The 144179-nt window shown below is 38.2% G+C and overlaps 5 protein-coding genes and 1 long non-coding RNA gene across 9 annotated transcripts; 4 read left to right on the forward strand and 2 right to left on the reverse strand.

Annotated features, from left to right (window-relative positions):
• The first annotated feature begins 5800 nt into the window (after positions 1 to 5800).
• On the forward strand, positions 5801 to 98019 carry LOC149670955 (nose resistant to fluoxetine protein 6-like). Its single transcript, XM_089840486.1, has 14 exons — positions 5801 to 5826; positions 5922 to 6190; positions 85724 to 85881; positions 86675 to 86777; positions 86879 to 86966; positions 87492 to 87712; positions 87779 to 87940; positions 88822 to 88915; positions 89061 to 89150; positions 89290 to 89452; positions 89776 to 89855; positions 90168 to 90335; positions 96328 to 97172; positions 97636 to 98019. Exons 1-13 carry the CDS (start codon positions 5801 to 5803, stop codon positions 96479 to 96481), a joined length of 1776 nt encoding a protein of 591 aa, XP_089696612.1. The 3' UTR covers positions 96482 to 97172; positions 97636 to 98019.
• Positions 11316 to 11907, forward strand: LOC149670956 (uncharacterized). The gene is made up of 3 exons (XR_016367190.1): positions 11316 to 11557; positions 11692 to 11769; positions 11860 to 11907. It is a non-coding gene; the product is annotated as an uncharacterized LOC149670956 (long non-coding RNA).
• On the reverse strand, positions 18066 to 21254 carry LOC149670957 (uncharacterized). The gene is made up of 9 exons (XM_089840506.1): positions 21147 to 21254; positions 21035 to 21074; positions 20883 to 20959; positions 19553 to 19625; positions 19328 to 19495; positions 19106 to 19274; positions 18755 to 18972; positions 18367 to 18689; positions 18066 to 18309 (listed from the first exon to the last, which is right to left on the reverse strand). Exons 1-9 carry the CDS (start codon positions 21197 to 21199, stop codon positions 18099 to 18101), a joined length of 1332 nt encoding a protein of 443 aa, XP_089696632.1. The 5' UTR covers positions 21200 to 21254; the 3' UTR covers positions 18066 to 18098.
• On the reverse strand, positions 66204 to 68109 carry LOC149670958 (baculoviral IAP repeat-containing protein 7-B-like). Of its 2 annotated transcripts, none has more exons than XM_089840507.1 (2): positions 67848 to 68109; positions 66204 to 67801 (listed from the first exon to the last, which is right to left on the reverse strand). In XM_089840507.1, the coding sequence occupies exon 2, from the start codon at positions 67041 to 67043 to the stop codon at positions 66609 to 66611; it is 435 nt and encodes a 144-aa protein (XP_089696633.1). In that variant the 5' UTR covers positions 67044 to 67801; positions 67848 to 68109; the 3' UTR covers positions 66204 to 66608. Both variants share the same exon structure in this region, with proteins under 2 accessions (XP_089696633.1, XP_089696634.1).
• A 2193-nt stretch (positions 98020 to 100212) lies between the features above and the next one.
• On the forward strand, positions 100213 to 106278 carry LOC149670959 (uncharacterized). 3 transcript variants are annotated; one of them, XM_089840379.1, is made up of 7 exons: positions 100213 to 100518; positions 101462 to 101622; positions 101809 to 101926; positions 104085 to 104193; positions 104261 to 105346; positions 105420 to 105489; positions 105560 to 106278. In XM_089840379.1, exons 1-5 carry the CDS (start codon positions 100218 to 100220, stop codon positions 104472 to 104474), a joined length of 903 nt encoding a protein of 300 aa, XP_089696505.1. In that variant the 5' UTR covers positions 100213 to 100217; the 3' UTR covers positions 104475 to 105346; positions 105420 to 105489; positions 105560 to 106278. The 3 variants fall into 3 exon arrangements, with proteins under 3 accessions (XP_089696505.1, XP_089696506.1, XP_089696504.1); XM_089840380.1 differs by having other exon boundaries at positions 104261 to 104570; positions 105185 to 105346; positions 105420 to 106278; XM_089840378.1 differs by having other exon boundaries at positions 105420 to 106278.
• A 288-nt stretch (positions 106279 to 106566) lies between these two features.
• Positions 106567 to 109621, forward strand: LOC149670960 (O-acyltransferase like protein-like). Its single transcript, XM_089840377.1, has 7 exons — positions 106567 to 106773; positions 106864 to 106943; positions 107077 to 107274; positions 107377 to 107491; positions 107959 to 108133; positions 108204 to 108346; positions 109259 to 109621. The coding sequence occupies exons 1-7, from the start codon at positions 106624 to 106626 to the stop codon at positions 109457 to 109459; spliced, it is 1062 nt and encodes a 353-aa protein (XP_089696503.1). The 5' UTR covers positions 106567 to 106623; the 3' UTR covers positions 109460 to 109621.
• Positions 109622 to 144179: the final 34558 nt, after the last annotated feature.

Below are 144179 nucleotides of genomic sequence, written 5' to 3' on the forward strand. Positions count from 1 at the left end.
TTGAACTGTATAGATTAACATGTGAACTTTGCCCTAACTAGAACTGTATATAAGGCAACCCGACTATGATTACGGCACTCGGATGAACGCTTTTAACTATGTAATAACGACTCGTAACTTAACGAATAAAGTAACTCTTAAGTCAGAACTAGATTGTGCAGATTAATCTACGAAACACAACATGGTGTCAGAAGTTAAATAGTTATACGGATACTGGTTTGCTGTTCTCTACGCCGAGGCTTAGAACATTTTTGTTGCAATTGGGACGCCATGGCTGCGCCGCACAACTTACCTACGACAACCTCGTTTCAAGTCACTCCGCCGGAGTCTTTTTCATTTGGATGTCCCAACGAATGGCCTTCTTGGAAGAGGCGGTTTGAACGCTTTCGTAAAGCCTCTGGCCTAAGCTCTAAAGATGAAGACGAGCAAGTCAATGCACTTATCTATATTATGGGTGATAAAGCTGATGATATTTTTCATTCCTTTGGACTTTCGGCTGCCGACGAGAAGAACTATGGTACAGTCTTAGCCAAATTCGAGAACCATTTCATCATACGTCGTAACGTAATTTATGAACGAGCCAAGTTTAATACACGTACCCAGAAGGAAGGCGAACAAGCCGATGAATTCATCACTGCAGTATACGCAGCCGCTGAACACTGTCAATACGGCGCTCTCAAGGAGGAACTCATCCGCGACCGCATAGTGGTCGGCATTCGAAACAAGTCTTTATCCGAGCGTCTACAAGACGACGAGAAACTTACACTCGAACAAGCCATTCAGAGAGTACGCAGTGCCGAAGACCGCCAACGGGAGCAAATGGAACTAGGAGACACTGCCCCGCAAACACATCAATTAGACTACGTGGCCAATCAGTCCCGGAAACCAGCCCAGTACCGTAGCCGAGGTCGTCAAAGGAGATCAGACTTCACCAAGCATGGGGTTTTTAGCGCTTTTCATCCCAGTCCGAATAGATGTCATTCTTGTGGTAGTAGACGCCCCCATCAGCGAGAAAAATGCCCGGCCATGAACGCCACATGTTTTAAATGCGAAAAATCAGGACATTTCGCTTCAGTTTGCCGGAGCTCCCCTACTTACCAGGAAGGCGAAATCGAAGCCGGAGATACACTGTTTTTGGGATCTATCACGAGCTCGCTGGCAGATTCAGGACACGATGCTTATCTGAATTCGACCACGTCACACCTAGCACCAACGGTCTCTCCTCGAAAATGGATGCTAGAACTTCGTGTCAACCGGTTACCAGTTGTCTTTAAAATCGACACCGGTGCGGATGTCAGCGCCATTTCCCTGCAATCGTATGAAGCTAACATGACGCACCTACCTCTGCTTCCGTCCGACCGACGTCTCTTCGGCCCAGGAAGAATCCAGTTAAAGGTACCCGGCAGACTGAAGGTCACGCTTGCCTACAAGCACACAAAAGTCGAAACCTATCTGTACGTCATCGAAAATCTACAGACGCCCCTATTGGGTCTAACGGATAGTCAGGCTCTATCCGTGATCAAGGTACTTGAAGCCGTCTCGTCAGAATTACCTACGGATAGCTCACCCGTCAATCCACTTAAAGAATTTCCTGCACTCTTCAATGGTTTGGGTAAAATGAAAACCGAATATACCATCAGCTTGACCCAAGATGCTGTTCCATATGCGTTAACGACCCCACGACGGATTCCAATTCCTCTTATGAGACAAGTAAAGACAGAGTTGGATCACATGATCAAGCGTGGCGTTATATCAAAGGTGGAAGGACCAACAGATTGGTGTGCGCCTATGGTCATTGTAAGGAAAAAGACGCCACCTGGAGCCGATGGATCGAAAGCAACTGCCGACAACGACTCCTCCGTTAAAGAACCCGCTATCCGCATTTGCGTGGACTTCACCAACCTGAATAAATTCATCCGCCGCGAACGTTTTCAACTGCCCGCCGTGGATCACATACTTGGCCAAATCGCAGGTGCTACGGTATTTTCTAAACTGGATGCGAACTGCGGATACTGGCAAGTACCCTTGGATCGCCAATCTGCAATTCTAACGACATTCATCACACCATTCGGGAGATACTACTTTAATCGTCTTCCGTTTGGACTGAGTTCCGCGTCGGAACATTTTCAACGTCAGATCTACGCCATCCTCGAAGGAATACCGGGTACCGTCAACCTGCAGGACGATGTCCTGGCGTTTGGAAAAACCCACGAGGACCACAACCGCTCCTTACGGCAGACGCTGCGCCTTCTACAGGAGGCAGGGGTCACATTGAACATTAACAAATGCGAATTTGCCGTGACACGGGTTAAGTTCGTGGGCCACATGATCGACAAAACTGGTATTAGTCCTGATCCGGATAAAGTCAGGGCCATCACGAATTTCAAACAACCTCAAAACGTACCGGAACTCCGAAGATTCCTTGGAATGACGAACTACCTGGGGAAGTTCATTCCCCGTATGTCAGATGTCATACGCCCATTGAACGCACTGCTGAGTAACAAGAATCAATGGATATGGTCTTCCTCTCATCAGACAGCCTTTTCGGAGATAAAAACCATCCTATCCACGATGCCAATTCTTGCCCCGTACGATCCCATGAAAAAGACCATCTTATCTGCAGATGCCTCATCTTTTGGAATTGGTGCCGTCCTACAACAACAACAGCAGGATGGCAGTCTAAGAGTCGTTGCATATGGATCTAGAACACTAAGCGCTGCAGAACAGAAATACGCCCAGATTGAAAAGGAAGCACTGGCTATGACATGGGCATGTCAACGTTTCGAAGATTACGTAGTAGGGATTAAAATCTCCATCGAGACCGACCATAAACCATTGGTCACGATAATGCAAACCAAACCTCTCGATGAGTTGTCTCCTCGTCTACAGCGCTTTCGCATTCGCCTAATGCGCTACGATTACATTGTTCAGTACGTTCCAGGTAAACAACTCATCGTGGCCGATACACTATCTCGAGGACCTCTACCTGAATTCGACACAAACGAGTTGGAAATGGATGCCGCAGCCCATGTACAGCTGATAACGTCAAACATGCCAATATCCGATATCCGCTTGGCAGAGCTATGGGAGGCTCAAGCAAACGACAACACTTGCCAGCAACTTCGTTCTCTAGTCGAAAAAGGGTGGCCAAAATCGGCGACTAACATGGACCGTGGCCTCCTTAAATACTATCCACATCGCGATGACATCACTAGTCAACATGGCATTCTCATGAAAGGACCGAGAATCATCATCCCAGAAATCCTACGGCCGGACACGTTAGAAAGGATACATCATGGCCATCAAGGGATTGCCAAGTGTAGAGCTCGGGCCCGGTCAGCAGTATGGTGGCCTGGAATATCTAGGGACATCGAGGAAAAACTCCAGAACTGCACTACGTGCATCAAAGAAGCTAGTAACATGCATGAGCCGCTGATTCCATGCGAGTTCCCTGATCGGCCATGGAAAAACCTCGCTTCGGATTTATTTTTCCACCAAGGCAAATGCTATCTCCTCGTGACTGATGCATACTCAAGATTTTTCGAGATACGCGTGCTGAGAGACCTCACGGCCAAAACTACCATTGCCAATATGAAAAATATCTTTGCCACTCATGGGATACTGGAGATAGTCAGAAGCGATAATGGTCCTCAGTTTCGGTCCGAATTCCAGCAGTTTGCCAAGTCCTATGGCTTTAGTCACGTTACGTCAAGTCCCAGATTCGCCCAGAGCAACGGAGGCGCGGAGGCGGCCGTTAAAATTGCAAAGCGACTACTAAAGAAGAACAAAGATCCTGCATTAGCGCTATTGTCCTATCGTTCTACTCCACTGTTAAACGGATATTCGCCCGCAGAACTACTTATGGGACGGAAACTCAGGACCACTGTACTCATTCCAGAAGCCCAATTACGACCGTGCATTCCTCCAAAAGCTTTGGTTAAACAACGCGAAGATCATTATCGACAGAAGCAAAAGGAAAATTACGATCGACGTCATCGCGCCAGAACATTGCCGACATTTCAAGATCGAGACAAGGTCTGGATAACCGACTTGAGAACCGAAGGGGTTATTAAGAGTACGTCAGGGGAACCTAGATCCTACTGGGTCGCTACCCCTTTAGGGGTGGTACGGAGAAATCGCTATCATTTAATTTCGATGCCTTCAAACGCCGATAAAACGTATGCGACTACTGTTCCAGCCGTACCATAACCGCCGACTACTGTTCCAGCCGTACCATCGCCGTCGACTACTGTTCCAGCCATACCATCGCCGCCGACTACTGTTCCAGCCATACCATCGCCGCCGACTACTGTTCCAGCCATACCATCGCCGCCGACCAATGTTCCAGCCATACCATCGCCGCCGACCAATGTTCCAGCCATACCATCGCCGCCGACCAATGTTCCAGCCCTACCTTCGACGCCGATCAATGTTCCAGCCCTACCATCGACGCCGACCACTGTTCCAGTATCAGGCCCATTGTCATCTATTGTTCCGGTATCTATTGCGCTGCCACCCGCCTTCCCTCCAGCTGCAACCAAACACAAAAGCAGTCCAGACAAGCGAAGTAGATTCCAGTCCTCCAATCTCAATCAGGGCCAAGCCGTCAGAACTCGATTTGGACGTCAAGTCAAAACGATTCAGAAACTTAATTTGTGAAACTAGATTCTTGTGTGTATATAAAAAAAAAAAAAAAATGCTGGGAGAAAGATGTTGTATATTCGGAACTGAACTGATTTGAACTGTATAGATTAACATGTGAACTTTGCCCTAACAAGAACTGTATATAAGGCAACCCGACTATGATTACGGCACTCGGATGAACGCTTTTAACTATGTAATAACGACTCGTAACTTAACGAATAAAGTAACTCTTAAGTCAGAACTAGATTGTGCAGATTAATCTACGAAACACAACACTCACGAAGTGACGAAAGCACGAGCTAACGAATATAACGAAAACGAACGTTCCCAACAATAAGCCTCGGCACAATCGGCTGCCGGCGGCGGCCTGCCTCTTCCTCGGAGTCGGAGTCGGAGAGCCAGAGAGCGGCGCGCGCCTGCCTGTCTGCCTGACCGTTTTTTCTCTAAGGCCACAGACCACAGAGTCAAAAAGACTAATAAATTGGCTCTCAACGACTCAGACCTACAGGGTACAGGCTACAAAATTTGTAGTTCAAAATTTCAAAACGCCATTTCCAAAAAGAATTTTTTTAAAAATCCTCGAATTTTTTTAGTGGACCACTGACCCCCCTCCGATTTAGTTTTTAAACTGGTCATTTGCTCTGTGCCTCCGCCTTATTTCCCACGCTGATTACGACGCATCCGTTCTCGGCGAGCCTCACATAATATCAGTATTTACTGCAAAAACTATCTCGAGATAAAGCGTATTGACATTGAGTAAGGCGGTGGTCTGGAATTTGGGATGGACCCGCACTGTCCATCTCTCCAAGTTATGTCCTTGGCCAATATGTGTATAACGTTGAGAGGACCGGAATTAACGGGCGCTCAATATTAAAAAATAAAATCGCAAAATTTTACAATTAATGAAATTTAACATATTGATATACAATTTTCATAACATCTTTCAAATCACTTTGTCAAATTGATTTCAAATTAGTAAAATAATGCAAAAATATTATCTAAATGCAACATTTCTCGTCCTTACGTGTAGAGTCAATAGCAGGAATTCTTGGAAACCCCCTCTTTTCAGATGTCTTACTCCCCCCTCAACTCTTCAAACACACCTTTGTCCGAATTTAGAGACATCATGCTCGAACGGGGGCTTCTTAAGCCCATCATGGCTTGCTATAACGCTGTTTTGTGGTATTGAACAACACTGCTTTCTCTTAGTATGTTGAATTCGGTTGTGAAATTTGCGATTTGGCGCTTTTTTTGTCAGTTGATTTTTGGATTCAAAGCGCGTCGAACGCGAGAGAAGGTCGTGTCATTTCGGATTTTCTGAATTACTTATTATCTAAAAGGTCGACAAGAAAAGCGAAGAATTCTCTTCATTTTCTCGTCAAATGGTTTGATGAAGAAAAATATGATAATTACGAAATTGGAAGAATTGTGGACAAAAAACTTGTAATTGAAATTGCGGCCCAGATTATTAAGTACATAAACACAGTTACCCACATTAAATGGGACAATAACGAAGAGTGTGCTCCTGGAAAATTATTGGCATTTAGTAAGTTATATCTTTTGATAATAAGCACGTAATTAAAACCCTAGCTAGGTTAGAATATCGAATTTCATTTAGTCGAATTGTACGGTGTATATATAGTGTAATAGCGTTGTCATAAAGAAGTGTGGGAAATAGGCTCAAAATTGCTAGAACCGAAATGTGTTGGGGGTCGTTCATAAATTACGTCACGCGTCGAATTGTGACGATTTGGGACTCAGATGAAGGAGTTTTATTCAGAAACGTGACTCAAAAAAGCTAAAAAATCACTTAAATATTTGATCCAAACAAAAGGGAACTGTTTCATTTTATAACCCCTAAAGTGTGAATATCGAGTGCTTGTCCGCTTTGGAAAAATTTCACATTTTCTTATAGTTTTTGGCTAGTTTTATTTGAGGGAAATAAGATTTATGTTACCTTATTATAGGGAGATTGAATAAATTCATGTGATTATGTGTGTCAAAGGGGGAGGGAGGTCAAAAACCCGATTTTTTAGGTGTGAACAGTCCCTTTACAACCAAAGCAATATTCACTCTAAGAAAAAAACGTTCAATGGGTATTCAAATTTGAACGCAATTGTTCATTCTTGAACACCTTGGAAATATTAGGTGTTCAACCGTGAAAGGTGTGCTGGATTATCGAAGATGACATTGAAGGTGTTTAAATCTTGTCAGTTTTCCTAATACGTTGTGAGATTTATTTACGAAACTTTCATTAAAAATCCAATAATACCCGATAATATCACAACAATTTACTGTAGCATGCTCATTTACCCTTAATTAAATACAAATTGCTCTTTACAAAAATCATTTTACAATAATATCAAAGCAAATGACACGGATTATTGCATATTTCACCTTTCCCTTATATTTACATAAAACTTCAAATCGTTTGAAAATTTAATTCTTTGCAACTCCATTACTATCGGATAAACGTGACAATTATCACATTCGTCAAGTGCAGTCCTCGGAGGTTCGATCTAATGGAATCTCCCCATTTTGATCGGAGAAAGGAATCAGCACAAATATCGAAGGCTGGCATTATAAGAGATATAATGGTACACTAAACTAATCAAAACTGCCACCTTGCTACGCTTCTGGTGAAACAATTATAAGTTAGAAATTATTTAACGTGTACATTTTTAGTACCAATTCGATTCTCGAATTAGATTTGTGTTCCAAGCTTAATATTTCTCACACTGAATTTAAGGTACAGACGCCCAGATTGAAAAAAAAGTCCTGAAACTGAAAGAAAAGAACAAACGCCTGAGAGAAGAATTAGATTATCAAATGAAATTGAATGGTGACAGGGCCGTCGAAAGACTTTGCGGGCCCCGGGAATGAATATGAGTCGGGCCCCTAGAAAAATTCATCAACTCATTGGGAGGGAAAATATCTGGGTGCACAGCTGCGGGTCCACCAAATTAGGCACTCTAAACACTCTTTTCTCTTAGCAACTTACACTGTAAAAGTTAACCGTACTGTCTTGTACCTTTAAAGGTATTTTTCGATCCATCCCCAGACGTACCTATAAAGGTACTCTAAAATACCTCTAAAAGAAGGTATTTTTGAGGACTACAAAGTATTTTGTGATACCGTAATGGGTATCATTTAAACCTCAACAAATTTCAGAATAAAACTTTTAAAGGTACTCCTTATTACCGAAAAGGGGACCCTGTTAACACTCAAAAAGGTTCTAAAATATACTTTTAAAGGTATTCTGTGCTACTATGAGTGAATAATATGTTAGCTACCTATAAGTTACTCAGGCTCCATAGGCTTAATGTATCGAGCGATTTCTTCTCATTTCGCCCGCGCGGGAAAAAAATCCGAATGTTGCGCTCTCTTGTCGAAAAAAAAATCCCGCTCGTACGGCTCCTTGACCTCGAGTCGTCGGCTGCTTTTTCACCAAGGGAGTGTTTAGTCGTGAATGTTTATGTTTTAACAATTTAGCATTAAATCATGGCGTTTGTGTCAGTACTGAGACAAAAAAATGCAGGAACTCAATGCAATTTACCGATATTGATCAAGAATACTAAAGATAAGAGTTGTTATTGTGACTTGAAACCAGAAAATTATACAACTGAGCTAAATCCAATCCACTGATCTCTTAACTGTTTTCTTAACCGAGGCTACTGAGCGAAATATTCGGCTGCTTAAATAGCTCCGATATCATTGGCTAGCTTCCACTACACGCGCTTCCGGGGAAAAACCGGAAAGAAGAGTAAATAATATTTTCGTTCACGTGGCGGCCGCAGAGCGCCGCATATAATTGGGAAGCCGGCGGCGCGGGAGAAAACGCTGGAGTATAAAAATGAATTGCCTGAGTAACTTATAGGGAGCTAACATATTATTAACTCATGGTGCTACCGAATTAGGTGTCAAATAAAACCCACAAACTAGCAAGGAAGCTTGAAATTGAAATTTGAATCTAGGGAAGAAAACCAATACCATAAAAAAACTCCTTCTAAAGGGATCTGTTAAGTCCCTTTCTACTTCCAGGGTACGATTCCATGCCACCGGAAGCGCTGAAAATCTAAAAGGTTTCATTATATATCTTATATGGTCATTATTTACCATATATTTCCATAATACCTTTTTCGAAATCATTTAATATCCGCGCTGTGAGACAACTAATAGAATACGTTCATGGGTACTAAAAAGGTCGCGGAGATATTTTGTTGTAGCTTCAAAATACTTTTTTTTAAGAGTGTGGGCACTTTTAAGTCCTGGTATCTTTTTTCTGCTTAAAGGTAAAATTTTGGAATTTCACAGACTAAGAGAACTTATTGGGCCTGCATCTATCGCAAATTACAAGTTTGCACCTAATATTGTTGACGAATTAACTTAAGTCAATTATTCATTGATTCACCTAGAGATGTGAAATTACCGTAATTTTTAAAAACGGTAATTTACCGATAAATTACAGGTAAATTACCGATTGAAGTTTTGGGAAAACAAAAATTACCGTTCAGTCGGTAATTTTTGGTAATTTATATTTTCCTGTGCTTACAATGCATTACTTAAAACAAAGTTTAATTGTGAGCACTATCTGACTCCTTTACACGTATTTGCGGCCTTTGCTACCAAGACGGCAGCCTTGGCCTTTCTAGTCTGATTTCTAATTAAATATTTATTAAAAGACTAATTTCTGGCGCAGCTTTGCAAGTACTGACTAGCGAATAGCGCCTGGTGAGTCATTTTGGAAGTAAACAAAGAAATGATTGATCATTTAAGTGTAAAATGAACATTTAATGCGTACTAAAAATGTTTGGTAATTTACCACGGTAATTTACCGCCGTAATTTACCGGTAAATTACCATTGTAAAATTACGGTAAGATATAAAACGGTAATTTACGCGGTATTTGGTAAATTACCGGTAATTTACCGTCCGTATATTACCGACTCACATGTCTAGATCATTCACCCAAGAGGTAGAAACCTAAAATTTGAGATTTATTTTGTATTTAATATATAAAGTAAGAAAAAATTTAAAAATAGTCATTTTTTCCTTTAATATTTTTCTATTTCTCACTATAAAAACTATACCTATGAAAAGAAGTGAGATCCTAACAAAAACACTAACGTTCGAAAATTTGCAAAGCGTTGCTTTAGAACTGCTACACAAAAGTTCTTGAATCCCATGTATGACCAAGTTTCATATAAATATGTTTGAATTTTATATACATTATATACAAAATATTGTCACTTGGCTATAACACAAAAAATCGGGATAATAATAACAATATTGCCAATATTATAACCAAGTGCATTATATGAAGGAACTGTAGACAATTTTATTTAAACTTGGCCGAATATTATACGTGTAGCTGGTCCAAAGCGATGCTTGTCATATTTTTACAAGTTATATATTTTTTTAATGATAATTAGTTTAGAAGTTCATGTATGAATAGTTACTAATTTTTAATTATTAAATAATGGTCATTGAACATTTAATAAAATTGATAAAACATTAAATTCAGTGATTTTAAATTTATTCGAATGCCAAAGATAATTTTGTATCTGGGCGCTTGACTTATTTGGGATTTGTCATTTCTGTGGGCGCCGCCAGGAGCAGTCGGAGTGGAGCGCCTTGTTCAGTTGGACATTAGTAACAACTTCCTTTCCTATAGGAATAGTTTTAGAATTTCTTTAGGAATAGTTTTAGAATTTCTTTTGGAATAGTTTTAGAATTTCTTTAGGAATAGTTTTAGAATTTCTTTAGGAATAGTTTTAGAATTTCTTTAGGAATAGTTTTAGAATTTCTTTAGGAATAGTTTTAGAATTTATTTAGGAATAGTTTTAGAATTTCTTTAGGAATAGTTTTAGAATTTCTTAAGGAATAGTTTTAGAATTTCTTTAGGAATACTTTTGGAATTTCATAAGGAATACTTATGGAATTTCTTTAGGAATGCTTTTGGAATTTCTTTAGGAATGCTTTTGGAATTTCTTTAGGAATGCTTTTGGAATTTCTTTAGGAATATTTTTGGATTTTCTTTTGGGATATTTTTGGAATTTCTCTAGGAATACTTTTGGAATTTCTTTAGTAATACTTTTGGAATTTCTTTAGTAATACTTTTGGAATTTCTTTAGGAATACTCTTGGAATTTCTTTAGGAATACTCTTGGAATTTCTTTAGGAATACTCTTGGAATTTCTTTAGGAATACTCTTGGAATTTCTTTAGGAATACTCTTGGAATTTCTTTAGGAATACTCTTGGAATTTCTTGGGAATCATAAAAGGAATTTCTATGTATTTCTAATGAAAATGGGGACAATTTTCCGCAATTTTCCTTACGATTTCTTAAGACGTTTCTTAAGGTTTTCCTAAGACATTTTCTTACGGAATTCCATAGAAAACTTTGTAAGGGCATGTCGTTTCGCTAGGCGATCTGCGTATTCAGTTATAAAGGGACTAGGAATTAGATTCCTTAGGTTTTCCAATTCTACAGGGATGGTAGGCCCTTGTAGATATGACTTGACACCCTATTGTAACGTTAAAGCAAAATTCACATGCTTTAACTAAATTTCCTATGGAGATTAACATGGCGTTTTTCGTGATTTACCCCCACCGCGAACAGAAAAACTACAGCGAAGTTACTTTTCGGAATACTGTTGAATTAACAATTCAAGGTGTGCTATCGGCTAGTTTAATTTAAATCAATTAACTCTAAGTATGTTAATTTTAGTTAATTCTGAAAGTACGTCAAAAATTACTTTTGGGTCAGACTATCTAGCAGTAGACGCTGACAAATTACTTTGGTATTTCATCCGAGCTTGAGCACCTTTATATGTATTTTCTAATTAACTGTAGCACCCTTAATAATAAATACGTCGTTATCAGGTCGAATTTTCGTCTAGAAAAGTAATTCAGGTAAATAATTACAGTTAACAGAGGTTTTTATATCATTAAAAGTAAGTTTTTGAACGTTCTTTACGGCCAAGGCTTAAGTTGTATTTTAGTTTGTCTATGTAATATAGTCGTTATAGTGTCTTTCCCCTTTAAAGATAAAAAAGCTCATTTCCAGCTCTGTATTACAAAAATACGCAGTCTGCTTCGTTTTCTGCTACCAACAAATATAGGAGGTATACAGGGTTTCATTATTTGTTAATCTCACTAAAATTCTACTAATTGTGAAGATGTGTGATATATTTCCTTAAACTAGGCCAATGTAGAGGAATTTCCATGTTTACATCAGCACAGATTCTCTCAACGTAATCACGTTGGAAAAGATTCGTTAAAACAATTTTTTTCCTGGTGAAACAGTCCGTATATGATATTACGTTTTATAAATTATTTGTTACCAAGAGTGGATTGTTTAATTTAGAAATATAAGTAACAGTGGTGCTGTTTCAAATATTCAATACTGATTTCTCAACACGTACTCCCTTCAAAATAATTAATTTCATGATAAAATGTTTTCGGAAAATGTAATTGCTCTTGAAAAAGCGGTAGGATTGCACTTTATCTAACTAACTCAACTAACAGCAGTTACTGACTAATTAGACCACAGGGAGTTCGGAAAAAATAGTAAAAAAATTCTAAACCCGCCGCAAGTTGGTCAAAAAATTTTTTGAAAATTTTAAAATTGCATGTACTTACCGCTATAGACTAAACGCATTATGCACTCAATCTTTCATAATATGCCGTATTCATAATATTGCGTAAAGAAAAATTAGAAATGCCAAAACTAAGGAAAAGGATAATATAAGCGAGAAATGGCGAAAATTACATTAGCGATATTTTAGTTTCTAAAAATAGCATTAAACTTTTGGGAAGTATTTAAAAGTTAACTAGGCCTAATCGCAAACAGAAATTTTGGAAAAGGTGGTAAATTAGCTAATAAGTAAGCTAACCTAACCTAACCTTACCTTTAATACCTTTGAATTATATGGTATTCCTTCCCCGCTAAAACGGTCACTGAATCCGCTGGCCGCCCCTTAACGCCTCCCCTCGATTCGCGCCTCTTCCCGCCTCGCGGGTTGCCATGGAAACGAGAACTTACTGAGCAGAGACTCGTTGATTTTCAACGTGATTAGACGGGTTTTTTTGAAGAGGCTTTCTTGAGAGATAATTATTACTGCTGTCAAATTATATTTTCTGGGGGTTTATTAGGTTTAATTTCTAAATGGCTCATGCTAATTTGGAAAACGAGGCGTATGAAAACCCAAATTTTGGGTAATGAGGAACATTTTTTTAAAATGGTTTCCTTGAAGAATTGGGGAGGGTTTTTTCCCGGGATGGATGATGGCCTAAAGGCGCGGTCAGAGAGGGATGCCATTGCCCTAGTACTTTCTTTGGAGCTTGTCCCGCGTCTGGAATCCTTCAATGAAGGAAAGACACCTTGCGGATGTGGGAATAAAAACGATGATGGGGAATTAAATGGATATCTTGTTGGGGTTGGCAATGCCCAAAGCCGATTTGGCTATTCGATAAGATGTTCCGCAGCCCAGTCTCGCGCAAGGCCTTAAAAACATCCAAAAAGAAGGTACCAGAGTATTTGGCGGTCGAGTGCACGAAGGCTTTCGTCCCCTCGAAAAACACCTGGTTTTACAATCAAAACCTGTCGGTTACCGACAATCTCTTCCTCGTGTTCCTGTGGGTTTCCAAAATGAGCGTATCTGACGCTATAATCCACAGTGAATGTGCCAGCCATACCGTCGTGGATTACTTTTCCATGTGTCGCGAGGTGGCTGAGATTGTCATTTCGAACAGGGCCGACAAGGTGCAGATTGGAGGACCAGGATTGTTCGTAGAGGTGGACGAAACATACTTGCACTCTAGAAAGTACCACCGCGGGGCTCAATTGGCCGGAGAGACCATTTGTATCTTTGGTATCTATTGCAGAGATACGAAAGATGGTCTTTTTTGAAGGTCAGGAATAAGTCCAGGGCCGTTTTGTGGACCCAAATGGCGAAATACATAGCTCCGGGGTCAGTGATAGTGTCAGATGGCACCCCGATGTACATGAATTGCACTTTGATGGGATTTCGGGAGCATCTGACTGTTTTGCATAAGTATGGGTTCGTGAATTCGGAAGATTCACGTGCTCATACGAATAACATCGAAAACAGAAACCGACATTTGAAGGCGAGCATTAAGTCCTACAGAACTGACCGGGCGTTGAATAGTTATATGGCCACATATTGGTACAGGTGTCTTTTTTTCAAGGACCAAGATGGCAATTGGCTTCCTCCTGGAACCAACTTCCGTCGGTTCCTGGAAGACGTCAAGGCATGCTATCCTGGTCCAGGGAAAAAAGGCCTTGAACTAATTGAAATTGGCGTGTCGGAGGAAGAGTTGAACGCTCTGAATCCAGAGACACAGCCGGCATTCCTTATTGATGGTCAAACCGAAGAAAACACGGTTGAACTCATCGATGAGTGAGGTCGGTTTTCTTCGTTTAAGGCTGTAGGCAAGGGGATTCAATATCCTGGGGAGTTTTCATTTGGCAGGCCCCCCTACCTATATACTGTCGACCTCAATGTACTGAGGAGTTTTGATTTTTTCAGGGCAATGAGGTCGACATTATATAGGTAGGGGGGCCTGACAAATGAAAACTCCCCAGGATATTGAAGCCGGCAGTCGGCAAGGGGACCTGCCATAAAAAACTCTCCATGAGAAACGAAGTGTGGCCACCTCCAAGTGGTGTTTCTCGGGTAACGTTAAGTGCCACACATTACTGCATAACCATAAATATATTTGGAATTTCTAATTGTATTTAGTTCTTCCCAGGTAATTTGAAACCCTTTCCAAAATATCGCTGTTTGTGTTTAGATATTTCAAAAAGAATAAGACGCCTTTTTCAAAATATTGCTGTAAAATTTGACGCCTTTTCCAAAATATTGCGTTAAAATATGACGCCTTTTTCAAAATATTGCTGTAAAATTTGACACTTTGTCCAAAATATTGCTGTAAAATTTGACGCCTTTTCCAAAATATTGCGGTAAAATTTGACGCCTTTTCCAAAATATTGCCGTAAAATATGACGCCTTTTCCAAAATATTACCGTAAAATATGACGCCTTTTCCAAAATATTGCCGTAAAATATGACGCCTTTTCCAAAATATTGCCGTAAAATATGACGCCTTTTCCAAAATATTGCCGTAAAATATGACGCCTTTTCCAAAATATTGCCGTAAAATATGACGCCTTTTCCAAAATATTGCCGTAAAATATGACGCCTTTTCCAAATATTGCCGTAAAATATAACGCCTTTTCCAAATATTCCCGTAAAATATGACGCCTTTTCCAAAATATTGCCGTAAAATATGACGCCTTTTCCAAAATATTGCTGTAAAACATGACGCCTTTTCCAAAATATTGCTGTAATATATGACGCCTTTTCCAAAATATTGCTGTAAAATATGACGCCTTTTCCAAATATTACCATTAATTTCCAAATAATTCGCGTAATTTTCCATAATTTTGTCTTTACGTTCATTTGCTTCCCAAATTATTTGAAGCCTCTTGCAAAAACTAGATGATTACTTCATTTACAACCCAAATAGAATGCAACCTTTTCTGAAATATTTCTCAACTAAAATCCGCCTTTTCCAAAATTTTGATGCTTACTTCTTTTACAACTCAAATAAAATGAGACCTTTTCCCAATTTTTTTCTCAATTAAAATAATTAAAATCCACCTTTTCAAATATTATTAGCATAAATCTCATAATTTTTGTAGATTTACCTTTTCTTAGTAAGATCTAGAATAAGCTATAACACTATTTTCGTCGCGGGTCCATTTGGCAAGATCGAGCTCGGCTGCAGACGACGGAGTTTGGTTTTTCTGGAATTCTCGGGGCCCGGGGTTATGGTAAATACATGCAATTTTAAAATTTTCAAAAATATTTTTGACCAACTGCGGCGGGTTTAGAATTTTTTTACTATTTTTTTACTATTTTTTCCGAACTCCACGTGGTCTAATTAGTCAGTAACTGCTGTTAGTTGAGTTAGTTAGATAAAGTGCAATCCTACCGAAAAAGCGTAGATATGTAATTTTTTCGATTAATTTAGAGGGACTAGATCGATTAACAGTAAAATCAGTTGATTGAAATAAATATTGATTAAGGATTGAGTGGATAAAAATAACTAGAAAAAAATTTCAATATCTGAAACTTCAGTCAATGGATAAACCTCAAACATATCGTTTGTTTTTTCGGCCTTGGTCCAAACCAAGACGGTTTTTTATAATTCTTCTAAGGTATTACAGTCCTCTGGTCCTCTAGCAACTGTTTTCATATACTCGAGTAAGTCGAGGCAAGCTTGAATAGCATTTAAGTCACCCTGCACTACGAGTTGTGGTAGAGTCTGAGGTCCGTACAACGGATCTATTCGCAGGAAGAAATAAAACTCATACATTAAACGTAACGGCCAGGGTCTATTTATAGTCAGTTCATTCAACGTTCTACGTAGAGTTTCAGGATCCATGTTTATCTCTCGGTGTTTGAAGATCGACTGGGTATTCTGATCCTTTCCTTAGTCGGTTTTATACTAAATTTCTTAATAGACACGCCCACATTCCTAAATCATTTAACAAATTACGTATATTTTTTATATTATTATTTGAAATAGTTGTTTATATATTACTTAAGCTATACAACATATTTATATAAAAGTTGGAAAACTACATGCGGGTAAAACATTAACCTTTTCAATCTAAACACGTTTCAAACCTAAACGTTTTCAATCTAATTGCGTTTGAAACAGAAACGTTTTCAATCTAAACGCGTTTGAAACATAATCGTTTTTAATCTAAACGCGTTTCAAACCTAAATGTTTTCAATCTAAACGCGTTTGAAACATAAACGTTTTCAATCTAAACGCGTTTCAAACCTAAATGTTTTCAATCTAAACGCGTTTGAAACATAAAGGTTTTCAATCTAAACGCGTTTCAAACATAAACGTTTTCAATCTAAACGCGTTTCAAACATAAACGTTTTCAATCTAAACGCGTTTCAAACATAATCGTTTTAAATTTAAACGCGTTTCAAACATAAACGTTTTCAATCTAAACGCGTTTCAAACATAAACGTTTTCAATCTAAACGCGTTTCAAACATAATCGTTTTCAATCTAAACGCGTTTCAAACATAGAAGTTTTCAATCTAAAAGCGTTTCAAACATAAACGTTTTCAATCTAAACGCGTTTCAAACATAAACCTTTTCAATCTAAACGCGTTTCAAACAGATACTTTTTCAATCTATGCGCGTTTGAAAAATAAAAATTTCAGAACTAAATGCGTATAGGCAGGGTTCGTGTTTAAAAAGGCGTTGCATTTTCCCGTTTAGGAAAGCGTTTAGATTCTAAACATCGTTTTTTCTGTGTACGATTGGATTCCACCTCAGATCATCTAACCGATGGACAGGCAAGTACGGAGCTAGGTTTGCTTAGAGCAGCGCCTGACACTAGCGCTGTGGCGGCGGATGTTGGAAGTTTTCCACTAAACCCTAGTAAAATTCGCACCATTTTGTTTTTTAAGGAGTAGAGGTCTCCAGTCACCGATATGGGGAGAAAATCTTACTAAATTATAAAAGTGAGTTAAAGTTCATTATTTATTTATTTTAGCCTCTCTCATTAAAGATTCATAAACGATCTATCAAGTTAGTTTTTGTAAATATCACTCTGATATTGTTTAACATTAAGCTTTGGTTAAAAAATATTCCGAAATATTACAGACCAATTTTTATTTACGGGACATTTGGCGATAAATTGCGGTCGGTAGACGCGTGAGGGCGCGTGCTACGCATTGCCATTTTTTAACGAGGGTTTAACATGGCTTTGCCTGCCCATGGGTTAGGTGGTCTGAGATTCCACTACAAACAGGCTCTCATAGTCTCATTACATACCTTAAAAAAAAAACATAACGTTTGGTCGTTTATATTTACTTTTCGACCCGATTTTTAGATTAATCTTATCATGGAAAATCAAAGTAGCTTCAATAAATTGAGATGGCTTCACGATTTTTGGCGGGATATTTTATTATCGAAGTCAAGTGGTGTGGCACTTTCTCCCAGAAGATTCTTTTAGCCCTTTGTCAATCCTGGCTCCTCGCCAAAGTCCGTCATCCTTTATTCCGGGAATTATTTTCGTTTCATTCTTTCGTAAGAATGAATATTTTGTAAATTGAGAGTTAATTAAACAACAAGCTTTATCGTTGCAACCCTTGTCAGTATTAGGGTTTCCAATCCAGGGGGAAGATAAGAAGTCGTGGATCTTATAAACGCTACAGGGGATTGGAAAGCTGAGTACATTGGCCATACAAAAAGCAAGACACGGAAAAGGGGGAGAATGTGAAGATATAAAGAATGCTAGTAAACTTCACACTCAAGTGCAACTTTTTAATCTCAGTGACAATAGAAGTACAGTACATAATAAATGTCCCCTGCTTTTTGAATTTAAGGAAAATTTTATTAAGCAAAGCGGTTGAAGATAATTTCGGTGATGACGGCTGCTACTGTTCCTGACAACAGCATGTAAAGCAAGAAGAAAGGAACGAAGACACTACTTAGGTCCAAATTAGTTGCGCTTTTCAACGGTCTCTTCCACGTGACTTTTTCAATTAAGTGATGCTTTTGAAATTCGAGATATTTGAAAACTTGCGTTTCGAACAAAGGTTCCAGGCTATAATAAAACAGGCGTGAGGCCCTTGAATCATTCTACGATAAAAATAGTAAGGACCTCAGTTGGAGGTTTTCGTGCACTTGCGGTGAGCTTCTCATCCAGGTGGTGTTGAAAATCAGGTGTAGGTACTCGAAGCCAACGTCTTGCTGCGAAAAGTAAAGACTTCCATTGTCCTCCAAGAGCTCGACTTTGCCCTCGGAATCGGACGTCAACAATTCTGCCATCATCCAAGTCAGATACATGTCTGTTATGATTAAAGCTTTTTCCCCGGATAGAATTGGACGGTATCCGTCAAACGACATATAATCGATAAGACTGGTGAAAATTTTCTCCTGATCTTGCGCTCCTAGCCATTCCTTAACTACCATGTCCTGGGCTGCCTACAAGTACGCAAAAAATGACGTCAGAAGAAGAGAACTTAATTAATACGGTAACGCCTATTTACCAAATATTTCAAATTCTCGAGAGTTCCGGCTTCTTCAATCATTGTTGGTGGAATTCCCGATTTGATCAAGTCCGAGAGGGTGTCAATGCAGTTGTAGCTTTCCGTCGAGAACTCTGTCCGCAAGTAACAACTCAAGAAAAACAGAATGAAAGTCACTCCTATCAGCCATGACGAAGCCAGCAGACGACTAGTAATGTGGGGTAAAATGGAGGGAATCGCTACAAAATATTAATACGTCTTATTAAAGTGCTAGCCGTCCTTCGTTATATGGAAACGCAATCTCTGCTAATGGGATTCCCAATATGAAACTGACGGATAAGTATTTTGTAAGCGAGTGCTTTAATGCCTTACGTTCTGCGCACAAGAGCGACGCGTTGTTCCAGAGATTTTCCAGTGTTTCCTTGGTCATTTTCTTGGCAACTTTCTTGTTGGACACCGACTTGTACTTGTTGGTTACGATGGAGTGAACGACAAGCAAAAGTGACAGAAGCACCAAGGTTAATCCCGTCAAAATAACCACCTACTTGAAACAAGAATATAATACAATGTATTGGGCAGTTAAGCAAAGTTTACTTGAGTTTCCATATTTAAGAAGGACAAGGAAGTTGACGTGACTTTCTTCGGGGCGGTAGACACGATTATAGTCTTGGTCATGCGGAAAACCGGAGATGGAGTGAAATGCTCCTGTCGGCCATGGTCGAAAAATGAGCGTGGCATGGGTATCATGATAATATTTCCTTTCTAAAACCATAGTTATGATAAATTTGTACTTAATCCATACATCTCTCTTTCACCTACGTTGAAAACATCCGGTGCTGTTAACAGTTTATCAGCATCAAAAAAGCTAATTTTATGCCCTTCGTAATATACTCTACAAGAAAAGTCCAGAAAATTCAATTTTAGCTCAGACCACCTAACCCATAGGGAGCTTACATATGCTTAGAGCAAAGAGGATACAAAGAGGCGGAGTAGAAGGCTTGGCTGGAGTTTTCTCGCTTTGAAAGTTTACCTCGAAGATTCCGGTGTGCGCGCGTATCTTTCTCTGCCCTCTTATTGATTGAAATACGGTTAACCGGATATTTGAAGGGAAATATAACAAATAAATAAAAAAGAAAAGCGAGAACACCCAAAATGCCTTTCCAAAGCCGCTAGCTTCAACTCCCCCTCTTTCTACCATCTTTGGTGGCGGCAAATGTTGGAAGCTTTTCTCCAAACCCTAGTAAAATTCGCGCCTTTTAAGTTTTCGTGTTTTAAGGAGTAGAGGTCTCCAGTCACCGATATGGGGTGAAAATCTGACTAAATTTTAAAAGTGAGTTGAATTTTATTATTTATTTATTTTAGCCTCTCTCTCATTAAAGATTCATAAACGATCTATCAAGTTAGTCTTTTGTAAACGTCACTCTGGTATTGTTCAGAAATTCTTTTTAACCAGGGATAGATTTTGTTTTAGAAGTAGGAATTGAGAACGGTTAGTATTTGCTTCAGTCCGTCTCATAGCCTAGTATAGAGCCCCTTTCTCCAACACGCAACGAAAGTTTTCTGATAGGCTCAGTTAAACTACATTTTGATGACGTTACTGACGAGACGGCGAAAAATGACGTAATTCACGCTAGCGTAACTACGTAATTTTAGGGACAGAATTAAAGGTCACGTGAATGGGTGGCTTTCTATGGCGGCATACGCGAAATAGAGAAGCGGTTTATGTAATTACCGATTATCAGTTTATTTATTTATTTATTGAAATGAATAATAGCCCACGGTATGGAAACACATGGTGCTTATTCTTAACAATTTTACCCAAATAACGACCAAATTCCAATAATTTCAAGAAGAATAAACCGGTGATAACGGGTTTTACTCCATTAGACTTCAAACGTTCAAATATTATGCTTTATTTACTCATCCACAGATGGCGTTAGCAAAACCGGAAATAACTACTTAAATTTTCCCCCCAATTTTTTTTTTCTCTCAAAATTTTATCCCCTCCGTCTAACTTTCCATCCCCTTGTTGTTACAACTTGTGAATGTACGGCTGTTAAGTCCTGGATTGTTCACTATTTCGTTCATGATTTACGTTAGCGCAATTCTTTCTCGTTTCTAGCGATTGCTCGAATTGAATTCTTATTACTTTATGTTGAGGGATCGCCTTAAATAATCGCCAATAATTTTGTAACATGGCACGGTGTTCTCCATCTCCCACGTTTCCTGACAAAAAAGCTAAAAGTTTATTTGCAATCTAGGAAAATAATTCTGTCTGAAACCCAATGTTGATAAACTCACCTCGAGTGTCGTTACGTTTATTGGGGTCTCTTGTGCGTATCTAAAATTTAAAAAAAAATCATTTTGAAATCGAAATTTTCGTTTGAGATATGAAAATTCTAATTCTAGATACTTGTATTTAAAATATCGATCATTTCCCATAAATTCAAATTCTGTCGGCGACATTTCGTCCTTTCACGTAAATTCTAGCATGTATCAAAGCTTCAGAAGAGAAAAGTAACAAGTGCCGTCTGTAAGCGATTAAAATTTAATAGAATTATATGACAAGTTGGGATACCAAAATAAACCTCTCCGAGTCGAGACGCAATTAAGAGGTTTTCTTTAAATAATTAAATAAATATATATAATTAATAATTATTTTAATCATCATTAATTTACCTTAATTCTGGTTAAATAGTTTTAAGAAACTTTATTCCTAAAATCATTTTAAACATAGCAAATGTTGACCTTTGAACTCAAGCGTATGCCTCTTTAACAATTATTGGAGATTTGGGGTATATGAAGCGATTGATTCACCATCAATGAAAAGAAAACTCGCAATTGCGTGAACCATTGGTTAAAGCCCTGCATTGGGAGGCTAGACGTTTCTCGTAACCGTAGCCGATCACCACGAAAGTCTTAACCTTAAAGATGATGATGGAGATAGAAGCCAGAATGTATAGACTGGTGTGGGATGGACGAAAGACCAGATGATGGTGGTGTTTAGAAACACCACCATCATCCTCCTTTCCCAACCCTGTTAGAAGTCTCGAGCTCCTCTCTTGGAAGTCTTTCTTCACGTGAGCGGGGTGTGACTTCTTCTCATGAACGCTGGATCTCTAAAGGGACCGGGAACGGTTTTGGTTTATAACAAGATGGCCCCGGCCAGATTCGGGAAGCCCTCACAGGAGCAGTTCCCGTATGAACGGATTTCATAATAGCGGTAATCATAAAAGCAGTTCCCGAAATGGCAGTTTACCCGTCATAGCAATTACTGATACAGCGGTTCTCTAAAGAGCGGAAAAACAGATTTGCGAAAAACGATAGTTGTTTATTATGGTGTAAGCTAGCCCAGCTGGGTTATATGAACTCAAAAAGAACTAGGTCAGATATGGATAATTTGGTTAGGTTAAAGTTGATTATTTCATCTAAATAGTATTAGGTCAGGTCAGGTTAGGTTTTGTTTCGTGTGGTTAGACTTAGGTTAGTAATATTTTTGAAATAGTGTAACAATGTTACGCATTTCTTAAATTTTGTTGCTTATCTTCATTGACTTCCCAAATAATAATATTGTTTTTACAAAAAAATTACTGTTTATAATTATCTACTTCCGAAATAAAATAACCCTTCTCGAATTATAATATACCTTTTCCAAAAAGTTACTGTTCACAATTATCTACTTCCGAAATGAAATAACCTTTCTCGAAATATAATATCCCTTTTCCAAAAAATTACTGTTTACAATTATCTACTTCCGAAATAAAATAACCTTTCTCGAATTATAATATGCCTTTTCCAAAAAATTACTGTTTAGAATTGTGTACTTCCGAAATAAAATAACCTTTCTCGAATTATAATATACATTTTCCAAAAAGTTACTGTTTACAATTATCTACTTCTGACATAAAATAACCTTTCTCGAATTATTTTTCTATCTTGGTATGAGAATTGTAAACTGATACAGCCTGAAGAATAGTACAAATAGAACCTACAGAAATAGGTAGTTTTTGAAACCAATGAACACAACTGTATTGTTAAGAAATGCGCAAAATTCAATACAAAAACCTTGCTATTTCCCAAAATAGAAGCAGCTATTTCTAAAACAGCAGTTTTGAAAAACACCGCTGTTTTTCTGGAATCGCGGTTGCTAATTCGAGAACTTCTCATACGAGGTACACCCGCCAGATTCGAGCCCCATCGTTTGTAAGGCTCCATCTATCGAGAACAATCTATCTTTGGAATAGGTATTAGTTAACCTTAATAACCATCCATTTTCAATCACCAATAAATCCCTATCACTTTTAAAATGCATCAATAAAAGTCCCGAATGAAATAAAAATCGATTAGAGAATAGCCCCTCGACTCGCTGCTTTTAACAGTGCTAAAATGATTACCCTGAACCACTAAATAACACTTTTTCCCAATCCCTTTAAAATCGGCAATGACTTTGTAGTGAGTTGGATCATCTGAATGAGCCTTAAGTATACCTTAATTCCAATTCCGATTAACATCTACGAGTTTCTAGTGAGTAGCTCCTCGATAATTAACTGTAATCCAGACATAACCTAGAATCCTCGTCCAATTTACATCACAAATGAATCCCTATCCCTTTCAAAGCATCGATTAAAACCACCAATAAATCCCTAACCCCTTTAAAATATCAATGGAAATCACCAATGAACGAAAATTTTAATTAGTCCATAGCCCCTCGACTCCTATAACAGTGTTTAAATTATTACCCGTAACATCTAAGTGAACCTTAATAGAAAAACAAAGTTTTACTGATTATCCTCTCGATGAGTTACCTTCAACAGTTTAAAATTATTACACACGTAACGCTAAATTAATACACACATAGGAAGTTTCATGCTTACTTAATTTTTTAGCATTGGCTTATGTCTAGGAGCCTTTGAAAGAGAAAGAATTCGGTAAAACACCGAACTTGAGTTCTTTCTTTATGTAAATTCAGAAGTTTTTATTTTATAGAAAGTTGTTCGGGTTCTTAGAATATTTATGGCTTGAAAGGTAGGACTGTTCACGAGCCGAGCTGAGCGAGCTTTTTAAAAGCTCGGCTCGGCTCGAGTCAAAAAACGGCGGCTCGGCACGACTCGAGCCGAGCTGGGTCTTGGCTCGGCTCTAGCTCGGCTCGGCTCGAAAATGATCGAGCCCAGCCGAGCTGGCTCGATTAACATATACATGTTTAAAAAAAAACTGCTACTACCAACGTCAAACTTGAGAATGACTATAAATGCCATCCCATGTTTAGGAATGTAGTGGTTCAGTAAAACCCGCTCTTTAAAATGTGCTCAAGGTTAGAGACGAGAGATTTTTCCCACGCTTTATTTCATGTAAAAATACAACGAAACGCTATTGGTGGAGAGAATAAAGACTAAAAGGAAAGCACTATATCGCGAGTCGGCTCGGCTCGATGCCTATCGGCTCGGCTCGACCATAAAAAAGCTCGCTCGTTAATTAACCGAGCTGCAAAAGCGGCGGCTCGGCTCGGCTCGCTCGTCATGAGCCCGAGCTGGCTCGAGCTCGTGAACAGTCCTATTGAAAGGTGAGAAATTTTAGAGGGAGTATGAAATTTTCCAGTTTATATTACAAATTTGTGTGTTCACAAAAGACAAACAGATACTAGTGTTTGTTCATTAATATACTCATAGAACATCCGCATTGTACTGTGATAGATGAATCAGAATCTTTTCTCTTTTAAAGTCACTAATGAATGAAAAATATCACCTTAAAACAATTTATCCCCTTTTCACTCTAAGTGTGTTAATTTATATGTGGAGAGTACATTCCCAATGCATTGTTATAGACAAATCATAATCCTCTCCCTTTTAAAATGACCTATCCCTCTTTTCTTTCTCCCTTTAAAATGACGAACGATACTTCTTCTTCTTCTTCTCCTTCTACATCTACATCTTTAGAACAAGTCAAACTAATACCCCCATCGTTAGATGTACATCAAACGATGTGACTAAAAAATTAAAAAAAGGAACGGTCACGGTCGTTAAATTGTTTTTTTTCCCACTAGGTTTATGAAGAATCATAAAAGACCGAATGGCCTTGACTGTTCCCAAATTCACATTCCCCATCCCTTACCCTGATATTGTACTAGAGAGGGCTCGGTTTTACAGTGGAAAGGGGCGTTTTCTGGTCCCTTTAGATATCCAGCGTTCATTTTCAACCAATAGCTGTTTCTCTCCCAATAGGACATTTTTGGGGTACGAGTCGCACCTAAACCGGAGATCTGAAAAAGTTATAGCGAGGTGGCGAATGTGTCGCCCTTCTTCAGTATTGCTAGACAAGAGAGGGGAGTCCCAAACCCCGTTTTATATATATATATATAATCTGATATATATAGTGCCAATTTTAGGAAAATATACAGACCTTGGAGTAGAATCATACATCGGAGTTCTGATGTTAACGCCGTGCACTTTATCTGCTGTTGTTGACCACTTGCCGCCGCTTATGAAACTGTTGCTAGGGCCGAACTTCAAATACTTAAGGAGTTCAGTTCCTTAGCTGCATTTATTTGGCTTTGTTTATTTTACTGTTTTATGGAAAATAAGAATAGCTACACGAGAAAAAACTTAACATGAAGTAACTAACCACACAAAGTGAAAACAAGATGGGCTAGCCCATAATATAGCCACATCGTTGACAACGTGAATCACGCGTTGCCAACGCCCTACTTATTTCGCTTACTGTCTACTTGTTTTTGTTAGTACTTACTACTGTTACTATTTAAAATCCATTCAATGTAACAAAAATGATGCCATTAGACTTATGGACATAATCTTCAATGCACGCATTTGTTGATTCGTGGTAGAACTAGAGATTAGAAGGCCGAATGCATATCGGAATAGCTATGAGAAATGTAGCAGGGTCACGTGGGAATACTCTGAGTGAAAAGCCGGACGCAAATTTGGCCTGCGCACTAATACCGCGCAACAAGCTTATTTTAAAAGGGTACTAATTGTTACTCAGTACAACTACTGAAACCTGAGATACCTTCAAAAACGCTTTAACTATAATTAAGCTAAATTAGAGACGATTAAATTATATCAATTGTATTTATTTAATTATTTAAGAAAAACTTCTTAATTGCGTTACGACTCGGAGAGGTTTATTTTGGCTTCGCAACGTGTTTTACATCAAAAAGGTCTATCGTTTCTGTATGTCGCACGCACCTACCTGGGACTAAACGTCACGTGATCCGTTATAAAGTAAATACGCAAGGGTAAATTAAAAATGACGCTTAGAGTTGTACTATTTAAAAATAAGGAACGAAAACATTCATCATCTTCAACACACTAGGCCAAACTAATAACCCGTCGTTAACGATGCGGCTAAAAACCAGATTTATTCAGTTATATAAAGAAAACGACATTAAGGTTGGTATGTTTTCCAACAATATTTGCTTAAGCCACTATTTACGACAAGTGCTTCGTGGCAGATAATATATGTCAGGCTTTATTCTTTGGCAGTGTTCTTACGTTCTTAAAAGAAGGGGGATTTCAGGGATTTCAATCTGTAAGTCTAATATGATCTGCTTTTTAAGCCTTTGATACAATTATATCCTAAAACTTTGAGAAGAAAATTCAATGTCAGACACAAAAGCGGGTTATTAGATTGGTTCGTCATTTTCAAGACGACCGCCGATTGGGGAAAATTGATCTTAGTGATTAACTACCATTTAAAAGTCACATCGCTGCAGTGTAGGTGTAGTGCTTTGCGCTGACGTTGGCGAATCAGTCAATTCGAAATTTTACATATGTGCAGGGAAATATTTCCATAGGTTTTCCCTGGTTAAGATAAAGACTGTGGTGTTCCTAACCTAATTCCGAGGGGTCAACTTCCAGCAATAATTGTTTTATTTAATGCGTTTTAGCATTTGGTACAGTTTTAATACATATTTGTACTTAAATCAATTAATTAAATAACTGAAAACTTCACTCGAATATATTTGCCAGTTTTTACCTCTCCGAGTGACGTAAGTCACGGAGAGGTTCTGTAACGATCGTGTGTGTCCGTCTGTGTGTTTGTGTGTGTGTCTGTTGTTACACCCACGTGACCGCGTTCGCAGTTTCCAAATCGGAGCAAACGTGTTCGCCATTTCCGAACTGCTTTCACAGTCACGGAAATGACTCCTCTACTTGAGTTCTCACACCACCATCTTCTGGTCTTTGTCCATCCCACACGGACACCAGTCTGTACATACTGGCTTCTAATCACCACCATCTTCTGGTCTTTGTCCATTCCACTAGGACACCAGTCTGTACATTCTGGCTTCTAACCCCACCATCTACTGGTCTTCCGTCTATTCCACATAGACACCAATCTGCCTCATTGGCTTCTACTCCATTATCATCGTTTGGTTTTAGGATATACGCGGCGATCAGCTAGGGTTACGAGAAACGTCTAGCCTCCCTAAGGTGGGATCGCCACCAAAGGTTTTCGCAATTGCGCTTTTTCCTTACTATTATAATGGAAACGAATCGTATATATACCCCAAAATTTGACGAAAGCGGGCAAGAGGGGTAACCTTCACTTTAAACGTCAATATTAGCAAAGTTTGAGATGATAATAGGTATAACTTTATTTTAAACGATTTAACTATTATTAATGTTAATTATTGAAGATTAAAATAATTAAAACTAATTATATTTATTTAAATATTAAAGATAATCTTGTTTCTCAACTCAAAATTAATACGGAAAGAGTTAAAAAGCAGTCTATGTTTTTGTCTGTGTGTGTCCGTCCATTGTTACACTAGTGCGTCGCGTTAGCAGTTAGCCTTGTGTTGATGTGTTAAGAAATCATACAGAACCTTAATATTCCCTTTTTCCATAATATAAAGTGAATATGTGGAAGTATTTTTCGTAATTATGATGCATTTAGTACTTTTGTAGCTTTAAAGCTCTGTTTCATTTTAATATTCCAAAGATTTTTTTTAATATTGTTATTTGAAATGGCTGTTTATATATTACTTAAGCTATACTACATCTGTATATAGAATAATCCTTGGTTTAGTGATTTCATGAAGAAAACTAAGACGTAGACTCCGGCGGGTATATGAAGTATCATCCGCAATAGGCTTAGTGAAACAAAGAGTAAATAATTGAGGCCTGAGGTGAAGTAAACTATGGGCTTTGATTTTCGTGTCTGAAATGAAGAGACATCAACGGTTCAGAGTGAGCCGAAAGTTAAATATACTATTAAATAATCAGGTTAAGATTTTATAATAGAAGAAAAGATCATGGTGGCAATTAGATTAGTAAAAGGGCCAATGGTAAACGGGTAATAGTTACAGACTTATTATTCTCTTTATGGTGCGCATTGACTATTAGTGCGTCTAGCTACAATCTAGCTCTGGTGTTATTTAACGTTAACATTCATGTTGGCAAACTAAGAATATTGTTGAGGTGAGACGAGACGATAGTGTTTACACTGCAAACCAGTTGTGAATGTAGCTATCAGAATTTTGGGTAAACAGCTGAAACGTAGACTTCATTTCCTGTTTTTTTTCCCCATTGACTGATTTCCATGTGTCCAAGATTTATCCTTATTGGATGTAAAATGTCGTCTGCTTTACTGTACATTCGCTATGCTTGGAATACTGCTTCAATATTTCGTAAATTTTTACTTCAAAAAGTGAAATAATTCCATATCTAGGTAAATAAGTTTGTAGTAGTAGACCTCTTGACTCGGAGAGGTAATATTTTGGTTTTCCCAACTTGTAATTAATGCGAGACTGAATTCTTTTGTTAATTTAGTTCATAATTGGGTGCGAGTTGGCTTTTATCTTGGGTGTACCTCGTATGAGCAGTTCACGGTAGAGCAGTTCTCGAAATAGCAACCGCGATTCCAAAAAACAGCGGTGTTTTTCTAAACTGCTGTTTTAGAAATAGCGGCTGCTATTTTGGGGAATAGCGGTGTTTGCGTTAAAATTTGCGCATTTCTTGAAAATACAGTTGTATTCGTTGGTTTAAAAACTCCCCTTTTCTGTGATCATTTAAACAGTAATGTGACCTACTAACGGATCGTGTTTATGAATATTTATTAAAGTACACTTAAATATTGTACTATTCTTCAGGCTGTATCTGTTTACAATTCTCATACCAAGATAGAAAATAATTCTAGAAAGGTTATTTTATTTCGGAAGTAGATTATTGTAAACAGAATTTTTTTGGAAAAGGCATATTATAATTCGAGAAAGGCTATTTTATTTCGGAAGTAGATAATTGTAAACAGTAATTTTTTGGAAAAGGCATATTATAATTCGAGAAAGGTTATTTTATTTCGGAAGTAGATAATTGTAAACAGTAATTTTTGGAAAAGGCATATTATAATTCGAGAAAGGTTATTTTATTTCGGAAGGCGAGAATTGTAAACAGTATTTTTTTGGAAAAGGCGTAAGATTGTAACACTTTTTCCAAAATATTACCATAATGAGATTATCTCCTTATGATATTACTAACATAAGTCTAACAAAGCGAAACAAAACCTAACCTGACCTATTACTATTTAGTTGAAAGAATCAACTTTCTTTTTGAGTTCACATAACCCAGCTGGGCCAGCTTACACCATATTAAACAACTATCGTTTTTCGCATATGTTTTTCCTCTCTTTAGAGAACTGCTGTAACGGTACGCCGTGTTTACGAGAACCGCTGTATCGGTAATTGATGTAACGGGTAAACTGCCATTTCGGGAACCGCTATTTAGGGAACTGCTGTTATTAGGACCGCTATTATAAAATTCGCTCATACGGGAACTGCTCATGTGAAGGCTTACCTTTATCTTATTGATAGCTTAACTACATTTTTACCACTTACAAGTTATAGTGAATTTTTAATCGCGTAAGGGATGACGTTTCAAAGCGGAGAAACCTTTAGATTTTTTGAGTGATTCGATTAAGCAAAGAGGTTGAAGATGATTTCGGTGATGACGGCGGCCACTGTTACTGACAAGTCCATGAAATTCGTACTGTAGAGGTCAAAAATACGTTACTAATACTTTACAGCAATTGAGTATGTTGGCAGTGGAGAGTGGACCCAACTAATTATCAATGGGAAGATAGTATCAGTTTCATTTTGTTCATGTCAAACGCGCTCGCCAAGCCCATTAACGAAGCTCTGACTGACATTAATAGGGTCTTATACATGATAGTATAGACGAATTCGGAAATAGGAACAATAAAGAGGAAATTACAGGGGCAGTGGCCATTCGCGTTCAGCTCAGTCACGTGTTCCGTTGTTAAGAGAAGGCGCTCTCGTAGCCCAAATTCTGATTGGCTAACATTTCCCGCTGGGTGAAAAAAACATGGCTCCGTCCACCGAGAGTTTTTGCGCGCAACTTTGTCAAGCGATTAGCGTTTTTAGTCATTATTAGAAAGAAAATCGGGTTATATCATTAAGTTATTGTTCCAGAAGTGTGGATTCAGCAAAGTCGGGTGTGTGATATATTTTAATTATATAAATATTATGGAAATAGATGAAAATTGTTTGATTTCTAATGTAGAATTACTAAGCCTTGGTCAAACATGGGCCCTTCAAGAAAGATATGTAGTGTTTGGATTGTAAGCAGAGAGGATCCTCGAAAAATGTAATTGAGTTTAAAAGCAACTTTAATATTCCGAACCTAATTAATTATACTGGTTGTTCAGGTTTCATATCATCACTGCTTCGGTTGTCAGTAGGCGCAATCCTAGGTCTCTATGTGAGGTAGGTTTTTGGGTACTGCCAACAGAAGAAAGCAATACTGATATTTAGGATTTTAAAACGCGATATTCTGTATAGATAGTTTTCACACATGGAGGATTCATACCATTTACACAAGGAAGACGGACTATCTGGAGGACAAAAGCAGACAGGGTTTTTTCCGCCAGATAGCCCGGTCTCCTGGTGTAAATGGTATGAATTCTCCATGTGTAAAAACTATCTATACTGAAAAAAATACTTGTTCGTCGTTACATAGAGACCTAGTTTGGCTTGTGCTGATAACCAATGCTGGAACAGAGTATATATCGAATAATCATAATAAGTTGCTTTCGAACGGTTTAAAAATTTATTTACTAGCCTCCTTCCTCGCCATTCAAATCAATAAAACCACAAGAAAAAAATGAATCTAATCTATCAAACAACAAAATAAATCCTCCTCTCGCAACGACTAAATAACTCATACTCTTACACAGAAAACTTCTTCTGTTATCAACAAATGTTTAGCCATTAAAACCAAAAAATAAAAATATTAAGAATGGTGAAAATGGAGCTTAAAGTGAATGTTAGGCATTGACTTAAGGCGAACCTCAACTTAAACTCCATAAATTAAAATTTAAAAATTATATACAACCCAAGGTTTACTCGTTCAGCACACGCAAAGTGAATTCGTTTACATTAGGGTTCGGTGCTAATAAGTCGTGGGAATCTCAGAGCAGGATTCTACCTATGTCAATATCAGGTTAATGTCAATATACATTATGCATGACGTCACTAGTGACGACTTCTACACCTGCCCCCATTAATTGACGCAGAAAGACCCAGAACACGGCTGTTAAAGATTCCAAGCAGATGAAATCTATGAATTCCTCCCCATATATTTGAGGAGAATTCTTAACAAACACTTAGATTTTGAATTTGTGTCAAACCCTATACGATTGTTTTAGGTATTTCAACAGACAAGTGGGGTCTATTAAACACACTTTTTCTAATTTCATGGATATTATAATTTCATAATTAAAATATTGATTATTGTAATGAAATTTTGGTATTAGCCTATTTCTAGCTAATACCAAAAATAGGTTTTGAGCTAATTTCAGGTTTACAAGTGGGGACCTATACCGTCTTCCTACCTTATATCTAGGGACATTTGTGTATAAATTATTAGATTTAGAATAATTGTCAAAGGCTTTATGTTTCCATCAAGTATATAAAAGTACTTTTTAACACTCGAAAAATTTACAAGTGGGGACCTTCGCTGTCATTTCAACAGACAAGTGGGGTCTTTTATACACACATTTTCTAATTACATGCATATTATTCTTTTGTAATTAAAATATTGATTGTTATGATGAAATTTACTAAATAGGATCTTTATGGATCCTTCAAGTATTTCAAGATATTTTTTAAAATTTGAAAGTTTTACAAGTGGGGACCTTCGCTGTCATTTTAACGGACAAGTGGGGTCGTTAAAATACATGTTTTCAAAATTCATTTTAATTCACTTTTTTTAATTAAAATATTGATAATTATGATGAAATTTACATTATAAGTAACGTTTCCCATTTTAATATGTGGGGAACTTGGCCGTCTTTTTAATATACATCTGGGGACATTCAGATACTTTAATCGAGTTAATTAATGTTTTAAATGAAGTTAAGTTAATGACGCATAAAGAATTAGGAAAAGTAGTTTTCGTACGTCAAGTGTAATTAAGTTTTGATAAATTCACCGTTCGGTCTGTGAGATACAAGATTTTAATATTGTTATCGCTGAATTATATATATTTTTTATTTCTAAAGAAGCGACATCTATCTGTGCTTATTGTAATGAAAACCCATTTTTGAGCCCCCACATATACGCCGAAGAGACCATATGGTCCTCATTTCGTACAACTGGGTACCCGGGTGTGTGAAAACCTCTGGCGACATCTCTCGGATATGTGTTAATTTCCAAGGTCCCCACTTGTAATGTGAAAAACCCAAGTACCTTACTAGTGGGGACTTTTTTAAAACAATTAATTTGGGCTCTAATTAGTCTAATTATATCATTTATCTAATTACTTACATGTGACGACTTTAAAATGTCCCCACATGTAAGTCGGGTCCCCACTATGTGGGTGAAAAGATTGTCAGAATCCCCACTTGTCAATCGTATGCAGACGCACAGACACACACACACGTCCAGTGCAATACCTCCCCGTGACGTCATCGTCACTCGGAGAGGAAAAAACGTATCAGGGATAGATTTAGTTTTAGAAGTAGGAATGGAGAACAGAGTAATCAGGACGCGCGTCAAAGTCCCGAACTCCCTTCCACGGGACGGAGGGGTATGAAAGAAGAAGCGGGGTCATAGCGACAGAGGTAAAAAGGAATTACGTATTTTTCGCCGTCCCCTGCATCAACGTCATCAAAACGTAGTTAAAGTGCCTTTAGCTAAAGTGGAGGCTTTTATAGTAAAAGTTTAAAGAGTATGTACAACAACAGATGTGTAAAGGCTATGCTGTTTCATATACCTAATTGAAGACAGACCTTATATAGTTGTTATACGCGTTTACGCTGAAAAACGAGGCTTTGCTGGCAAAAGGAACAAACATTTATTACGGATCTCTCTCGCATGTAAGCTTGAAAAGCAAACTTTGATTTCATAATTTTAAAAAGTTAGATGAGGCTATTAGTTTGACCATTGGGAACGATGTGACTTAAATATGGGTCTAGACAAAAGTTGATAAGATATCAATCTATCTATATCTATATAAATCAAAGTCCTGACTGATTGACTTACTGACAGACTGACTGATTATCAACGGGACCAGCCCAAACTGCTTGCCCCAGAAGGCTGAAAATTTGCAGGAACGTTGCTCATAAGTAGTAGACGCGTAATAAGAAAGATTTATCCAATCCGCGGCCATCTTAATAAATGGCGCCCAGAAATGCAAAAAATCTTCTCTATGCAACAAAGTCCGCGCCGATTTCACAAAAATTTAGTACACTGGTTTCCTTTAACCTATAGACGGGCTGAATGGTCTTTTGGGTTTGATTTGTTGCCATCTTTTTAAATCGGGGCCAGAAATTTATAAACCCTTCTTTATGGAATAATGACCGTGTGAAAAGTAATAAAAAAGTCCCGACGGGCTGACGGGCACCACCGAGTGCCTTCCCTTCTAGGGTGCTACAAAAATATAAGTCATCAGTAAAATCTACCCATTCTTTATTATTTTGATGGAACTTCTAATTACACGCGAGCGTCGCCGCGGGTAACAGCTAGTGTTCCATAAGTTTGTCACTGTTTACTGAGAGCTTGTCATGAAGTGGTGTAGGTGATACGTATTAGATTCTAGTTTGTGATGCCTGGTAAGGCGCTCTTGAAGGCTTAGTACAGACTCACCAAACAGGAAGTTGGACTGCAAAACCGAGTGTAGTCAAATCTAACGTCGTTCTAGATGTAGAACCAGTTCAAATTCAAATTCAAATTCAAAATGTTTATTTTTTCCTTTTCATTACATATACTGTTTGCTACGGGGCTAAGTCACATTGTGACTTGTAAGCCCCGTGCCTATCTGCTTAATTTAATACAACAATTTAATTTAATCAAATAAAAAATAGATTTAACAATGGTGTATTATAATAATTAGTGTTAAAGATTCATGAAAAAAGAATTAATGAATATATGTTATATCCACTTAAAATTGAACAGTGGCATGGTATAATATAAAAAATTTAACAATTGGTTATGCCAAAGGTGGCTTTATAAAAACAAATTAAATAAAAATGTGAAGGTTTTATTATTTTTTTCTAATATTAGTGATTTTATAGTCTTTTTAAATCTAGTTAATGTCGGTTTTGCTTGAATTTCAGGTGATATTGTGTTATATAATTTTATTCCCGTATAAAATATAGACGTGAATTTTTTGAAGTGTTACATTTAGGTAAATCTAATAGCTCTAGTGATCTAGTATGTCTATTTTTCTGCTTCATTTTTAGTAGGCTATTTTCCCGCCTAATGTTTGTGTATATGAAACATAAGCTATTATACTGTATACTCTCTTGTATGTTTAAATTTTTGCCCTAGTAAAGTACTCTTGGGAATGGTCTCTAAATGATAAATTATATATTGATCTAATTGCCCTTTTTTGTAGGATATGTATCCTATTTTTATTAGCTTTTGTTGTGTTGCCCCAGAATTGTATTCCATAGGAGAGCACCGAATTAAATAATGCTCGCGAGATGTAAGTCTCCAGGAAGTGTCATAGTTATGGCACATATCTTATAAACTTAGACCATATATTGTTTATTTCTGACCAACATTTGATGAGAGAGAATCCGGAATCCTGAGAGAGCTAGAGAGAGAGCGACGGAGAAAGAGCGAGAGAGAGGATATTCCGCCGCTGCGAAAAGCGTGTGCGCACGGAAAACACACGACGCTCTATCTCGTTTTTTAGCCACATCGTATATATACGATCATAGAGACTATAAACCCCAAGGAGTGGCAGGTCCACCCTGGTCTACAAGCGCAAATAATGATGTTGCTCCTAAATTGGTACATGAGAGCTTCCGGCCCGTTTAATTTTGCTTAGCGGAAGTCGCCTTGTACCAGGAAAAACCGGTTTAAGGGGCAACAAGATGAGGCATTCCTTCCACTCCTTGGGGTTTGGTCTCTATGATACGATGAGGCTATTAGTTTGTCCCGCGAGCCTGTGGTGGTGGTGGTCGTGGTAGTAGTTTTTCGCGATTTGGAATGTGGTCAGAGTTACCCAAAGAAATGGTTATGTCAGAGCTAACCGAAGAAATGGTTATTTTATGCCTTTGGCAGTATCTTAAATTTTTCCCAATTTCAATGCCCTAAAATTTTTCGTTCGACATTGGAGGGAGAGTGAATGTGGGAGAATTGTGGTGAGGTGATATTTTTCGTTCGTGTATTTCAAAAGGATGGGGATTATAACAGTATGTTTAAGCATTGCATTCAATTGTACAGGTAAGGTTAAGCTTTGTGAATTGTGGCTTACGTTTCCTCGCTATATTTAAAGCTAGAGAGAGAGGATTTTAATATTGCCTTAATTTAAATGGAAGGTTTAATACTTCCTTTAAAATTCCGGTCACCCGTGGACAATAAGGGTTTCACGCCATCAATCATCCCACTCCCCAATTTCAAAATTCAAAGAAATCGAGGGGGATTTTTAAGAAGCAAAAGCAAGTAAATACCGACGATATATATAGAATGGTGTTTATTATTAGAATTTACGTGTATTTCTCCTCAAATCGAGAAGAATATTAAAAGAAAGTCCGAGCGGGCGAGAATTCTAGAAGCGCGCTTTGGAAATGTTTTAGTTTCTTCTTAGCTACAAGGTATCGATGGGACTAATAGTTTTACCTGAGTAGTAGTGGTAGTAGTGGTAGTAGTGGAAGTAGTGGTAGTAGTAGTAGTTGTAGTATTAATAATTTAGTAAAGGGCGTTGGCGATATTTGATTCTCTTTGCCAAGCAGCCATTGAAAAATTATTCCCTCTGACCGGTATATTAGGGGATATTTCACTAGAAGTATATTTATTGTAGTAGGGATAGCGAGAGTACCTAAACGATGTGGCTTAATTATGGGCTAGACCATCTTGTTCTTTCTCCCTTACTTATTTCCGCACTTTTCAATTCGTGCTTCTCTCTCAGCTGATGCGACTATCCTTTAGAAAGAGTATTTTGAACAATATCAGAAAAACCAAAAACCATAGTCATAGAATCACGCTTAATAAAGAAAACTTTACTTCATAATAAATTTAGCAGTGTGCTAATACGCCTTGTCTTTCCTTATAATTGAAATTTTACACTTAATTTAGGTAAACATGTGGAAAAGAACTTCAGTACTGATTTGCCTAATTATAGCGAGTACATCATTTCAATGGTCCGAAATCACTTTAATTATAAAATTAAATGGCCGATACTCTCGGTTCTTTCTCTCGAGCTGAAAGAAAAACAGCACGTGTCCCATGACGTAATAGCCAAGGCTTATTGTGATTGGTTTGCTCCCTCTCTGACTTTAGTCGGCCCGACTCCAATCGCCTACCTACCCGTTTAAAATCCGAGCTTGAACCTGACAATAGTACTGTTGGGTGAAACGTTCATATTGCCTGACAATCTGGCCTGACCGGTCAGATCAGTCTTGTCAGCTGACTAAAGTTGGGTAATGTGAACGGGCCTTAAGACAGTAATAAACCTGATCGGCCTCCATTTACTCACATTAAAATGTTTCAAGGTGACAAGATCAGGAGACTTCCAGATGTGCACGTTACAGGGAAAGGGTCTATGGGACGCTGCGCTTTGACCTGAAAGTTTGTTAATGTGCGCGCATACGTTTGGTACTGCTCGCTTGTTACAATAAGTCTTGCGGATTAGGGTCAGGGTCTATGGGACCTGGCAGCTGGGACGCGGAGCTCTGACCTTAAAGGTTGCTTACTCGAGTGCCAAAGTAAGTACTCACCCACTGTTTTAGGCATCCCGAGGAACTCGTAGATAATCGTAGTTCGCGTGAAGTTCAAATGTAACCGCGTCACAAAAGTCAAAGTTCACACAAACTTTAAGCAACCCGATATAAAAATGCCGCCCAAAACTACCATAATGCTGTCATTTTAGATGTTTAGAATATTTTAGTTCCCGCGATCCTCCGTGCAGCTCGGTCGTACACTAGACCAGTGGCGTAACTACAGGGGTGCAGAGCCCGCAACTGCGGGCGGGCCCAAGGCTTTTGGGGGCCCTTTCCAAATTTTGCTTATAGACTGATTGTCCCATTTTTTTAAAGTGTCCTATACTTCCCCAAATCGTCCAATAAAGTCCTATATTTTTGAGATTTCAAAGTAATTTTTATAATCACAGCTGTATGACGTTTTAAACGCAGAATTAGTGATATCTCAATTGGTCAGATCAAAAAATCGCGTCGCTCGCTCAGGAATTTTTTATTTTCAATTCTCACAAAATTGAATTTCTACGATTTTTTAAGGTAATTATATGAAATGGTAACAATTTCTTTACATTCTGAGCTGCACTCCAAATAACACAACATAATTTTTCCTCAGACCTTGCATTTAAATATATAATCCCACTGATTAAACTGAATTATTGCTCATATGTTTAATTGTAAAAAATAGTTTTGAAAATCTGTTTTCTCTGAAAACCTCTCTTCCTACCTGACCTTTTTAAATAGCTTGATTTGGTCATTTGGTCTTTTTACAGTTTAATTGTCACTTTTTCAAGTAAATCAAAATGTATGTCTGTGTGAGCCATTTAGCATTTGTTTAGATCTAGGTGCGAGGTATACGTTCATTTGAAGAATCTTACGTTCTCAATAAAATAAAATTATCTACACTCTAAATCATGTCACTTATGAGTCATGTTTAATACTACAATTTGATTAACCTGGTCCAATATAATGCTATAATTTTGCGAAGAGTATCCTTTTTCTAGGCACATCGTATATACGATGGCCTATTAGTTTGACATAGTGTGTAGAAGAAGAATATGATGATGTTTCGTTCGTTATTTTTAAATAGTACTTCGTAGAACTACTTCTAGGTGGCGCTGGCTCCATAATTTATTTTGAACGATTTTTAGATTCGAACCCAGGACCTACGGCATGCCAGCCTGATACTTCCTCTACAGCCGCTTGTTGAAAGAGGGTTGCAGAGATAGTAGGAGTGAGAAAGAATGTATGTAGGAGCTGTGCTTAGTGACTCATGAGTTACAAGAGAGAGAGGAATGGGAGGGATTTAGAACAGGTCCGAGCGGCCGAGAATTCTAGCAGCGCGCTTTGGCAACTTTTTTGTTTCTTCTTAGCCACAAGGTATCGATGGTACTAATAGTTTTACCCGAAGCGTAGTGGTAGTAGTAGTATTAGTAAGCCATTGAAAAATTATTCCCCTGACCGGTATATTAGGGGATATTTCACTAGAAGTATATTTATTGTAGTAGGGATAGGAAGAGTACGTAAACGATGTGGCTTAAACATTGGCTAGACCATCTTGTTTGTCTTAAAAATGCTCCCAAGTAGTTAAAGGAATAGTGACGTGGTTTAAAAATTATCTCAAATCTAAAGAAAACCTTACTTTTTTGAGAGTTTCAACTCTTCTGATTTCAAAGATATGCTTGATAAATATCTAAATATGAGGGAAAACACAGAAAAAACACTTCGAAAACTTGAAATTTTGGGGGGCAAAAGCAAATTTGCGGAGAAGATTTTTGGCGGATTTTTCTCCTTGATACGTCACTCACGGCTTCTCGCGGGAAAGCCAAGCGCGAGCGCCCGAGACTGCCGAGTCTACTAATGCCACGCGAATCTGAATAGAATAGGCGGCGCTGAGACACTAACAAGCGACATCTAGAGTGAAAATTGCTCCTTACTACGTTATGAAACGAAACTAAATTTTATCTAGGCCTTTTGCTTTGATTGCAGTTTTTTAAATTGCTACGAAACCAAATAAAGAAGTAAATATAATATAATAAACTAGAATTTTCAAGTTTTTTTTTCGCAATTTAAGTTTGTGGATGACGAAAATTATGTCACTAACACTTTAAGGCCCTGCATTGCAGTTTAGCGGAGTGAGCCATGTATGTGCCAGAAATTTTAGTCGAGAGCCGCAATCAGACGCATTGTTATAAATTATGAAAGGGAAAAGTTGTAACGTTCGTGATGCTTTCATACTTTTTGAAAGCTCGACACTCAAGAAGGGGCCCTAATTGTCGAACTGCGGGCGGGCCCAACAAACGTCGTTACGCCACTGCACTAGACCACCCAAATCTGGATCCCTTGCCGATGGTCAAACGTGATCCTTCAAAGAAATGTCCATCGTGATGTCATTCAGTAAAGAAAACCTGAAATTAAAATTAATTTCTTGATTTTAGCTAAATATTAGAATAATAATAATTGCATTAAACGAAAAGTAAATACGCTATTAGCGAATACATATTCAGGGTTCAAACAACTTTTGAAAACCAATTTCCCCGGAGTTTCCACGTTTTGGAGCAATAACCACGGTCCACGGGAGGTCTTTTTTATAGTCGAAGCAACCACTAGAGAGCAAATTTACTGAAATCACCCTGATTTCCCTAAATTTCACAAAAAAATCGAAAACTTCCCTAGTTTTAGCTGTGTTTTTGTAGGGCCTGTGCAAATCCCGTTTTTCGGGGTTCGAGCCGAGTCTCGAGTCCAAAACAAGATATGCCCCAAGGCATATTAACGCTTTTTGCAGTGTGATATTGTCTTTAACAAAACCCGAAATAAGGGATATTCACACCGGCAACGTCAGTTCCATTCACGCTACCAATAAGCTTTTTTATAGTCGAAGCAACCACCTGAGAGCAAATTTACTGAAATCTCCCTGATTTCCCTAAATTTAAAAAAACTCCCCGAAAAGTACCCTAATTTTCTCTGTGTTTTTGTAAGGCCTGTGCAAATCTGTTTTTTGGGGTTCGAGCCGAATCTCAAGTCCTAAAAAAGCTCTTATAGAATCTCGAGAAGAGTCTTTTAATTGGTATCGAGTCTTTAAGTCAGCTTCAGAACTAGGTTTCAAGTCCCAGCGGTGTCGAGTCCCGTTAAATTGTGTTAAGTCCCAGCGGTGTCGAGTCCCGTTAAATTGTGTCAAGTCCAAGCGGTGTCGAGTCCCGATAAATTGTGTCAAGTCCCAGCGGTGTCCAGTCCCGTTAAATTGTGTCAAGTCCCAGCGGTGTCCAGTCCCGTTAAATTGTGTCAAGTCCCAGCGGTGTCGAGTCCCGATAAATTGTGTCAAGTCCCAGCGGTGTCGAGTCCCGATAAATTGTGTCAAGTCCTAGCGATGTCGAGTCCCGATAAATTGTGTCAAGTCCCATCGGTGTCGAGTCCCGATAAATTGTGTCAAGTCCCATCGGTGTCGAGTCCCGATAAATTGTAAAGTCCCAGCGGTGTCGAGTCCCGATAAATTGTGTCAAGTCCAAGCGGTGTCGAGTCCCGATAAATTGTGTCAAGTCCCAGCGGTGTCAAGTCCCGATAAATTGTGTCAAGTCCCAGCGGTGTCGAGTCCCGTTAAATTGAGTCAAGTCCCAGCGGTGTCGAGTCCCGATAAATTGTGTCAAGTCCCAGCGGTGTCGAGTCCCGATAAACTGTGTCAAGTCCCAGCGGTGTCGAGTCCCGATAAATTGTGTCAAGTCCCAGCGGTGTCGAGTCCCGATAAATTGTGTCAAGTCCCATGTCGCGTACCGGTAGGATTGCACTTTACGTGACCCACCCAACTAACAATGGTTTCTAGTTAATTAGACTATGAGGAGTCCGAAAAAAATAGTTAAAAAATTATTTGGCCGCCGCAAGTTGGTTAAAATATTTTTTGAAAATTTTAAAATCCATGCACTTACCACCATTGAAGCCGCTATCCGCTTAACGCATTCTGCACTCAATCTTGCAAAATAAGCTGGGGGAGACTGACGAACTCGCGCCGGAGTTATAGCTATGGAATTTTTTAAGCTTACGGAAACTGTTTATTTCTGATAAAAGGACGGAAATATAAATGCGGCAAAAACTGAAATGTTTTGGGAAAATCGTTGAATTTTTTGGGAATTCAATAATTGATAACGGTAAATTTTGTGGAAATGCGGATATATACTACAAAGTTTGGTAACCGCAAATTTTGAAAAAAGCGGTCAAATTATTGAGGAATTTGTTTTATTTACTTAAAAATTAACTAGTCGGTTATTTTTTAAACGTACTAATCATTATTTTGGGAAAGGTGGCCAATTAACTAGGGATTAGATAAGTGTACTCACCATTATTATTAAAAATGTGTCAAATTATTCCCGAATTTGATAAATGTGAAGGTCGATATTTTGGAAAAGGTGTCAAAATATTCCTGGATTTGATAAAAATGTGAAGGACATTATTTTGGAAAAGGTGTCAAATTATTGCTCAATTTGATAAATGTGAAGGGCGATATTTTGGAAAAGGTGTCAAATTATTACTGAATTTGAGAAATGTCAATGTCGATATTTTGGAAAACTAGGTGTCAAATTACTCCTGAATTTGATAAATGTGAAGGACAATATTTTGGAAAAGGTGTCAAATTATTACTGAATTTGATCAATGTGAAGGGCGATATTTTGGAAAAGGTGTCAAATTATTACTGAATTTGATAAATGTGAAGGACAATATTTTGGAAAAGGTGTCAAATTATTGCTGAATTTGATCAATGTGAAGGGCGATATTTTGGAAAAGGTGTCAAATTATTACTGAATTTGATAAATGTCAATGTCGATATTTTGGAAAACTAGGTGTCAAATTACTCCTGAATTTGATAAGTGTGAAGGACGATATTTTGGAAAAGGCGTCAAATTATTTATGGATTTGATAAATGTGAAGGACGATATTTTGGAAAAGGCGTCAAATTATTCCTTGATTTGATAAATGTGAAGGACGATATTTTGGAAAAGGCGTCAAATTATCCCTGGATTTGATAAATGTGAAGGACAAAATTTTGGAAAAGGCGTCAAATTATTCTTGATTGCTGAAATAACTAGACGCCTTTCTAATATATTAATTTTGACATTTGCTAATTGCCCAATAATTTGTCGCCTTTTCCAAAATATTGTTGAAATAAATTGACGCATTTCCAAAATATTGTTGAAATAAATTGACGCCTTTTCCAAAATATTGTTGAAATAAATTGACGACTTCTCCAAAATTTTGCATTGACGCCTTTTCCAAAATATTGTTGAAATAAATTGACACCTTTTCCAAAATATTGTTGAAATAAATTGACGCCTTTTCCAAAATATTGCTGAAATAAATTGACGCCTTTTCCAAATGATTGTTGAAATAAATTGACGCCTTTTCCAAAATATTGTTCAATAAATTGACACCTTTTTCAAAATATTGTTGAATAAATTGACGCCTTTTCCAAAATATTGTTGAAATAAATTGACACCTTTTCCAAAATATTGTTGAAATAAATTGTGCCCTTTTCCAAAATATTGCTGAAATAAATTGACACCTTTTCCAAAATATTATTGAAATAAATTGACGCATTTCCAAAATATTGTTGAAATAAATTGACGCCTTTTCCAAAATATAAACTAGACTCCTTTTCTGAAATATTGATGTTGACATTTTCTAATTTCTCTATAATTTGACACCTTTTCTAAAACATAGTTGCAATAGCTCAACGCCTTTTATTTCAAATTCTTTTCCTAAAAATGAAATTTACCAAGGATTTGACACATTTTCCCAAAAATACGTCCATTCACATTTGACAAATATCCCACGGATTTGACACATTTTCCAAAATAATATTGAGTGAATTAAAAAAAATTCCCGAATCATTTTTCATTTTACGGCTTCTTCCAAAATTTACCGTTATCAATTATCAAATTCCCAAAAAATTCAACGATTTTCCCAAAACATTTCAGTTTTTGCCGCATTTTTATTTCCGTCCTTTTATCAGAAATAAACAGTTTCCGTAAGCTTAAAAAATTCCATAGCTATAACTCCGGCGCGAGTACGTCAGTCTCCCCCGGCTTATTTTGCAAGATTGAGTGCAGAATGTGTTAAGCGGATAGCGGCTTGAATGGCGGTAAGTGCATGGATTTTTTTGACCAACTTGTGGCGGCCAAATATTTTTTTAACTATTTTTTTCGGACTCCTCATAGTCTAATTAACTAGAAACCATTGTTAGTTGGGTGGGTCACGTAAAGTGCAATCCTACCCGAGTCCCGATAAATTATATCAAGTCCCATAATTTAAACTAATCCATGATTAACTCAAGAATAACTGAGAATCATACCGATTAAAGCTAGAAATCCAATATGGAAAGTTCGAGAAGGAGGGGTGTTCAAAGATGGCTGCCGTTTCCCTTAAATGAAACTAAACTGTAACGAGAAGCCGAAGCGCGCCCGACCACCCCGTCGGAAAAATGAACGAGGGTAGCAACAACACGAGGCTGAAATTAAATGATGAAAGTCTTCATTTGTAACTAGGGATGAACCGGTACCGATACCATATCGGTATCGGCACCGATACTCGGGGTTTCCCGATAGTATCGGATCGGTTGGTTCGATACCGATACTAAACCGATACTCGTTTAAAATGCGTTATATGGCGCTACATGACATTTTTAGGTCTTTTAGTAACGTAATGATGGTGATAATATCTAATTTCTATGATTTTCAATCGTGACGAGTTCTCATTTATATAAAAAGTACCTGAATTCAGTTTATCTAACAACTAATAAGCGAAAATATTTCTTAGTACGCGCCCACTACTCTAGGGATGAACCGATTTCATATCGGTATCGGTTGAAGTATCGGGTTTTGGATCATAGTGAGTAAATATCGGTATCGGTTCATGTTTGTACCGGTATCGATCGGTATCGGGTTAAGCCTGGTATCGGCCATCTCTATTTGTAACAGTTAGGCCCTACCCTCTGAGAATTTAGATCGTCGTTTGGGACAATATTCCGTTACAGGATGTTAGTCAGCCCTACTGGTAGTTTCGGAGGATCTAGTGGCAACGTTAATTCTTAAAAGAAGTGATTCTTAAACCGTAATAAGCCTACGCCATCCTAATTCGTTCCGAATGAGAGGCTTAATAAACTAAAACAATCATACCTTCGGCTCATTTTGCTTGTTGAACAGTTGTTTCATTTTCCATCAAAAAAGAATAAACTTGATGTTAAAAAAAAACTAAATCCGTAATACTATGGGCACAAGTAGAATAATCTTACACCAAGTTCCTATGTAAGATTTTTGGCCGTAGCCCCTGGGTCTGAAAGTTCTGACGTTAAGCTTTTTGCTATGGGCAAAAGTGCTATGGGTGATCACGACGTTCAAATAGAAACTAATTGCGATGGCGTTACATTCTCTCTCGGTTAGAGGGGAGAGGAGGAATCGACGTGGACGGCGGCGGGGCCGGGGTGAACATATTCCGTCGTCTGCAATGGTTTGGGGTGGCGAAACCAGTGAGATAGAATGTATGTATTAAACATACAACGTGGGATCTCGAGATCGACGTAGCACGATACACTTTTTGCTGAGCATGAATCTTTGTCAAATACGGGTGGCGCCACCTATTAATCACTTGAAGGACTTTTTATCACCGTCTGCTGCTGTCAAGATAATTTTTTAAACGTTTTAAATAAAATACGCGAGTTAAATAATAAAAACTCTTGTCCTTTTTAATCTAATGAATAGATGATATAACAAGTTGGGAAAACCAAAATATTACCTCTCCGAGCCAAGAGGTCTACTACTACAAAGTTATTTACCTAGACAGTGGCGTAACGACGTTTGTTGGGCCCGCCCGCAGTTCGACAATTAGGGCCCCTTCTTGAGTGTCGAGCTTTCAAAAAGTATGAAAGCATCACGAACGTTACAACTTTTCCCTTTCATAATTTATAACAATGCGTCTGATTGCGGCTCTCGACTAAAATTTCTGGCACATACATGGCTCACTCCGCTAAACTGCAATGCAGGGCCTTAAAGTGTTAGTGACATAATTTTCGTCATCCACAAACTTAAATTGCGAAAAAAAAACTTGAAAATTCTAGTTTATTATATTATATTTACTTCTTTATTTGGTTTCGTAGCAATTTAAAAAACTGCAATCAAAGCAAAAGGCCTAGATAAAATTTAGTTTCGTTTCATAACGTAGTAAGGAGCAATTTTCACTCTAGATGTCGCTTGTTAGTGTCTCAGCGCCGCCTATTCTATTCAGATTCGCGTGGCATTAGTAGACTCGGCAGTCTCGGGCGCTCGCGCTTGGCTTTCCCGCGAGAAGCCGTGAGTGACGTATCAAGGAGAAAAATCCGCCAAAAATCTTCTCCGCAAATTTGCTTTTGCCCCCCAAAATTTCAAGTTTTCGAAGTGTTTTTTCTGTGTGTTCCCTCATATTTAGATATTTATCAAGCATATCTTTGAAATCAGAAGAGTTGAAACAAAAAAGTAAGGTTTTCTTTAGATTTGAGATAATTTTTAAACCACGCCACTATTCCTTTAACTACTTGGGAGCATTTTTAAGACAAACAAGATGGTCTAGCCCATGATTAAGCCACATCGTTTACGTACTCTTCCTATCCCTACTACAATAAATATACTTCTAGTGAAATATCCCCTAATATACCGGTCAGGGGAATAATTTTTCAATGGCTGCTTTACAAAGTGAATCAGATATCGCCAACGCCCGTTACTAATTTAATTACTAATACTACTACTACCACTACGCTTCGGGTAAAACTATTAGTACCATCGATACCTTGTAGCTAAGAAGAAACAAAAAGGTTGCCAAAGCGCGCTGCTAGAATTCTCGGCCGCTCGGACCTGTTCTAAATCCCTCCCATTCCTCTCTCTCTTGTAACTCATGAGTCACTAAGCGCAGCTCCTACATACATTCTTTCTCACTCCTACTATCTCTGCAACCCTCTTTTAACAAGCGGCTGTAGAGGAAGTATCAGGCTGGCATGCCGTAGGTCCTGGGTTCGAATCTAAAAATCGTTCAAAATAAATTATGGAGCCAGCGCCACCTAGAAGTAGTTTTACGAAGTACTATTTAAAAATAACGAACGAAACATCATCATCTTCTTCTTCTACACACTATGTCAAACTAATAGGCCATCGTATATACGATGTGCCTAGAAAAAGGATACTCTTCGCAAAATTATAGCATTATATTGGACCAGGTTAATCAAATTGTAGTATTAAACATGACTCATAAGTGACATGATTTAGAGTGTAGATAATTTTATTTTATTGAGAACGTAAGATTCTTCAAATGAACGTATACCTCGCACCTAGATCTAAACAAATGCTAATTGGCTCACACAGACATACATTTTGATTTTCTTGAAAAAGTGACAATTAAACTGTAAAAAGACCAAATGACCAAATCAAGCTATTTAAAAAGGTCAGGTAGGAAGAGAGGTTTTCAGAGAAAACAGATTTTCAAAACTATTTTTTACAATTAAACATATGAGCAATAATTCAGTTTAATCAGTGGGATTATATATTTAAATGCAAGGTCTGAGGAAAAATTATGTTGTGTTATTTGGAGTGCAGCTCAGAATGTAAAGAAATTGTTACCATTTCATATAATTACCTTAAAAAATCGTAGAAATTCAATTATGTGAGAATTGAAAATAAAAAATTCCTGAGCGAGCGACGCGATTTTTTGATCTGACCAATTGAGATATCACTAATTCTGCGTTTAAAACGTCATGCAGCTGTGATTATAAAAATTACTTTGAAATCTCAAAAATATAGGACTTGATTGGACGATTTGGGGAAGTATAGGACACTTTAAAAAATATGGGACAATCAGTCTATAAGCAAAATTTGGAAAGGGCCCCCAAAAGCCTTGGGCCCGCCCGCAGTTGCGGGCTCTGCACCCCTGTAGTTACGCCATTGTACCTAGACATAAAATTATTTCTCTATTTGAAGTTAAAATTTATGAATTATTGAAGCTGAATTCCAAGCATTGCGAATATACAGTAAAGCAGACGACAATTTACATCCAATAAAAATAAATCTTGGACACACGGAAATCAGTCAATGGGGAAAAGAACAGAATATGAAGTATACAGGGTGTTTCTGGAAAGTCTGGCACAAATTAACAGGTATGTTCCTTGGGTCAAATGGAGTCCGAAAGGTCCTATGACGTTATGGGGTAAAGCGCTCCGTTGCGACGTTATGGGTTCTCAAAAGTAGGCCGAAAAACAAGGAGATTTTGCAGAATTATAGCACTAGTATTGTGGTTTGGACCCAATTGTTTTCGATTATTGAGCATAAGGCAATGATCGAAATAAGTTCAAACTTAGTGGAAGACCGTGAACGTGTTAAACGGCCAAAAGCGTTAATCCCTTTGTTTTTATTAATGATTGTAATTAAAGGTAAGGAAAGTAGCTCAGATATCGGTAACTTGTTTGTTCAGATGTACTGGTAACTGACCAGTCTTTTATTCTTTATTTCAATTAGACACATTACTTTTACAATAATTCGAATGAACCCCTTAAATTTTACAATAAATCGAATCAATTCCATTAATTTTACAATAATTTGAATCGAACCCATTACATTTACAATAATTCGAATCGAATTCCATTACTTTTACAATAATTCGAATCGAACCCCATTACTTTTACAATAATTCGAATGAAACCCAATTACATTGTTCTACAAAAATTGTTCAAAATGGGCACCATCAACGTTTAAGCAAACTTGCGCGCGTCGTTTGAAAGATTCACGAACACGTTCGAAGATTCCTGGCGTGTTACGGATGCTATCACATCCATCAATTATCCCTTGTCGTAAGTCTTCGACATCACGAACTTCACTTCGGTATACCAAGTCCTTGAGATGGCCCCACAGAAAAAAATCGCATGGGTTGAGATCGAGAGATCTTGCTGGCCACGCAACAGTTCCGCCTCGACCTATCCACCTCCGGGGAAACGCGACATCAAGATATGCTCTAACTTGAAGACAAAAATGCGGCGCTGCGCCATCTTGCATGAACCACATTATTTGTCGCAGTCGTAACGGTACGTCTTCTAAAAGCTCCGGTAAATTTTCACGCAGAAAGGTCAAGTACGCCTCCCCATTTAGCCTCGGTTGCAAAAAGTAAGACCCATTAAATGATCTCCTATAATTCATCACCAGACGTTCAAACTAAACTGAACTTGATGTTTCATGACAGTGGTCGCGTGCGGGTTTTGTTGCTTCCACTCGTGATAGTTATGTAAATTAATTATCCCGTCACGCGAGAAATTGGCCTCGTCGGAAAGTAGCAAAGTACACGGAAAGTCTAAGTCATTTACTCGTGCCACAAACCACTGGCAGAAATCGACCCGTCTCGAATAATCAGCTTCGTTTAAAGCTTGTACCTTTTGCAAATGGTATGGGTGGAACTGATGTCCTCGAAGGATTTCCAGACGAGTACATGGTTAAAGCCCAATTGACGCCCGACGTTCCTGGTACTGGTTGTTGGATCATCTTCGAAAATTGTCAAAACGGTGTCCTCTACATCCTCGCCGCACGAGGCTCAGGTCCCGACGGTTGAAGTTTCCCGGTTTCTCTCAAGCGTCTGTCGACTGCCGTAAATGTTTGTCGATTGAGAACTTGTCGTTGAGGAAAGTGCTCCTGGTACAAGCGCCGAGCTTCCACCGCATTTCCCCGAGCCAGTCCATACAAAGATGGATATCTGAGTACTTTGCATTCGTGAAGTAGACCATGATTAGTTCTAGATAAGCTTCCAAATGTGCACGCACGCCATGAAGCACGTTAAGGTGCACACATTTAAGCCGTCTGTAAAAAACCTACAACTTCTCACGTTGAAAACTACCCTAATGTTTAGACCAACACAGCATAATTTGTTTTTAACGGAGGTGGATAGGTCGAGGCGGAACTGTTGCGTGGCCAGCAGGATCTCCCGATCTCAACCCATGCGATTTTTTTCTTTGGGGCCATCTCAAGGACTTGGTATACCGAAGTGAAGTTCGCGATGTCGAAGACTTACGACAAAGGGTAATTGATGGATGTGATAGTATCCGTAACACGCCAGGAATCTTCGAACGTGTTCGTGAATCTTTCAAACGACGCGCGCAAGTTTTCTTAAACGTTGATGGTGCCCATTTTGAACAATTTTTGTAGAACAATGTAATTAGGTTTCATTCGAATTATTGTAAAAGTAATGGGGTTCGATTCGAATTATTGTAAAAGTAATGGGGTTCGATTCGAATTATTGTAAATGTAATGGGTTCGATTCAAATTATTGTAAAATTAATGGAATCGATTCGATTTATTGTAAAATTTAAGGGGTTAATTCGAATTATTGTAAAAGTAATGTGTCTAATTGAAATAAAGAATAAAAAACTGGTCAGTTACTAGTACATCTGAACAAACAAGTAACCGATATCTGAGCTACTTTCCTTACCATTAATTACAATCATTAATAAAAACAAAGGGATTAACGCTTTTTGGCCGTTTAACACGTTCACGGTCTTCCACTAGGTTTGAACTTATTTCGATCATTGCCTTATGTTCAATAATCGAAAACAATTGGGTCAAAACCACAATACTAGTGCTATAATTCTGCAAGATCTCCTTGTTTTTCGGCCTACTTTTGAGAACCCATAACGTCGCAACGGAGCGCTTTACCCCAAAACGTCATAGGACCTTTCGGACTCCGTTTGACCCAAGAAACATGCCTGTTAATTTGTGCCAGACTTTCCAGAAACACCCTGTATAATTTTTCGAGAGATATAACCTTTATGTGTTTGTAAAGGCGGAATTGTCTACGCTTTAGCAGTTTACCCTGTATTCTCATAGTTACATTCACAACTGGTTTGCAGTATAAATACTACTGTCTCGTTTCACCTCAACGATATTCTTAGTTTGCCAACATGAATGTTAACATTAAAAATCACCAATACTTACTTGTGGTAAGACGCATTGAAAGTCAATGCTCACCATCACAACAGTGAAAACTTCGAAGCTATAACCCCATAACGATTAGACCTTTTACTGACCTAATTGCAACCATGATGCTTTCTTCTATTATAAAATCTAAACCTGATTATTTAAGCGTGTAATTAACTTTCGGCTCACTCTGAACCGTTTATGTCCCTTCATTTCAGACACGAAAATCAAAACCCAAAGTTTACTTCACCTCTGGTCTCAATTATTTACTCTTTGGATCACTAAGCCTATTGCGGATTAAACTTGATTTACCCGACACAGTGCAGGCCTCAGCTTTCTTTAAGAAATCACTAAACCAAGGATTATTCTATATACAGATATAGTATAGCTTAAGTAATATATAAACAACCATTTCAAGTAATTATATTAAAAAATATCCTTGGAATATCAAAATGAAACAGAGCTTTAAAGCTACAAAAGTACTAAATGCATCGTAGTTACGAAAAATATTTCCACATATTCACTTTATATAATGGAAAAAGTGAATATTAAGGTTCTGTAGGATTTCTTTACACATCAAAACGAAAATAACTGCTAACGCAGCGCACTAGTGTAACATCGGACGGACACACACAGACACAAGTTGGGAAAACCAAAATAAACCTCTCCGAGCCGAGACGAATTTACTTTCTAATCTAAACACAGGTCCACCAGCCAGTGAGAAAAACCGGAAATACGTAGTTCAAATTGTCGAGATATTGCGAAGGTCATTTGTAAAGGTTTATTCGTGTAACATTTCCCTGTGTATCCTCATAATTCTAATGAGGACCTAATATCTATCACTTAAAGTAACAGGCGCCTCCATTATCCCCTAGCATGCTGGCTAATCTTCTGGACACGAATTTTACCTTACCAAAGACAGGAACCAATCAGACCTAATGCACTAGGTCCCATTGGTTCCTGCCTTTGGTTTGACTAGCCTTTGCCAAGCTTAGCCAACGTGTAGCAGAAAAGGCATCTTTCAGGGGCATCAACGGAGGCGTCCTTTGCTTTAAGTGTGTATTTAACTTTCGGCTCACTCTGAACCGTTAACATCTCTTGTAAGAGGACACGAAACAAGGTCAATTCTGACTTAAATCTAGGGTATCTAACCCAATCGCTTCAACACTTATAGAGAGACGAAGTATTAAAATCCATATTATGAAGTGATTAGTGAAGTTAAAAGTAGCGTTTAGCGTTTGCGCTATATATAAATGTAGTAAAGCTGAATTAAAAAGTAAAAACCAAATTTGAAATGTTAATATAAAAGATTTTCTTGGAATATTGAGATGAAACAGAGCTTTATAGCTTCAAAACTACTAAAAGAATCGTAATGCCGAAAAATATTTAAAATATTTCCATTTAATATTCTGCAAAAAGGAAATGTTATCGTATCACGATATTTTTGATACGAACAAAGATGTATAATAATGATAGAGTCAAAGAATATTGGTTATTAATTAGGAAAAAGACTTAATTTATAACATAATTGTTCAATTGGCGATTGAATAAGAACAAAAAGGCAGACTTGGCTCTACATGGGATCTCAGAACGTTTTACGGCGGAAAGGGCAAGAGGCGAGGCTTGGCCCATTTTTGTACATGTTAATGTTTTTCATAGGATTCTATTTACGCCCAACTGGTGGAGGGATTTATCCGAGATTTGAACTACTTGTTGTGTTCGCGCAACACATTTATCTTCGACCGGTTGGGCAACATTGACTAAAGTTATTTTAGAATATTTCATGATTAATTTTAAATAATTCAAGTTTAAAGCAAGTACAGGACGACTAGGGGAAAATCTTGAAATTTTATAACTAGGGAAGGAAATATGATTTAAAAATTTTAATTATATGAATTATAGGATAATTATTTGGGAAAGCGATAGAAAATTATTACGTACTGTTCTGAACTAATTTCGTTAACTTAATTGGTGGTTTAATATAGGAACATGTTTAATTTAGAAAATTAAAGAAATTTACGGAGATAAACCACGTGTAATTAGAGTTAAATAATAATTTATTTAAAACATCCAAATTAAAAATGAGACGTTTCGAGCCGCGGCTCGAAACGTCTCATTTTTAATTTGGATGTTTTAAATAAATTATTATTTAACTCTAATTACACGTGGTTTATCTCCGTAAATTTCTTTAATTTTCTAAATTACTTCACACCCGTGTATAATAATAGTTATGTTTGACCTTTTTAAATGTTTAATTTATTTACACCGGTTTTCATCCGAAACATAGGAACTTATTCCACCCCAAATAAACTCGGACAACCCATATTTCCTCTTCCTATCTTCATCTTTAAGAAATAGGTGAAAGGTCATAGGCAGTGAATTCACATTAAATGGCTTATATTTTCAGTGCTTAGCTTGGGGATGGTACCTTTCTTGTGACACCCAATTTTTTATGATTGCTCCATTGTTCTTAATTTACTTAAAAAGGTCTGTTTGTTTGTTTGTAAAGTCGCTTCCATGTGTTTAATCACACACAGACATATTTATTACACAGCTCCAAGGCGTATGAAAGGAAATTTGGTTTAGTTATCGCTCTATTGATAATATTTGGGTCGATGTTCATTACCAGTTACGAATGCTGGACCAACAGTTTGCTACCGTCAGGGTTCATAAATGATGGACGTAACATTACAGGAATGATATTTAAGTTTCCAGAACCATTGGTGAAGTAGGTTTAGTTCCATCAGTGATAGATTTAATTTTAGAAGAAGGAATGGAGAACGGTTAGTATTTACTTCAGTATAGAGCGCCTCCCTCCAACAGGTAATGAAAAGTTTAAATTATCTTATTGGCTCACTTAAACTACGTTTTGATGATGTTGCTGACGGGGAGGGCGAAAAATACGTAGTTCCTTTTTACCTCTGTCGCTATGGCCCCTCCTCTTCTTTCATACCCCCCCCCCGTCCCTGGGAAGGGGGTCCGGGACTTTCACGCGCGCCCACATTACTCTGTTCTCCATTCCTGCTTCTAAAATTAAGCTAATCTCTGGTACTTATATTATAATATTAGTGTAAACACAACATGTCTCGTTTCTTTCATACCATTAAGTTGTATCAGGGATAAATGTAATTTTAATAGCAGCAATGGAGAACAGAGTAATCTGGGCGCGCGTCAAAGTCCCGGACCTTCTTCCCAGGGACGGGGGATGAAAAACGAGGCGGGTCATAGCGACAGATTTAAAAATTAATTACGTATTTTACGCCGTCCCCATCAGCAACGTCATCAAAACGTAGTTTAAGTGAGTAAATAAGATAATTTAAACTTTTCATTACGTGTTGGAGGGAGGGGCTCTATACTGGGCTATGAGTCGGACTGAAGTAAATGATAACCGTTCTCCATTCGTGCTTCTAAAATTACATCTATCCCTGGACCTATATTTTAATTAACTTTTTAGAAGCGAATACTACATGGACTATGTTTACATTAAACCACAACATCGTATTCCACCGTACATTATTGGATGCCTTTTAGGATATGTTTTTTTATTAGTAAAACCATCTCGGGCCATTTTGAGCAGAGTAAGTTAAAACATAAGAAAATTATATATAGCTCCCTATAAGTATGAAACGTAGTACATTTTCATACTACAGCATTTGCTCCCAAATTTGGCGCGGTTACGCTTTTACGCCCCGTGGGAGAAGTTTCGGTACTACGAGTAAAAGGGGGGCGAAACCACCGCCGCCACCTAAGGCGTCCGCGAAAGGCACGATGGGCCGGGGAAATATCGCCGCGCCCGTAGAGACACAAGATGCTCCTTACCTCGTACCAGTGTAGGCGCTAGCCTCGTTCATCAAAATCTCGTGCCATCTATTAATTTATTATGATGCTTTTGACATGCACTTAAATTAGTTATAAATATAATAATAACTTCTAGACCTTTAACTATTTAATTACAATATAAAATGTGAAAATTTTCTAAACAAATATTTCATCTTTTTAACGCCAAAAACTCTTAATAGGTGGCACTTGAAACTTTTTACAAATTTCAATAGAAGAAAATGCTGTTTACATGGCTTAAATGGAAAGTTTCATACTTATAGGGAGCTATATATTATTTTCTTATGGTTTAAAATATAACAAGGGCTAAGATCGTTTTGCAATACTCCGTGTGGTTTCCTATAGTTGCTAGGGTTATACAATACCGTACAATGCTCTAAGGCTATACAGTGGCTCGCATATATTATAAAATTATGTATGGGTGCCACATGCCTGCCCAATTCAATACTAGTGTCCTTCATTACTTATTCGAAACAGAAACTGATTTGATTACCTTTCATAACCAGTAATCGTATTGCAATACTCCGTGTGGTTTCTAATTTACTAGGGTTAATGGGTTATACAATAAAGTGCAAGGCGCTAAGGCTATACAGTGGCTCGCATACATTATCTATCTATATCTATATAAATCAAAGTCCTGACTGACTGACTGATAATCAACGCCCAGCCCAAACCGCTTGCTCTGGAAGGCTGAAAATTTGCAGGAACGTTACTCATAAGTATAGGCGCGTACCAAGAAAGACTTTCCCAATTCGCCGCCATCTTATTAAACGGCACCCAGAAATGTAAAAAAAATTTCTCTATGCAACAACGTCCGCGCGTTTCAACCGATTTCACAAATATTTGGTACACTGGTTTACTTTAACATATAGACGGGCTGAATGGTCTTTTGGGTTCGATTTGTTGCCATCTTTTTAAATGGCGGCCAGAAATTTAAAAATCCTTCTTTATTGAATAAGGTCCGCATGAAAAGTAATAAAAAATGTCCCGACGGGCTGACGGGCAGCGCCGAGTGCTTCCGCTCCTAGGGTGCTACAAAAATATTAGTCATCAGTAAAATCTACCCATCCTGGAGAAGCTGGTGGACAGGTACATTAGAGACGAGGTACTTTCGGTAACTCCTCTCTCTTCTTCACAATTCGCTTACCAAAAAGGTAAATCAACTGAGACGGCCCTTCACGGCCTCACGAATTGCCTGGATAGGGCATTCGAGTTTCAGGAATTTTCACTGGCCATTTTCCTCGATATCGAGGGGGCCTTTGATAAGGTCTCTAGCTCGGTTATTACTGAAGCTGTCAAGAGATTTGGCATCAGCGACACTCTTGGCCGCTGGATCAAGTCCATGCTGACCGACCGAGAGGTGACGGCGTCTCTCCTTGGGGACTCTCTAGGGGTGACTACCAGTAGGGGCTGCCCTCAGGGTGGAGTGCTCTCCCCCCTGTTGTGGTTCCTGGTGGTGGACGAACTCTTGGAGAGGCTCGGGGGTTCTGGGGGCTGTCACTGCTTCGGGTATGCGGACGATGTGGCGATAGTCTTTACCGGGAAGTTCCCGGCTACTGTCACCGCACTTATGAGATCTGCTCTCTCTAACGTGGAGCAATGGTGTCAGGCGGTCAACCTCACTGTTAATCCTAACAAAACTGTCCTTGTTCCATTTACGAGGAAGAACACTAAGGATCTGTTCAATGATATCTCTTTCTTTGGCCAGGTCCTGACAAAGTTCACCGAGGTGAAATACCTGGGGGTGACTTTTGATTGCAGACTCAAATGGAAGCCGCATCTTGATCGGTGCATCAAGAAGGCGAAAATGCTTTTCTGGAGGACCAGGAGCTCTGTCGGCCAGACTTGGGGCCTTAACCCCAAGGCTGTACACTGGCTCTATACTGGGATCATCAGACCCATATTGTCCTACGGGGCACTTGTCTGGTGGACAAGGGTCCGGCTTAAAACGGTGCAGGCTGCCCTGCGCAAGCTTCAAAGGCTTGCCTGCATCGGTGTCACGGGGGCCATGAGATCAACCCCAACTGCTTCCCTGGAGGTGCTCCTCGACATGCTTCCTCTTCATCTTTTTATTGAGGAGGAGGCTGTCATGGGGGCCTACAGGCTCCACATTAATGGCTGTTGGGTCCCAAGACTCTGGGATTACAGTCATACGAAGCTCTTCCGGGAGTACGCCGCACTTGAGCCGTCGCTTACGATGTGCTCTGACAAAACTGTTACCAGTTTTGACTTCACTAAGCCATTCAGCATCCACTTTCCCAGTCGGGCCGAGTGGACTAACCTGCTGCCTCTTGGCACTGGAGGTGAAGCTATTTGGTTCACCGATGGTTCCAAGACTGACTCCGGCGCTGGCGCCGGCTATTACTGCCAAACCACAAGGGTCGGTTTTTCTGCTTGCCTGGGCACCTTTGCTAGTGTGTTTCAGGCGGAAATTGCCGCGATCTGTTATTGTGCAGATTAATGTATTAACAAAGGGTATACCGGACGGACTGTGAGAATTTACTCTGACAGTCAGGCCGCCTTGAATGCGCTGAACCAGTGTGAGATTACCTCTCAACTGGTGCGCAGCTGCCTTGATCTGCTAGCGCGACTGGCGTCCTGCAACAGGGTTCTGTTGTACTGGGTGCCAGGGCATAGCGGATATTATGGCAATGAGCAAGCCGATAGTTTTGCGAAAAGGGGCGCGGAGGCCAAGCTCTTGGGGCCGGAGCCGGCCGTCCCCATCCCCTACGGGCACGTCAAACGGAGTCTGCATGACAGGTTGACTGTCATACAAAACCAGCTCTGGCATAACATGGAGGGCCAGAGACAGACAAAACAGTTAGTCAATGGTCCCTGCATGTCTCGCGCTAGAGACCTAATTTCGCTCAGCAGATGGGATATTAGGCTGGCCACCGGTCTTCTAACCGGACACTGCCGGCTTAATAGACACCTCCATCTGATGGGTTTTGCTGACGACCCTCTCTGCAGGTCGTGCCGGGAGCAGGATGAAACTTCCGCTCACGTACTTTGCGAGTGAGACTGCTTCGCCTCGCTTAGACTAGAACATTTTGATTCACACACTGTGGAGCCCTCAAGGATCTCCTCTATCACGGTGGAGCGAATTCTTCGCTACGCTGCAGCTACGGGCCTATTCAAGGCCTGAATATGAGGATTGAGGATGCACAATATGCCTTAGGCATCGGTGCTAGGGCGCGTACCCTCCTCAACAACAATTATAATAATCTACCCATTATTTATAACATTTTGATGGAAGTTCTAATTACACGCGAGCAACGGCGCGGGTAACATGCAGCTAGTAAAATTATGTATATCAAACACTTGCCCCATGAAAAATTTAGACAATCTAAATTCTAAATTATGCTATTAGGTTGTTTTGTCAAAATGTGATTTGTTACTTAATATTTCCCATGACTTTTCCCATCCCTCTGCAATAATTAGTAACTTTTATTAAAACTCCTCTCACTCTGTCCACGTTACGTTACATAATTAAATGAACTGTAAGTTTCAACAATCCTTATAATTACTAGACACAAGTACTGTCAGGATGGGTCCTTTGTCTCTTGGTTCTATTTCTTACTACCAATGTCGTTTATTTCGTTGACCATGGACCAATAGTAAACACATTATACAACACATTTTCATGAAGTTTATGGGCCGCTGGAGTCTCGTGGATCATTTTCGCTTGTTTGACCGATAATGGAGGTATGAATTTAATTATGGTTAACAAAAAAATGATAATCAATCCTAGGGGAGGACAAAGATTTTAAATTATATATTTTTTTTTTAATTTTCAGGCCCAGTAAATACGTTTCTTTCATTGAAAGTTTGGATTCCTTTAAGCCGATTGACGTATTGTGCCTATTTGATTCACCCTATTTTAATTTCCTTGTCCGTAGTGAATCCTAGCACGCCTAATCACTTTAGTTATGGCATTCTGGTAAGACAATTCTATCAATTCACTCAAGAGTTCCAAAAGACCTGTCAGGAATACATAAAAGCATAAGTTCATAAGATATGTTCCATAAGTTTGTCACAGGTTACTGAAAGTTTGTCATGAAGTGACGTAGGTCAAAGATTCTAGTAAAGCGACGCCTTGTGAGGCGCTGTCAAAGGCTTAGTACAGGCTTAATAGTTAGATGGACTACTAAATCGTGTGTAGTAAAAATTCTGGCGTCGTTCTCGAACTAGCTCTCTGTAGTAAATCTCTAGCATTGCGAAATATAGGTAGCGTCATATTTATGGAACATATCTTATAAACTTATGATAAAATTAATAGGAATCTTGTGTCCCATATTAGTTTGTACATAAGTTCATAAGATATGTTCCATAAGTATGACACTTCCTATACTTCGTAATGCTAGAGTGTCACTGAGAGCTAGTTCGAGAACGACGCGAAAATTTACTACACTCGGTTTTGCAGTCCATCTTCCTATTTAGTCTGTACTAAGCCTTTGACAGCGTTTCACCAGACGTCGCATTACGAGAATCTATGACGTTTCATCTACGTCACTTTATGACAAGCTCACAGAAACCAGTGACACACTTATGGAACATAACTTATGAACTTATGGATCGTATGCGACTTTTACGGGCCAAGTTTGAGTACTATCGGAGCCTCCGAGATATCTAGGCCCATGCATGTAGCGACGCGAGAATATTTTTTTGACTAATTTAGTTCGCCGTGTTTTCCCGCTTGGTGGCGCTTTCAGCACCGTAAAATAAACAAGTTCAGCCTCATGACCCCGTCGACTGCTACAATATTAGGGCAAGGTATAGACGTAGAGCGGTGAAGCCGAGGTCGCGGATAGTTAAAAAATGTTTTTGAAAATTTCCGAAGACCTTTATTAAACAATCATTACAAAGAAGTAAAGGATAAAAATGTTAAGGTTAAAAAAATGAAAGGTTTTGAAGGGGTAAAAAATCCTCTAATGGTATATGAAAACTGTGAATTAGCAAATTCAATAAATTTTGTTTTACTAAAAAAACAACGATGTTTAAATCTCATAATTACTTTTTTTGTCCATACAATCTAACCAATAGATTCAATAAAAAGTGAATAGCCCCTAAAAAATTACGTTAATTTAAAGGTGAAACCTTTCTCTTTCATAAAAGTTTTATAATTGGCCCCTAAAATGTCATCGATAATTTATGGAAGACCCCGGTCGCAACGGTCATTAAAGCGCCACCTCGTACACACAAAGGGTAAAAATATTTCCTCCATGAAACTGGATATTTCCCCACGTAAAAATCGACATGCATGGGCCTAGATATCTCGGAGGCTCCGGTACTATCCGTTGCGCCTCATAATTCTAACGTCTTATTAACTGCGATTTCATTGGTTGGTAGCTACGCGAAGTCAGACGAGGGCCCAAGGCACACAGGCAACTTATTCGCGAGGTTTAATTCGTAATGATAATTAGTCCAGCTATTCCCAAAAAATCCGCCTAGATACGTTGAGAAAATGGCCATACACAATGATTCGTATTCATTTACCTATAGCTACAGCTATTAGTTTCATAAAACTAGTTTTCCTAAGCGCAAGTCGAATTATTGGAAACCTGCAATAACCTCAGTGGTTTTCTTCATTTTACAATCCAATCGGAACAAATTACAAGCAGTCCATAGTGAAAACAGGCTTACGACAATTATACTTATGTTCAGACTGTTTTAACTTTTCCTATTTTGCAGTTCAGAGAATTCTTCGGATATTTTGGTTTGTCATATATTTTCGCCTTCTTTGTGACATTACTCTTCGAATCACCTATAATCAGACTAACCAAGCTTTACAGAGAATCCAAAGTTGAAATGAAAAATGTGGAATTGAATGGAAATGGGAAAATAGTCTAAAAACGAGTTAAATTCATTAATTAATTAGCACCACGAAAGAGTGTTTTGTTTACTCGTCAATAAATGAATCACTAATGAGTATTATTGTATAACTTATTGCGATAATAAAGTGCATAACCATTACGCACATGCTCTGTTTATGACATTTAATTACACAGTTACGTGACGAACCCAAAGCTGAGTGAAGTCTTTAGTCAATACAGTAATCTTTACAACTGTTCCGATAAAATTAGTCTGCGCTGAAGAGCCGTGATTCCCCCCCCCCCTACTTCTTAAAGAAGGAGCTCGTGGAAACATATATAATATCAATATCAGTAGGGGATAATAGACGAAGGATGACACCTACCTCTTAATTGCGTCTCGACTCGGAGAGGTTTATTCTGGTTTCCCAACTTGTTTAACTTTTTTTGCTTTTCATACTTAAGGGGTAAGTAAAAGGTTATGTAGTTGCTCTTCAAACCGCTAGTGTCGCAAAAATCGTTTTGCTAAAGTACATTCGAAACAGCATAGATGTCTCTGAAACTCAACTCTTCCCCGCGGCTATTTGGGGGGGTTGAAGAAATATAAACACCTGGTTCTCCATTCACCCCCATTGTGGCACTTAGTAAAAGCTATAGGCGGTCAATTTCAAAAGATGGGGTTCTTTCAATAGCATGAATGCAGCAATTTACGTTCAAGAAACGGACAAAGACAAGAACCTGGCAAAGAGTCGAAGACTAGACCTAACCATATATAGTTGGTGAGCGCCTTAGTTTTGCCGATAAACGGCCATGGAAAAAATGTTTTTTTCAATTCCAAAAGGAAGGTGCTCATGTACTATATAGTTATTGGAAACTATTGCAAGTACTACACTACTTATTGTAATAGGTATCTGACAAAAAAAAGAGAAAAAACAAACAGACACAGCACTTTGAGGGATCCATTTTTTCAGGTGTCGGGAGTCCTTCACGCAGGAAGGTTATGGACTTCTGACTTTTTCAATTTATTCATAAAATGTTTTAACAAAAAAAAAACCCTGTTTCTGATTATGGACGAAGTTTCCTTTTTTTCGGAGACTGAGTGATATCGGAAAGCGGTTGTCTCTTTTTCTTATTTACTTTTACACTTTGACTGGAAGATCTTTGTTTTGATGCACGTTTATCTATAGCTAATTTTACGGAAGCCGGTTCACGTATTTCCCGAGAGCGCGTGAAACAAGGGTCTATGATTTCTGGGAGCATACATTCTTTATAGAAAGAGTCCAATTTTGGCAAAATTTTGCTCCAAAACAAAGGGTCCGGTAAAATTCTTTCTATTTCCATTCCTTTGGTAGTCCAGATAATGAAATCGCAATATTTTCTGTTCGATATATGCAGCTGCGCTTGGACTTGATAATAGTAATTATGGTTACGTTTTAGTTTCAGTGTTCCTTCAATATTTTGGGAACAGAACGAAGACAGAGATTTAGGGGCATCGAGTGGATTCAAAAATCTAGCTGAGTAGGGGCACTTTACTTCCAGAAGACCATCATCTCCTACATGTCCATCGGGAGAGGCTCCGAGGTATCCTCGTTCTAAGTCAATAAATATGCCGCAGTTCGTCACGGTAGTGTCGCGCATCCGTTCGTAATCTCTTATGGTCACTTTTTCTTTAGCTTTGCCCCACTGAACAGCGGAGTTTGTGAAAGGTTTAGGGTACAAGAAATTTTTTACAAGCTTAGAAAAGCCTGATTCAATGCGCCTCTTACAAATGGTACCGAAGTTGGATGCCGTAATCCTTCTAGAGCGTTGAAGTTTCCACTCTTCACTGTCACTTTGTTTAGATGTACGCTGTTGAATTTCACCTTGTTCTTCCACAGATACACTTAGTTCATTCAAAACCTCAATTTCTCGTCGATTCATGTCCTCTTCCGTCATATCGGGCTTCTCAGAACTTTCGCCATAATTTTTCTCGTCGCGAGTGTCCACGTGATTCTTCTTATCTTTTGTGGCTTCCAGCTGTTTCAACAAGCATTTTCTTTTCCAAATCTTTTGATTTTGTGACCTAGAAACATGTTTTTTGACCGTTGTCGAGGGACTTCGGTTCGTGAAGGTCCTTATGGCTTCCGCGTGCCACCTTCGGCCCATCTGAAATTGCAGTCCGGCTGCGATGCATCTCGTAAAATACGATCCCCTTCTATTATAACATATCTGTTTTCCGCCAACAGCCTTTGCAACCAATGACATGTAGTTTTCTGCCAAGTTATTGGTTTCGTCATCCAATAAAGAGAAAGCCAAGTCCTGAACTCTTTGTGACGATTCTAGTAATTTCATTTCGAGAGCTTTGCTTAGGAGACAAGTACGGTTAGGGCCTTTCTTGGTACAAAAATATTCCCGACAGTGCTGATGTCGACCAAACACATGATTGTGCACATTTCGAATATCTTTTCTAAGTAGCTCGGCGTACTTTTTATACACTTTCACCAAATTTAACTGTTCATTCTCGCAGCCCTCTGTTTTATTTATATCTTTTTTCATTTCTTGGGATACATGCTTGATCGCGGATCTCATACCCTTACCAAGTCTTACAATCCTCGACTGCGAAAGAGCTGTTTTATAGACAGCTTGTTTTGCGAGAGCATATATCTTTTTCCGGTAGTTTCTAACTACGTGGTTCGCGCATTCACTTTTTTTAATTTTGTGGCCGTATGATACATTTTCTTGAAGTTTAATATGAACCGAGGAATCACCATCACCGATAATTGTTCTGTATTGTATGCCGTGCATGGCCTCGCTTTTGTTAAAGCCTTCGATTAGGATGTCACTTTCCATAGCAGGAGAAGATCCGTCCCAATTCTTGAAACACTTATGTTTTGGCATTTCTTTATTTTCGCTATTCATGGAGCATATGCAACAGTATTTACTTCTCATTGCGATAAATAGCAGCCCTTTCGTTCTCGCACCAATAATGCAGGCCACACCACATTTCGCGGAATAACGATGCCCGTGGCTTCGATGAGACCACCCGCCATCAACTATAACTGTGACATACGGAATTCCATCCTCAGAAACGTCTCCATTATGTATTGCCAACTCCTTTTCCACCTTGCCAGTCTCAGACATTTCTCGGGCAAGAACATTTTCCCAAAACTAAATAAAGGGTGAAAGTGGTATTGATATTCTACAACTAATGGTATCACTTTCGTAACTCAATTACTGCTTTACAAAATGTGTGATAAAAATAATTACCTCTCCCAGTTCCTGCTCTCTTTTCAAGTACGTTGGTTTACTCATATTAGGAACTCCTAAAATTGAGAACACTTCATCCATGTTTTCGAATCCACTACCAATGGAAACAAAGCCCCATACTGCTAGATAATTCAGTGATAGCTCTTTGGAATTATCTTTCACAATACCATCACCGTGAAAATGTTTGCGAGGCGCTCCTCCAGAAGAATCAATAGTTTTGCTGGTGTTGATGCTTTTTCTTTTTTTGCAAAATTTGCATTCAAAGTTCAAAGTTGATATAAGACCAATACGAGTCTCGTTTTCAAATTCAAATAAACATTTTTGGTTCTTCTTGCAAGTTTGAGTTTCCAGTGACCGAATTTCAGATATTATATGACCTATTTCAACAATACGATATCCTTGTAAAATAGGAAGTGAAGATAATTGTCCACGATTTTCAGTAATATTATGGGTATTGCTCGTCGCATGTCCATTATCTTGGTGGATTTTGGTTTCAGTATCGGTAACAGTAACGAGACATCTTTCAGTTTCAATCTCTTGATTTTCTTGAGTAGATGTTGGCATAAAACCGGCTTCGTCGTTTGATATCGACTGACTGAAACTGAAACTAGCTTCGTCGGTTGATGACTGTTCGAAACTAGCTTCGTCGGTTGATGACTGTTCGAAACTGGCTTCAGCGGTTGATGACTGTACGAAACTGGCTTCAGCGGTTGATGACTGTACGAAACTGGCTTCAGCGGTTGATGACTGTATCAAACTAGAGTTCTCGGTTGATGAAAGAATAATACTGATTTCGTCGGTAGCTATTTCTATAAGGCTCGTTACTGAAGAATTTAGTTCGCTCAACGAACTGGGAAACTGTTCTACGGAACCTATTTGGGAATTTAGAGTACTTTCCTTCGCTTTGCTAAAAACAAATTATTTCGGATCAGAAACTACACGTAATATTTATCTGAACATTGTACAGCAAATTCAATATACCTGCTAATGATGAGTTTTCTTTTTTCCACAAAACGTTTCTTTCTTGATAGAGGCTTCAAACTAGGGCGACGACTACCGGTATGCCTACCCATAGTTACTAAATAAATTGTTTGGAGACTAAAACTATGTCTGAATCGTCAAGTTCTTTTTATAAAAATGTCACGAGATCCGTAGAAAGTTCAAGTTCGAAAAACCTAACGGGGTAAAAGCAGAGATGGAAGGTATTTTTCCCTCCCTCGACTATGCGCGCGCATCTAGAAAAATGTTATTTTTACAATCGCTTGTTGTTTGAGCTACATATAGGTTTTTCCATTGTCAAAGCCTATAGCTTCTGTCATAATTCTCTCTGATTTTTAGGAAATTGTGCTATACTTGTAGAAAATATTCCCCTGCCTCTCAATCTCCCTTTCCAAGAAATGAGAAATACAGGTGGCTTGGGGACAATAAAGCTAGGTCTCTTATCTGTTACGAATATAAAAGACCCATTATGTGAAAATGAAAAAAAAAGAAGACTTCAGGCACGGTGAAGATGGGAAAAAATACGTTTCAGCCTAGAGTTCAATAGGTAGCGGCTAATTCGGCTGTAATATATATTGCGCCTTTGCAGATAATTTTTCAAGGAGGATGTATATATATTATCTTTGATTTCTTTGGTGAAATGGTCTTTTTACGAACTTTAGTTTCTGTTTTTAAATTGAGCATAGCGCCTTCTTACGAATTTTGGCGGAAACTAGTAATGTTTTGAATTTTATTTAATTTCTCAAAAACTTATTAAGGAAATAGTCTCAAAGTACTTCAATACTTGCGTATATTTGTTACGAATGGGAACCAGTTAAAAAAATACGAATAAAATCAGTAGGAATACTGTAATCAGTGCCCAAAATAAAGAGAAAAGAGCTATTGTTCAAAATTAAAATAAAAATAGTTGTAATTTTCCAAAAATTATCAAACTACTTCATTACCCAGAAAAATGTTCAAAGTATATTTTGGTGAAAAGTTTATAATTTTATCTCTTATAGACATTGAGTAATCACTGCTTAAAAACACTCATTTTTTCAAGCTATAAAAATGACTTCCACCTTAATGGCGGACGCCAATAACTGTGTAAAACCACAGATAGCGAAATTATTACTAGACAGCGTAGAAAATATATTACAGTTATATCAGAATGAAACTGTAGAGTAAGCAAATATTAGCGGGCAGTCAAAGTCTGATTTTTATGGAAATAATGTGTACGCCATTAAAATCAAAGGTTCAGTCTTTTCAATTGTATCGCACTTTAAAATACACTTGTAAAATTAAGCATAGACCTGAGATTTCATTATCCTTCGTTCTGAGTCTCAACAACTTGGTAAGAAAAAATTTACGATCCTGTTTCGAAAAATGTAAGTATTTGGCATTTTCAATTATAAATTATTGCTATGGGCTGACATAGGCAGCCTTAACTCAATTGAAATTTGATACATTGAACATTTTATTCATTTTATGTTGATTTAATTTGAAATTAATGAGAGTTTAAATAATTCAGAATTCAAAAACAGTTCTTATTAGCAGTCTCACAGGGTTACAATCGATGTTTAAGAATGTATATTTAAGCTTTACAAATCTATTTAGTAGTTCGGATGATAAAATCGTAATCATTGTTGGATATGCTAATAATTTTGCATTTCGAACAATTTTAACTAGCTTAACGATTCTAATATCGAAATGAAAAAGTGATTAATACAAAAAATTTCTTTTCAAGATAATAGCAACATGCAATTGCGAAAATTCATGACGTTCCTTGTCTCGATATTAACTGCTACTTCAATCAAATCATCAATACAAAATGATACGGATATTTCCAATGAAATATATAGTTTACAGCATCAGGAAATCATTACTTCACGATTTAAAAACATTTTGAACCGAGTTATGATTTCGCAAATTGTTATTCCTTTCCAAGTTGGTTCTGAAAATGATACTCTTGTAGCTGGGGCAGTTGTGCCATCGTACAATGAAAATCTCTGCATAAAATCTCTGAAACAGTTTGAAAATCCATTGGAGAGCAAATGGGCCCTTCAAAGTAAGGAAGTGACTGTTGAAATCTGCAACAGAGAATAGTAAGCCTCGATACCCGCGGGCAGCGCAGGGGGGGATGAATTTTTTTTCCCCCATCCTCGATACCCGCGCAGGGTGGGTCAAATTTTTTTGGCCCCCCGGTACTTTTTGCCCCCTTCAATTCCCCCCCGGAGGGGGTGGTACTTTTTGTTCCCCCTCACTGACTTTCACCGTCTCTTTATTTCGCTGACTTTCACCATCTCTTTATTTCGCCGTCTCTTTACCTCCGCTCCATTCCCGTCTCTCTCTCTCTTTACCCCAGCTCCTTTCCCGCCACTGTATTTTTTTTACGCCGCCCCTCTCTCTCTCTCACTTTCTCTTTCGCCCCGAGCTCCATACCGGCGAAAGCGCTGTCAATGCGGGGGATCTTTTACCATCTCTCTCTCTCTCTCTAGCGCGCAATCTGGCCTCTCCAGCGTATTACTGAATTCCTCCTCTCTAACTAGGTTCCCGTGTACGAGCCTGCGCGCGATCTCTCGCCTTTGGTCAACTCCGTACTGAAATGTACTTTCCCTCTCTCTAGTAAATCTCTCCCGAATTTTTACTTTTGCGCTATGTATGTTATCAAGCAAGAAACATTGAATATTTTTTAACAAGGTTTATTTATATATTTACACAAAGTATTTTTTCAAGTAAAGTATTAATATTACGGATGCGCTCGTTAAAATGCAATTTATCGATATAATAATAGTTCAAACGATCCTCGTAAGGTATTTTATATATTACGATTAAAGGGCAAAAAGTAACTTTTTTTTTCACCATTGTAAGAGTCTTTTAGCTTCGTCTTTTCTTGATATGGAAGATATATTCCTCGTTTTCCGAAGTAACGTATGATTCGATAGGCACATTGAGTGTTTGTTGCCCGAGAATGAACGGACAGTCGGGGTACAATTGTCTATGTTTATCGCGTACCGATTCCGGGGTTGCCCATACATGAAGAGTACCGTGGCAAAAGAAACATCTGAAGGTATGGTCCGTCTGGACTAGCGTTTTTTGCCCGAAAATGAATGGACAGTCGGGGTGCAATTGTCTATGTTTATCGTGTACCGATTCCGAGGTTGTCCATACTTGAAGAGTACCGTGGCAAAAGAAACATCTGTAGGTATCTCTACGGTCTAAATAAAACCCGTCTCGCGCTAGTTCGGCGGTATCAACGTAAAGCGACGTCCACGATTGGAAAGTTTTTAAACGGGCTTTTTCCGAATTCATGTCCTATTTAGCATATCGCGGTTCTTGGGGTCGCTGAAAATTTCTTTGACGTAGGTATCCAAAATTGCCTTTTGAATGACAGACTTTGGAATGCGAAACTCCATATAATCAGAGCGGGCGGTGGGTGGAACGTCGTGACCCTTGTCGTCTTCGATCGGTACGTTGTTTGTTGGAAGTCCGCGGATGAAGGGACAACTAGGAAAATGCCGTTTGTGCTCTTCGTGCACCGAATCTCGAGGTTTCCAACTGTTTAATATACCGTGACAAAAATAACACTCTACGGTATCGGTACCATACGTATATAAATAAAAAAATCCGTCTCTAGCTAAATCTCTGGGATTTGTATACGGGGCTTCCCAACGAGAGAAACTTTCACGTCTTTTCGCCTCGACGTTCATACTGGGTTATGAAGCCCAACGGCCTTTCCCGTTTGCTTATATAAAAGCATATACACCCCCTAGTGGCTAAAGGAATTCATGTCCAGACCTGTTCACCCACTCCTTCCTTCCCCCACAACAAAAACTAAACTTTAACTAGAACCCAACCTATAACCGGAACTCCATAAAAACTAAACTCTAACAAGACCTAGGGCCCCTCGACAAAACGAAACAAAAGAGGCCCCTGTAAAAATAATCCGTGTCTAGACTTGCATACTATAACTAAAGCGTGTCAAGGTTACATCATCTCGGTTTTATTAGAAATGAGGCCCACTCCTTCCTTCCCCCACAGCAAAAACTAAACTTTAACTAGAACCCAACCTATAACCGGAACTCCATAAAAACTAAACTTTAACTAGAACCCAACCTATAACCGGAACTCCATAAAAACTAAACTCTAACAAGACCTAGGGCCCCTCGACAAAACGAAACAAAAGAGGCCCCCGTAAAAATAATCCGTGTCTAGACTTGCATACTATAACTAAAGCGTGTCAAGGTTACATCATCTCGGTTTTATTAGAAATGAGGCCCACTCCTTCCTTCCCCCACAGCAAAAACTAAACTTTAACTAGAACCCAACCTATAACCGGAACTCCATAAAAACTAAACTCTAACAAGACCTAGGGCCCCTCGACAAAACGAAACAAAAGAGACCCCTGTAAAAATAATCCGTGTCTAGACTTGCATACTATAACTAAAGCGTGTCAAGGTTACATCATCTCGGTTTTATTAGAAATGAGGCCCAATCAATCCTTAACAACAAACCCCGAATAACGGGTCCTTGCAATACGTGTTTAGACACGTTCGCTCTCCTAGCTAGAAAAAATAGGCCCTGTTTAAAACTGTAATATGTGTATGTTGAAAAAATAAAATCATTTTTAGGGGAAAAAGACATTTATTTATTTTTTACATATAAAATTCGTTAAGTGTATCAAGATTGCACGAAATATTAATTTCGGCTTTGTTAGAATATGCCCATAAGGCGTAAATTAAAGCCTTGTCAAAGGCGCAGGCCGTTCGGTGCTCACCGACTGGATGTGGGTACAAGCAACGTACGGGGAGAGAAGAAATGTCCGCGGTGGTGGCTTTCGGGCACTTGAAATCGTTTAGATCGTGCACCGTTCTGTTAAGGCGGTCCGATAGAAAGGCGACTTTGGAATCGCCCTTGGAGAAGATCAAATCGACCCCCTGAAGAGCAGCGGCGAGGCATTCGTCGATTTTGCTGTAAGAGGTTAGGCCAGCAGTCCAGTCCAGTTGGTGTAGATTACGTGAGACCCATTGGTTCTGGCGTTGTTTTGAAATCGCCACGTGAGATTTATTGTAGGGTGGCGCGAATGTCCAGGAAACGGTTGAAGGCTTTGCCTCGATGGTCGTTATGGCCAGTTCTTTAACGATGAGGTCTGTAGTGCCGTCACTACGAGTGCACCCGTTCAGATATTCTAACTCAATAACGGCGGACTTCATAATAATAACTAGCGGCGAGTCTATGTATGACCGTGTAAAACCGAACAGAGGTTGAATATGAAACCTCAAACGACCGTTGGGCTTCTCTTATAGAGGCTGGAAACGATGAGGCCCGGACGTGGACTAATACCGAGTCGGTATTGGATACGAGAATTCCGAGGGGGGCGTGGTTCTCTTATAGAGGTTGGATATGATGACGTCATTCATCCACGGGTCCCTTTTAAATTTCTTGAAAAACAGGTTTGTGCTTCTTCTCCTCGTTCTGTGCATAATGTATACAACGCAGTATATACCGCAAGCGGAACTGGTGGGGGACTGCAAAGCCCTCCTATTATAGTTTATTTTCGTAGAATTTTCTCTCATAAATGTTTTAATATCTTCTGTCAAGGGACCCAAGCCCAAAGAATCAAAATAATAACATTGTTTATTCCCATCGATATAGAGACAAATCCAATGACTTCCGTTTCCTTTGTGATTATCTAGATTTATAACAATGGAAGCCGGATATCGAAGGATATATTTGGGTAGAATATCACGCGGGTATACGCCCATGAATCCTCGGGTGTATCTCAAAACCCTTCTTATGGTTGAAGCGTTCATGGCGAATCTACAACGACTGTTCTATTATGATCTATGTGCATTAAACTTTGAAACTCTGAATAAACGATCAAGCTCAGCGTTTCGGGAACCGGTTCTTCGAACCCGAGTTCAAGTCGTAATTGTCCCTGTCGTATAGGGTTGTAATGATTTATATCTGACGCGGTACCATCTTGAGTCAAATCAAAACAGTAAAGCGTATAGCCTTTGGGATACTCCTTCATAGATATTTCGTTACCATCGTCTTTGTAATGAGTACCAGATCCGGTAAACAGAGAATAATATGATCTAGCGTAAAGACCTTTTTTGAAATTTGGTCGCAAAGGCTTAGCTAGTACTTGTTCCGAACCGATAATCGGATTAATATAATTCACGTTAAAGTTTTGGAAGTCAAAAGGGTTCCAACTCAATTTGCCGTTATACGAGTTATGAGTTACTAAACCCGCTGTTAATCTGTTTGGTAAAACCCCTAAATATACGTTATCTATAGTAGTTTTTTGAATATTTGCCGAAATGGTAAAAACTTTCACTTCTGTCCTAGTGAATGGATATTTAGCCGTGGCTTTAGTCCAAGCCGATTCTAAAGCTAGCATTACTCGAGGGGCTACTCTCACTTTACGAATATATAAACCTACTTCGAGTATTTCGTGCTTGTACCACACGCCACCGGGGGGAGGAGCTCCGAGCAAAACAAAACCTGGTTTATTTCGGGTCATCCTGACTCTAAGACTGACGCCATTGGGTATGAATTTTGAAACGTTAAACATATCAGCGTGTAAGGCCCCGTACATTTCAATCTCTTTCGATCCCTTTGCTAACTCTTTTCTAACAAGATGTCCCTGGTTTTCAGTTGCAGAAGCCATTTTCCCAGCCGTGTCTTTATGCCATAAAGAAGAAGTTAAATGAGATTTTTTAGCGTCTCCTCCATAGTTTAGCAATGTTTCTAGGTAGGCCTTGAAGGCGTAGTTTCCGGTTGAAGATGAAATAGCTGTATCATTGGCGGTCACTTCTACCGTATCCCAGAGCGAGTGTAAAAAATTGTTGATGGGTCCTACGTTATCTGTATCATCGATATCTGTACCGTCCGTATGTACTATTTTAGCTCGAACATAAAGCATAGTTAGAGAGGCGTCAATATATTCTTCGCCATTTCCGGGAACGTAAAATTCAATCTGAGAGTCTCCATCCAAAACCGAAATAGGTCGATAGCAAACATACTTGGTCGATTCTACCGATGTTTGAATCGGGACAGATTCGAAAAAATCCAGCTCAGATTTTGTCGCTTGAAACATTTTTAGGAGAATATATCGTGTCGTCTTGACCTGTAGGGTATACGACGGCGAACTGGCTTTATTTTCCTGGTAGCCGCTCGTTTTATACCTTTTTTACTTTGAGCCCGTTTTCGTTTCAAGGGTTTTTTACGTCTGCGACGTTTCCCCCCTGCCCCATGTTGTGTTCTAATATCATCTAAAGTTTCCGTTACTCTTTTCTTAGCAGCCTCTTTAATATCCTTGCCCGATACTACGTCACTGAAAATTTTGGTCCCTGTACTAACAGCTTTTCTGCCGAGAAATTTGGCACCGCTTGTAAGCAAAGGCCTAACAAACTTTACCAAACCTGAAAAAAAGGATCCGAACCCCCCGTGACCTTTCAAATTAGGGTTATTTCCTATATAATACCCTCCGGCCCCCGCTTGATTATTGTAATATCGCTTGTAGCAACATTCTCGCCTTTCTAAGACGTCGGGCTTAGGCATCGCAAGTGTAGTTTAACCGTTAAGCTCCCGTATTCAAATGGCGCCGGTTCCCCTAAACTATTCCTTATATTAACTTCGATGATATCAAAGTAATTTTTACCAACGGGTACGTAATGAGGATTGGTAAAGGTTTGAAATATTTGAGACCCGTAAGGTTTCTTGGCGTCGACCGAAACGATCCGTAGTAAAGGAACCGAGTGGTCGCCTACAATCTGATCGCTAGCGATATTTAAATAGATGAATAACTGGTCCGGAACGTGGTAATTCAAATTAGAGGGCCTTTGGCTACGACCTATACATTCGCTAGCTTCATCGTATCCAAGAATTTCGGCAACGGCTTTTTCGAATTTTAAATAAGGTTTCAATAATTTTTCAGATTGGTTTATAGTAATGTGCCCGGTTACGTTATCGTAAATCAACCGCAATGTTGGGCCATTTTTGTCGAACGAATTATTTATGACGTTTATTAAATGTTCTATAGACTTGTAAAACCCCGGGGGAACGTCGGGCATAACTAGGGTCTCCCTCCTAGCGTCTTTACTTTTTTTCTCTCTTTTCTTTCCTTCGACTACATCCCCAACTGTATATTTGCTCCCGTATCTGGAAACGTTATGAAAACTAACATCACGTTCTTCCTTAGGCCTTGGCACGTTGTAAAAAGTAGACGTATACATTATATCTACTAGAGCCACTTCCCATTTTCCATTTAAATGAATAGGATTAGGCAATTTGGTACAGTAATGCGCCCTGGTATTATCGGGAAATAACGAGCCGTTGACGTTACTTGGTAGGGTTAGGTAAAACGATTGATTCGACATCTTCTCCACGAACCCAAGAGGTTTGGGTTTTCGGGTAGCCTTCCCAAGATACTAATAACTCCAATTTACCACGCCTTTTTCGCCGCTTTATTATTTTTTCAATGTTGAACCGTTGGGGTTTAACCGTTTTCTGAACCTCTTCGCGATAGAACACGCCACTTATAGGGTTTCCTTCCAGATCCTTTAACTTGTAAATCACTGGATCACGGGCAGTTCCGATAAAATCAACTTGGAAAACTTCGGTGGAGTAATTGGCTTCGTAACCCTTTTCAAAAACCATTTTTACTTTGCTAACCCTGACGTAATCACCCACTTTTATTCGGGGGGGAGGGCGTTTTTTCTGTCCTTTGCTTTCAGTCCCGTAAATATTTCTATACACTTCTAATATATTGGTTGGCTTAACGTTATTTGGTGTCATCTTAATAGTACTATGCCAAGCGCCGTTATACGCCGTCACTATATCTCGCAGGTGGTCGATATACCTTCTAGTATGGAGATGGGTAAACAGTTTAAACATACGAGACTTTAGCGTTCTATTCACTCTTTCTACAATGGGGGCGTGGTGGACGTCATTCTCGGTTGTAAAGAATTTAACCCCCTTTTCTTTGAGAAATTTTCTGACCGAGGAATTCAAAAATTCCTTCCCTTTATCCGTTTCTATTCTAATCGGTATTTGATCTTTGAATATAAGAGCTAAGGCTCTAACAACTTCTTTTCCCGTCTTACGTAGTAAAGGCACGACCCATAGTTTTCTACTAAAACAATCTATACACGTCAATAGAAACGTGTAGTTATCATTATCTTTGGCCAAGGATCGCATGTCAACCAAGTCTATTTGGTACAAATCACCGATATTGTGAACTATAATTTGGCGCCTCTTAAACTTTTTACGAGCCGTTTTATGCAAAGTATACGGGGTGGAACTTTCCAAAAACGAAATTACTTCCGCTTTCGATATACCATCATCTTTAACAGCTCGATGTAAAGCGTCTATTCCTGAAAACGATGCGGGGTTAGAAGGATCATAGTATATGGCTTTTAATTTTTCTGTGTTGTCGGGTTGAAGCTCAGCCATTTTGGTATTATAGAAGAAGATTTCCTTTTCGTAACGTATCGTGGCCCGCTTGAATTTTCTTTACCGTAATTTCTTAGCCTCCGCTTTAACGGAGTTCTTTTTGGCGGGGAAGTGAAATGAAGGAGAGGAGGAGGGGGAAGGATGGGGACTGGTTCGGGAGAGACGGTGGCTTTTGGTCCTTCAATTTCTTTTACAATGTTATGAAAATCGCTCCAGCCCTCGGGTATTTCTTTAAGGGGGGAAATGTAATGGTATACTAACTGCGCTATATCAGAATTTTTGATCTCTCGTCCGTTTACAAAAACTCTTCCTTCTTTCGACCACCTTAAGGTTTCGCCAAGCGATTGCAACTGAGTAAAAACCTTCTTTGCTCTCCCCTTATATTTAAGGGGGAACATGTCAATCCATTTTTCGGTAGGATCCGGCACGATTTCTCGAGAAACGTTATTGTACCTTTGGACTAGCTGTTGGTACATAATCCATTTGGAGCGATCGTCTAACGAATTGTTGTTTAAAACCGTTTGCATCTCCCTATTCAATTCTTGCATAACATCTGTCTTTAGAGTATCAACGGGTTGAATATCGGGTTGAGACGGTATTTTCCGTTCATTCAAGGGTACCAACGTCATTTTATGGTACATTACGAACTAAAGGCTCCGATAACCGATGAAAGAAGGGGTACGAGCAAAGAAAAAAGACCTTCGCCTTTTTGGTTCGATAAAATAGCCCTTTTCTTTTTCCAAGCTATTCTTTTACTAGCTATTTTACGCAGATTATTCTTATACCTGTATAGCCTACTTCTTTGGGCCAAATTCAATTTCACGTTTCCGTGTAGCGTATTTAAAACTAATTCTGATATAGCGTCTATTAAACCTTTATCCGCGGATCTTATAAAAGCGTGTCTAGGTCCTTTTTTAAGTTTACTCAAGAGTGCGAGAACGTCTCGCTGTGATGTAATCGCTCGGCGTTTCATAATTCAAATGAATGCTCTTGTATGATACGTGTCTTATTTATCTCTTTTTGGGCACGTACACTACCATTGTCTCATCGGGAAATATTTTTGTTCTAACCCTATAATCTTCGGGACAGTTTTGTTTAAAGTCCAGTAGCAAATACGAATGAGGTTGTTCTGTAGCGTCCAAGTAACTTTCCATTAAAAATTTCGGGTTACGCGGGTACATTTGTCTAGCTAGATAATTTATTTGTAATTTATCTCTAACCTGCTTGAACAGTATCAAATAATTTGTGTTTAAACTGATGTCCCTAGCGTCGCTGGATTTATGATAAAGATTTTGAGTTAAATATAACACGCTTAAATTACGATGATGACTAAACTTGGTAAAAATTGAACCGATCAAACCTGATTTGTTCTGATCCATTAAATCGTCTATTACTAGAAGACAATTTCGAGAGCCGTCGTACTCGTTCATATACGGCAAACCTTCCTTAAAGACAACCAAACCTTTCAACCTGTCGTAAAATGGTTGATATTCTGAATAATAGAAAATAATTTCAACGATATTGGGTTCAAACATTTCCCGATGATTTTTAATGATTCTTTCGCAAAGAAACGTCTTTCCAGCCCCACTCGGTCCATTTACCGTTATGGTACACGGATGATAAAAAGGAATCATTGTTCTCCGAGTTCTCGAGCTTAAATAAATTAAACTTTAAGTAGTCTAGTGTTAATATAGGGGGGTCGCGCGCATCTTCTTCTCGCGGGAAATAACGCGTCGTGCGGGAAAACGCGCCGTGCATCGCGGGAAAGAACGCGCCGCGTATAAACACGTATGACAGGAAAGCAAAAAAAGAACAAAATCAGTTTAAAATTTTTTTATTATTTTAAAAACTTTTAAATATACAATATACACTTTTAAATAAATAAATAAATTAGTCAATAAATTAGTTTTAAATAAATAAATTAGTTTTAAATCAATAAATTTGTTTTAAATTAGTCAATTAATAAATTAGGCAATTTGTAAATAAACTTTTAAATTAGTCAATAAATTAGGCAATAAACTTTTAAATTAGTCAATAAATTAGGCAATTTGTAAATAAACTTTTAAATTAGTCAATAAATTAGTCAATAAATTAGTCAATAAACTTTTAAATTGGTAAATAAATAAATAAATTAGTTTTAAATTAGTCAATAAATTAAGTTGGACGTTGGTAACCATAGGGGACTGTTTTGAAATTGTCTAGTATGCGGATTTTATCGACCGTGGCTCTATAAACTTTGTGGGTATCTATAGAGACAAGCGTGTGATTGGGAAGCCTAGTAATATGTCTCGGAATTGGAACAGTTATGGGTAAAAGGGGTTTATCTAAATCGACGCCTAGTAGTCCTTTTAAAGTTTCGTGATTGACTAGTTTCTCGTTAGAGACATTAAGACGAAACCCTTTGACTTTGGTTGTATTGAACCTTTTGCCAGAGTCGGGATCTGTTACCCAATAACTGTAGTTTTTGCATCCGCCACTGACAAAGGTATCAATGTAGGCGTTTTTACCATAACCTTCCAATTCGTTGGTCATTTCACCCAGAAAGTTACCAGTTTCTATTAGCGGTATTCCCAGGGGGGACATGTACACAAGAGAATCTGTATCGTAATAATAGCATTTATCCCCAACCATTTCCAGATATTCTAATAAACAAAGTCTCGCCATAGCCGTTGTATAGCAAGCTATGGAGACGTTGGTATGCTTCAAAACAACGTCGGCCTCAGTCGTAGGAACCCATTTGACTAGCAACGTTTCTTGATTGATTGTTAAAACGCTTTTTACTTCAACATCCGGGTTACTTAAGAGTTCGTAAAGTCTACGGGGTTCTTTGATAATTTCCGTTTTGGTTGGTTTGACTCTTTCCCCGAATTTACCCCAAAGACTATTCAGGGCAAGTTTTGCTACGCTACGCAACCCTTCGTTTCTTTTAATCTTGGCTGGGTTTAAAAGTACGCCCTCTCTAATTTTAAAATTTTTAATATAATTGTCACGTTCCTCGGGGGTAACGCAATCGGATGGGTACCCACTAGCCGTCTGCTTATGAAGAAGGAACGAATCAACGTATTTTTGAAACAAGCCGACCTCGCCAGTTTCGGGGTTATATTGTCTCACCTTGTATTTCCAGGCCTCTATCTTTTTTAAGATAACATAACCCCGATTTACAGCGGCACGAAGTTCGTCAATCACCCAAGTGCCGACTAGTTTTCGCTCTTCGTCGGAATGGCGGCAGTCTCCTTGGAAACGTTTCAAGGCGCACTCCCGGCAAAGAGTGAACACTAATTTATTGTTTAACCTTGTAGGCAAAACAGGGTGAAAGAGGCTAATCGGTGGGAGAACTTCGCATTTCAGAAATCCATCGAATGTGAAAATGTCGGGAATATTATCCAGTAAAATTTCTGGGTGCCCGACTGGCAGCTTCTTTCTCTTGTTGACGAAAGGATAGAGACTAGTTACGTCAACGTAATGCATTTTTTCGCTGCCGGATACTTTATGGTATAGTTTAAGTACCGATGTTCTTCCACCAAAAAAGGCATCGCGAGGATTTAAAGGCTCGCGGACTTTATCTTTAATGTTTTCTGCCTCCAGAAAAACACCGATAGCCGGATTATCGGTTTTATCTTTAGCCCAATCACATTCCCACTTCGTTATTACTTTAAAGCCAGCTTTCTCGATTCGTTCCTTCTTTTTTAAAGTTCTGACGTACAAGGTGTTCAAGGTTTGACCCGGATCACCTTGTAAAGATTGGTTGCGGTTGACTTTGTAGCATTTGGGGCAACCATGGAAATAACACCCGTTAAACTCTAGAACATCTTTTTCATACAAGCCGTCCACTTTCATTTTCAAAACTTTGGCTTCAACGCCATTAAACGCAGACTGTACATTTACGCCGTTTTCGTGAGCATACCAGGATAACCATTCTATAGCCACTAGTGACTGATTATCAGTCATCCTATAGAGGTTATGCGGAATAATGCCTATAGAATCTTTATCCATAAAGTGCCTCCTGTATACCCAGCTACACAAACCGGCTATAGTACACGCGACCTGGAAAGGCTCCACCTGGGCAATATCCAAGAAAATTTTTCTAAAAGCTAGACAACCTAACTTTAATATCACAACATCCTTGACGCAATAAAACTTTAATTCCTCCAGAAAATTAAAGCCTTTTTTCTCCTCAATTTGCTTATCGTACCACGCCATAAACTCTTTGAGATTTTTGGAGGTTAAATTTTCCGACCCGTAAGCCTCGGGTGGTGGCATTTGGTCTTCTAAGACATAATTTGTTGCTAATTGATTATTAAGATCGAAGACGTGATCCTTCACAACGTTGAATAAAAAATGAGGGAAATAACCCTTTGTAGCGTCTTGTAACCCGAAAGTGTCGGCGAATTTAGAGAGTGGTACGGAGATAAAATTGAAAGAGTCAAGGAAATTTAAATTAAAGACAGTTAAATTTATAATTTTAGTGCCGTTAATTATACAGTTAGGTTTAAATTCTTCGCCTAGAGCCATAATCTCTCGTAATAGAAACTGATTATCGTAGCCGCTAGCATTATGGGCCAATAGAATCACCTTCTTGACAGAGGCTAATGTTCTTAGAAAAGCTAAAAAATTCGACACCGGCTTTGCCCCTTCAAAAACTCTCTGTCTTGGTCCGAGTGGCCCACATTTCGCGCAGACGAAAGCTGCCTCTGGCACGTCAATACAACTTTCGCAGACCATCTCTGACACGCAGAGAATGGCCTGGTGGACTAACGCCCCTTTTTTTTCCTCGGATTCTAATATCTGAATCGCTTCAAAGTCATAGAAAATGTAAAGCATATCAGGGGCAACTTTCTGTCTCTTAGCTTGGCGAACTTTAGGAGGTTCTTCTTTAATTACCTGAACGTAACAATAGTGCGGACTGGGCGTGTATCTACTGCAGATAGAACAATAAATTTCACCGCACGTATGGAGTTGATTTTTACGCTTAAATAAATTTATTTGCGTGAAACATTGTTTGCAATGAAATAGTTGCGCGCAGATACTCTTCCCGTCTACACCATCTTGTTTATGATAATTAAAGCATTCATCTCCTTTGAAAACCTTGAGACATTTATCACACGCTCGGTCAGCACCCGTACAAGTTTGATCTCGTAAGCAATTGTAACAATAAAGATTGCAACTATGATCTCTCTTGTTTCTAAATCCTACCAGACAATTTTCACAGTAATGGTCCATCCCGAATAAAGGTCTTAAGGACGTGACGACGTTGTAATGCCTGTTTTGATTAATTAATATCAAACGAGGTCTATTGTCGTCAATGTTGATTTCCCCCAAAATCAGCTCGGGCAAATTATTTTTAAAAATATATATTAATATACTATATTGCGCTAATTCGGCTTTAAATTTTTGTATAGATTCTACTTTGCCGCAGTCTTTTGAATTAACTTTTGCTTTATGGCAAAGCTCTATAGCGGCATCTCGTTGAGAAGCCGTATCGCCTCGATCCGCTCGCGTGTACGAAATCGATTTAAATTTGTTTTTAAGCGCGATATTAGTCGGATTTCTCTTATGTTCCGAATGCGCAATTGCCACGGAAAGCGCGCGTGGCAAACACAGATTATCATTGTTCACTATCCTGATAATTCCTCGGGAGTCGCGAGAAAAGATATCAAAGGACCGCACTCCTTTGGGAGCAGCTCGGCCAAAACCTTCAACCGGGATTCTCACCACGTGAAATTTTAAGACGATGGGTCCCAAAAAGAATCTTTCAAACTCATCGTCGTATAAAACTGACTCTATCTCATCTAAAACAGATTTAGAGTCCAATTGATCGGCTCTACGAAACGAGAGTGATATCTCGCCCCGGTTTGGCAAGCTTAAACTCTCGGCCGTTATCTGTATCATATCAGATGGGGCTAGCCTATTAAGAACGGCCTGGACAATATTGGCTAAGCCCTCAACCAAATTATTAGTTATTCTTACAGTGATTTCGAGACCAGTTAGGTTAAATCTAGGGTACATTTGTACCCTTTGACCCGTAATTTCACAGTGGGGTAGAGAATCTATTGGAGTCATAACTGCTTCCCTCGCCCCGCCACCTGATTGGTCAGGGAAATTACTAAGACCCGAAAAATCTATAGAGGCGAAATCGTTTTGAGAGGAGAAACCCAGCTCGGGATTAGCGTTTAAAAAGTCGGCAACTAGACGGTCATTCTGTGAAGATTCAAATTCCCGCACTAGTGAATCTTCAAAATTGAAAAAGTCTGAAACTATACGATCATTTCTGGAAGATTCAAAATCCCGAACAAGCGAATCTTCAAAATTGTTTAAAGCCTTAATCATACTTTCATCATGCCCGTCAATGAGTAGATTTTCAGCCTGTATATCGTCTATATCGCGTTGGCCTATTTCAAATGCCCTTTGTTCGAAACGAGCCATATATAGCTCACTACACGCTAAAGGCAAATTATTGTAGAATGTTTCCAACTCTTTAATGTCGCGGCATTGTTCAGGCTCGCGCGGTACGCTTAACATATATTTAAATATGTCGGTAAATGTTTCGAGAATAGCGTATCCTCTATTAGATAAAAAGGCCGGTAAAATTTCCCCGACTGCAGCTAGGTTAAGTTTAGCTGGGTTAAGTTTGAGGAATGCACATAAATTAAAGAAAAAAGCGTAAATCTTCTTAAGGGGCCATGGTCGTAAGACAGCCAGCTCCTCGACCTCGAATAAAATAGATTCTTGGTCCATCTTGACGCGTTTTTATAGTAAAAAAAACTTACGTTAAATGCTGTCCCCGTGAAAAAGAAAAAAGAAAAAAAATACGTTACCTTTCAAATCGTAGAAGAGACGCGTCCGGGCAAGCTTTCTAAAACCTTATCTTAAAAGCGAGACTAGTAATAAATGCTTTCCGTCTTGACTTTATAACTCTGAAGTAGAGAATGAGTTTTGCATGCTCGACATATTGTCTTATATAGGCCTTAGCCCTCTCTTTACCCTCCCCCCATGCTGTACGTAACGGAAAGAAAAAGTTCCGGCGAGAACGTAAGGTTTTAGATACACTCCCCGCCCTCCCTCCGATAGAGGCCATACTCTAAGTAGAACAAAAAAACTCATCTTCGCCCGTCTTTGCCCAGACACGTTGAAAGAGGCCCGATATTACTCAAACTGGAACCAAACTATAACAAACCACCCATACCCATTCCACCCCCACCCCAAAAACTAAACTTTAACTGGAACTAAACTAGAACCAACCCCCCACCCATCTCACCCATCACACCAAAAACTAAACTCCTCTTCGTCCGTCTTTGCCCAGGCACGTTCACCTTCTAGTCTACAGAAAGAGGCCAGATTTTAACTGGAACTAACCACCCCCTCCCCCTCCTTAAAGAATGAAGGCTTGTAAACCAAGGGTAGAAATTCACTTTGAGCTAGACCTTCGAGTGAGAAAGTCGCTTAAAATGTAAGTTAAATTTACGTAACAGTTTTGGGCGTTCGTTTGGTAATAACACCGGATGCTTTCTTTAGATAAGAATGGAAGTTGATAATTTTCGTAAACGGAAACTCCCATCGAAACCTCGTAAAATCAACTCAAGATTTCATTTAGGACAAGTATTTCTATCTTTCGGATTCACATCTGATCTCAATATAGAGATTAGAATATGTATGAAAGAACCAGATTTTTCTACGTTTCGTTTTGATGTTGACACTTGGCAAGCTTTTGCATCCAAAATTGGTCCGCTTAGCGGTTGGACTAGCTGCGAAGAACACACGTCATACGATGCTATTTTAGCCGATACTCCAGTATCTTCGACGTCCGCTCACGCCACCTTCAACAGTCTAAAGCTGGAAACCAATATCACGGGCGGAAAGACTCATGAATTCACGTTGAACGCCTCAGAAGCTAGCGAGTTAAATCGTCTAATGCCATATATCAATGACCACATGAAAAAACTGGTTGCGAATGAACAGGTCTATTTATTGCTATGCGATTTGATATGCACTGAGCTTATTACCATATATAAAATACTAGAAATAGATTATGGAGAGTTCTTTTCTTTTGACGAAATCGAAGATCATATTAATTTTGACCGTGTTTTATCATATTTTAGCTTGTACGTTTCGCCGTATAAAATATTAATGGATTTCGAAGGTAGACTAAAGGAACGCGCAATAAGCTTTGATTTTCAATCGTATAATATATTCAATATATTATTGTCTCAAACTTCTTATTTAAAGAAGCGTTTAAATGTTGTTAGTCTTTTTGGCCTGGTGTAAATTTTTAATGAAATAAATATTTTTAAAACGTAATTTTTGTCCTTTTATCAGGATATTTGATTATAACGGTATACGCTAAACCAGAGGCCTATTTTTTTCTAGCCAAGAGAGAGAGAGAGAGAGAGAGAGGTAAGTCTAGGCACGATGTAGGTTGGGAAAAGGTCAGTTTCGTGTGACCTTAACTGTAATATGATGGACAATAAAATCATTTTTAGTTAAAAGCGAAGAGGCCTATTTTTTTCTAGCAAAGAGAGCGAACGTGTTTGAATACGTTTTGCAAGGATCCGTTAGTTGGGGATTGTTGTTAAGGAACAGAGACGATTGGGCCCCATTTCTAATTAAACCGAAATGATGTAACCTTGGCACACTTAAAGCATTTTAGTTATAGTTACCATATGACCTCTTTCATGGTATTGTTGAATAGACATTCGAGTCTAGACACGATGTAGGTTAGGGAAAACATCCTAGGCCAGTTTCGTGCGAAACTTAACGGTAATATGTTGAACAATAAATTCATTTTTTAATTTAAAGCGTAGAGGCCCATTTTTTTCTAGCAAGGGGCGCCAAGTCTGGGCACGTTTATTTTTGTAGGTTGGGATAAATTTAACTGTGATATATGCTGAACAATAAAATCATTTTTTAGTTAAGAACCATAGAGGCCTAATTTTTCTAACAAGTCTAGACATGATTATATAAAAACTTTACATCCTGGGTGAGCTATATTAAGTGTAATCTTAGGTTTTGTATATTGTTAAGGACATAATAATCTAGAGGGTCCGTGATTTAGCGTCATTACAACCCGGATTCTCTATACTATAAATATGAAAATTTACCCAATACAAAAATCACTCTCAACCTAAACACTGACGAATAACTTTAAACCTGACGATACCAAACTTTCGACATGTGAGTATAATGTTTTTTCTCCTGAAATCATAGACTAAGTTTTTTTGGTTTTTAGGGTACCCAATCCAATACTTCCTGGTGATGAGGTGTTCGACTTTCTCAATCCGCCCTCACCAGTTGAACCTCTAGAAGAAGAACCATTTCCCTTAGCGGAACTAGAGGATGGGGAAGAGGGGGAGGATGGGGAAGCCCTTCCTGAGGAGGATGATGAAGTTGTAGCCTCTTTGGATTGTAATATCCAGCGGTAAACATTCCATGTTTTCTCCTATTTTTAGTAGCTATATTTCTCCCGTAAAATTTGAGCAGGATCTTAGCCCAGATCCACTCTTCAACCGCTGAAGATACTACGACCACCGACGAAGAGATTAGGGTTGAAACTAATTATGTTAACGAGGCCCTAGGTCAGGCACTGCTGGAGTTTATGGTATTCCCAGTAGAACCTATTGGAGAGGAACAGCCCTTAAACATAGCAAATTGTTATTCTGGCTCGTAAGTTATTTAGTTTTTCATTTTTAAGACCATCTCTAATATCTTTTTTCTTTACAGTCTCAATACGGCCATCGTGAAATTTTTTAAAAGGAGAGCCAGGATATACAGAGAGGCCGAAGGGTCGGATGATGGCGCTGGCGTGATTGATGAAACGTCCATTAGGATGGCAATCATGCTCGACATACCGAGAATGAAACTGTTCCTCGACAAAGTCGCCTACGGGGTACTGGCCCAACAGATGGTAGACCTAGGGCTTTTCCGTTAACCTACATATCCGCGCCTCGGGGATATTAAATTTCCCGCCCCTAGCCCCCAAAGGTAAGAAACAGTTTTTGTATATTGTAAGGGGGGGGGGGGTAAAGAGAGTCTAGGTTTAAACGGTTCCCTCTCTATACTATAAATATGGAAAGTTTCCCAATACTAAAATCATTCTCTCTTTAGCTTCGGGCAGAACATCATCCACCATTATCATGTGAGCATACTGTTTTTTTCTGAAATTACGGAGAGACTAACTTTTGAACTTAATAGGGCGTACAGTCACATCGACGATGTACTTCTATATTCGGACAACGGCGACCCGAGGCAACAGTTTCACGAACGACATCTGGTTGAGAATCAGCCGCCCCCGCCTCCTCAATCACCACCGCCTCCTCAACCCCAGGAAAACCCGCCGAGAGTAAATGAGCACCCGCCAAATGATTGCAGTCTCTTCAGGTAAGGTCTCTATATTTTTTAAAAACTTTAATGTCTATATTCACCCTAAACGTTTTTATAGAATCCTTGCTGATGTCCATAGGACTTTAGTGAGGATTCGCGCGGAGAATCTCAATCATGGCTTTGATCTCCGCGAGGAAGATGTCGTCTTCCGGGAATTGAGTTCTCGGCTCATACCATTCGTTGAAATCACACCCGTTCCCGGAAACGAAATGCCGGTTTACGTTAACACATCTCGCTCGTGCTCGTAAGTTAATTAGCATTAGTATTTTAAAGACGGATCCCTAATATCTTTTCTTTCTATTTTTAGTCTCATTATCGTTATCACAGAGTATTTCCAATACAGACGGGTAAATGACCACGAGAGAGCCCTAGACCGGCAGAGGCAAAGACGCTTTTTTAGAGCTGTAGTAGATGATGTGCATTTACAGACCGGCCTTTGATATTTGTAAATATATATTAATACTTTACTTGAAAAAATACTTTGTGTAAATATATAAATAAAAACATGGTAAAATTATTCAATGCTTCTTGCTTGATACATACAAAGAGTAACGCAATATAGCCCCGCTTTAAAAAAAACGAGAGAGAGATTTACTAGAGATCGAAACCCCCTGTACATGTATCAGAGGGAGAGATTTACTAGAGAGAGGGAAAGTACATTTCAGTACGGAGTTGACCAAAGGCGAGAGATCGCGCGCAGGCTCGTACACGGGAACCTAGTTAGAGAGGAGGAATTCAGTAATACGCTGGAGAGGCCAGATTGCGCGCTAGAGAGAGAGAGAGATGGTAAAAGATCCCCCGCATTGACAGCGCTTTCGCCGGTATGGAGCTCGGGGCGAAAGAGAAAGTGAGAGAGAGAGAGGGGCGGCGTAAAAAAAATACAGTGGCGGGAAAGGAGCTGGGGTAAAGAGAGAGAGAGACGGGAATGGAGCGGAGGTAAAGAGACGGCGAAATAAAGAGATGGTGAAAGTCAGCGAAATAAAGAGACGGTGAAAGTCAGTGAGGGGGAACAAAAAGTACCACCCCCTCCGGGGGGGAATTGAAGGGGGCAAAAAGTACCGGGGGGCCAAAAAAATTTGACCCACCCTGCGCGGGTATCGAGGATGGGGGAAAAAAAATTCATCCCCCCCTGCGCTGCCCGCGGGTATCGAGGCTTACTATTCTCTTGCAACTGTGAAGACGAACGAGGAGAAGAAATTAAGCGTTCATGGGACAGGGACAGATGGTCGTCCAGCTTTTAATGGATGCAGTGGCGTCGCTAGACCTTTTGGGGGGGGGACTGTCGACTCGAGCCGAGCTGGCCCGGTTAACAAATATTCGTTTAAGCAAAATTGCTACTACATATTGGACTTGAGAACGACTTGAAATGCTATCCCGTGTTTAGGAATGTAGTGGTTTAGCAATGCGTTCGGCTGGAACTCGGCTCTAGTTCGTGAATAGTCCTAGTTTGTACCTGAGTTGTGCAGTAGAAAACATGCTAGTTATCATCAAATTATATCTCCCTAGCCCTTAGGACTGAAAACTGGAAACCCCACAACGTACTTTTTCCTCCATTTCTTTCTTGTTCGTCTTTCAGTCTTAAATATCAGGGAATTTTTATTGGTTGATCTTCACTATACACTCTAAAAAATATGTGCTCAAAACTGAACCAATGTTTGTGCAAAGACTCAACACACTGGGAGCACACTTTTGAGTTCAGTTTTGAACAGTAAATACAGGTACCAAAATTGAACACCAAAACAATGTGCTAGGCTAAGTTCTTTTATGGGAATTGTTGAACACCTTGTGTCGTAGAATTATTCTATAGGGATGTAATATTGAACAATATAGTTGAAAATTTGGCACACAATGTTACAATTTTGAAAGGATTAGTTGACAGTTTGGAACGCTTATAGTGGCAGTTTTGAAAGTTTTTGTTGACAATAGACACGTTTAAGGTGCGATTTTGAATGGTTTAGTAGACAATTCAAAGTCTTAGAATTTTCGCTACTTATATGAAAATTCTCCCAACCCAAGATACGATCACGACGCTACGTCAAAAACAGATACGATACAAGCCCCTCCCCCATCTTGCAGTATCATCGCGACATCAGAAGAATTCCCTTCGATTCTATTTTGATATTTGTATTGATGTGCTAAATTCGTGTTAACCTTTGCAGTGTTGGATTCATTTGGTAAACCATCGGACGGAATTCTACGGGGTGGACTTCATTGGATTGGTGATTTTAACGAATGTATGGCTGTGAGGGCTCCGAAGAGCTATGAATTTAGGAATGGATTTCAAGGAAGATATTGCAAGTTAACAGTAGATTTGCCAGTAAGGCTTAGAAAATGGTTTTTTATAATTAACGTCAAACCTTAATTAAAGGAGAGGGCGGGACTAAAACGTTTCTTTTATAATCACACAGAAAACAAAACAATGAAATTTTCATACTGAACCATGTGTACCTATCCACTATCTTGAAGAAGGTACGAAAGATTAAGTTTTCTTACAAAACCCAACGTGTTAATTAGGCATATGATTACGTAATGCTGTGTTGGAACTGTAATTGGCCACCCTAAAAGTTAAACGCCAACTTCTTCACGGAGAGCATGCAAGGTTATAGGGTTCATTAAACTTAATTTCTCATATCCTCTTCGACATAAATGGTTTTAACTTGCAATATTCATTATTTTATACGATCTTTTCATTATGATTAAAAAATCTTAGCTTATTATTCTTTTCTGTTAACATAACATTAAACCTTAAAAGAACGGCCTTTTTCTAAATACATTTTAAAGATAATAAATCATCTCTTATTACAAAATAATTTGCATTTAATTAGTCTTAAAAACAAGGACTATTGCTCCGTCCTTCGTTTAGTGGCGTCTGCTAAATCGAACCTCTCACCACTTACCTCTCTTAACCTGTGGGAATTCAACCAATCCCAAAGGGGTTAGATTTAGCACACGCCAATAAACCAATGGCGGATGGCGCAGTAGTTCTCGTTTTTTAGAATAACTAAATGCTAATTCTTATTCATATTTAGAAGAATGCCGTTTTTTTAAGGCATAATGTTACGTTATTCGAAATTATCCTTTAATTACAACAATTGAAAATATTGACGTAGGGAAAACCGGACTTTGAAATTGGCATCTGTGTTCCTAACATTTGTAACACGCTAGAACTGAATGACGACTACACCAGGAATTTCATCAATCGACTCTCAATTGGTGCTTGTAATTTTTTGATTGTTCTACGCGTTCCTTCGTTGAAGTAACGTTAATATATTTAAATTCCATTTATTTGAAGTTTTTTTTTTCTTTTTTTCCAGAAAGTTTTCAATTCGAACTTTCATCTTTGTACAAAATTGAGTGTTACCCTGACGCTGTACCTTTCATGAAATCAACTTATTTTTTCTTGTAATACATTTGTTTTGATGCTTATTCAATGATCCGTTACACATTTTAATGGCGCCTGTTCCGTCGTCTGATCAGGGCCGGAAATAAGAAAAATTTCTTATAGGACATATGTCCAGTGATCCCCTGTTTGACTGGAAAATTTATAGGACATTGTGCACTGCAGTGTGCAAAAATAGTCCCTTATCTCCATAGTCAAGCTATCAAAACTTCTGAAAAGTTATTGGTCAAACTTTCCAGTGACCCCCTTAGTTTATAAAAAACTTATGGGACATAATAAAATATTATTGAACAACAGCCAGTGTCCGGTGCTTATTTCCGGCCCTGCGCCTGATTAGTTTGACAGCAGATGGCTCAAATATTATATGAAAGATATGGTAGAATTCATTATTAGAACTTAAAATATTTTAAAAGAAAATATGGATTCGAATAGGGATACTAAGGCTACTTAGCAGATGACTCACGTCTTTAGCGCCGTGATTAGTGAATTGATAAGCACTTTTGAACATGTTTGGTATTTACTACTAGATTACTTTTGTGTCTTATTTTTGGAATTATGGTACTGGGGACCATACTAGACGTATTTGAAACTAACAAATCTGTACGTCACGATCCAATACCATCATCTTCAAACAACGAGTTCATTAATTTTAAAAATCACAATGAAAAACGATCGGGTTCACTAAATGGTCAATTACACGTTGTTGCTAGAAATATTGAAGGAGTGACTAACAAAAGTAAAATCTCAAGTAAGACTCATTTGCTATGTCAAAATCTGTTAAGTGATAAATTACAGACATGGTTATTTTACTTAGTCCGTGAAATATTACAATGCTTTTCTTTCTTGAAAAATATTAAATCTATCTTGGACACGTCAAAAAATCATGATCAATTACTCTGTTTGAATGGAATACGTGTGATAAGCCTTGCCTGGGTGATTTTCGGTCATACTTTCTCTTTTGGTATAGAGCTGTACGGTGGGTAGTATCAAAGCCATTATTATGTTTTTTTAGTGATTCTTTATAGCTATATTGTCAGGAATTGATATCCTACTACCATCAGTTAATTGAAGTTAAGTTTTAGTTGAAAATTTCTGACATTGCAACGTTATTAATGACAAATATTTTCCAATATCATGGCCATTATTTTAATTGTTATCTTCCATTTTATTTATTTCGTTAGGCGTGAAACCAGAAGTAAGATAAGGGACTAGAAGTATCGAGGTAATCAAATTCTTCACTTGGCAAAAGTGAATATTCTTGATAACACATCAACGGTTGGCCCTCAGGTAGCGGTTTCTGAGTTTTTCCTCCTAAACGTGAGACGCTCGCGGTGGTAGACGGCCGAACTAGATTCAAGCACCTGCGTCCGTGTTCCATGGCTTTAGGTTGAGTGGAAGGGGTAGGAAAATTGTTTTGGAACTCGACCAATTTTTTTCTCTCTAGTGTAGGCACGATGGAAGCGGCTTAAAATCCTCAAATTTCTTCACTAGTGCCAGGGTCTATTACCAATGCTAGAGCACTTTTCTTCTAGTCCCTTATCTTACTTCTGGTGACACTAAGCGAAAAATATAGAACTAGAGTTACAATATTGAGTCAGATACTACAGTCTTTCTCTCGACTCGGAGAGGTAATATTTTGGTTTTACCAACTTGTTTAATGTGCCCTTTGCGCGAATAAATAAACAAAATCTTTTCTTTCAATTACCATACACAATTGGAACAAAATATATTAAAAATTGCCCTATAGTTATAACGTTAGTATAAGTATTTCTGCCTGCACAAGTCGATCCCCCAACATTCATTTGATCAGTACCACCAATCAATCAAACCCGAATGACCTTATTTTCCATTCACTAGATAATCCAATTGATTTGCTGGAAGAATATCACAGATTGAGGTTTCAGGTGATGTCACAGGCGTTTTTTGCAGTTGACACATTTTTCATACTAAGGTAATGTTCAGTTTATTAAAGCGGGAAAGCAAATTGGAATGTTATTCTAGGGTGGCTTAACTATTTGAGGCCATTTCAAATAGAGAAACCACTCTTGTGTATTTTATTAAGCATGAAAATGAATTTATTTATTTGTTTGTTGTAGTGGCTTTCTTTTGTCATACAAACTCCTGAAAGAACCTTTGAAACTGAGCAAGAAAAATATATGCGCTATGTACTTTCACAGATTCTTAAGGTATGTTATAGTTGAGTTCTCAAAGCTTAAATGAAAAAAAAAACTGTGTCACCTATGAGAGAATTGTCGACGAGGTTTAAGAATCACTGATATAAGTTTACCAAATGAACTCTTACCGATTTATTTATTTTTTTAATAGGCTAACACCTTCTTTGAGTATGGCAATAGTCGTGCATTTGTTAACCTCTTCCCATAATTTTCACGGTCCTAACTGGCTAGCTGTGAGGGAATCCCAGGAATATTGTTACAAAAACTGGTGGCGAAATCTTTTATTCATCACCAATTGGTATTCGAGAGATCTGGTATGTCAGGAACCCTTGTAAAACCTGAGATGGTATGGCTGTGATGCACGAAGGAAACCCTTGGGAATAGTGGGGGAGAAAACCTAGGATCAGGTTAAGGAGGATGTTCTTTGGGCAATTTTGAGTCGAATATGTTCTATATGACATTTTGCCGTTCGGGCATGGTCGACTCCTTGTTGCTTGTTCGTCAAGATTCTTGGTTTTCAATTCGCTAGAATCAATTCCTCTAAAGCTCAATTGCATTTTGAATGTTTTGACAGTGCAATATTACGCACAGACCTTTACAATAATTTTATTTTGTAGCGTTTGTTTTTCTATTTTAGTGCCTTGGTTATACTTGGTACGTAGCTTGTGAAATGCAGCTGTTCCTTATGAGTCCTATTTTCTTAATATTTCTCAAAAGGTATGATAAAATAGTATTGAATAAAGCTATAGTACCTAATGGTCGACGAATATTTTATTCCAATTTGTTAGATAGTTAAATATTCTGGCAGTAGAATCCAGCCTTGGAAGAAGTAAATCTACTTCTATGCGAAATTCTACTCCTTCCAAAGTTGAATTCCTCAATATACTGCATGTCTTGAAGATTATCTGTTATTGTATTTGTCGAAAAACAATTTAGGTAAGGTTGAGTTGGTAATGAAACGTTCGAAGATTATTAATAGCAAACTCAAGTGAGATAAAAATTTAATTTCAAATTATTCTATCATTGCAGTTCGAAGAAATTTCACCAAAAAATAGGCATTTCAATTGCTTTCGTAATATTGTTGGGCTCTTGGATTACAACTGGCCTTATTACTTGGTATATTGACATACCATTTCCTTTGTTTTTCGATAGAAACACGACAAATGGACTAACTAATTATGACATTCATTATAAAAAGTAAATTTCCCCACGCGTAGATCGATAACACCTTTGCGTAATTTTTTTTAGGATTCCCATAAAACAGAAAAACTCATGTTAGACTCAAAGTGGGACTGAATTAACACTTTTTTCGATGGTGTTATCGATCCACCTGTTTTCCTTGGAATATACATAGATTTTTTCAACTTGGAAAACTTAACGGGCGATTTTCTGGGCCTTCCCGCTTGAATTAAAGAAGAGGGGTGTAGAAACCGTCACAATGACGTCACACCTAACGCATTTGAACTTAGAAATCACGTGATATCGATGTAGCTTGCAACTTCTGCGCGCCGCAACAGAGTTATAGAGAGCTTTCAGATGGGATAGTAGTACGTCACACCCTCCCAAGTCTTACCGCTGGTCTGGTAGCCATATTGGGTGGTCTCAGCTTCATTCCCGCTTTAAACCCACCGATATGGCAACCTAAACTCTGTCACGAGACTCAGTTCCTCCTTGAGACATTTTTCCTACTGCTTTCTATTTCATTTAGTTAAGTTAAAGTTTAGTAATAAATAAATGTGCTCATTTGTGCTTATAGCTAAGGCAGGTTCGACTCTGGTAGAAATCAATCAATGTAAACAATTTATTATCATAAAACATATTAATTACGGATAGATTAAACAATAAGTTAAGTTTTGGGAGCCTGGCTGTTTACCCCTTAATATTAAGTTCTTTGTCACTCACAGTTGTAGCCTTTTCGTGGCTTAGGACTCCGGTGGGTGTCTTCATTTTCAACGGCGCATCTCGCGTCTCTTCAGATTGTTTTAGAGTTCATTGTTAGATATCACACGGTCATATTACTTCCCGCGCTTTTTAGTTTTTCCAACCGAGGTTACCGTCTTACCGAGGTAAGGTATATCGAACGCGTAAACGCGTTCCCGCAGCGGCTCTACTGTCTCGCTCGCCTTGTTCCTAGGTCGGACTCTAGATATCTTCTGACTCTCTCGTCCCTCCTCTGTCCCCTCGTAAACGTTTTCGGGCTGGGGTCACGTGGGCCCCACGAAGATTTTTCCTCTCGCCTATGGCGCGTGGGGTAAACCAGCCAGGGGAAAAAGGGTAAATCACAGCCAGGCTTATTTTAGTGTTACAACTCCTCCCGACTTAATTTTGAGCGTCCCCGCTCAACAAAAGTATGATAATCCAGTAAGAAATAAAAGATAGCACAGAAAAAAATTGTACCAGCAAAACAAAATGGTAACAACAAAAAAAACTAGTCGAAATCCTGCACTAAGTTAAGAACAGTCACAAAACAGAACACAACGGTTAGCTACTCCGATGTGAAAGTGAAAACAGTTCATAAATAGATTAAAATAACTACTAACGAAGTAAAACAAGCGTAAAATAAAAATCAGTACCATTGAGAGCACGAGAAACAAAAAAAAATTACGTAATTAAAAATGAAAAAAAAATTAAGTTAATTATAGCAAAAAAAAATTAAGTTAATGAAATCAAAAAAAAAATTAAGTTAAGTAAATCCAAAAAAAAATTAAATCAAGGAAAATATTTTCAAAATAGAGACAATTAAACATTTTCAAAATAGAGACAATTAAACATTTTCAAAATAGAGACAATTAAACATTTTCAAAATAGAGACAATTAAACATTTTCAAAATAGAGACAATTAAACATTTTCAAAATAGAGACAATTAAACATTTTAATCGTTAAGTTACGTAAAGCAAATTAAAACTAACATCTATATACATTGCGCAATATTTGTAAGTAACATTCAATACACTATGGTCATAAAAAAATGACATGAAGGTCCGTAGGAGATCCTCTCCCAGACATCAAAATATAACATTTTAACAAATGGCCCTACCAGTAGTAGGGTCACGGGGCCGAAGGCTACGTAAGTTAGGGGTTGATTGTTCATCATCAGTAACATTGTCCGAAGACTCATCCTCACTAATTACGCTACTCGCACTTTCGTTTTGCGTGACGTCGGCAGAACGCTCGTCGTCTATGGGTGATATCACCTCACTAGGGTCAATCTCGGAACTAGTACTCTCGACAGACTGGGGCCCAGAAATTTCAGTGGCATTTCGCTCACTATAAGACTTAAGGTCTCTGATATGATAAGTCCCCTTAAAAATTCGATTACCTTTTGTGCCCTTGAGTCTATAAGTCAAAGGGGATAATTTTTGAGCAATAATATAGGGACCTTCACTAATGGGTGCCAACTTTTTAGAAAAGTTGGCCCCAGCGTTAGATAGGAAATGAGTTCGTCTTAGAACAGTATCTCCCACATTAAGTTCAACATCGCGATGACGATTATTGTAATATTTTCAATATTACATAATGTCGGTTCTATTTGAACCTGTTCACTAGATTCATAACTAGTGCTAAAACTATAAATTTGATCGGGCTTATCGCTATACCAAAATTTGAAATTTCATTGATTTAAAATTAATTACCATCCCACACTGTTGGATTAAATCCATTCCTAAAGTAACGGGATAAACTAAGTTGTTCACAAAGTGAAGTTGGTTGGATTTCTCCCTCCCCGGTAACGCAAAAGTGGCCATAGCCGATCAAGTTGAAGTTAAACGTGCCTTATTGGCTAATTTAATACCAATCCTGTGTCGTCGACGAGTATTTGAAATAACGTCAAGTTTATTTTTGAAGCTATCATCGATTAAAGTAAATGATGATCCTGGATCAACTAATGCCATGCAATTCCCATCACCAACGGACAAAGAAATCCAAGCCAATTGTGGAGACTCTATGGTCTCACTAGTCACATGGTTAAGAGCGGGGGTTAATGCTGATTTCCGGCTGGGGCGCCCGCGTTTCCCCCTCCGGTTTGTGAGTTTCCCTGAGCACTATCCCGCGATTTATTTGTGCATCGTGGTTTAATGTGACCTCTTCGACCGCATCCTGTACAAACAGGGGAAAAAGGAGTTGCCAGTGGATTAAGGGACCTAGAAGGTGGAGGCTGGACGGGTTGAGTACAATGGAATTGATAATGTCCCCGTCTTCCACAATTCATGCAAACAACATCAGGCTTAAACGTGCGAGACCCACTACCCATGGAAGTTTTATTACGGGATGAACTAGGACCTGGGTCATGAGATGCGTGCGCCACTTTGGTAGCATCACTAATTAATTCTCTGGGGCGGCTATAGGAATTTGTGGACAATAATTTCTTCGTTTCTGGGTCCAAACCTTTACGAACCAACCGTACTTGCTCCCTATCGGATGGGGGCTCGGATAATTTTCTAATGAGGGTTAATATAGCCTCGCCGTAATTGGCTGGACTTTCTCCTGACTTTTGAGATCGCCTATCTATTTGTTCATAAATGTAGTCGTCGTCAGTTTCTAATTCGTATTCCGCTTTAAGAGCGTTGGAAAAATCTGAGAAGTTTCGAAATGAATTTTGGGTTTCAAACCACTCGAAAGCGGATCCCGAGAGCATGCTGGGTATCCATCGCTTAACAAAAATGTCTTCGGGGCAATCCCTGCTTACAAGGATCTGACGGGCCTTTGTTAAAAAGTGTTTGACCCCTAAACCCGTTGTTGCACCTGAAAAGGTCGGTAGTTGAACAGAGGGAACCCATGACGTGGGCAAGCCACCCTGACTATGCACTGAATTCGAGCCTAACATAGGAATCGAAGGGGCGGAACCGATACTGGAACCTGGTAGTGACGCACTAAAGGGAAATGGCGTTTGTGCTAGTACGTTATTATTAATTGATGCATTGTTTACACCAGAAAAAGGATTCACTACTGGTACCTGGGGTGGTAGAGTAGGGTTAATTATTGGAACTACATGAGTAGTTGGGTTTGTTACAACATTTGTTGTAACGGGCAGGTTCACTTGGTTGGGACCTGACGTATTAATTGGGACCGCTAATTGGCCAGCTTGCTGTGCAGCAGCTAATTGATTGGTTAAAAACGCGACCTGTTGCATGAGAGCTTGCATTTGCTGTTGTATAGCTAACATCATAGGATCATTAGCAGAAGTCTGTTGGGTAGCTGTATTGGAAACAATAGGTTGTTGTTGTTGTTGTTGTAAACTAACCATTGGGGAAGCTACAGTAGGTACAGTACTTGTATTTGCGGCTAAGCTTGAGGTCGTGTTTACCAAGGTGGGATGAACTAAAATTGGCGCCACTGTGGAAGCGCTTGCCATTGTACACGGAGGCAAGGGGCTGTTCACACCCAAAACTAACAAAGGGTTACTACCCGTAGAAACGTTAGTATTGAAAATTGGAGAAGCAGGTGGGTTACTGGCAATCGAGGTAGTGGATGAACTATTAACGCCTTGCGCTACTGGGGAATTCCCTGAACCAGGTGAATTCATACTCGATGCCATTGTACGAGAAATCTTTGGAATTCTTGTTTTTAAAGTTACCTTACGCTTCACCATAGGGGGTAGAGGGGATTTACGGCGTTCTGCACGCTCGTTTCTCTCAAAATTCTTAAGCTTTCGAAAACAAGTGTCGCAACTGGTTTGTCGACTGAAATGGGGGAGGCAGGTGTCGTGAATGGGCCTAAAGTTCATAGGTTAATCCTAAGCTTCTACCTCTTTACCCACGAAAACACAATAATCAAACTACAATAGAGCGTGAATAAGTGAAATTTTGGAGAAATTCCAAAACGAACTCAACGGGAATAGTTTTCTAAGAAAACTTTCTTTCAAATTTAGAATAAAGAAAAATTATTTACCCAGGTGGTTTTAATAGTAATGGTAGCTAAAATTTTGACCCTCAAAAATTTTAAGCAATAAACAGAAATCAACAATAATTAAAATTTGACCCTCAAAAATTTGTATTGGAAAAGACTAATACCTCTTTGGGCACGAAAAAAATAATGGAACTCTACGATTAACTTAATTGCACCGCCACACCCTTACCCAAAGGAAATGCGTAACCTCAAAAATTCTAGGTGGATCAGTTAATCGAGAGTAAACAGTATTTAAATCTTAAGTTTTCATACTAAGCTTGTGGTTACTTTTTGTAACCTTAAAATAGTCATGGACTTAATACCACGACGATGAACAATCACTTTGTAATTTTGATCAATATCTGATCGAAATGGGGCATGACTAAGTTTACACTAATTTACTTCTGGGAGAGTATTTTTATAATCCCGGACACGGACCCCCAAAATGAGACATTTTTCCTACTGCTTTCTATTTCATTTAGTTAAGTTAAAGTTTAGTAATAAATAAATGTGCTCATTAGTGCTTATAGCTAAAGTAAATTCTAAGGCAGGTTCGACTCTGGTAGAAATCAATCAATGTAAACAATTTATTATCATAAAACATATTAATTACGGATAGATTAAACAATAAGTTAAGTTTTGGTAGCCTGGCTGTTTACCCCTTAATATTAAGTTCTTTGTCACTCACAGTTGTAGCCTTTTCGTGGCTTAGGACTCCGGTGGGTGTCTTCATTTTCAACGGCGCATCTCGCGTCTCTTCAGATTGTTTTAGAGTTCATTGTTAGATATCACACGGTCATATTACTTCCCGCGCTTTTTAGTTTTTCCAACCGAGGTTACCGTCTTACCGAGGTAAGGTATATCGAACGCGTAAACGCGTTCCCGCAGCGGCTCTACTGTCTCGCTCGCCTTGTTCCTAGGTCGGACTCTAGATATCTTCTGACTCTCTCGTCCCTCCTCTGTCCCCTCGTAAACGTTTTCGGGCTGGGGTCACGTGGGCCCCACGAAGATTTTTCCTCTCGCCTATGGCGCGTGGGGTAAACCAGCCAGGGGAAAAAGGGTAAATCACAGCCAGGCTTATTTTAGTGTTACATCCTCCAACTGAAAACTATATACATTCGAATAGCCAATAAGACGCGAGGAAGGAGGAGCTAGCTGTTTCATGAAGTTTTAAGCCCTTACCTTCAATCAGATATTAGTATGTAGTTTATGGGCGCTTTAGAATTCCAAGTAAATTAAATCTATGCATTTCAGGTATCCAATACCCATTAGTGCTAATATTTAATTGCAACACCTTATTTTTAGTATCGGAAATTACGTTAACTTAATTAGCCAAAAACCATATACGAGAATTCAGTCTTATATTATTGGATGTCTGTTAGGCTTTATCATTGTACAAATGAATGGAGCTCGAGGGTTTCTAAATAAGGTGAGATATAAGCATACCTTAACTCTTTGATGACAAATAGCCCTACATTAATCCTAGTGCATATAAGTTCATATCACCTCACCAGGCGTCGCTTTACGAGAATGTATGCCACTTTAAGACAAGGTCTCAACAAGAAGAGATATCTAGTTTACTAGGGAGAAGATATATATTTCTAGCTTTATCTCCAGTCCAAACGAAGGTCCGGAGTAAATCCCACCCTCTAAATTACCACCAGCATCACATTGGTTCTTGAAAACTCACGTCAGCACGACGCGAATGACGAAAATTACTGACGACTGAGGAGAGGCGAAATAGCCCGGCCTCCTTTTACGTTCCCCCTTGTATTTTGAAAGGGGGACTGGGACTATGGCCCACGAATACTTCGGCATCTTCCTAGTAAACTAGATGTCCCTTCTTGGTCTCAGTAATGAGTGAAAATCTTATGGAACGTATCATAAGAACTTATGATATTGTATATCTCGCTTATGTGTGTTGGTTTCTGGGCAAGTAATAAATGGAATGATCTATTGTCAATTATCTTTTTAGACTTTGATATACTTGGGTTGGACTATCTCTTGCATTACTTTGCTGTTTATTATCCACTGCCTCTACTGGGTCCAAGAAGGACCAATCATGAATATTCTATTCAACGTATTTTCTAAAACCTTATGGTCAATGGCAGTATCTTGGAGTATCTTCGCGTGTTCGACTGGACATGGAGGTATGGAAATGTAGTTTTAAAGGCCGACTTCCATCGAAAAGAGTTCTAGCGAACTGAAAACCGAGCATAGAGACTTACAATGGAGCGACCGTGCCGATTTTCGAGTCCCCGCTGGGTCAAAAGTTGGAAGGGTTCTCGCTAACTGAAAGCCATGCAATGTGGTTTTAGAGAACTGAAGATGCACAATAGAGAATTACCTTCAGGGGAAAGCAAAAATTCGAGATGAAATAAATTTAAAAGGATTTCATTTGTTCATCTTCAGTTCGCTATAACCACATTGCACGGCTTTCAGTTAGCGAGAACCCTTCCAACTTTTGACCCAGCGAGCTTCTAAAATAGGCACGGTCGCTCCATTGTTAGTCTCTATGCTCAGTTTTCAGTTCGTTAGAACCCTTTTCGCTGGAAGTCGGCCTTTAAACTTTTCATGCAAGAATATTTCACTAAAAATTGGTTAAACTTTCAGGACCAGTTGATAAATTTTTGTCCTGGAATGTGTGGATTGTTCTTAGTCGTACTAGCTACTCTATCTACTTAATTCACGCAATTGTAATTGATTATTTCTATTTATCTAGAAGTACTCTACTTCATTTTGAAAATTCGATAGTGGTGAGTATATAGTTCTCATTCTTGGAGGATCCATACCATTTTTACAAGGAGATGAGGCTGCTTTGGAGGACAGAAGGGCAACTATTTTGTCCTCCTAGGATTCTGGTCACCTTGTGTAAATGGTACGGATCATTTTAGCCTAAAAATTATGTAAAAGGAATAGTATTAGTCCATTTGGGCGCCGCGGATGTGTAAAGAATCTCGCGGCGTTTTTCACGGGAAAAATATGATCACGTGATTGGTCGCCATTTATAGAAAGAGTGATTTTGTTTGGTCATAGCTAACTCGATCACGTTTGTGACCGCGTGGGCTGTGGTTTTCTAACCAATTATCGTCTGCTTCATTGTTCAGAGAACTAGAGGACACAATTTTAAAAATACCAGCGTATATGCCTTATTCTTTAAGGTTTTACTGTTGTCTTCAACGTTTAAAGATTGAGATTTCCAATTTAAATAAATTGTTATTGAAATGAAATCAAGCCAAGTTTAAGTTCGCCACAAACAAAAATATATCTTTTACGGATGCTTTGTGTATGAATATGGAAAGCAGAGCCGCCGACAAACAGTCCAGGAAAAACGGCGCAAAGGTGCCTGGCAGCATTGCAACTCTGAAAATGGTGCTAAGTTTCGCGGCCGAAAATTGAGCGATCGCCGAAGAGGGGGCGTTACTCCAATATGGAGCAGAACTATTTCAACCTAAGATCATTAAACAGATGGACTTGAATGATAAGCGAAAACCCCAGTTCATCGAATGGCATCGCCTGTCGTCGCCCCTATCGGGAGAGTCCCGAAACTTTTCGACTCATACATCATGTTATGGCTATGGTTTGAGTCGAAAAAGTTTCAATATTGGTCGCGGCGTGGCGCTATAAAGGCGCTGCCCCAAAAGAACCACGTGCTGAATCACCATTCCAGACCATCTGAGTTGAATGGCATAACTTCCAACTAAAGAAAAAATTTGTTAAGTCTGTTATTTTTTACTTTTTCAGATAGCCAATTGTTTTGGATTTTTGACGATTTCATGCATGTGTGGTTTCGTTCTTTCCTTATCTATCGAAGCCCCAATGATGAGATTAGAGAAACTTTTCAAAAATGTAAACCAGGCGAAAAGATCAAGTTTAAATGAAAAACTAATTTAAATCACGTTCTATCTCGCGTATAAGAGTGGCGCTTACAAATTCAGTAGTTTTAGTATAATCAGGGATAGATGTAATTTTAGAAGCAGGAATGGAGAACGGTTAGCCATTACTTCAGTCCGACTCATGGCCCAGTATAGAGCCCCTCCCTCCAACACGTTACGAAAATTTTAAATGATCTTATTGACTCACTTAAACTACGTTGCTGTCAGGGACGGCGAAAAAATATGTAGTTCCTTATTACCTTTGTCACTATGACCCGCTTCTTATTGCTTCCCCCCTCCCAGGGAAGGGGTCCGGGACTTTGACGCTCGCCCACATTACTCTGTTCTCCATTCCTGCTCCTAAAATTACATCTATTCCTGGTTTTGATATAATTTTGTAATATTGGAAGAATTCCCTGTTAAATAAAAATTTTTATAATTGGTATTTAATGTTTACTTATAAACTTTTAATTAAGTTTTTTATGTCTCAAGTGAAAATAATATTTTCATTTTCCTTTAAAAAAGGATAATGACATTTGATTTCGACTGCCATCAAGTTTTGATAGTTTTACATAGGGAACAATATTTTGTATAAAATAGTTTTTATTATTTGAAAATCGAAAATCAAATAAGCACACAGCCCACCGCTTGACTGGCAGATGGCATCATAACGGTGACTGTTTCTTCGCCATTTCTCTAAACGTAAATGTATTTAGCAAAGGCTTTACTTTTATCATAAGTTTATAAGGTATGTTCCATAAGTTTTTCACTGGTTACTGAGAGCTTGTCATGCAGTGACGTAGGTGAAACGTCACGCGACACCTGGTGAGGCGCTATCAAAGGCTTACTACAGACAAAATATGTAGATAGATCGCAAAACGGAGTGTACTCAATTCTCGCTTGTCGTTCTCGAACCAGCTGCTCTGAATAAGCCGCCAGCATTACGAAGTATAGGTAGTGTAAAAGTTATTCGAAAAAATGGTTATTTTCATAATTTAATAATCAATTAATACGCTACAATCACTTATGGATGCTATTATTTATTTCAATTAAAACTAATTTGGTTTCCAGAAGTATTTACAATGCGCGATTTTTGCTTTTTAAAGCTTAAGCAGTAGTTGTTAAAGGTTTTATACTACAACAAAACATTTACTTCGAGTCAACGTAAATGTACAGTACAATACTCTAAACGCGCTTTCGCTCTATACTACATAAACAAATGTTAGTCTACAGTTAACTTACAGCTTCAGAATAAACACAGGTTTTTCAAATTATCATTTGGACCTGATTTGCCTTTGCGCGACGAGTTCAACAAGCAATATGCCGCTCAAAATTTTCGCCTTGTGTTTATTATCTCAAGTATTAACAAGCCTTTCAAAACATAACGAGCTGAATGAGGTAAATGGCGATGAACTTCAAAGAAGTATTGTTCAAAATTTGGAGAATGTTAAGACGAAGTTAGTGGTTTCACAACTCGTAAACCCATTCGCGATACTTGAAAATGCATTGAAAGTTGAAAAAAAGATTGCTACTCCAAGAATGATCCCAGTAAAAAATTATCGTTGCGTTGAATCACTCAATTACGTTTATAAATCTATAAATACCATATGGGCGCTGAAATGTAAGTAGTAATATTAATCGTAATTAAAGAGCTATTAATCGAAACCTCTACCAAAATAATTTGTTAGTAGGCGCGTATTACTCTTTCATTAAAAGCGTGTACTGTACATGTGGGGGCGTTTTTAGACCTATCAGAAGGGGATATTAGATTGATACTGTAGTTATGTAGCATCATTCTTCTCTTCCTTCCCAGGCTTACCCTTTTTGTTTGCTCTCCCGCTGATCAAACATCAGATGGGTATCGCACCGTAAGGTGAATTCTTTAACTGTTTGGTAGTACTAAATCCTCAGCAATCAACCCACAAACCTTAATTGTTTTGACGAGGGACAAAAATGTACAAGCGCGTATTACCAAATAGTTAAGAGCTAATAGAGTAAAGATGAAGGAACTATTTATCGCGTATGTGATTCGGTTTAGTAACTTTGCTCCAAATGTAAAATGATGTTACAATTACCCCGCTTTGGGGTACACTTCTCTCGAAGAGAAGTATTATATACTTCTGGACCTATATATTGAAGTAGTAGTGTTACTATTTTCTGGAGTAGTGATGGCTAATGTCACGTGACTAAGATTCAACGATGCCCATTCCCAATAAGTCTACAAAATTCACAGTAGTAGAATAACTCTATTTGTGAGGAATATAAGCTTTATAAACGCCCCTACATATTAGCGTGAGGGCACACGCAGACAAACCCTTTTACACTCAACCAAGGAGGAAAATAGAAAGGAAAAAGAAAGGCTGAACATGCTCCACCAGACTTTGATGCAAACCTCCCTAACGCATAGTGTCCATACCGGAAACTTAATTGCTTGCATCTTCTTCCTTAATATTGTAGATATAAACATGGTTTTAATTAATATATTTATTGTTTTACACAATATTTCGGTTGAAAAAATACTCTAACCTGGCGTTGCTTTTTAAGTTAAACTACATATTTTTAAGTGCTCGATTTTGCTGGAAAACCGCCTAGTGGAATTACGGGAGGAAGATTGTATTGGCCAGGTGACTTCACAAAATGCTCGAGTTTGAGAATTCCAAATAGAAACAAGTTTACTTCTGAAGTTAAGGGAAGATACTGTAACTTAAAAATACCACTTGGTGGTGTAAGTATCAAGAATTATGTAAAAATCATTGATTAGCACCCACCATAGAGCGGATCAATTTGACCAGAAATGAAGGGAGGAGTTTGAATAATATAAAGATTAAAATTACTCCTGAAACCCATTGAGCACTATTGACGTTGAAAAACTGCATTAAGGTTAAATGAGTATGGTATTTTTATCTTTCAGGACAGTGTTGAAGGAAATTTCAAAATGGCTTTAAAAATTGGCATATGCGTTCCTGATACGTGTAACGCAGCAGAACTCAATCATATATACACTAGAATACTTCTTCAAAAACTTGCAAGTGAGAGCCAATTTTTTTCGTTTAACATACATTAATTTACTATAATAGATATGTAGAATCTTCATTGGCAACTAGAATGAGTTTTCTTCAACTAAATATTGAGGAAAATATATTTTAAATACAGGAACAAAGTACATTGGGTTCCATGGCCGATTTTGAGTAGAAATTGTTTTATGAAATTTTGTTCTAAAGGCCACCGTTTATAAGTTATGATTAGAGTGTTTTACAGCTGACCCCTTAATTAAATCAGTGTTATCTTTCAATTTCTTACTGAAATTTAAGCTTGTGTCCCATTCGACCGAATCCCAATCGACCGAACGCGTTTCCCATTCAATCGAAAACAGCCCAAATGTGCGGTTTGGGGAAATATACATCAAAATTTAAAAAGCAAACGTTTTCACTTTTTTTAAGGCTTTTTTTACCCTACAGTTTTCGTTGTATATATATATTGATGTTTGAAATGCAAAATTTAACTTTAAGAGTGATTGATAACGGAGAGAATTGCTAATAAAGGCGGCTTTCTTTACATCAATAATGGCTACTTGTTTCAATTGAATAAGAAAAAGGATAAAACTAGTTACTATAATTGTAGAAATCCCTCCTGTAAGGTTCGAATAATAGAAGTAACCTAACCAAACCTGAGCAAACCAAACCAAACCTAACCTTACCTAACCTAACCAAACCTGACCAAACCAAACCAAAACCTAACCAAACCTAACTTAACCTAACCTAACCTAACCTAACCTAACCTAAACCTAACCTAACCAAAGCAAACCAAACCAAACCTAACCTAAACCTAACCTAATCAAACCAAACCAAACCAAACCAAACCAAACCTAACCTAACCTAAACCTAACCTAACCAAACCTGACCCAACCTGACCAAACCTAACCTAACCTAACCTAACATGACCAAACCAAACCTAAACCTAACCAAACCAAACCAAACCAAACCTAACCAAACCAAACCTAACCAAACCTAACCAAACCTAACCTAACCTAACCTAACCTGACCAAACCAAACCTAACCTAACCAAACCTGACCAAACCAAACCTGACCAAACCAAACCAACCTAACCAAACCTAAACCTAACCTAACCAAACCTAAACCTAACCAAACCTAACCTAACCTAACCAAACCTGACCAAACCAAACCTAAACCTAACCTAACCTAACCCAACCTAACCTAACCAAACCAAACCTGACTTAAACCTAACCTAAACCTAACCTAACCTAACCTAACCTAACCTAACCAAACCTGACCAAACCAAACCAAACCAAACCAAACCTAAACCTAAACCTAACCTAAACCTAACCTAACCTAACCTAACCTAACCAAACCTGACCAAACCAAACCAAACCAAACCTAACCTAACCAAACCTAACATAACAGTAATGTTTTGCAAAAGGCATATTATTTGAGAAGTCAATGAAGCTAAACATGAACATTTCGGAAAAGGCGTACCATAGTAAAATGATTTGTAAAATATTACTAACCTAACATAACGAACCCAAACCTAAAACATAACAGTAAAGTTTTGAAAAAGGCATATTATTTGAGAAGTCAATGAAGGTATAAAACATCAATATTTTGGAAAAGGCGTAACATTGTTAAATGATTTATAAAATATTACTAACCTAACTTAACCAAACCAAACCTAACCAAACATAACAGTAATGTTTTGGAAAAGGCATATTATTTGAGAAGTCAATGAAGCTAAACATAAATATTTTAGAAAAGGCGTAGAATAGTTAAATGATTTATAAAATATTATTAACCTAACTTAACTTACAATTTCCTTCTCTGGGTTTGAACCCGAGCCTCTGAATTAAAAGCCTGATATTCTACCATGCTGCTGCGGTGATTCGAAATCCTCACAGACATTTAATTAACTAATTCTTTCAAATAAATTCCCATTCAGCAGAAACCCGCCATTGGGCTGGAAATTTAAATAAATTCTCCATAAAAAACCAAAAAGCGGTTTCGGTCGAATGGGATTGCAGGGGTCGTCCGTAAAACACTATAATCATAAAAAAATTCATTTTTGACATCTGTAAATTTTAAATTGAAATAGTTTCGAAAATCATTCAAAAGGAGTTCCTTATCAATTAAATCAAGTAACGATTTATCCTTACGTCGACTCTCAAAATTCTTACAGATGTTATTCCCATCGAAAAGTTCATTCCAGTAGCGAAAGTAACTTCGTCGTACAACATTTCTTGTCACGCGGACAATGAACCATTGGCTAATTCATCAATATTGTGCATGTAAATATATAATTTCTACGTCAAGCTTCTTACAGCCTTTGTACAATATCTTTACTTTGTATCTTAGATTGTTACTGATTTTTCTACTTGGCTTAAACATCATTGGAACAATTATCGACGCAAGACAAGCAAATGCAAATAGGTTTGTCAAAGAATCATCTGCTCTTGAGATGCCAACAACTCAAAAACATCCTTCATCTCTGGATGGAAAAAATTTAGGTTCTGGAACCATTGAAGTAATTCAGTGTGCATCCACCAAGTTGAGCACTCTGCATTCGTAACGATGAGCACTCTAAGCATTCTTCAAGATGAGCACTCTGAACACTCTTTTCTCGAAGCAACTTAGGCACTTTTGAACCCCTGTATCTTTGTTGTTGGTAAAGAAAGAAGTCTAAAATTTTACTTACCAAGAGTACTTTATAGACCTACCTCAACCCTCAAGTTTGTACCTAACATAGTTTACGAAATATCTCCAGTCAAATTTGCCTTATTTGGTCATCGACTTTAAAAACTAAATGATGCTGTTGTTAGAAAAAATACCAGAAACGAAAAAGGAGGTTTACCTACGAAAAGGAGTGAGAACCGAACAAAAACATTAAGATCTAAAAAATATGCCAAGGCTCTTTTTGGAACTGTTAAAACTTGGCTGTAGATGGGATTTCAGAGCATTTTCGGTGTAGCAGTTCCAAAGTGAAGCTTGGCATATTTTTACAATTTTATGTTTTTGATAGGATTTAATTTTCACACCAGTGTAGATAATCGTTAATAAAAATGGCTGTATCTAATTAATATCACTATAGAAGTCTTAGTGTGACGTCACCCATGCTATTTGCCCATAGAACCAAAGCGGTTCCAAACATGGCCGCCCACTGCCAAAGCTAAGCCCCTGACGTCACAATTAAGATAGCTCTATACTCCTGTTCACACCTACATTTAACATAATAGGTTAGTAGGTAGAAACTATTTGTGACTTCACTATTTATTTTTTTAGTCACCAATATCCTTACATGCTTCTCCTTATCGAAAAATTTGAACTCAATCTTAAAGACAACGACAAGCAACGAGAACCTAACTTGTTTACACGGAATTCGCGTTATCACACTCGCTTGGATAGTACTTTGTCAGTCATATACTTTTGCGATTCCCATTTTGGGTGAGTAAAGTCCTTGTTTTAGGATCAATTGGCCTTTTAAATGATTTCATTGGTAATGGGAATGATTTTTCAGAGAGTCCCATTGACGTTTTATTGAACTATTACAATTTTGGAAGCTACATTATCTCACAAGGGTTCTTCGCGTACGACACGTTTTTCTTATTGAGGTAAGATCATTAAATTTGCCGTTCACAAAATACTTTCTTTAATTAGGAAGGCCAAACCCTGTGTGAAATTATGTTCTACTATTGGTCCAGTATATATTTTTTACATAAATGCAGGGTGGGTGATTTTGAATCGAGAATGCGCAATGACATTTTGCAGGAAAACAGGTTTCTTCAACTTGGAATCTTTAACCGTCCATTTTTTGTTCCTTCCTGCTTGAATTAAAGATAAGCAGGCATAGAAACCGTCACCCATGACGTCATGCATAATGCATTTTAATTTAGAAATCCACGTGATATGCCGAGACTCCCCCGACCTATGAGGGTTGAAGCCGAATGTAAACCAGTTCTCTATGCGTCGTGTGAACGAGTAGACTTAGGGTTAACGGTTGTCCTATATATGTGAATAGCCAATGAAAAGCTAAGGAGGATCGGGCGGTTTAATGTAGTTTTAAGCCCTTCCCCTTACCTTCAATCACATATTAGTATGGGGTCTATGGTCTCTTGATGATTCCAAGTGGAAGAAATCTATGTGTTCCTGCACTTTCCCCTAATGGCCACTGTTTACAAGTTACGCTTAAAGTATTTTACTGATGACCCCTTAAATTTAATTGAGAAACTGAAAGAAAATATTAATTCGATAAAGGAGTCTTCCGTAAAACAGTAAAATCATAACATGTAAACGGTGGCCCTCAGGGCAAAATGTCATAGAACCTTTCGACTCCAAATCGCCCATAAAATCCACTGTAGTTCGGTCCAACTACAATTTTTGGAACATGTATTGGTTGCATTGACTTTTATTGCTTATATAATTTTTGAATTCCTGCAGTGGTTTCCAGTTGACACACGCTATCCTGCTGGAACCCACTCCATTGACACGAAGAAATATTTGTTTCTTGTAACTACATAAACTCATAAGGTAATTTAATTCTTGCCTTTTTTACGGTAAGTTAAAGGGATTGGATGGGGATGGAGTTGTCACGTGATACCAAATATTTCGTTTTTAATTTTTCCCATTTGTACACTTGTTGTTGTGGTTGACGCATATTCTTATATCGTGTCCTTTTAAATTTAAGATTAATCAAAATCCCTTTTAGGGTGACTCCGATTTTAATGCTGGTAATATTCGTTCATTACTCTCTGATTTCGCTTTCTGATAATGGACCTAACTGGGAGTTTGTAAAATATGACAAAGATATTTGTTATGAAAACTGGTGGAAAAATCTACTTTTTATCTCTAACTTGGAGTCACTTAATTCACAAGTGAGTAAAGTATTCTAGAAGGTCATACCAACGGAGGTAGGCTTAATTGATCACACTATAATATTAAAGTTTTTTCCCTCTGTATTTTAGTGTATAGGCGCTTTGTGGTACATATCTTGCGATATGCAGTTTTTCCTCATTAGTCCAATATTTCTAATATTTCTTAAGAGGTGCGTACTAATTAAATACGTAAAAAGGGAGTCTAGTTTGACGTCATATCATTATCAGCTCTTCCGGTCATTGGTCAAAATTTATTAAAAATTAGTTTTTAATCGTATTTTCTCAATTATTTTTTTCAACAAGCTCGAAGAAATTCTTACGAACAATTGGGCTATTAATTTTATTTGCCATATCATTGAGTTCCTGGATATTTTTGACTTACATAACCTGGACTAAAGATTTGCCAGCTCTTCAACTTGGTAATAGAGAAATGGCTTCTAAAATAGCAGATTCTGATACCCTTTTTCAACATGATATGTATGACGCTACCGATATTAAAAAGTAAGATTTATATCAAGGAATAAACAGTGTGACTTAGCTATTTGAGGAGGACTTATATTTACATTAAGTCCACCAATAATTGCAACTGAAATTTATTTTAAGATTCTTGGAGATAAAAAATGAAGTAAATCTGAAACCGTATACAAGAGTACCAGCTTACGTTATTGGATGTGCTCTAGCCTTTGTCTATCTTCATATTAGTGGCACAAAGCAAAATTTGAGTAGTGATTATTATAGGTTTCATCAGGGATAGATCATAGATGTAATTTTAGAAGTAGGAATGGAAAACGGTTAGTATTTACTTCAGTCCGACTCATAGCCCAGTATGGAGCCCCCCCCCCATCCAACACGCAACGATAATTTTAAATTATCTTATTAGCTCACTTAAACTACGTTATGATGACGTTACTGACGGGGACGGCAAAAATACGTAATTCATTTTTACCTCTGCCGCTATGACCCGCCTCTTCTTTCGTACCCTCCCACCGTCCAGGGGAAAGGGTTCCGGGACTTTGACGCATGCCCAGATTACTCTGTTCGACATTTCTTCTTCTAAAATTACATCTATCCCTGGTTTCGTAAAAACCATATATTTGTCATATAAATATATGACTAAAATCAGCGACGGAGTGAATTTACCGTCTATGAAGTCCTATATTTACTAATTATCATTTTAAATTGCAGTATTGGACATACTTCAACTGGGTTTTGTCTTGCTTAACTATGTTTTTCCTAATCTTTGGTCTATATTGGGTTAAAACTGGACCGTTGGTAAACATTCTTCACAATACCTTCTCGAGGAGTTTATGGGCTCTTGCAGTTTCGTGGGTTACATTCGCCTGTTTAACGGGAAACGGAGGTTTGAAGAAATGCTGAACTTTGTTAACTTACAAATTGTTCTTTGAAAATTATGCATAATGCATTTTCAGGTCCAGTAAATAAATTTCTCTCATGGAGTCTATGGATACCTCTGAGCCGTCTTAGTTTTTGCGCCTATTTGGTTCACAGTAGCGTTATCAGATACTGTTACTTTGGAATAGGAGCGACTATCCATTTAAATAATTACTTAACAGTAAGTTCTGTTATAATTTATATCAAGAGCTCATGAAATATGTACCATAAACTTGTCACTGGTTACTGAGAGCTTATCATGAAGTGACGTATACGAAACGTCATAGATTCTCGTAAAGTGACGCCTGATGAGGCGCTGTTAAAGGCTTAGTACAGACTAAATAGGAAGATGGAAGTCCTACAAAACCGCGTGTAGTCAATTCTTGCGTTACTAGCTCTCAGTAAGTCTGTGGTATTATGAAGTATGATGTATGTCATACTTATGGAACATATCTTATAAACTTATGATTATATTTAACCCCTATTGGGCATAATGAAATTGCCGATTGAAAAATTCCTACGTATTTTTAAAAATGTTGTTTTGAAGTGGACTATAATTATAAGTTATAATTATAAAGAGATAAAAACCATTTATTTTTAATAAGCTTTTAAAGTATTCGTTGAAACATCGAAACTTTCCAAATGTAAACCAGAGAGGATGGACTTGAGAGGAAGCAATAATGTGAGTAGGCGGATTGGTTCGCTTCGTGGCTAAATTCGTCTCTCTCCGGCGCTGGCTCAGTCACTCGCCGCGGTGTCCGCGCGCATGCGTCAAATTTAATAACCGGCTTAGAACTGGAAGTGGGAGGCTGGGAGCTGGCGGTAGTGTAGTTACCGACGCCACTCGCGCGTGCGCGTTAGCTAGAATCGAGGGAGAGAGAGAGACAATAATCCTATCCTCGCATTTTTTCCTTTCCATTTATATTACTGCTTCTTTAAGATCAGACTAACACTCCCTCTCAAGTTTCTACTCCCTCCGTAAACGTTACTAAATTCTCTTCTTAAATCTAATAGTATTTATCAAACCGTTGTTTTTAAAGTTGGACGTGATCTAAGGTGTAAAACCGCAAATATACTTTTTATTTACTTTTAGTCAATCTATGTTTTTGGTTTTTTGGCTCTTACGTTTATCTTCGCTTTGATGATTTCTCTTACTATCGAACAACCCTTAATGAAACTTGAAGAGCGTTTCAATGAAACAGGGAGACGAATAAAGAGTTGGTTTTTTGGCTCTTACGTTTATCTTCGCTTTGATGATTTCTCTTACTATCGAACAACCCTTAATGAAACTTGAAGAGCGTTTCAATGAAACAGGGAGACGAATAAAGAGTGGCACGTCAAATTCAAATGGAAAAACTGTAAAATTTAATGACTAACTGGACTAGCTAATAAAATGTCAATTGTGTAAAATCATTGGTACACCGTTCTCGTAAAATAAAACGTACATTATGTGTTCTATAACTTGTTACAATTTACAGCCAACGAAACGTATAAGTTTCAAATTTCTCGTCACTGTTTAAAGCAAGCACGCGTTGTAAATAAGAATGTAGTTTTTCTATATTAAACGAAAAAGTAATTTAACTAAATATTATGCCTTTAAAGAACGGCCTTTTTCAAAACATGAAAGGAAAAAATAAAAAATAAATTATCTGTTAATACAAAATAATTAGCATTTAATTAGCCTTAAAAACGAAGAATACTGTGTCGTCATTGGTTTAACTGGTTTTCTTATCATTTATTGTGTATAAATTGAATTATATACCATAAATTTCCAAAAAATTGTTAAAGAGGCATACGATTGAATTCAAACGTCAACAATAGCTATGTTTAAAATGATTTAGGGAATAAAGTTTCTTAAAACGATTTAACTAGAATTAAGGTAAATTAATGACGATTAAAATAATTAATATCAATTATATTTATTTAATTATTTAAGAAAAACCCCAACTTGTTAAATTTTGCCTGTGAACAACGATATTTGCCGTAAACATTATTCGAAAATATCCACCCCCATGGAAAGTTTGACAGTTGACCTTTTGGCTCTCTATATCCTCTAAATAAAGCCACATACGCATGCGCCAGAATAAAAAATATTTTTGTCGGTCGGGGATGAGGAAAAAAAGTATTTTTTAACATTTTTAGTCGAGCTCATGCATTTCGTATCTAAGCTTTATTTCCACGTGACACGAAAGGAACCATCTGATTGGATGTCTTAATTTGCCTTTGAAATCTCCGTTTTGGTACATGGGGTACGCAAAGTCAGTCGGTATGGAATGATTATCGGTTCTCCGTTTGTCTCGCGCCTTGATTGATTTCGATATACCCATCGACGATCGTCACATGGATTTATTTTCGTGAGTATTTTTTTAATTTTTTGTGTGATTTAGGCAGAAGTTTATGACTTCTTTTCCTGGGAAGTATTGGACTCTAACCATAACCGGAACCATCTCTGTTAGCCAACTTCTTATTAGGTCCGATCACCGCGCCACCTACGGCGTTTCCCTCATTTTGAGTTGGCAGGCTGATTTGCCCGCCAGCAGCGGGCAAGAAACGAAACTTTAAGGTGTGTCCTGTGGTTTTAGGTAACGAATCAGAAACGGTGACAAGAACAGCTTATTTAATAGACTGCTAGAAATTTCGGTCAAACTAGTGTGGGATCCTAGGCCCACGGATTGTAATGGATTTTCACAGAGTTCTAGCCAGACGGCTTTTCAACGATTGGCGCTGAAGAAGTTTTGAACACGCCCCACAGTTTGAGTGCCACAGCCTCTCGGCGTGGGATTTTTTTCAGTAGATTAGATAGTTTTCCTAGTGGGGAGGAAACTTTCGACCCTCTTTTACGATTGCCATAGGCAATTTTGACTTGCAGGGATGGATACTATATAATGCCTTAGTGTCCAATACTTCCCAGGATAAGAAGTCATCAACTTCTGATTTAGGGTATATCTATTCACGTGAAATAAGCCTCATCTGATTAATTAGAGCTCGGGGAGCTCAGAACAATTAGGTGAAAAGTATTCATCCGCCGGAAGTTGGTCAAAAATATTATAATGATAAATAATAATAAAAATAATAATTAATAATTAATAATGAAATAACAAATACAAACTCAAGTTAAATGTTAGATACAATATTTTGTAAAAGGTGGTAATGTGAATAGATATAATGCGAATGTATCGTATTTACAAACATTTAGCTAAGTATCGTTGGGTAATTAGGCTCAAAGTAGGCTTCTTTTAAACCATTCAAATTTTTGTCGGACCTTTCATTCACGCTTTGAGTATAATATTCAGGTTGAAATGCTACTTAGTTCTTTTAGTAGTCGTAATTAAAATTATAGCTAAAGAACGTGCAGGGCATTTATGCTTTTTATGAAACTGATTGATGGTAATAATAAAGGAACTTGGTAGCTTCGTGCCTTCACCTTTATTAGTCTCTATAGGGACATACCCCGGAGTGTTAATTAACTACAGTGCCAACAACGGTATGATTAATTAGAAAGTTATTACAACAAGCCAAAATTATTTATATTTCTTTTTCATTTGCTTGACGTATAATACACTTTAGAAAATTTACCAAGTTACTGATCTTAGCTCAGCCACTTTACGGCTTTATCTTTGTGGCCAAAATTTGATTTGGTGTTAGGACCGAGTAATATTTTATATTTAGTAATTACGAGTAAGTTTTGTAGAAATACGAAGGTTGCAAATCAAGTTCTACAACATTTGATTGATTATAAGTGAAATTTAGGTGGTTTGATGGTCCCATTTTAGTTCTTGTAACCTTTATAATTCACCACTGCATTAGGTTAGCAAACGGAGATAGGTGAAGTAATGGCTTATCAACAAAATATTTGTTAGTAAAAATTCTGCAGAGGGTATAGGTTAGTAACAAACGGCATTCTTGTTTTGCCACAAATTAAGAAGTAAATCAAAGAGTTGTACAACACACGAAGCTATCATTAGCCAAACCCATATCTTGAAAATGTCCAAGAACTGACTTACTGATACGGGTTCATTCGATTTGTTGAATGATTCATCTTCATTGAAATATTTCGCAAATTTTTTACTTTGCTCTCGTTGATACAGATGCTCTTGACCTGTTTCGGCAAATCTAGCCATTCTGAATTATAAAAAAACGTCTTGGTTTGGACCAAGGCCGAAAAAACAAACTATATGTGTGAGGTTTATCATTTGACTGAAGTTCAGATATTGCAATTGTTTTAGTTATTTTTATCCATTTAATCCTTAATCAATATTAAATTCAATCAAATGATTTTACTGTTAATCGATCCATTCCCTCTAAATTAATTGAAAAAATTACATATCTACACTTTTTCAAGAACAATTACATTTTCCGAAAACATTTTATCATGAAATTAATTATTATGGCAGCATGGATTACTAATACAAGCTAAACGTTAGCTTGTATTATTAATCCTTGGTGGCAGAAATGTAAAACTGCATTCATGTCTGTCACACTTCAAATTTTTGAGTGCCATCTACTACTAAAACCAACAGTGAGCGCGCAAAATATGAAAATTTTTCGAAAAATAGGAAAATATAGGAAAATTGTCTAAATTATAGGAACTTATAGGAAGGTATTGAAAAATAGGAAAAATTATAAAATATAGGAATTGTGGTCACCCTGTTGCACTGCAATTTCCCTCTCCGTGCTTTAGAATTTCTTGGTCATAACTCGGTCTTCATTTGAAACGTCACCACCCCTTTCTACATTGTTGGCGCTACTTGTACACCGGTTACGTATTACGCGTAATCACTTTAGCACGCTTAAAGACCATTTCGGAAAACACACAGGGGCGAGGCCACCATTGGGGTATTCTCCCTCGCACCAAGGGTCACCGCCAGACGGTGCCAAAGTTCACTAGAGGCAGGAGGCTAGTCAACTCGCCCTGCCTATAGCGGTGCTTCTAGGCGAGAGAATGAAGACCCCAATGGCGTCATCACCCTTGTGATTTGGTTTCTCTGTATGTAATTTCTAAAATGTTCTACTCACTAACAAATGTACACAAATTACACTTAGTGATCGGTCCTTCAGGCGCTAGCGAGTAACAAGCCACAACCACAATCATTCATGTAAATGAATGTTTTATAGTTTTAGGTTATTAAGGTTGGCGGGCAAGTCCGGAGATTCACTAATGTGAAAAGGTTTCGAACTATATGGTATTATTGGCTGAGTGTGTTGCGACGGCTCAGATGACCTATACACTTGAACCACTAGTGCTTTTAAAAAAATTTATATTGGGAAAATAGAGGAAGGGGGGTCGGAGTAAAGTGTGACCTTCGCATAACTGGTAATGAATAATGTGTATACCCATATTATTTCCGCATGAAATGAATATAACAAGTCATTGGTACTGAGAAGTATTTCTTTTTATGTAATATTTACCCTTACCTTTGGTTATATCAGAAGTAAGATAAGGGACTAGAAGTAACGAGGTAACCAAACTCTTCACTTGGCGATGAAAGCGGCATAAAATCGTCAAATGTGTTCACTAGTGCTAGGCTCTATTACCAATGTTAGGGCACTTTAATTCTAGTCCCTTATCTTACTGCTGGTTATATTTATACCGATATCATATTTTTCCTGTGCTACAGAGAGCCACCTACTAAACGAAACCACACAGGATAAACATTGTTGCTTTGTCTCAAGAAGACGACAAAGTTTATAAATTAGTTTGAGAAAAAAAGTTCTTTATCATATTTTCCCTAACATCAGTCTTCTCAGAAACTTACTACAGATTTAAACTTTTTTGGTGCAAACTTGAAAATTTGTTAAGCCAGCAACAATTAAAACTGTGTCCGTCAAGGTGCTTACAAGTTAGTGAGCAACCACACGAAATCCCTTCAAAATAATTAATTTCGGAAAATGTTAATTGTTCTTGAAAAAGCGTAGATATGTAATTTTTTCACTTAATTTAGAGGGAATGGATCGATTAACAGTAAAATCATTTGATTTAATTTAATATCGATTAAGGATTAAATGGATAAAAATAACTAAAACAATTGCAATATCTGAAACTTCAGTCAAATGATAAACCTCACACATATCGTTTGTTTTTTCGGCCTTGGTCCAAACCAAGACGTTTTTTTATAATATCTGTCACTTCAGTCTTATTGTAATTAAAATTTGAATAATTTTATTTTTGCTTTACCGTCATACATTTGGGATTGATCTATTTCTAATTGCTTAAAGAAGTACTTAAGTATCGTTAATTACTTTTAACTTATATTCAAAAACATTGATTTCGATAAGCAAATAATGTTGTACTCGAGGGGGTAGACACTTGAGAACTCAGGTGTACAATATGTCTTGAACTCAATGTACTGTCAAAGCTGAATTGTGAGTTCCGAAGGCTTTGAACTCAATGCACTGCCAAAGCTGAACTCTTTTTAACTCAGGTGTACACAGAGATCCAGAGCGTCTACCCTCTCGGTTGTACTTTATTTATGAAAGAAGTTTAAAAACGACGGTATTTGAAATACGGAAGAAAAATATTTGTTTCGTACACTGTATACATATACAGTGTTAGCTTCCTTTATGTAAAACCCCCAATACTGCCAACGGGAGATGTCATACTAAATTAATACAGGGTGTAAATAAATGTTTAGAATTCATGTTTATTTGAATTTTTTACCCTAATTGCAATGTTTAGTGCAGTTTGCCATATATTCATCATTATGGTACCCTAAACTTTTGAATTTAGCGGTACTTTAAAGATAGTTTAAATTAACTTAAGTGTGAAATAGAAAATATTTGGCTTTACCAATGGCTTGGGTAGTTTTAATCATAATTAAACAGTTTATTTAAAAGTTATTTGAGCTTTTATCCAAAAATGTATATTTTGGTTTAATTTCACGTTAATTATATTAAATTGAGTTGAAATTAAAGTAGGATTGTGTTTTGGCAGTGTAAATTTAGGTTATAAAATGAGTTTAAATGTATGCATCACCTTAATTGCAATTTTTAGTGGAGTTTTCGATTCTCATTTTACGCTAAACTTTTGAATTTCGCGCCTATTAAGATAGTTTGGAGTTAATTTAAATTAGCTTAAGTGTGAAAGAGAAAACATGCGGCTTTACCAACGGCTTGGGTAGATACAATCTTAATCAAGAACATCATTTAAGAGTTATCTGAGTTTTCATCCAAAAAATGTATATTTGGGGTTTAATTTCACGTTAATTATACTTAATTACGTTGAAATTAACTTGTCGTCAGTGCTCATTAAGCTTATAAAATGACTTTCAACAATTAATTCACCTTAATTCTAATGTGTAGAGGAGTTTTTGATTATTTCCAACATATTGCGTTCAATTTTTATCATATCCTGTGCTAGGTTTGTGGTAAAGATTATCTATACAATATGTTAATGAATGATGTTATTCTATAGTTTAGCTTGAATACCAGTAATTAAATCAAATACCTATACAATTCATAGCAATTTAAACCAATAAACAAACGGCAATGTGGACTGTGGAAATAGCCAACAACGTAACCCTCCCGTTTCTAACGTGGTTACGTTGAGAGAATCTGTGATGTAAACATGAAAATTATTTGCCTAATTAAATTATATAACGACACTGTCCTCCTGGATTAACCAGCACAACTGTTACTTATGAATTAAACAATCCATTGTTGGTAACAAATAGTTTATAAAATGATAACGTAACATCACAGTATGACTGATTCAATAGGATCAAAATTGTTTTAACAATAATCTGGTCCTCTACATTGGTTTAGTTTCAGGAATTATACAACACACCTTCACAATTAGTAGCATTTTAGTGAGATTAACAAATAATGAAACCGTTTATACCTGTCCTCAAATGAGAATGTTGAATTAACTGCGCTAGGGTTAGGATTTGTAGCATGAATCGAAGCAGACTGCGTATTTTTGTAATTCCATTCCAAAACAGTGCTGGAAATTAGCTTTCGTATAATCTTTAAAAGGAAAGACACTATAAAAACTGTAGACAAACTAAAACTTAAGCCTTGGCCGTAAAGAACGTCGAAAAGCTTACTTTAAATGATGTAAAAACCTCTATTAACTGTAATTATTTACCTGAATTACTTTTCTAGACGAAAATTCGACCTGATAAAGTTGTTCAAGTTGCTTGAGCCCGGCCCGATCGGGTCGGGCCGAGCCGGGCTTTCCACTTTTGAAAATTGTATCGGGCCGGGCCGGGTCGGGCTTTTAAAATTTTGGAAATTAACGGGCCGGGCCGGGTCGGGCTTTTAAAATTTTGGAAATTAACGGGCCGGGCTTTTGTTGATTATCATTTAATCCAAAGTACAAATTAAAGATAATTTAAATGAGTATAAGCTTCTAAGGACAAATGTAGCGAACAATTATCAAAAGAAATGAAAAATACACGACGCTAAAGCAAATATGAATTCAAATCATTGATTTTATGTAAAAAAATATAAAAATTACAACTGAAATACGTGTAACAGGCCGAACCGGGCCGGGCCTGTTCAATTCGTGCAATGTGTGGGCCGGGCCGGACCGGGCCGAAAAACCAACTATGTACTCGGGCTCGGGCCGGGTTTCGGGCTTATTCAAAATGCTAAAACCGGGCCGGGCTTGGGTCGGGCCTGAAAAACTCGGCCCGTGCAGGTCTCTGCATCAGGTCTCACAATGTAGTGCTCGATGATTCCATCGGAAAAAACGTTAGTACTATCATCAGGCAATAATTCCAATTCAGATGGTCTTTTCAAAATGTGTACCCTTTCTTCAGGGGGTGAAGTGTTTATGAAAATATGAGCACGACTGCTCCGGCAAATTGGAACGGAAAGTAGTATGTAACAGCATTCTTGGGCACTAATTTCTTCACAATGAATAAACTTATTAGCAATAACTTTTAATCTCTCTTTTATACCACTGCCTTTATTTTTCGCTTCCTTGATTGCCTCCCTCAAGAGCTGTAACATCCCCTTTTGGGCTTTGCCGATGTAGGAAACTATATACATGAGACAGGCGTACGGGTCTAGGACGTTTTGAAGATCCATATAAGCGTTCCATAACTACAAAATCTTCTTGTTGTAGGGATTAATTCTTATTTCCTGCGGTGACCTTTTCAGAAGGACAGTGAGACTTCTAATTGGTTAAGTTATAGCTGTAATATATTGCTCTTCCGTTATGTTCAGCGTTTCCAAAAATTCTTCAAATGTTTCCGGTGCAGTTTCGACTTTCAATTTCTCGACAGCATTTCGCATCAATTCTAGGAGAGCGATAGCTCTCTTAGATAAGACTTCATACTGCTCTTAATGTATAAGGAGGGTTTTTTGTTTGGATGTAACTTTTTTGAATTGTTTCAACTGTTTTGAAAATATTCCACAGAACTACAATTCGGGCCCTCAATATGTGGTTAAAATTTCAAAAAGATCCACCCATTAGTAAATTTTATAAAAAATAAAGTTGCTAAGGGTGGTTTTCATTTCAATAAAATTAGTCAGTGTTTTTGGTGAAACCGTTCAAATTTTCCCATAGAAATAACATGGGAGTTTTTCTCCATTTTACCCATTTTGTCGCAACCGTTTTGAAATGAAATATTCGTTTGTTACAATTGGGAACGGTTTTATATCAAAATATAGACCTTTTTCTAGGACCATTTTTAAGGTTTTTGAGAAAAATTAAGTTTAAGTGCTAAATTTCATGTTTTTTAATCATGCTTTGACTTACGTTGTTGCACCCTATATGTCATACTGTTGGACTTACGGTGTTTTACCGTGGATAAAGCCGAGGAGAAAGCCACTCTTGCACATACGCTGTTTTACCGCGGACTTTTATGTGATTTTACTCTCTTTCGTTGCAAAAAGTAAATGATTTTAGGTAATTAAGCTAGACTAACGATTACAGGTAATTAAGCTAGATTAACGATTACAGGTAATTAAGCTAGACTAACGATTACAGGTATTTAAGCTAGACTAACGATTACAGGTAATTAAGCTAGATTAACGATTACAGGTAATTAAGCTAGATTAACGATTACAGGTAATTAAGCTAGATTAACGATTACAGGTAATTAAGCTAGATTAACGATTACAGGTAATTAAGCTAGATTAACGATTACAGGTAATTAAGTTTGATTAACGATTACAGGTAATTAAGCTAGATTAACGATTACAGGTAATTAAGCTAGATTAACGCTTACAGGTAATTAAGCTAGATTAACACTTACAGGTAACTAAGCTAGATTACCGGTGGCGGGTAATTAAGCTAGTATACCGGTGGCGGGTAATTAAGCTAGATCACCGGTGGCGGGTAATTAAGCTAGATTACCGGTGGCGGGTAATTAAGCTAGATTACCGGTGGCGGGTAATTAAGCTAGATTACCGTTGGCGGGTTAATTAAGCTAGATTACCGTTGGCGGGTAATTAAGCTAGATTACCGTTGGCAGGTTAATTAAGCTAGATTACCGTTGGCGGGCTAATTAAGCTAGATTACCGTTGGCGGGTAATTAAGCTAGATTACCGATGGCGGGTAATTAAGCTAGATTACCGATGGCGGGTAATTAAGCTAGACTGCCGATAAGCATATGACTTGTGTTGGTGCACAATTCTTTGACATCTGTTGGTGCTCAGATCTATGGAATGCTCAGGTCTACGTAATCTCTATGTGGTATAACTACCGCTTGCTCTGTGATTTGCATATGAAAATGACAGGAAAGCAATTTTAGTTTGACTGGACGTTGATTGTCAAGTCAAGCAGTGAGGTTTGAAGTTATGTAATAGATGCTTGGTCAGTTCAAGAGCTTTAACTAATGTAAGTGCAACGCCCTAAAACGTTTTCTCTCCTAAGGTTTCTAAACTATTTTAATTAATATTAAGACTGAAGTGACAGATATTAATAAAAACTGTCTTTGTAGACAAAGACGGGAAAAAGTAAGAGATAAGTGTAGAAAATAAAATGCCTGAAGTAACAGATACTAAATTTTCACTTTTGAACACATGATTATAAAACATCAATTATTTGAAAAAATTCTCATCTTAGTTTTTTTCACCAAAATTTCATATGCGGAAAAAATTTTTAACATTATTTACCATAGTATTTTGCTCCCAATATTAGCTCTAGAAAAAGGCTTCTTCAAGAATTTTTTAAAGGATACTAGCTTGATACTACGTTTTACCAAGGAGGATAATATGGAGGGCCGACTTAGCCTTTGGGGGGTGTTAAGTGATTTTTGGAGCTCGATCCTGCTGACACCTGGTTCATTTGCGGAAAACTATTGGTTTGGCGGGGGGGTGAGGTAGGGGGATATTTTTTTGGCGAATCACGATGGCGGACCGAATATGTTGCAGACGACAAAACATTAGTTTTCCGCAGATGAACCAGGGGCCACTAGCGTAAGCAGGGCTACCAGTCACTTTCCTAAAATTATACTAAGTCGGCCCCCCATATTATCCTCCTTGGTTTTACCAGGGAGGAGAGACTGATATGGTCTTTAAGAAGGTTCAAATACTTGCATATCTGAAAAAATATGAGATTTACGAGTTTAATTTTTATATTTTTAAATGAGAAATATTGCGAAGCGGAAAGTAACATAGGCAGTTTTATTGTGATGTTGATATTAGTGTCGAAAAGATCTGTAGATTGATCGTGATCTTTAGAGAGCTATACATTACGTCGATTTTTGAAACTTCGAAAACTTTGAAATTAACGAACACTTCTTGTTTTGATACAGTTTTTACTTTATCAGCTATTAACGTTTTTCTGTCCATTTTATTCTCCTTATAGGGCTCAACCTGATTGGAATATTTGAGAGAAAAAATGGAAAACGCGTATTATTTTTAAAATGATATATAAGTGTCATATTAAAATATTTTTACTAAAGTAATTTTGGTGAAAAAACTAAGATAAGAATTTTTTCAAATAATTGATGTTTTATAATCATGTGTTCAAAAGTGAAAATTTAATATCTGTTACTTCAGGCATTTTATTTTCTACACTTATCTCTTACTTTTTCCCGACTTTGTCTACAAAGACAGTTTTTATTAATTTGCTTAAGGCTTCAACATCTTCAACGTTTTCGTTTCCATCACGCTTAGAAGGGTCGTAAATAAGGGTTCTTCCCATTGGCGGAAAAGGTATGCCAAAACGACACGATGACTGTCCACTATCGTTCTTCTTACGACAGGTTTTGGAATAATTGTGAGTTTGCAGCTTGACCAAGTTGTTCCATTTTTCACTTCCATCCCCTTTCGAGCAGGTAATGTTGGAATCAATGAATATGATAACCTCTTCTAGATTGGAGTCACTGAACTAGCATGGGGCAATAAATCAAAAGGCAATTTTTTATTTAAACAATTAAAAGCTCTCATTCTACATATCGTTCTCTCAACATGCACTCTCGCAGCAGCTATTTTGGAATTTCGCAAAACTTCTTCCCTTGTAAATTGCTTTTTCTTCTTTAGAAAGGGTGGTCTTATTAGTTCTAAACCACGCTCGTTGCAAAGATCTTCTATGGCAAACCCCTTGTTAACCATAATCCCATCTATGAAACCTTCACACATGTCCAATATTTTACTTTCAGACGTTACTTGTTGGTCGGAACATCTTCCACAAAAAGCTTTGCTGACAAATGTTATAACACCGGAAGGTGCGATAGCGACCAACAACTTAATCGTGTTCCTTCCTTTGTAGTGAGAGTACGTTTTTATTCTGCATTGAAGACACGCGGGTCTCTCTATTTCGACTTCAGTACAGTCTAGTATTACCCTTGTATTAGGAAACTCAGAAAAACATCTGGGCATACATTTCATAATTTCATTTTTATCTAGCCATTTTATCGCGCATTCGAGAACCGAAACCAACTGCGTAAGAGTTAATTTAAAATTATTTGAGGTCTGAACTTTACTTATTCCAAACAAAGCTGATAGAGCGGTAAATGAAATGCCAAGTTTTAGTTTTATGAGTGTCAAAAATACCCTATCTCGAACATTCATTGAGATGCGGCTAGGAAACTCACTGTTAATATTTTTAACGATCACATCAAATAGACCAGTACTTTGTAATCCTGTTAATGAAATTAAAGAGGTGGCATTCAATATTCCATTAGAAGCATTAGCATAACATGCATGATTTTCCAAGGTGTTGACCATAATACATTTATCATTGGGGTTTGGAGTGGTGCATTTGTCGGTCGTAGTTTCCCCAGTAGTTTGTTGAACCGCATCAATCCCCAATCTTTCAGCTAGAATTTCTGAGTCTGCTGGTCCATTTATTTCAGCTGTTTCACATGCATGCAAAGTTGGAGATTGTGAGAGCTGATTCCTTTTTTTCAGACTTTCCAATCTCCCATTAGCCTTGAACTTATGTTGATCATATTTTCTTAACGGGAGTTTTTTGGAAGGAACAGCCAAGGGTCTAAGTCTGGGAGGGTAACTTAACTTATCTACAATAATAACTCTTATTATAATTGGTTTTAAATTAATATTATACGCTTAAAACATACCTGACTGTTCATATTTCGGTTGAGGGCGGTAATCCTCTTCTTTAAAATGAAGGGAGCAGACAACCATGGACTTGGTGTGTGGTTTACCCATTTTTAAAGCTATATCCCATTGTTTCGACAATTTAACGTCGCGTGGAAATTGGTGAAAGCGGACACGACTCATTGTGGCATTATTTTTACACCCATACACGCTGCAGTATTTAACCATTGTTTAATTACGTTTAAATAAACAGCAAAACTGACAAAAACTAGCCTAATTATCGTTGAGCAGATAGTTGAGTTGTTGATTTAATTTTATTTTTATCTTTGAGCAATTCAATTTAATTAAATTTAATTAAACTATGAGTATGTTGATTGCGTTTGTCATTAATGGTATCGCCGGAATTAAGTTACATTTAAACACCCGATTAAACTATCTAATCATCGATCATCCGTTAAGCCTTAGACCTTGCAATAGCCAGACAACAAACTAGACGGAGTTTGCAGTCTATTTATGACATCGCATGATGCCCTCTATTGAATCTCTCAACAACTATCGTTAAATTTATTACTTAAATAATATAATTTTTTTTAATTATAATAATCACGTTAGCTAATTATAATTATTTAACTTTAAACGAGTATGTTTCATTGATTTAAATTACATTGCTAAAAATATTTCGCGCGCGCGCGCTAAGGAAAATTCTCTGTACTCTCTCTCCTCTCCCGTTTACAAAATCCAGTTGCAGCTGGTTTTCGCGCGTTGGGAAGGGATCCACGTTCTACTACCTCTCTCTTCTCTAGACTCTAACTTAACTCGCTATATATCCTAAGCGAGCGTCGGTCGATTGGTAGAGTATCCGGAGTCTTCACTGGCGTCATAGTATGGATCGGGACGTCGCAGGTTCGCCTCCCGGCACCGACAGGAGAATAATTTCAATTGAAATAAAATACGTTTCGCCACCTATGAGGTGTAACGTGAGCTACGGGTGAATTTCGAGTTGAAAATTCGCGGGAAATTTAAAATTCGAATTTTTCATTTATGTCAAAATTCATCAGGTCACAACATATCCAGCCAGCCGTTCAGCCAACAGAGGTCGGAACAATACATTTTCCACTCTAAAGAGTGGCAAAACGTAAAAACGGGCGAAACTCGCAAGCATTTTCATTTTCATGGTCGCTCTAAGCATACGCTTGTAGCGTGAGCTTCCAAATTTTGATTTTTGAACGCTACACGCCGCGATGAAATCGAAACAGATATTTTACGCGCAAGCGGTGGTTACAAGCGGCGTGTGAGTGTCACATGATCAAAAAGAGCCAATAGGAAATTTATTTGTTCGCCATTTTTAAAAAACCGTTTTTACCGTGGCATTAGTACAGTTGCAAAATGTCAAAACCCAGTAAAAAGTCGGTGGTGGATCAAAAGAAGGAAGGGACCGTCCATAAACTACGTCACACTCTTATGGGGGGAGGGGGTTTCTAAATTTGTGACGGTCCGTGACAAGGGGGAGGGAGGGGTTCTTCGATGCGTGACGTCACATTTAGCATTGATTTTGTTACGAAGTCAGTAAGAGGCCGATTGGCTCTCTTATGTTATAGAAGAAGAAAGACAACATTCCATAGTCCACCGTTACAATAATTTACCAAAATTGTTATTCCATCATCGCTTAAATAGTAGAAAATTTAAGCAATTATCTACTATTTACACCTTTATATAGCCAATTTAAATAGCGCATTTAAAATAAACAGCGTAAACTCTCGTATGTCTCTGTTTATTCGCCCCTATTATTTGTGAGGATGAATCAAATCCCCCTGCCGATGGAAATGGTTTCGATTCTTTGGAAAATTTTCTAAATCTCAAGCTCGATTAGTCTGTTTACCTAAAATTGTGCCCCTTTAACTAAGCTTTATGGAACTTTTTTGAAGCTTATAAAAAGCACATCCAGACATTAAAATTCTAAAGGTCAGTCAGAGGGAAAAAGATTAAAACGGATGAGAACTTGAATTTTCAGCCGAGCAAAATATTTCTGAGAGGGCGGCATATCACTCAAGAAATTAATCAAATTAAATTTGTAAATTAAGACAAATCATAGTGCGGAGGGGGGGGGGGGTTAAAGAAATGTGACGTGGTTTTTAGGGGAGGGGTCTGAGAAAAGCGTGACGAAGCGTGATCTGGGGGGACGGGGGTTCAGAAAATACTTTTTTTCGCGTGACGTAGTTTATGGACGGTCCCGAATTGAAAAAAGGGAAATTGAGTTAAAAGAAAAATAATAATGATATGACCAAGGCTTAATTCGAAATGAATAGAACTTATCAAAGAGCCGAAATCCCCCTCTGTTTTGCGGTTTCGCCATATCGGGTGGACCCACCAACATTTCCCTTTGTATCGTCGTTTAATATTTTGTTTTCTCTTTATTATTAATAGCGATAATAATAGAATTTTCTTTCGAATCAGGAAATTTCGTAGTTATTCGTCCGCCATCTTAAAAAGCCTAGTAAACAAGCTCTAGATGTCGCCAGCGGGTATTTTCAATGCTATCATGAAAACATGATTGCTTGTTTCCGAGCGAGTAAACTACACGCGGAACTTTGACGCTAGCAAAAAATACTCGCACGCTAGTCATTTACACGCTACAAGCGACCATGAAAACGTAGCGTTAGAGAGCCACTGGCACAGGTAACGTTTTTGAAAGGGGGGCTGACGGAGAATTTGGTCTCTCCGACTCTCCTCTATTTTTCTGCTCACTGCCAACATGGACGCGCCCACCCGCGCGTTGAGCAGACGCTTAAAAATAACTTCAAGAGAGCATTGAAGATGGCAGTTAAATCGTGGCTATGACGTAGAGCCCTGGCAACGGTTAGCTCCCTATAGTGAGCCTTCGGCAGATTAACACATGTCAATTATATAAGAAATTGACCCTCGGATATCCTGTGATGAGGAGATGGTTATAAAGTTACTAACTCTCGATTTTGGAGGTAGATACTGTCTAGTGACACTTAAAAGTAACGATTTAATCTTATAAACAGACTACCATCATAAGCCCATATCAAAAATTAACCGAAGTTGATATCAAAGCTTAATTTTAATACCAATACCAATTTTTTTTAACTCAATGAATCTTTAATATCTACATCAAAAATTATCTACTGAAAGAGATATCTACTTATATTCCATTCAAATTTCTCGCAACATTTCAAATTAACGAATAGAAATGTGCAAATGAAGTTGAAACCGATTAATAGGGCAAATTGCTATATTGGTCACCGTTATTGATCACAGATAGATTTGCGCCCTTAAAGGGGGAGGTGCAGAAAATTAAATTTAATTGAAACCTATTTTTTTGGTGAGGAATGATGTAAAACGTGCTCATTCAAAATTTCACTTAAAAATATTCAGTCGTTTTTTCACAATAAGAATTACAAAACACCTTTTTACACAAAAAATTCCCGGCGAAATTCAAATTTTTAATTTAGGGGCGTGGCTTAAAACTATTTCTGGCGCCTAGAAAAGCAATGTCTCTAATCGCTGGCACGTGGGAGGGGCTCTATTTAGAATAGAGCCCCCCAGAAATTTGTCAGACTTTAAATTTTGCCAATTTTGGTTTTTGCAATTTTGCGACTATAAAATGTATTCTGAATGTACTAAAAGTATATATTTTCTTGGATAATAATTTCTGCTCTACCTTTTAGTCAAAAAATCTCAGTTTTTTGATATTGCTGCTTGTCACCCTTTAAGTAGTGTTTATTATGCTTGTGAAAGTGTAAGCGTTAAAGTTTAAAATAGACATGAGCAAAAAGGGCTTTATTCATATCAACTCAATTACCGATTATCTAAATTTGACTAAAATTAACAAAATCTTCTCTTCATGATTAAAAATCTTGTTTGAAGCAGCAAGCCATCTAATCCTTATTTACCTTTTTTTTGAAAAAAAGTAGGTTGATACCTCTTTCAGTAGATGATTGATTGATATTTCAGTTTCATTGAGTTTAAAAAAAATTGGTTCCACAATAATGACCATCGACAATCACAAATTTTAATAACTAAATTACAAAAACCGGTTCAAAACCTTATTAGTTTTGAAACGATTAAATTCTAATTTTAAACATATACAGGGTGTTTCGGAGAAGTCTGGCACAAATTAACAGGCGTGTTCTTCGGGTCAAAAGAAGTCAAAAATGTTCTATGAACTTTTGGGTGAAAGCCCCCCGTTTCAGAGTTATGTACTCTCCAAAGTTGGCCTTAAAACAATGGAATTTTGCCGATATGTGGAACTGGTATTATGCCTTTGGACAAATTGTTTTCTAATTTACCATAAGCTTATGTACGAAGAAATTAACAGCTAGTGAAGTGGTTTAAAGGGCCGCTAACATTATTCGTTCTCGTATTAATAACGTTTTTACAAAAATAATAATCCCAAACAAATTTATTGCACCTTAAACGCCAGTTACTTGTTTAATTAGACTTTTTGTTTTATGTTCCTTCGGTTACAAAACATCAGCATTTACAAAAATTGTTCAAAATGACCTCCTTCAACGTTTAAGCAAACTTGCGCGCGTCTTTTAAACGACTCGCGAACACGTTCGAAGATTCCTGGCGTGTTGCGGATGTTATCGCACCCATCAATTATTTTTTGTCTTAAGTCCTGGACATCTCGAACTTCACTACGGTACACCAAGTCTTTCAAATGGCCCCACAGGAAAAAATCACATGGGTTGAGATCCGGCGATCTTGCTGGCCAATCAATAGCTCCGCCTCGACCTATCCACCTCAAAGGGAATTCGACATCAAGATGCTGTCTTACTCGAAGGCTAAAGTGTGGCGGTGCCCCATCGTGCATGAACCACATTCTTTGTCGGAGGTCCAACGGTACGTCTTCGAGAAGGTCTGGTAAATTGTCCTGCAAAAATCTCAAGTATGCCTCCCCATTTAACCTTGGTTGCATAAAAAAGGGTCCAATTAACCAATCGCCTACAATTCCGCACCACACGTTCAAACTAAACTGCACCTGATGTGCCCTTACGCGTGTCGCGTGTGGGTTTCTTTGGCTCCACTCGTGCTGGTTGTGCAAATTAATTACAACGCCACGCGAAAAATTGGCTTCGTCAGAGACCAGCAAAATACGTGGGAAGTCCAAGTCTATTACTTGTGCCAAAAACCACTGGCAGAAAGCTACTCTTCTTGGACAGTCACCTTCGTTTAAAGCTTGTACTTTTTGTAAATGGTATGGGTGGAACTGGTGTCCACGAAGGATTTTCCAAACGAGTACATGATTTACACCTAATTGGCGGCCAATGATCCTGGTGCTGGTTGTAGGATCTTCCTCAAAAATAGTTAGTACATTGTCTTCAATGTCCTCGGGTACAATCTGCGGGCGAACTTCAGGGCCTGACGGTTGTAGCTTACCGGTTTCTCTCAAACGTCTGTCAACAGCACTAAACGTTTGCCGATTCGGAACTTGTCGTTCAGGAAAGTGCTCCTGGTACAAGCGCCGAGCTTCAACCCCATTGCCTTGAGCCAATCCGTACATCAGATGCATATCTGAATACTCTGCATTCGTGAAGTAGACCATTATTTGTTTTAGAGAAGCTACCAAATTCGCATTTAAAAAGTAAAGCACATTAAATTCGATTGACCTTTACTCAAGCTTAAGTAGTGAAATTAAAAAACAAATTACGCTGCGTTGGATAAAACAATCGGAATGTTTTTTTAAGAATCACAACTACTTAAGCTTGAGTAAAGGAAAATCGAATTTAATGTGCTTTACTTTTTAAATGCGAATTTGATAGCTTCTCTAAAACAAATAATGGTCTACTTCACGAATGCAGAGTATTCAGATATGCATCTGATGTACGGATTGGCTCAAGGCAATGGGGTTGAAGCTCGGCGCTTGTACCAGGAGCACTTTCCTGAACGACAAGTTCCGAATCGGCAAACGTTTAGTGCTGTTGACAGACGTTTGAGAGAAACCGGTAAGCTACAACCGTCAGGCCCTGAAGTTCGCCCGCAGATTGTACCCGAGGACATTGAAGACAATGTACTAACTATTTTTGAGGAAGATCCTACAACCAGCACCAGGATCATTGGCCGCCAATTAGGTGTAAATCATGTACTCGTTTGGAAAATCCTTCGTGGACACCAGTTCCACCCATACCATTTACAAAAAGTACAAGCTTTAAACGAAGGTGACTGTCCAAGAAGAGTAGCTTTCTGCCAGTGGTTTTTGGCACAAGTAATAGACTTGGACTTTCCACGTATTTTGCTGGTCTCTGACGAAGCCAATTTTTCGCGTGGCGGTGTAATTAATTTGCACAACCAGCACGAGTGGAGCCAAAGAAACCCACACGCGACACGCGTAAGGGCACATCAGGTGCAGTTTAGTTTGAACGTGTGGTGCGGAATTGTAGGCGATTGGTTAATTGGACCCTTTTTTATGCAACCAAGGTTAAATGGGGAGGCATACTTGAGATTTTTGCAGGACAATTTACCAGACCTTCTCGAAGACGTACCGTTGGACCTCCGACAAAGAATGTGGTTCATGCACCATGGGGCACCGCCACACTTTAGCCTTCGAGTAAGACAGCATCTTGATGTCGAATTCCCTTTGAGGTGGATAGGTCGAGGCGGAGCTATTGATTGGCCAGCAAGATCGCCGGATCTCAACCCATGTGATTTTTTCCTGTGGGGCCATTTGAAAGACTTGGTGTACCGTAGTGAAGTTCGAGATGTCCAGGACTTAAGACAAAAAATAATTGATGGGTGTGATAACATCCGCAACACGCCAGGAATCTTCGAACGTGTTCGCGAGTCGTTGGATAAAACAATCGGAATGTTTTTTTAAGAATCACAACTACTTAAGCTTGAGTAAAGGAAAATCGAATTTAATGTGCTTTACTTTTTAAATGCGAATTTGATAGCTTCTCTAAAACAAATAATGGTCTACTTCACGAATGCAGAGTATTCAGATATGCATCTGATGTACGGATTGGCTCAAGGCAATGGGGTTGAAGCTCGGCGCTTGTACCAGGAGCACTTTCCTGAACGACAAGTTCCGAATCGGCAAACGTTTAGTGCTGTTGACAGACGTTTGAGAGAAACCGGTAAGCTACAACCGTCAGGCCCTGAAGTTCGCCCGCAGATTGTACCCGAGGACATTGAAGACAATGTACTAACTATTTTTGAGGAAGATCCTACAACCAGCACCAGGATCATTGGCCGCCAATTAGGTGTAAATCATGTACTCGTTTGGAAAATCCTTCGTGGACACCAGTTCCACCCATACCATTTACAAAAAGTACAAGCTTTAAACGAAGGTGACTGTCCAAGAAGAGTAGCTTTCTGCCAGTGGTTTTTGGCACAAGTAATAGACTTGGACTTTCCACGTATTTTGCTGGTCTCTGACGAAGCCAATTTTTCGCGTGGCGGTGTAATTAATTTGCACAACCAGCACGAGTGGAGCCAAAGAAACCCACACGCGACACGCGTAAGGGCACATCAGGTGCAGTTTAGTTTGAACGTGTGGTGCGGAATTGTAGGCGATTGGTTAATTGGACCCTTTTTTATGCAACCAAGGTTAAATGGGGAGGCATACTTGAGATTTTTGCAGGACAATTTACCAGACCTTCTCGAAGACGTACCGTTGGACCTCCGACAAAGAATGTGGTTCATGCACGATGGGGCACCGCCACACTTTAGCCTTCGAGTAAGACAGCATCTTGATGTCGAATTCCCTTTGAGGTGGATAGGTCGAGGCGGAGCTATTGATTGGCCAGCAAGATCGCCGGATCTCAACCCATGTGATTTTTTCCTGTGGGGCCATTTGAAAGACTTGGTGTACCGTAGTGAAGTTCGAGATGTCCAGGACTTAAGACAAAAAATAATTGATGGGTGCGATAACATCCGCAACACGCCAGGAATCTTCGAACGTGTTCGCGAGTCGTTTAAAAGACGCGCGCAAGTTTGCTTAAACGTTGAAGGAGGTCATTTTGAACAATTTTTGTAAATGCTGATGTTTTGTAACCGAAGGAACATAAAACAAAAAGTCTAATTAAACAAGTAACTGGCGTTTAAGGTGCAATAAATTTGTTTGGGATTATTATTTTTGTAAAAACGTTATTAATACGAGAACGAATAATGTTAGCGGCCCTTTAAACCACTTCACTAGCTGTTAATTTCTTCGTACATAAGCTTATGGTAAATTAGAAAACAATTTGTCCAAAGGCATAATACCAGTTCCACATATCGGCAAAATTCCATTGTTTTAAGGCCAACTTTGGAGAGTACATAACTCTGAAACGGGGGGCTTTCACCCAAAAGTTCATAGAACATTTTTGACTTCTTTTGACCCGAAGAACACGCCTGTTAATTTGTGCCAGACTTCTCCGAAACACCCTGTATACTAGTTAATTTCTCGTAGGTAATTAATTTATTGCCATAGTGAAATTAATGCTGAATTTTATATACACAAAATAAATAATAAATTAACTTCTAAAATTTAAATTTAAAATGAGTGCATTATTTCCCAATTAATAAAAGATATCCACCTATTTTCATTCTAATTAATTTCCCACTTAATATTAATTAGGCCTAATAAGCTTAAACTATCAAATTAAGAGGTTTCTTAATTTTACAAAATTAATACAATCTAACATGCAAAAATCTAAGGCTTAAAAACATTTTACTTTTATATTAAACGCTGCAAAAGAATTGACCAATAAATACTTAGTAAAATTACGTAATGAAAGAGGAAGTGACATACATTTGGTTTTGATAAAGGTTTGGCGGGAGATCCAAATGTCGATTTGGATTTGGGTTAGAGAATACGGTTTTAAGCACCCTGTCCAAATGGAACCGATCCAAACGTTTAGATTTGGATCCTCGTCCAAATGATTTAGATTTTTAAGGGGTTTCTCATATCATCTGTTTCCGAAGTCTGCTTTGTATTATTATCAGAAGCGGATTACATAGGAAGTGATTTACTAGGCCCCACGCCTAGCCCGTCTGAAGTGGAAAGATCTCTAAGCATACGAATCGCTAGCCGCCTATAGAGAGAATCTCTCTACGGTTTTAGGGTTGCCGCCTGGCGAGAAAGTTCAGAAATACTTTTTACGTCATAATTCTTATAGCCAATCATGTTTTACCTAATAAATGCGTCTGCACTTACTCTACAGTCTCTACTTACTAGACGAGGCCTCGGCCCTTCTGGTTGTTTGAATTTATTATAAGTTCTGCACAATGGATTTAAAAACAAGTTGGGAAACCAAAATAAACCTCTCCGAGCCGAGACGAATTTACTTTCTAATCACAGGTCCATCAGCATATGAGAAAAACCGGAAATACATAGTTCAAATTGGCGAAATATTGCCAAGGTCTTTAGCAAAGGCTTAAGCGTTTAACAATTTCCTTTGTATCCTCAATTATTCTAATGAGGACCTAAAATGTATCATTGAAGGGTGTGTTTTACTTTCGGCTCACTCTGAACCGTTAAATCCTCCTATAAGAGGAGGCGAAACAAGGTCATTTCTAGTTTAAATCTAGGGTATCTTATTTCACAGACCCAATCGTTTCAGCGCTTGATGATAGATGAAGAATTAACACCCATATTATCTAATGAATATAAGTAATGCGATTACACTATATATATAAATATAGTAAAGCTGAATTAAAAAGTAAACACCAAATGTGAAATGTTAATATCAAAAGTTGTTCTTGGAATATTAAGATGAAACAGAGCTTTATAGCTACACAACTACTTAAAAAATCGTAATGCCGAAAAATATTTAAAATATTTCCATTTAATATTCTGCAAAAAGGAAATGTTATCGTTTTGTAAGAGATATTATCATCCTACTCGCTTTATATTAACTTTGATGTGCGTGTAGTGTTTCGATTCGGATGCAATCTTCATTACTCGTTCTATATAAACTCTCACTTGTGTCATTACATAGAAATAAGTTTATCTTAAATAATTAATTAAATATAAATGATATTAATTATTTTAATCGCCAGTAAATAACTTTAAAAATAGTTAAATCGTTTAAAATAAAGTTGTTCCTATTATCTTTCGAAACTTTGCTAATATTGACGTTTAACGTGAAGGGTACCCCTCTTGCCCGCTTTCTTCAAATTTTGGGGTATATATACGATTCGTTTCCATTATAATAATAGATAAAAACGCATTCGCGTGAACCGATGGTGGAAGCCCTGCCATTGGGAGGCTAGACGTTTCTCGTAACCCTAGCCGATCGCCGCGTATATCTTAAAACCAAACGATAACGATGGAGAAGAAGCAGGAATGGACAAAGACTTGATGTTGGTGGTGCATAGAAGCTGGTGTCAATGTGGGATTGACGAAGAACAGAAGATGGTGGTGCTTAGAAGCTGGTGTCAATGTGGGATTGACGAAGAACAGAAGAAGGTGGTGCTTAGAAGCTGGTGTCAATGTGGATGTGCTTACGAGCCTGCAACTACAGGCTAGTGTCCATTTGGGATGGACAAAGACTAGCAGACTGTGGTCCTTAGAAGCCAGTTAATAAAGACTGGTGTTGGTAGATGAATGGCCAAATTTCCGTGAACCGCGAACGCGTGCCGGAAATCGGGTATTTGTTTGCTCCGATTTGTAAACTGCGAACGCGGTCACGTGGGGTCTGACAGACACACAGACAGACAGACAGACACGGCCGGTGTAATACCTCTCCGTGACATACGTCACTCGGAGAGGTAAAAATTCTAGAGCACATCGCGCAGGAAGTGCTGAATGAACTACACGTTGATTCCTGTGAAAATACAGGGTGGAAGAAATCAGACCAACAGCTACCTTTGTTGACGGCCCCCAATATTGCCGTCGGGTGACGTCACTATACTGCAGAGTAGACCTTGTATACAGGGTGTAAGTAAATACGTAGCATTGTAAGCAAAAGAGATGGTTTAATATGGAACATGTCCGAAGACTACCAGCCTCGGAACTGCGTGATTTCATGACCCCAAGCAACTTAACAACGTTAATACTACGATATTCCCTTAACATAACCCCATAGGAAGACATCAAGTGGGGTAAGGCCAGGAGACCTTGCTGACTACGGAATTGGTCCACCTATCTAACAGTTATGTAAAAGTTCTTTCGGCCATTAACGAACACTGACCGCCCAATGTGGTGGCAAAGCTCACGAATTACTGGTAATGGTAATGCGTCTATCGCTTCACTAAACTCGTGACGCAGGACGTCCAAGTACGTTCCACCAGTAATGTTCTCATCGAAGAAGAAGGATCCGTTAAGTCGGTACCAATGAATGCCAAGTCACACATTTAGCTTCCATCGCAGTTGATGGTAATGGTGTCGTAACCAATAGGCTTTTTGATGGGACCAGCAATGCATGATAAGACGGTTTACCGTACCATCCCTGTGAAATGTCGCCTCGTCAGAAAGTACGTAGCGCCCTTTGCCGGAATAGTGGATTGGCCGCAATTAATAGCTCACACATGGTAAGACAAATGTAATGCCGTCTTATTAAATCGTCCTCTTTTAAGGCTTAATGGCGGTGGATATGATAGGGTAGGAATGGTGTCGATGTAATATGGCAAAAATATCTGTAAGGCTTAGTCCAACCGATCTACCACTGTTATGAGGATTTTTTTCAAAACGTGATAGAATACAGTATTCTCTTCTCTGTCTTCATTACCGATTACACGGATCTCCTACGTTCACGGTCCTGCATGACGAAATCATCACTGCTATGTTGTGTACATTAATTTATCTTTAACAGGGTGTTTGTTACAATAATACTATCACGGCCGACGTTGTATCTCTAAAGGGCTGGCTATATCTCGCCATTCAGTGTAACATTACTGTAAAAAGCATACCAGTAGATAAGACATCCATACGAGGTTTCTTTAGAAAAAGAGGACTGTAGATCAGAGTTACACAGGCAATTCTGCCCTACAGTTCTCCACGGGTTATTTTATAGATCGCACGTATGTGATCCTTACGGTAGGCCAAAACGCGGGCTATGTCAATGCCCATAGTCCGTAGTTTGGCCTACTGTACTGTAGATAAGGAGACATACACACATTCTGTAATCACAAGGGCGCGAGTTACAATGACGCTAGTTTCTTATTAGTGTTGTTCATTCTGTCACGTAGAAGAATGCCAGCCTATTCTAACAGCGATAAACTGGACATGATGTTTATCTTGGGTGAATGTCGCGGTAATTTGCAACAAGCGGCAGCATTGTGTGCCGAACGCTTCCCAGACCGCCAACATCCGGTTCGTAGCACATTCGTTAACATTAGAGACAATCTTCGTGATTTCGGTACTTTCGTCGTGCACGACCGTGCACGTAGACGAGACCGTATAGTCGGTGATGAAGGTAGGAAGGTGGACATCCTAGCACGGTTTGAAAGTAATCCTCACACAAGTAGTAGAGCGGTCGCACAAGAGGTCGGACTGAGCCATTTCACCGTTCTTGCTATTTTACATCGTCACCACTACCGGCCATATCATATCCACCTCCATCAAGCCTTAACGGACGATGATTACTTAAGACGGCAAGATTTCTGTCTGACCATGCGTGAATTAATTCAAGCCGATCCGTTATTCTTGCGTAAGGTCCTTTTCTCCGACGAGGCGACATTTCATAGGAATGGTACGGTTAACCGGCATAACGTCCATTACTGGACCCAACAAAATCCCCACTGGTTACAACAACATTACCATCACTTTCTATGGAAAGTAAATGTTTGGGTGGGTATTATTGGCACTAGAATTATCGGTCCGTTCTTTTTCGATGAGAACATCACCGGGAACACTTACTTGGACTTCCTGCGTCGCGAATTTAGTGAAGCGATTGACGAGTTACCATTAGCAGTGCTTCGAGACCTGTGGTTTCAGCAGGACGGAGCACCAGCACATTGGGCGGTTCACGTTCGTCAGTGGCTAGACGAACATTTTCACAATTGTTGGATCGGCAGAGGCGGACCAACTCCGTGGCCGGCAAGGTCTCCTGACCTTACTCCACTTGATTTTTTCTTATGGGGTTATGTCAAGGGCGCGTTAAACAGCACCAGAAGAAAATAGGGGAAGTGGGTAGCTTGGGCAACTTCGCGAGGCGTCCCGTTTACGGATTTTTCGCGCCATTTCCCTCCCCGTGGGGGTGAAGATAGATAGGATTTTTACGCGCATTAACACACGAGTGACGTGATTCTGTGGACAGTACGGTCCTACGCCTTCCAACTGACTAGAGGCGTCTGCTATAGGCAGTGAGGCACTCAGGCAGAATGGCATAGGCTGGAATCGAGTGGTAAGTACTAAATTCATAACTTATTTTAAAATATGTCTTTATTTTTAAATACAATGGTATTTCTAAGTTCCAGGGAAAAAATTAACTTGTCCGAAGTTTTAAACTGTGATAGGGAAGAGTTCAAAGTAATAAAGTTGTATCCAAGTTGTTGTAGTTTGATTTTTAACATTGGGATTGGTTTGGGTAGATCTTACTTTTCCTTTCAACACAGCCTGAGTTTTCTTATCGGTAGTTTCCTTGTACGTTAAATCACACTGCGTACTCTTAACGACATTCATTTTATTAAATAACCGAATTTTCGTCCTTAATTAAACCAATATCCGCATTAACCCGTTGCCTGACGTAACCCTAACTCAAACTGACGCACAGCAGAAATATAAGCAGACTACACAAGTTAGTTCCACAGTTCGCTACATGGTGGCGTTCGCAATGAAATCTGGTACTATTTTATGCTTCGCGCCGATTGGCCAGATTCAAATTTTAAGGGTGGTAGGGGAATCGACCATTGTAAGTGAGAAACACTGGACGACTTGTATGGCTCAAGGCTACGGCTACCCACTTCCCCTATTTTCTTCTGACAGCACCGAACCGTTAAATGAACACTATTTGAAGAACCGGATTCGAGCGGCAATTAACAGTATCACACCACAAATGCTGGAAAGTGTGTTGCAGCACCTGGACAGCTGCCTTGAAGAGTGCCTTCACCACGATGGAAGACACATTTAACATCTACGCTGTTCTGTTTGCAAAACAGATTGTACACAGTTTCAGTGTGCGGCCTAAGTTCATAGGCTAAAGTGTAGGGCTATGACAATTCAATGTGTGTAGCATTCAGACATACTCCCCATTATCACGTTTGTACTGTCTTACTTTAATAAAATGATGTGAATCCCAAGGCGTTGTTATTTACACCCTGTTTGATGTGAATCCCAAGGCGTTGTTATTTACACCCTGTTTGATGTGAATCCCAAGGCGTTGTTATTTACACCCTGTTTGATGTGAATCCCAAGGCGTTGTTATTTACACCCTGTTTGATGTGAATCCCAAGGCGTTGTTATTTACACCCTGTTTGATGTGAATCCCAAGGCGTTGTTATTTACACCCTGTTTGATGTGAATCCCAAGGCGTTGTTATTTACACCCTGTTTAATAGGTCTAAATGTAGTATATTCACGGTATCTTTCGGCAGTTTTGGGGGTCGTCCACAAAGGTAGCTGTTGGTCTGATTTCTTCCACCCTGTAGAATGATCTGCCACAAACGTATTATTAATTCCGAAAGGATGCATTTTTTTATTGAAAAGCTGTTTGCCATAGCCAACAATGTAAATGGCGTGTTTGATTTCTTAAGTACGGCTAAAAACTTAAGAAATGAGTTTAATTTTGAGTTTGATGACATGGAGGGAACCCATTTGCAAGAGCTATTCAATTTTTACATGTGCAGTGTATACAGGTATTTGAAATTATTGTAAATATAGTATTAATATATTAAACACAGGTTTTTGTTGAAAGGTTTTCCCAACGTGATAAAATTAGTTCAGATGACCAAAACGTTGTTCTTGATGATCTGCCCTATGACGAAGAGGATGAAACAAGAAGTGATGTGACTGAAAAGGAAAGAAAAGTAGACGTCAGGCCATCAAACTTCCAAGAAGAGAGTTTGAGCGGTATCCTCAGACTTGGTGGTGGAACATTGGGAGAGATCTGGAGGGTTTCCAAAAGATTAAAAGAGTCAAAACATTCCTCAATGAAAACCAGAATCTTATATGGGAATGCATACCGACTCTGTTTCAAAACATCATTAGATGATATAGAGAGGGAAGAGCAACTGCCAATTGAGCTAAAGAAACAAGACAGAGGTGGAATGTTCTTTCCGAAAGAGCCCCTAAGGTACTTTGTGGAGGAAGTTAATAACACAGTACGATTACACGCAAACTCAGATGCTTTTAAACGACATGGGAAAAACATGATTAAGGTAAGGCAACTATAAAATTAAACTATATATTTGATAGGATAAAATGATAAATAGAAGTACAATTTTTAGGTCTGTGTTTCAAAGGTGATTGAAAATAAGAAAATTGAAGTTTCATTCTTTGAAGGAATGAACAAGATTCCTCATTTAATGGAACAGTTTAATAAAGAGAGTGTTGAGTTTTTTCAGAAGAAAATAGGGGAAGTGGGTAGCTTGGGCAACTTCGCGAGGCGTCCCGTTTACGGATTTTTCGCGCCATTTCCCTCCCCGTGGGGGTGAAGATAGATAGGATTTTTACGCGCATTAACACACGAGTGACGTGATTCTGTGGACAGTACGGTCCTACGCCTTCCAACTGACTAGAGGCGTCTGCTAGAGGCAGTGAGGCACTCAGGCAGAATGGCATAGGCTGGAATCGAGTGGTAAGTACTAAATTCATAACTTATTTTAAAATATGTCTTTATTTTTAAATACAATGGTATTTCTAAGTTCCAGGGAAAAAATTAACTTGTCCGAAGTTTTAAACTGTGATAGGGAAGAGTTCAAAGTAATAAAGTTGTATCCAAGTTGTTGTAGTTTGATTTTTAACATTGGGATTGGTTTGGGTAGATCTTACTTTTCCTTTCAACACAGCCTGAGTTTTCTTATCGGTAGTTTCCTTGTACGTTAAATCACACTGCGTACTCTTAACGACATTCATTTTATTAAATAACCGAATTTTCGTCCTTAATTAAACCAATATCCGCATTAACCCGTTGCCTGACGTAACCCTAACTCAAACTGACGCACAGCAGAAATATAAGCAGACTACACAAGTTAGTTCCACAGTTCGCTACATGGTGGCGTTCGCAATGAAATCTGGTACTATTTTATGCTTCGCGCCGATTGGCCAGATTCAAATTTTAAGGGTGGTAGGGGAATCGACCATTGTAAGTGAGAAACACTGGACGACTTGTATGGCTCAAGGCTACGGCTACCCACTTCCCCTATTTTCTTCTGGTTTTTTTTATAAAATATGGCTTAGAAAACTCACACATGCGAGATTACAGGAATTCATAAGTATTCAAAGTAGTATGTTTAACAAAGGAGGCCAAAATCTCAGGGATAACTTGTACAGTCAACTAAAGAACTTATATGCCAAACACAAGAATGAGAAAAAATCGTCCATGGAAACTGATGTATCAAGTAAAAAGGACGGAAAGCAATTGGTCACAAGAAAAAGAAAAGTGGATAATGGAACTAAAGAGCCAAAATTGAAAATCGCAAAGAAAACCACAACAGGGGAAGCAATGAAAACACCAAAGGAGAAGCCAAAGAAAGCACCAAAGGAGAACCCAAAGAAAACACCAAAACAGAAACCAGAGAAACCAAATAAAACACCAAAGGACAAACCAGAGAAACCAAATAAAACACCAAAGGACAAACCAGAGAAACCAAATAAAACACCAAAGGACAAACAAAAAAAAAACACCAAAGGAGAAAATACTAAAGGACAAACCAAAGAAAACACCAAAGGACAAGCCAAAGAAAACACCTAGAGAGCTGCAAAATGAAAATATTAACCTCCAACTCCAAGGCAATACACAACAATGACTCCAATTCCTCCCAATGCCATAATCAAAAGTTTCAACTCCGCAGAACTCCACCAAGCGAAATGTATAACTCCTTCCATGAAAATTAAAATTTATTAAACTCCTCCCAACTCCTTCCATGAAAAACAAAATTTCTTAAACTCCTTCCAATTCCTTGCACGAAAATTAAAATTTCTTAAACTCCTCCCAACTCCTTCCCTGAAAATTAAAATTTCTTAAACTCCTTCTAACTTCGTCCATTAAAAACTTTCTAGTTTCTAGTCTTTGGAAGATTTCTTTACTCTTTAGAATTGGAAAAATAGAAAGTTCAAGTAAAACGTGTAGATCATTAGTTTTCTTTCAAATTTGACCTGAGATTGATATCACGAGTGCTTATAAATTATCATTTTCAAATAAGAAATAATATTTACTCATAAAATAATTCTGGACATTAAAACTTAAGATTTGGGGAGGAAAGGCGCTACGCGTTGTCGTTGGGTCATATTTTACGCTTAGTTTCTTAAATTAGCTATTTAATTAAAATCGGACTGATTCGCTTCGCAACTGCTATTTTGAAGGACAAGGCCACGAACTTCACGAATCAAGAAGTACTAACACTACAGTCCATTCTGTTATTAGTTGTGCCTGCCAATATGCCTACTGCCTTACTTTAATATGCATCAAAGCTAGAAAGGAGACTTTTGTCAATGGGTTTAAGAGAAAAGGAAAGCGCCCTCGGCCCCATTGTGTGAGAGACTCACTGAGGGGACGTGTCACGTGGGGTTACGGGTGAAAAAGAATTTTGTACGAAGCTTCAGAAGACAAACAACGCCAAAGTCCGCTTTTAAATTGGAGCCCTACCACTTACCAGACTCAAGTTTTCCAACTCCGTAGATTTCCATGTTTTAAGATAATTTTCCATTGCCTCCCAACTCCGCAATTATAATTATAATTATTCCCATTGCCTCCCAACTCCGCACACGAAAACTTCCACTGCCACCCAACTCCAATTTTATCTCAGAAAAGCATTTCCAACTCCTGGAGTTCCCATCGCTTAAACGCGGAACCCAGCGGGTTTCGGAGTTCTTCCACGGAGTTGCAGCTCTCTAAAAACACCAAAGGACAAGCCAAAGAAAACACCAAAGGACAAGCCAAAGAAAACACCAAAGCAGTCAATCATGACAGAATTTAAACCAATGAAAACCTCAAAGGATAAACCAAATAAAACCATAACAGAAAAACCAATGAAAAGCAAAAAGGAGAAACCAAAGAAAACCCCATCGCAGAAACCAAAGAAAACTCCATCTGAAATCTCAAAGATAACGAAAACGGAGAAACCAACGAAGACTTCAAGTATAAGAATTAAGGAAACCACTAAGGAGAAACCAAAGAAAAGCCCTAAGATACAATCCAAAAAAGCTTCCAGGAAAATAAATCAGTCTATTCTAACTAGTTCACAAATAGAAAATAATTTTCCCAGACTAACATTGAGAAATATTTCCAAAAATTGTGATAATGTCTTAACTAGTCCCTCAACGGGGAATAATATTTCCAAAAATTGTGATAATGTCTTAACTAGACCCTCAACGGGGAATAATATTTCCCAAAATTGTGATGTCCTAACTAGTCCCTCAACGGGGAATAATATTTCCAGAAATTGTGATAATGCCCAAACTAGTCCTTTAACGGGGTTTAATTTTTCAGGAACTTGTGATAAGGAAAAATTCGTGATGCCTGTAAGGAAACTTTGTTTTTAAAGTAACTCAAGGCCAGACCATTTTAACTAGTTTATTCAATAATAAAACAAAACAATTTACTGTAAATGTCTTTTCCTTTTAATTCCTAGCTGTAGTAAAATAACTCATAACAGGCTCATATAACCCGCGTCATCTTTTAGACAATCACAACTGATTTTTAAAATTATTTTGACATAGTTACGATTTGACTAATTTAAATTATCATCTACTAAAGCCAGATTATCATCGCGATATTCGGTGTTTGAAAAATGTCCACTGTGAATATTTTTCACTATGCGCACAGCCTTCTGGGAAGAGCTGCAATTGGTTCCAGTTAGCTTGCTTCCACTAGCATACTTTAGTTGAGAAAAGAGTGACTCCACTGCACTACCGTTAATTCGAGATGGTGATACAAAATTGTTCGGATATCTTGCGAGGAAATCTTCTGTGAACTGCAGAATCCCAAAAACTGCTATCCTCAACAAGTTCCACGTTTGCCAAGATAGGAATTCTTTTTGTTTAGGACTTCGCAAATTTATATTGGGATCATTTATTAAAATTTCGCTAAGCCAGTCACTAAAGTATTGGTAACCGCCTTTTATTGACTCAATTTCCTTGTCTGCCATGGAGAAAACTCTTCCCTTAGACAAAAAGCCGCTTTCAAATAGCTGATTACATGCTTGTAAATAGAGGTGGCATTCTTTAGTACTTTTGCGACTTGGTAAAAATTCACTGGGGTTTATAGATAGAGCATAAAGTTCTGATAAAACTTGTGGCTGTTGCATAATTTTGGCTGGTTTTACATTTAATTTGGTCCAAGCATCTCTGGTTATGTATGTTGCATGCATTTTTGGAATGTAGCGTTAAAGTCCCTTTCTCTGTCTTTCAATTTCCCATTTGTACATTTCAGTGATGTTTAGCCAACCAAATTCAACGCCGTTTCTTTGGAAACACTTCGTTCTTGACACGTAGGAAGAGTATAAAGCGTTAATTAGGCTTTTTAGTTCGTGTGATGGGCAAATGATCCAATATATTTTTCGTCCTGGGCAGAAAGGATTTTCGAAACTGGGGTTTATTTGGTAGTTGCTGAAAGAGTCTTCTACTTTGTACGAAAAAGCTTCTTGGCCACCCATAGTCTTCTTAATAACGGCTAGGCTGGAACTGGCTCCATCGCACGTTAGAACAGAAGTGGTAAAACCATAGGCGTTTAAAGCACGTAAAGTTTCCAGAATGCAAGGAAGCAATTTACCTTGCCTAACAGGAGAACCAAACGTAAAATAGGGGCCAATTAAATCAAAGCTTGAAGTAAGATCTCGCCATAGAAACTGAAGAATGTATTGAGTTGGTAGTGTTTCTGAAGGATCAGTAGAAATGTCATTAAGAAGAGGAAACTCCTTTTCTTCCATGGCAAACCCGAGAAATTGGTGATTTTTGGAATTCCAAATAAGTTTTTCTATAACATTAACTTCATCGAAAATTAGCACGCCATCTCCTTTTGGTATTGGCAAACCTTTCTTTTCATTTGAGGATTTAAATTCTTCGTACTTGACTCGTTGTTCACATAAGTACTTGTGGTTAATCCCGGGCGTGTTATCGCACACTTAAGACCTTTTTTTCAGGGTACTAGCCGATGGTAAATTGAATATTTTGAACGATTTGAGCGCTTTGTAAGCAGCTGAACTTCTGGAAAACACTGACAGAGCGATCCTTATTGTAATTGGGTTCCAGCGATTTCCAGTATTGCCTAGATTACACTTTCTTTGGTCCATGTGGAAATCTCTTTTGGCAGCTCGTTCTTTTTTTTCAGCGTCTCTTTGCCAGGCCACTTTTAACAATTCTTTTTTTTCTCCGGAATCCATGATAACTCCTTCAACGTCGTCTTTAAAATCAGTTTTTAAAACCTTTATAATTGAATCAATTTCATTTGATTGTTCATTGTTTAACATTAAGTCCTTATGTTCGAGCTGTGATTCGAGCTTTGCAATTCGGTTACTTAAAAACCTTCGGCTTCTTTTTATGCTCGCTAATCTGGATTTTACACTTCGTGGGGTCAGTTTACTAATAGGATATTTACTATCAACTCTTGTTCTTTTCACCTTAATGGCAGGATCTTCTTCGCGTTTCCTTTTCTTTTTGTTTGAGAGAACTTTAGCGCTTTTGAAGCAAAAGGAACATTCTCCTACTTTGGATGGTTTTTCAGACGGGTAGAAGACTTTGCAAAAAGTGGATTGAACTCTATGAAATGGTTCCGAAAAAATTTTGAACTTTGAGCCAGATGCTAAATCAGAATTGCATTTAATTCCAGGGCAAAATTTAATATTTAAACCCTTCACGAGGTTTAAAGCAGCATCGATATCATCCCACTTAAAAGTATTATCTAGGTTTAGAATCTGTTTTACTTCCACTTCACGGAAAGCAATGATAGTAGAACATTTTCCTTTTTCTGTGAGTATGAACTGAACTGGGTCTAAATCTTCTGGCAAAAGTCCAACATTTTTTCCGTTTGTCACAGAAATTGTCCTTTCTTTTCTAATGTTTAGAAAACTCTAGAATTTGAGGTAAAAATTCAGTTTGTAAGTGCTGTTTAAACTTTCAAGTATTACAAAGTTAATGTTTACCCTCGTATTAAGTTCTAAGGCGTGACATTTATTAAGAACTTCCTGTAATAATATGGCTCCGATGTCCTTGGAAGCAAATATTCCTCTTTCAACTGAATTAGTTACCAAGTCATTCGTCTGAGTTGAATTATTTATCATCAAAGTTAACGTCTGTGACGTGAAATCTACATATTTTCATTGGATAAACAAATGCTTAAGCTTAAAGACAGAGGATAATCAAATTAAAACTTACCCTTTGTTGATGGCCTGCTTAGAATTGCTACACCTTTAACCCTCGGCTTTTTATTTTGGTTATGGGAGAATTTAACCGAAGTCTGGCTGCTAGCCTGTTTGGTTCCAACATCCTTTAATTTTACAGTTTGTGACCCTCTATCTCTTAAAAGTTTCACATTTTGACGGTTACATTGAGTAGCTACAGAAATTAATTTCTTTGAAGATGACTCTTCCATGTTGATCCGTTTCGTTATGAAGTTATAGAGTTTAGCAGACGATACTTTTGATATAACTCTATTGGCCAAAATAATTTTGGACGCGCCCACACATCCCACTAAGCCCTTCCCCCTATTTCGACATTCTCGAGAGAGAGAAAAAAAATTGGAAAAGGGGGTAGACAATTTCAGCCCTTCAACGTAAATCTTTCCACATCAGAAGGCTCCTATTGAAACTATTATAGCAAATCACTTCGTATGTAATCCGCTTCTGTTATTATTTATGCTATGATTTTATGCTTTATTTATCTTGTAAACATAGGTAACAGTACCGCTAGTTAATTCAGGATCCACTTTTATCATATTATATTAATTATGGTTATTGATAAATGAAGCTCCGTTAGGTGCTATGCCACTTTACGTAAGTTAACGAACTAACAGTGGTTTGTAACTAATTAGATTAGATTATTTTGAGTTAAAAATTCCTAGGTCTCTGTAAATATTTCTCTTGAAAGAGTTGGTGGAGCAAGTTTTATTTTAGCAATTGTTTTCTGAATATTGGATCATGGGCTATTTTCTGAATATTGGATCATGGGCCATTTTCTGAACATTGGATCATGGGCTATTTGAAGCCTGTCAACCAATAAAACAAACATTTCCTGCCCAGGCTCTTTCAACATTGGTTTTAGGTAACAATTAAATTTAAAATAAATCATTAGCATAATGCACATTTTAGATTTTTAATTACAGTACTGACGCTTCCCACGAAAAGAATGTATAATTGTGAGCCTTTTCCAACAGTATCATTTTGTGTTTATGAAATTAAAAATAAATAAATCTTTTTGGTTTAATTATTGATGGTTATTAAAGAGGCTTGGGCTACCTTAATCTGGTCTCTGATGGAGAAAGCTCTGCGTTAGTGTAAACAATAGTTTTTTAAGCTTTG

The sequence above is a fragment of the Phalangium opilio genome, unplaced genomic scaffold, assembly GCF_054372755.1.
Source record: "Phalangium opilio isolate 3A_F unplaced genomic scaffold, DU_Popi_V2 ptg000054l_1, whole genome shotgun sequence".
NCBI classification, from domain to species: Eukaryota; Metazoa; Arthropoda; class Arachnida; order Opiliones; family Phalangiidae; genus Phalangium; species Phalangium opilio.

What these genes read in the sequence shown, in the direction of transcription:
- LOC149670955 (XM_089840486.1), top strand. Translation starts at nt 5,801, where the DNA reads ATGGCTTGCTATAACGCTGTTTTGTG. An exon ending in AGTTAACAGTAGATTTGCCA is followed by an intron (nt 85,882 to 86,674) that starts GTAAGGCTTAGA and finishes ATATTGACGTAG; the next exon opens with GGAAAACCGGACTTTGAAAT. An exon ending in AAATCAACTTATTTTTTCTT is followed by an intron (nt 86,967 to 87,491) that starts GTAATACATTTG and finishes ATTTACTACTAG; the next exon opens with ATTACTTTTGTGTCTTATTT.
- LOC149670957 (XM_089840506.1), bottom strand. Translation starts at nt 21,199, where the DNA reads ATGTCGCCGACAGAATTTGAATTTATGGGAAATGATCGATATTTTAAA. An exon ending in AGGCGATCCCTCAACATAAA is followed by an intron (nt 19,626 to 20,882) that starts GTAATAAGAATT and finishes CTTTTCTTGTAG; the next exon opens with AGTATATTACGAAGGGCATA. An exon ending in CACGAAAACCTCCAACTGAG is followed by an intron (nt 18,310 to 18,366) that starts GTCCTTACTATT and finishes GTTTTATTATAG; the next exon opens with CCTGGAACCTTTGTTCGAAA.
- LOC149670958 (XM_089840507.1), bottom strand. Translation starts at nt 67,043, where the DNA reads ATGAATTCGGAAAAAGCCCGTTTAAAAACTTTCCAATCGTGGACGTCG.
- LOC149670959 (XM_089840378.1), top strand. Translation starts at nt 100,218, where the DNA reads ATGCCGCTCAAAATTTTCGCCTTGTGTTTATTATCTCAAGTATTAACA. An exon ending in ACTTCTTCAAAAACTTGCAA is followed by an intron (nt 101,927 to 104,084) that starts GTGAGAGCCAAT and finishes AAATTCTTACAG; the next exon opens with ATGTTATTCCCATCGAAAAG. An exon ending in AATTCATCAATATTGTGCAT is followed by an intron (nt 104,194 to 104,260) that starts GTAAATATATAA and finishes TTTGTATCTTAG; the next exon opens with ATTGTTACTGATTTTTCTAC.
- LOC149670960 (XM_089840377.1), top strand. Translation starts at nt 106,624, where the DNA reads ATGCTGGTAATATTCGTTCATTACTCTCTGATTTCGCTTTCTGATAAT. An exon ending in TTTCTAATATTTCTTAAGAG is followed by an intron (nt 106,944 to 107,076) that starts GTGCGTACTAAT and finishes TTTTTCAACAAG; the next exon opens with CTCGAAGAAATTCTTACGAA. An exon ending in GACGCTACCGATATTAAAAA is followed by an intron (nt 107,275 to 107,376) that starts GTAAGATTTATA and finishes ATTTATTTTAAG; the next exon opens with ATTCTTGGAGATAAAAAATG.